Below are 132,412 nucleotides of genomic sequence, written 5' to 3' on the forward strand. Positions count from 1 at the left end.
CTTCTTTCCTGAAGAAGCTCTGGTACAGCATAAAATTGATCTTCACAGACCTGAATGCACTGAAATTCCCTCCTGGAGACCAGGTTTTATGACTAGAGGATAGTATGTTGCTCTTTTGTAGTATTAAATATGGATTTCACTGACTTAAGGAAGCTAAATATATATTTGCAATGTCCATTTTGGATTGAGTGCTATAAGTCCTGTTTGGAAATGGCAAAAGCAGCAATGCAATTTTGCCTCAACTCTGGCAATTAGGTTTAGAATTTCCTTCTTTTTTACACGTTGTGTATCTACGTTTGAAAGCTGTACTGAGAACAGCAACTTAATCGTGGCCACTCTCACTTTAGCTGCTGTCACTTTTCCCTGAGGCTTGTGAGCGGGGTTACTGAGTCAACATGGTTTCTAAATGATGACCTAGAGCACTATATTCTCCCCCATACACATGTACAGCAGCTTACCCCAACCCAAAAAGAGTTGCTGGGGGAGAAAATATGGGACTCTCTCGGGGATTGGTCAGACCATACTGGAATGCCGTGTTAACACTTAAAAAAGGATGTTGAAAAATGGTTCAGAGAAGAGCCCTGAGAATGAACTGAGGAAGCAACGATTGACTGTTCTGGATGGCTAAAGTTAGGCTTCAGGGAGAGCTGTTAGTGCCTATGCCTCTGAAAATCCAGCTATTGATTTTTTTCAAAGGTGTTGAATACCTGTAGGTCCCATTTAACTTCAGCTGGATTTTTCGGGTGCTCAGGCTCACTTTAGTTAAACATTTTGTGAAATTTGATCTGAACCCGAGTCAGTGGCAAAGCTGTGACAAGAACCTAGCTCTCCCGCCTCACTGTCCCCTTGTTCTAACCACCAGACAAGCTCCCCTGCCACAGCTGCTGGAAAAGGAATCCCTTTCTGATCTATTCTACAAGGGGGGGAAAAATGCTAAGTCATAGAAAGATCACCCAATGTGTTTGCTTCATCAACATACACAAGAGTATAGCAGCACGGGCGGGGTGGAGAGCAAACTCATCCCCCAGCAGCAGTTCCTTCCCCCAAGGCTGAGGCGGACTCCCCACTCTGGGCGTTGCAAGCTGGTGCACACCTGCCTGGCCTTCCATCTCCACGAGGAGCTGATGGGCTAACCCTGAGTAGCACTGCAATCTCCTGCACAGGCTGCAATGCCACTCAGTTTGGGGGCTACATCAAATGTGTTTTTACAGTCCTTTCCAAGATTTCATGGACTTTATTCAAGTTCACGATTACCAAGACCTCTGTGACAAAATCACAGCCCTGTGCATGAGGGTGTGCTAGGGGATCAAGGTTTGATCACTGAGAGTTTAGGATGGCTGCCTCATTCATGGTGAAGCCATAACTGAGTTGTACTGATCACCCTAAATAAGTGCCAATACAACCTTCCTACCACACCATCCTCTACTCTGTATATCTTACAGATTTTACTGCATAATACTTGAGATATTCTCAAATGTATTGGTACTATTTCATCCTTCTGACTGTAAAACCAGGTTTCTGTACGTGTCTTAGAGCAACATCTTTTCTATGAAGCCATAAGGCCTTGGTTTTAAGATTTGGTGTGTCTCAACCTGCCTGTGGCAGCTCTAGGGGAGTTTTCTGTTGGAGGTAGTTTAAGCTTTAGTCAGGTTTCTCTGATTCTTTTGCTTCTGTGTAGTGTCCCAGGTGGCTCAACCCCCCCAACAGCATACAATCAAAATCTGCTTCTCTAGAGAAACATTCAAGAATTCTGAGAAGTAAAATGAGCTGTGTGTCAGGGACAAATAGGAGTCATTAAGCAAATACCTTCCACTTCCCAATTTAAAAAAAACAAAAAAAAAAGTGGAGACGACAGTGCTGTCTAGGGGTTAGAGCAGGGGCCAGCATTATATCTGGGTTCCAGGAAGTTAGTGAGAAGTGTTGGGCAAGTTGCTTAATTTTTCTTTATCTAAGTTTCCCCATCTGAAAAATGGGGTAAGAACCTTTCCATACCTTTGTTCAACCTTCTGCCAGCGTACGCTAACTAGGTTAATATCAAAGTATTACTGTTACAGTGTGAGAGAGTGCAGGGACAGATTTCCTTTCAGCCCCTACGTCCAGGCAAGAGCAATGCTAGAGCACAATAGGCACAAATATATTTTTAGAAGAAAAAACCCCAGCAATGTCAGTCTATTTCTAAAACAGGTTCCCATCTGCTCAGCCGAGAGACGCTCATAGAAGTGTCACTCAGACCCCTGGTAGATGAAAGGTTAATACATGCTGTCGGAGCACAGTCTACATCTGCTGTTGCAGAGTCTGCCCTAGACTAGGACGGAAATGTGACTGGGCTCAGCTGGAGGGGAATTAGTACAATGCGAAGGACTGTAAGCAGGGTGAACCCTTGCCCGCACTAAGTTGGACTGAACCAGAGCTACCATGCGAGGAAAGGCAAATCTTAGCAGCAGCACACCTTCTTCAGATTTCACTGGAGAAATGCTGACAGCAAAGCCGCTCCCTGTTTCTATCATTTATCTAAGCGCCACCTCCTGTCTTGCTTGTTCTTCATTCAGCCTCCACTTACCTGACCTCTGACAGTGCACACGAACAAGTAGTGCTCTTCCCAGAGTGGAGTTTGTACAATGTCCTTGTTGTTGGAGGCAATGACAGAAGGAGGTGGGCTCAGTGGTGAGCCCAATGGCCCTATAAACAGTTCCCTGTTAATATTCCATCCCTGACAACTTAGCATGAAAATACAGACTAGCTGGCATATTTTTCAGCTTAACAGATGTGGTAGTAAGTGATGAGCTTAAAAAAATGTTTTAAAAAAACTGAACTAAAGGACGGCACATAGTGCAGGGGCTCATGCCTGGGAGAGGGAAGCAGGTGCCCAAGGCCAAGATTTTCCAAAGTGACCAGTGCTTTGGGGTGCCTCACTTTTTGACATACAACGTGACACTTTAAAGGGGCCTGATTGTAACCAGGTGGGTGCTCAGTACCGTCTGCAAGTCACGCCTCGTTAAGGTGTTACAAGTTGGGCCATGATCAGTTATCACTTTGGATAAGCATGGCAGTGTTCTTTTTCTATACCTTCCATTCACCTGCTGGGAGAGTCACTGCCTCCATTTACGCCTCAGTTTGCCACTCTGTAAAATGGAAATAATGAGGCCCTTCTGTGACCATCACCTATGGCAGTTTGAAACAGCAGCTGTAGAAGTGGATTCTTTTATTTTGAGGTGGAACTGTTGACCTATTTAACTAGCCAGGAAAAATACATTGTGATTTGCTGTCTTCAAAGCTCTAATTAGAACTCACGAGAGAGAGAGAGAATTTTCTTTATGGGACTATGTTTCATGCAGTCAGCTTTGGGAAGAAAGGCAGGGTTACCTGAAATGTAGTTTTCATTTGCTCCCTTAAGATGGGGTGCTTTGCATGAATATGGTCCCTGTTCGTGGAAGGGCCTTGGCACAGTTGGAGCCTGGTAAGCTCTACAGTGCACTTTGCTGCTGGAACTGGTGTCCCCTTCCTGACAGGAATTTAAGAAAGAGGAGCTCATGCTGTGCACAACTCACCTATGGGTAAAAAGGGATCATTCAGCAGTTGTCTGTGTATAAATATAACTAGCTGGAAAACAACCAACAAAGCCTGAATGGGCCTAATTCTCCTATAAGCATCAGCATAAACCCTATCAATGCTCCTGGCATTACATATTCACTGTGAGTGGAAAATTTACTGTAAGGGAGGAGTTTTAGACTTCAGTTATAAGAATCATGTCATAGCAAGTGAAATGAAGGGCATCATTTTCCGTGTTTACATCAACTGGCCTGAAATCAATATGGATTTATGCCTTGTCTCCTTTGACTGTACCCACCAGAGCCTTTCCTATCCAAACTCTTCCAAGCAAAGATTTATCTTCACTGAATGCATTTTGTATATTGCACCTTCTATAAGTAAAAACTACTTTTTCAAAGTCCAAGGTTGTCTTTACATCAGAACTGGCTGACCAGCCTAGTATCTTCACCAAACACCACTGTAAGACTTTGTTTTACAGAAAATGAGGTGGAGGAAAGGAATTATGTTAATGAAACTTTTCAGCGGCTAAAGAGCCCTGCTCCTGGATCAGAGAAGCAGTTTGTGTTTGTGAAAAGCCATGACTACTGCTTTGAGGATCCTTTTTGGAACAGCTTAGGATAGAAATTATTCAGCCAGGTGCTGAGACAAGCTCTTTTGCTGGGTGAAAAGTTTCACAAAGAACAGAATCTACAACAAATCAGCTGCTACTCTGATGAATGCCAAGATGCCCAGCTGGCTTAGGAACAAATCCCATTCTTTGTGAAAGGAGCTATTCGTCATTCTTATTAGCATTATTCATCATCGCTGCATCACAATCATTAGCTAATGGAGAACATGAAAATTCAAAAAAATGTTGACTGGCTCTTCTTTTGAACCCTTTAGAAGAATATGACCAATTACCATATGCTCCCGATAATGAGTCCTCCATCCAACACTCGGGTATAATTTGCTCAAAGCTGTGATAGCCAGATATCAAAACCAGCTGTTAAGGTCACACCAGAGTTTTGTCCATAAAAGAGTCAATGCAAACAGATCTTCTCCATCACCACATTTGGATAATGTCATAAGCTGCAATTCAGACATTGGGGTTGTTTCAAATTTTCTATATTAGGTGTTGTTATAAATAAAGCAAGAAGTGGACAGCAGGGTGCGTTGTTCCATTTTTTAAATAAACTGAGTATGCACGTGATCATGATAGTGACAGGACACAGGTTAAAGTTTTAGACATACTACTTTAACTGTGTTATTAGCAGGTGTGATTGACTAAAAATGTAACTTTAAAAAAATGTTGTTTTCACCATATATGTTGGTAAGGTTTGCATTTCACTCTTCCTAGATGAAGAAAAGAGTATTAGCTCCTGCTGCAACTGGATTTCTGTATTTTAGAAACTTGAATAAGAGACAACGGGAACATTTGAGTCAAACTTAATTAAAAATAAAAAAATAATGACAGATATTTCTACTGATCTTTGAAAAACCTAAATTTTATATCCAGATCTGATCAGTCAATTCCATTTTCTTGTAGCCTTTACAGTGTCTCTCTGTAAAAGAAAAAATTTTAACATGGAAAATTGACAAAACTGATATAAAATTCTGTTTCCTTTGTTGTACAGAATGTGGTGCTCACTCATTTTCTCTCAGTGGCTGGTGGGCTTTATCATCGGTGTCTCAAATTACTCAGTGCAACAAATGCTGAACCATCAGCAGGAACATTTAAAAGAAAAAAACAACTGTCTTGTTAAAGACGGGGCCTGGGAGGGCTGCTGTAACCTAAGAAGTTGGAACAGACTCATTTACTTTCCTCTACCTCCTTTTGTTCAGACCTGGCCCCTAAAAGTAGAGCTACACCAGAAAGAAGATGAAACTGCTTCTGAGCTTTCAACTTACTCACATTAGAAAACTGATCTGGCAGGCATCATATAACAAACTTCACTTCCACTTATTTTGTCTGTGCTGTGACTGATCAGTCCCTGGGGAAATATTCATTTATATTAGTATACAGCAATGTTTCCTGATATTGTAGCAGATGTCTGCATAAGCAGTAAAGATGTGACAGGGTGACCTATTGCCCTGAAATGTAAGACCACACATGGGGGTATGAGGGAAGGAAGACAAATATGAGTGTCCAGAAGCCAAGGACTTAACCAAAAAAGGAACGTATCAGGGCCTGCAAACACCCTCTCATCCCCATGGGAAAGCACTTTCACCACAGTGTACCTGGAATAACTCAAAAAAGGCCCCTCCCTGTAGCAAATTCTTTCTAGGAACAAGAGGATGATTCCTCATTTACATCCTGTGCCTGCAAGCAACAGAGAATAGAGTGAGAACACAACAGAATATTTTACTAATGAAAACAGAGGTAAAGCACGTGCAGATTTTGTTGCTCATGTCCCTACTGAGCTGGGGGACAGTCAGCATTTGGAGAAGTTTGAGCTGAACTTTTTTTAAAATTTCCCTTCCATCCTGGACTCCCAAATCCTCCTGTTACTGGTTAAGTCATCCCACATGCCTAGCAGAAATCTCATTACAATCAGATGCCACAGCATGAAACATACTGGGATATTAGCAAGGGAGGAAGTAAGCAAAAACCTTCCAGGTCAGGTTTTTCCTTTTGCTCAGAACAGGCTTAAAAATTCACCACAGAAGTTTAATAGGCTTTTCTTTATTGAATGATTAACTGCTGCAGTAGCTCAGTTAGTTATGCATTAAAATGCTACATTTCCCACCTGTCAGTACAGAAATCTAATGCATACTATTAGCAGAGAAGTGACGCCATAACCCCTGAATATAGATCATCATCAGCTGAAAATCTCAAGATGCCACATGGTTGTAGTAACTAAAGAAATTTACTCCTCCAAAGACACATCTAAATCAAACAAGATCTACTCCCCGCTGCATCTCCAAAGCAAAGAGAATTAACAGGTGTCAATGCTGACATTCAGAGTTCTGCATGTGAAAAGACACATTTTCATCTTACATTCTTATACTGTTTCAGTTCAGCCTGCTAGTGAAGAGTAACTATTACACCCTAAGAATACTACATCTGAATAAACAGCTACTCTATTTTATTTTCTATTATATCTTGTTCAAGGCAAGCTTGCATATCATAACACAGGCCATACTGAGGTTACAAGTGCCTGAAGTTAAAGGCACCTCACACAGGGGAGTTATTTTCCCTTCTCCCGCCAGAGTTCCTCCTTTTCCACTCTCCCCACAAATTGCTGAATATCTGCGGCAAGAAGTTCCGGTTCTTCAAAGGCTGCGAAGTGGCCACCTCGTGGCATGAAATTGAAGGAGATGATATTGATGTACTTCTGCTGCGCCCAGGACCGAGGAGTGTGCAGGACTTCATTGGGGAAGGAAGCAATACCTGTAGGCACTCGCACAGGGAGCCTGAAAGGGGATAGAGAGAAGAGAAAACAACTTTGTCCTTCTAGAACACTTTTCAATAGTGAATCAAAGTGCTTTATAAACAGGTTAGCAAGACTCAGAACCCTGCTGAAATAGGAATTATATTCCCTTTCTACAGATGGAGAAACTAAGACAGAAGTTAAGTGACGACAGGGTAGTGATAGAGCTAAGAATATAATCCAACTGACTCCCAATCCCTGGCTCTAACCACTAGACACCATCACCTCCAATTCCAGAAAAGACTTTAAAAGGACATGGCTTCAAATTTTACGTAAATATAGCACCTGACTTCGTACAGTTTGTGAAGTACCCTCAGAAGGGGCACAGATACTCAACACAATTAACGTTAAGAACAAGGGGGAAGGAATGCAAACCAAAACAGGGAAAGAGCAGGTTAAAGAATATTTAGAGAAGATGGATGTATTCAAGTCAGCAGGACCTGATGAAATAGCTCGCAGGATACTTCAGAAACTAGCTAAAGCAATCACTGAACTGTTAGCAATTATCTACAAGAACTCCTGGATGACAGGTGAGGTCCCAGAGGACTGGAGAAGGGCACACACAGAACCTGTCTTTAAAATGGGGAACAAAGAGCACACAAGGAATTACAGACCAGCCAGCCCTACTTCGATACCTGGAAAGATATTGGTACAATTATTAAACAATCAAGTGGTAAGCATCAGAGGATAATAGTGTTATAAGGAATAGCCAGCATGGATTTGTCAAGAACAAATCATGACAAACCAACCTCACCTCCTGCTTTGACAGTGTTACTGGCCAAGTGGAAGGGTGGGGGAGCTATCAACATGATGTATCTTATTTTAGTAAGGCTTTCAACGCAGTCCCACGTGACATTCTCATAAGCAAACTAGGGAAACATAATCTAGCTGATATTACTGTAAGGTGGGCGCACAACTGGGTGAAAGACCACATGCAAAGAGTAGTTATCAATGGTTTACTGTCAAACTGGGGAGAGCATATCTAGTGGGGTACTGCAGGGGTTTGCCCTGGGTCTAGTACTACACAATGTTTTCATTAATAACTTGGGTAATAGAGTGTAGAGTATGCTTATAAAATCTATGGATGACACCAAGCTAGGACAAGTGCAAAGTACTACACTTGGGAAGGAAAAATCAAATGTACAACTACAAAACGGGGAATAAATAGCTAAGTGGTAGTACTACTGGAGAGGATCTGGGATTATAGTGGATCACAAATTGAATATGAATCAACATGATGCAGCTGCAAAAAGGGCTAATGTTCTGGGGTGTATTACCAAGACTGTCGTATGTAAGATGCGGAAGGTAATTGTACTGTGTCCTATTCTGGGCGCCACACTTTAGGACAGATGTGGATAAATGGGAGAGAGTCCTGAGGAGAGCAAATAAAAGGTTTAGAAAAACCTGGCCTATAAGGAAACGTTCAACCAACTGGGCATGTTTAGTCTTGAGAAGAGAAGACTGAGGGAGGAGCAAATACCAGTCTTCAAATATGTTAAGGGCTGTTATTAAGAGGAAGATAATCAATTGTTCTCCATTTCCATTTGAAGGTAGGACAAGAAGTAATGGGCAATTTAGGTTAAATATTAGGAAACACTTTCTAACTATAAGGTTAGTTAAGCTCCGGAATGGGTTTTCAAGGGAGGTTGTGGAATCCCTATCATGAGGTTTTTAAGAACAGGTTGGACAAATACCTGTCACGGATGGTCTAAGTTTACTTGGTCCCACCTCATTACAAGAGGTTGGATTATATGATTAGATGAGGTTCCTCGGAGGTTCTTTCCAGAGGAAGGGGAAGGGGGGAAGTAACCACTGAATGGAAGTCTGATCAAACTACACCAAGGATCATGTGTTTGACAGGAATTCAAAGGACTGCAACAAAAACTATGAGGGAACTGGATGGGTTATTTATGCGGGAAGGAAGATTAGAACTAAATATGGGGAACTTGCCAAGACAACTGAAGGATGGGAAATGTATTAAGAGTCTATGTATCTGAAGGGTGTAAACAGCAGTGATAGAAAGGAATAGTTTAGAATGCTCCAAGGGGCTTTCGGTAGGGATGATGGGATGAAGTTGAACAAAGGTAAATTTAGGCTGGATATCAGGAAATATTTCATAGCACTGAGGTCGCTCAGCCTGTGGAATAGTCTCCCGTGGGTGAAACTCTCCCACCTATGCCATTTAAAACTGGACTGCACGAAGTACACAAGAATATACTGTAAGGAACAATTCTGCAAAGGCAGGTGGAGTGGAAGCAAATGGTTATGACCTCAAGGGTCCAATTTCTAGGATTTTATTGCATTTGTTGTAAACCAAGGGTAGAATTCTCACAAGGATGTAAGGGCCAGATTTTCAAGGTATTTAAAGTGCTAAAGATGCAAACAGGCACCTACTGGGATTTTCAGACATTCCTAAGCCCTATAGACATCTAATTCCCACTGATTTTGATAGGGCTCAGGTATTTTTGTAAATCACACTATTGACCTATTTGCATCTTTAGGTGCCCAAATATCTTTGCAAATCTGGCCCTAAGTGACTTAGGAACCTAAGTCCCATTTTCAACAGTGACTTAAAGAGGCTTTTTTTCTAAGGCCAGGTCTACAGTAAAAAGTTAGGTCGACCCAGCAATGTTGCTCAGGGGTGTGAAAACTCCACATCCCTGAGCAATATAGTTAAACCAACCTAACACCTGGTATAGACAGCATTAGGCCAACACAATAATTCTCCCCTTGACCTAGCTACTGCCTGTCAGGGAGGTGGATTAACTACTGCAATGAGAATCCCCCTCCTATCACTGTAGTGAGCATCTACACTGAAGCACCACCACGGCACAGCTGCACCATTTCTACTGAATATGTAGCCAAAGGTACAAAGGTCAGTTAGGCATCTAACCCCCATTGAAAATCAATGGGAATGAGATGCCTAACTCCCATTCCGGTCTTTGAAACTCTTCCCCTTTAGCGCCTAAGTACCATTGACTTTCAATGAGACAAAGGCTTCTATATGCTTAAGTCAATTTTGAAAGTGGGATTTAAGCCCTTTTGAAAACTTCACCCCAAATCAAGATAAGCAGGATAACAAAACCAGATGACCAAGGGTGTAAGCTATGTAAGTGAACGCTGACTACAAGATTCAGTCAAGATGGCAAATACAGTTTAATTCATTAGCTGAACTAGGGTCTCAAATTGTTTGCACACTCTCTCTCTCACTTCACTAAGGTGTAAACATGGTAATTCTCACCAGAAGTTTAACAGCAGAGTTGCTGTAGTGAAGTCTCTTATTGCTGAGCAACATACTGCAGCACATTTGGAAAATATAGCAAAAGTCAAGAAGTAGACTTGTCCAATCAATGCACAAAATACATACTGTGATGCAGCTTCTCCCCCACAATATTCACTAACCCACACCATGTCACTAGCACACATGTATGTGCAAATTCAAGGAGGAGCACGTAAAGAAAGCCTCTTACTTCTCATGTTTCTGCGTACCAATCCCCTTCCCGAAATTCTCCTTGTAGAAACGCATTGCAGAAACCATGCAGCCTGGCACCCAATAGAGCATGACGTTAGTGAGAAGGTCATCCAGAGAGTACTTCCTGAAAAGGTCAGCATAGAAATGGCCTCAGGAGAGTTGAATGTAGTTTAGTTTATGGTAGAATAATCATTTCAAATCTTTATGGCTGTTTACTTTGGTTAAATTATAAAAATTAAAGCAAAAATGGCTAACGAAAAATAGTACTAGCACACTAATTCAGAAAGGACTTGACACAATTTCTCACCCCAACCCTCCATTCCTACTAGCTCAGGTATTTCAGAGCTACCCCAACTATTTTAGCATTGCCCATTCCTGCAAGCCCAAACATTTTACCACTCCCCCTTCCTGCTAGCCTGAGTATTTAGCACTCATATAGACATGTAAAGCCTAACACTTCAACATCCTTACAAGAGAGACAGACTCCAAAAAATATCCCAGCTCCAACAACACTGTCAAAAGAGGCCACGAACTAGCACCACCTATATCGTCCCTTCAGTGAAGGGGGAGACCAGAAGAGCATGTTGGGCAGCTTGTGTCATTTATTTTCATAAACCCTAAACACTAACATACGTTTTCAATAAAAGACTAAGTTAAAAAAACTACAGAAACTTGGCCAGTCTTTGCTATGAATATAGGTTTCATACCCCACAGTAAACCTGTCACGGGGAGACATTATATTCAAATAATTTTCACTGGCCTTTTTCTAATGTGCAGTCTGGCTCAGCTTCAGCCAGGTAGCTCAGCAAGTTTTAGGGCTTCTTTAGAATCTCACACACAGATTTCTACCCCAAGCCAAGACTGACCCATTAGTAGCAAACTGTAAGTATACATTTTTATGACAATGGTTATCTTAAAGTAAATAAATCTGTGAAGAGATAAAGATTTGCATTAGATTGAATCAGAAATGGTATTTTGTGAGCAAAAAATCTTTGGTGTTTGGTATAAACCAGATTCCTCCTCCCTCCACCTTCCCTGACATTTTCTCTGCTGTTTTTTAAATATGATATTAGTTCTAGTGAGAGGTGCCAGAATGACAACCATAGAAACGAAAAGTCCTCTGCTTATCCATAAAACAGACACCACATGGGCAGTGGCAGGGCAAGTTTCTTCCATACACTGCCAGTGTACCTCTACCATGGCCTGGAGGGATCACAGATAGGTGTGAGGGTGTAGATCAGTCTTCAAGGCCCATTCACTTTTGGCCTCTTTTCTATGATTGCCAACACAAGTGTAATTTTGTTCTATTGTGGCCACACAGTTTCCTTGCAGGATGGCAGGTAAACCAAATTACCCCAACAGAGCTTTGAGAGACTAATGTGATCTAAACATAAGTCTGGGCTGAGTGACCTCCTCTAGAATAGGGCAAGAGGCCGATGGTGAGTCAGAGGAAGAGGTTGTTCCCACCTTTCTAGACCACCATCCTCTAGTTTCCGGAATTCAAGATCAGTCCACGTAGAAAACTTCTCCAAGATGTATGCAGCCAGCCCCACTGGAGAGTCATTCAGGCCACAGCCTGAAAAGGAGGAGAAAAATTAAAAATAAAGTCTGGCGTACCATGCTATTAATCTCCAATTGCATTAGAAGCTCCCCATTACAGTACAGAACAGTTAAAGCTGTTGGAACAGCTTTGTGAGGGTCGGGGGGAGGGCGTTTTAAGCTATCATAAAGAGAACAAGTCAGAACCTATTATTGTCTAATCATTAAACATGGTAATAGACTCAGCATTACTCGGATACCCTATGTATTTAAAATTAAATGTAAGAGTCATATTTCTAATGGCTTTTTCTGCCAACTAATAAGATTAAGCTTTATGCGCCACGTAAGATTTGCCTCTGTTATTAAGTGGAAGCTACTGTCAAATACTAAGAGTATTACTGGGACAAATTCTGCTTGTCTTAAGGGCTACTTGTATGAAGAGAAGACAAGCAGGATTTAGCACATTGTATCAAACAGAACAAACTCTTTTTGGGGAATTCCATCTTGTCCTATATTACAAATACCCATTGCTTTATAGAGTTTGCTTTTCACCATTTCTGCTCTTTATTTTCTGCACTCAGCTTCGACAGTGAACTTACACCTACTTCTAGGTTTTTGCTCCCAAGTCAGAATACGTTAACATTGGGTGCCATAAGGGTTTCTCCTAGTTTTCAGTGATTTTGGGATCCTGACATTTCGCAGCTTCACATATGTCTAATTCTGGCTTCTAAAGGATGATACTGAAATGAGGAACGAGCATCTTTAAAACCCCATCCATGCTTATGGGGTGCATTTAAGGTTCATGGATGAAATTATGTTAGCAACAGCTTTTACTTAAACATGGATAATGCTAGCAAAGTTTTAACCATCTGGTGGCTGAGGCTTAAAAAGCAAGCTACCAAATGTTGTCATAATAGTTTTTAGCCTGAATATCATACTTTCCAATTTCACTGCATAGGCATGCAGTGATCCTTGTAACACCATAGTGAAGTGGGCGGAGTAGATCAGTGTCTCCGTTTTCCAAATGGGAAAAACTGAGGCATTGTCTCCACTAGAGACATCTGCAGGAGTAAAGGACCATTGTTCTCTGATGCTCACTTGAAATGCAACTTCCATGCACATTCCAAAATGCTTCAGTCAACTGCAGTGAACCAACAATCAGTGCATGTTTCCCCAAGAATTTGTAGGCATAAACTCAATTAAGTGCCAATGTGGATAAAATACAATGGCACAAATGGTGCACTGTCAACTGACAGTTAGATGACAGCTTACTCAGCTAGCAAAGCTCCATAGTTCACTGGCTGAGAATCCCTGCTCTGCCCGTCATGCCCTCCCAGTAGCATACCATTTTCATCGGACATCCCACTGAGCACCGGTTTCCCCCACTTGACCAAGCCCCATCCAGCACACACATTATCCTTCCCCCTGGGAATGTTCCCTACCACAACTCCACAGGTGCTCAGCGGGCAATCTAGCCTCTGCCATGCCCTCCCCTCCCCTCAATATTCCCCTACCACCACAATTCCAGTAATGCCCCTGGCTCCAGCTCTGCAACTCCTGAGTTACCAAATTACCAATGATTCACAGCCTGAAAGTTCCACTCTGACAAATCATAGATGATTTGTAGGATCAAGACTCTCAGCCAGCAAACTCCACAGCAGGAGAAGCAGAGCTGCCAACTGCAGTCACCTGTCAGTCCATCAGCTATCCTTAACCATAATTTAATTAGTGACTTAAGTATAACTAAGGTATAGTTGCAAATGGTTAATGTGTTATGAGAAGTCTATGTATTATGAGAAGTTTATGCATAGATCGTTGTTTGTTTTTTCTGTAAATTTTTTTAAAAAAATTAATTAAATTTAAATTAAAAAGTTAATTGGACAAAATAATTTAATTAGCGACTAGTAACTTTCAAAAAAAAAAAAAATCTCTGAAAGTAAGCCAGAACTTTTTCCAGGCACTGTGGACTTTTAGTCTGAGGTAACCATTTTGATTATATACTGCAGCATTCTTAAAAAACAGCTATTATTCTTCAATATAATTTCTGTGGCTACATTTTATAAAAAAGCATTACAGCACGATTCTTTTAGCGCAGCAATATTTCACTCAATCTCATGTAATTTAACTGAATACAGCTAAGGAAACTAAGTGTCTTATTCCGCCTTCTAGAGTCAGTTGTCCCATTCAGTTACAAAAGGTGCTTTTAAATGGAAGCACTTGGAGTGGGATTCACAAGGGAGACTTAAGCATCTAACTGCCACTTCAGGAACCTAAGTCCAACATTTAGTCCACTGACATCCACAAAATCCCTGTTCTGCTCCTGCCCAACCCTGTAGGCTCCTAATATTCCACCACTAAGGTCACTGAAGAGCCTAAATTTCAGCATGTGCTCAGCTGCCTAAGTCTTGAAAGTGCCCAGCAGCTCAGCACCTAACTCATGCCTAAACCCAAGCAGGGTTCAGAAACTAAGCATTCCCCACTTACCTTGCCTTTGGGGCCTGATCCTGTAGATGTGATTTGAGCACATTTTTAATCCACACAAAAGATACAAGAGGAGGAGGAGACGCTGCCCCCTGCCCCTCATATCACATTTAGCCCAGTAGTTAGAGCATTCATTCAGGATGTGGGAGACCTGGATTCATCTGCCGGATGTGGAACAAGGACTTGGGTTCCTCATCTCCAAGGAGAATGCTCTAACTACTTGGCTGGCAGGGGAGGGGGTATTCTGGGTAGGTGTCTCAATCTCTCCAGTTCAGACCTATACCACTGTGGGTGAGCACTGCAGCTCTTAAATCTCCCACTTTTAAGTCTCACCTGGACAGTTACCAGAGTGGCCTAGCGATCTGAATGAATTAGATAGTCTATGAGGAACAACCATTGGTATAATAATAAATGTGGCCGTTTTCAGTATCAAATGTAGCATCAGTTTAATATATGATGCATTCTCTGTTGAGCGACTACACTCCTTATCGGGAATGTGGTGGTAGGAATGGACTTTGCAACCCCATAACATCATAATAGAAGTGGACAAGTCTTAATGGCTATGTATAAATACATTAGTTATATAAACTAAAAAACACGCCAACACCATTTGCAGAGGGTCAGGCACACAACTGCATGCCCAGTTTTTACTTGCAAGTTACTTATTTGTGCATTCAAAGGGCCAGTTAGCTGCACAGCTGGCCACATGTGCACCTAAATACTTGATATGCATGCACAACCCTGCTATCTGCATGCACAGAATAGGTGCATACCTTTTGAAAACACAAACCTCCAGTATTTTTTTCCCCCTGCAAACACTGATTTTCTGCACATTTTCTGAAATGTACTCTGTATTTAAGAAAAAAATGGAATAGCTCCAAGTGTAGTTTTCCCTGTGATCACAGGATGAGTGCACAGTGCTGTGGAGCAGAGCCCGGCGCGGGATTATTATTTTAATCCCAGTCCTGTCCTGTCCCACCCTGCACCACCCACTCCCACCCGCTCCCGTATTGTTTCTTGTATTTTTATCCTGCTCCCACCCACAAAAACCTTAGATCCCGCAAATCCCATGAGACAGATTCCCCCACGCTACTTAAAAAACAAAACAAAACACGGTTGGTTAAGCTACTATATATATAAATAGAATTCAGATACAATTTTTACCACTAAAAGAATAAAACAAACCTCGCTTAAACCATGTAAAAAAATACTTTAACTCCTGTTATAATAGACATCAAATCTCTTTCTACCCCTCGCTTAAATTTAAGTATTAAAAGTTTTAAAGTGTTTTCCTGCAAATTACTGCAATCTGGTTTTTTTGTCCACCCAATCCCGCCTGCAATAAAGTATATTTTACCCACTCCCACTATTATGGCAGCGAGTCCTGCAGGACCCATGGGATCCCAGTCCTGCTGCAGGGCTCTTCTGTGGAGTTTTACAGTAATAAGTCTTTTTACCAACAGTGTCAGGCTTTGTAGCCTGTATGTGAGCATAGCCAGCCTCCACCAAGATCCTATAGAGTCCCTTTTTCAGGAAAGGAAACATCCGTCTGACATCTTCATCCTGGAAACCAAAGAGTCCTGGGAAATAACGTCCCAACAGAATGGACAGCAGCTGGGTAAATCTCATGCTCGTAACTGAAACCATATTTAAGTGAAGGCCTTTCACGTGGCTAAACACAATAAAAAATACAAATTAACAAAAATAGTATTTGGAAACTAAATTACAAGTATTTTTAATCCATAAATTTAATGCACTAGAACAGGGGTTGACAACCTTTCAGAAGTGGTGTGCCGAGTCTTCATTTATTCACTCTAATTTAAGGTTTCGCGTGCCAGTAATACATTTTAACGTTTTTAGAAGGTCTCTTTCTATAAGTCTATAATATATAACTAAACTACTGTTGTATGTAAAGTAAATAAGGTTTTTAAAATGTTTAAGAAGCTTCATTTAAAATTAAATTAAAATGCAGAGCCTCCCGGACCAGTGGCCAGGACCAGGGCAGTGTGAGAGCCACTGAAAATCAGCTCACGTGCTGCTTTTGGCACGCGTGCCATAGGTTGCCGACCCCTGCACTAGATGCATTTTATCTAGTTCCAACCAAAGGGTTCTGTTGTAGCTCAAAGCACTGGCACCCCCATCCCAGCCTTTCAGGTTCAAGCTGCAAGATGAGTACACAGCTTGATCAGTTTCACAGTTTAGTAGGACAATGTTTATTGCACAGTCCACTAGACTCAATTCCAGAGAAAAGGGTTCAAATGCACATACTGGGTCCCTTGCTAGACCTGACTTGTGGCCATGCCAAAAGCACCACACAACGGGCCATCTCTATTTGAGAGACGCCCAGGACCTGAGCGGAAATGGTGATCCAGGTCAGGACTGTGTGCAGAGCAATCCAGAGGGGAAAAGTACACGCTTCCCAGGTAAAGGCAAGTCAGGAGAACCTCACATGCATGAGCATTAAATTTACGATTTAAAGAATACTCACTTGGGAGCTATCTGGGCCAGGTTGGTACAGATCAGCCAGCCCCAGTCACCACCCTGAGCATAGAATTCATGGAATCCAAGCCTGCACATCAATTTATAAAATATGCAGGCGGCACTCACAGAATTAAAGCCTGTGAAGAGCAAAAGGCACCAAGTGTTATTGACTAACAGTTACCAACTACCACACTGTACAGACAGTATTTTTTAGTGGTGCTGTCAAAGCCCTACGAGGCGAACAGCAGTTTTCCCTTGCCGAGCTCTCTCCTCTCCCCCCCCCCCCCCAGCGCGCTCCACACTCATGCACATGCTCTACCACAAGGTTAGTGGTCTCCCTGGAGACTATAACGCTGCTCTAAACTAGCCCCTAGTGGGTATTCTTGAGCACTGCCACTGCAGCGTATTCCCACAAGGAGGAGAAAACTTCAGGTTAGCCAGAGCTGGAAACTTCAAGCCTCAACAGTGATACAATGGTCCGCTGCCATGCCTTGGGTCATTTCCAGAATACACACACTCTGTGTCAGTCCATAAACTTGGTGCAAACATAAACCACGCATACATTATTGGAGAAGCTGCCCAGCTTTGGAAGACCAAACAAACTTCTCTTTCCTCTTGCCTCCTCCCCAAGACCTCTAGATGAATTAACACTGTGCACTCTATTTGATAAATAACAGCACCCCATGTTACAGAGCACAGCAGACAAGCTGCTTCAACAGATAGAACTGATAAGGACTGGCCTTTCTGTCCTTATTCCCCTCCTCAGAGGCTTCATGGCCCTGACCTAATATGCAGTCATTTAACTCTGCTTTCCTCATCCAAGTGTTTTTCTGATCTTTAGGATATGAAAGCACGTTAAAAATAGTATCTTGTTTCCACATTTGTTTGAAGTGACGTTAACAAAATATCATATTTAAAAATAATTTCTTAGCTGCATTATTCTTTAACTGCCTTAGGTTTATTTTTCACCATTTATGCTGTTTGCTTACTTTTTGTTCTGAACTCAGCTTGACTAAAGATACTAGATGGAACAGTTACAACTAAAAAAACCCACCATTTGTGGGGGGAGGTATTGTTTGTGTTTTTCATTTACTTTATGAGGTTTCTCTTCATATTAACTTTTATAAACCCCTTTCTGTTTTAAATAAATATCTATACATTGGCCCTAAAATTAAGTCATTTTAAAATCACACCGATTTCGCCACATCATATTTAACTTGATTATTAACATATTATCTCCTACTCTGCATAGAGCATCAAATTATTAAAGAAAATGCATGAGCCACTAAGGATTACTTTACCACAAGGATGCTATCTGCTGTATTGATATAGTTTCTACTCCACTCACAATATACCTTTTTTGTGTGATGCTTCCGAGAAGCCATAGCCAGGGATTGATGGGCAAATGACCTCAAAAATATGTTCATCACTCAGGCCATGGCTAGCAGGGTCCGTCAAGAGAGGGATAATTTTGTAAAACTCATAGACTGAGCCAGGCCAACCATGAACCATTAATAATGGCTTTGCAGAGCGGCCCTCAGGCAAGCTGGGAGGCTTTACATGAACAAAATGGACATCAAGGCCTGTAAAAATAAATGAATAAATAAATAAAATATGCAAACACACACACACATACACACAAAGGCTTCTGAGGCCAATCATAGAGAACTGAGGGTTATGAATAAATCTGTTCATAAAATATTTCTGGTGACTGCAAAAACCATAATTATTATAAACAACACTCTGCACAGCTATGGATCCTTTTATCTAAGGATCTCAAAGTGCTTTACAAATGCCAGTTAAGTCTCAACAGCCAACTGAGGAAGGCAAATATTATTTCCAACAGATTAGCAAAATGAAGCACAGAAGTTAAGTAATTCATCAAAAGTCAGACAATGAGTCAGTGGCAGGAATGGAACCCAGGAGTCTGAATTTCTGCACATTTGAACTTGTTTTTTATCATGCTCTCCTGCCCATCTTAATAACAATTATCAATATGAAAATTATTCCTTCCAGTGCATTGCCCAGGATATCCTGTCCTGGTCTTCTTCAAGTCTACCTTTTACCTGGAAGTCTTTTTTAAGGCAGCGTCTCTTTGCTGGATGCTACACAAGATAAAAGTACACGGTCAGTACTTAAATAAAGGCGCCAAGTTCTAACCACTAAACAGCACTGTCTCAGTGTGACAAACCCGGAATGCCTCTTAGAGTCAGTTGCTCCATTTCTAACAACATGTATTTATAGGTTCAAATAAAAAAAGGCATCATCTTAAGCTTGAATTTTGTTTTCATAGATTTCTTAGTAGGGGACAATTGTCTGCTTTGACCTGAATCTACACCTTGTACCCAAAAAGCACACAAACATATAAAGCATTACTCTGCTCCAAGCATTTCAAAGCTTCCATTAGGCAATGACTGGTAAATCTCAAAATCTCCCCAGTCACTTTCAGGAGGTTTGATGTATTTAAATAAATAAACAGAATAAGCTAGCCCAGTCACCAAGTGCCAGAAGCACATTAAATTGCTACAAAGGGAAAAATGGTTCTGTGTTCCTGGGCTGACAGAGAGTGCAGTGGAGGGAGCCCGAGCAGTTGTTATGGGGCAGTGATCACCTGAATTTGCACCGCAGAAAATCTGATGGGATCCACCATAGGGAGCTACATCTAGACCTTAGTCCTAGGGAGGGTTACCGAGATATAGAACCTATGGGTACTGATGGTGGCTGGGCAAGTACATAAGATAAAATAGGACAGGGAACGAAGGTAAGGAATCTGTGGATGATACAAAGGATGATTTTAATATTTTGCAGGCTTGAGAACAAATTGGTATTTTAAAGTCTTAAGGTCAAATTCTGCCTTAAGACACTTGTACTTGGCTCCCAGTGACCTCAATAGAAAATCTGTGCATGCCTCAGAGGACTCCATTTGGCACTCTTTGGCCTTGTTTAAACTGAGACATTTAGGGAAATTTCTCACATTGCTGTAGCAGTGGTGCAGTTTCACTGATACTAGCTATGGAGGGCGAGTTTGTATAACCTGGCCACTAGCATTTTTACCACTGTGGCACCCAGACCTACTCAGAGGTAAGGTTACATGACACAGTGGTAAACCTCTGAGCAGTCAGTCAACACTATTGCTCCCACCACAGCTAGTACCAATGCTACCACCATGGTGGGAGACATCCCTATATTTCTCACTGCAGATGCAGCCACTCTTGGGGTTTAACCTTAGCACCAAGATTTGGGCTTCTTGGTGTCACTCCTTCTAATGGTAATGGATGCACCAAACTACTGGTACTAAGTAGTTTATAGCAGTCGTGCACTGAAGTGCAAAGCCTGATCCTGCAAACCTTACTCACGTGCAGCATTCCGATCTTAACGGGACTGCTCAAGTATCTTTATTTCATGGCATTAGAACCTCCCCTCAGCAAAGATATGTTAACAACAGCACCAATCAGCACCACTATGCATCAGTATCTGCTAGAATTTTCATTTTAAACCTCTCAGAAATAGGCGTTATAACTGGCCAGTTTTAAATGGCACTGGAATGATTCCAACAGGCTAGATGTGATCTTTAAATTTTATCACATGCTCTTTTCAGGGCAAAGCCACGCACCCTCAATCTTAGTTTTGAATTGCGGGAATTTGTTGAGAACTTCCACTTGCTTCTTCCAGTTGAACTGATTTCTCCAGTAGGAGACGACTTTTCGGAGATAAACGGAGTTAAATCCATATTGGAAGCAACTGTTCTCCAGGGGCTCAGTGAATCGAGCCTGATCAAGTCTTCTAAATAAATCCTAAAGTAAACAAGACGAGAAATAGGTTGAAGGGAAAAGAGAAAAGGAAGGATGATAAGATAAAGATACTATAGATCCTCTTATGTGTTTTACTTGGCACATTTCCTAATTTATTGTCATGCAAAATAGTAACTGAAGTGAAAATAAAACCTCCTGTGATACTTGTAAAAAGAAAAGAAGGACTTGTGGCACCTTAGAGACAAACAAATTTATTTGAGCATAAGCTTTCATGAGCTACAGCTCACTTCATCGGATGCATTCAGATGAAGTGAGATGTAGCTCACGAAAGCTTATGCTCAAATAAATTTGTTAGTCTCTAAGGTGCCACAAGTACTTCTTTTCTTTTTGCGAATACAGACTAACACAGCGGCTACTCTGAAACCTGTGATACTTGTGTAATTTATTGCTTTGCTAAGGTACTTATAGAGCCCCCGTCAATGCCCTCTCCCCTTGTTAAAGCCCTGCCCTTTCTCTCCTGACTGTAGCATACCTGTCACACTGTCTTGGCTGTCCTTGTTCAGTCAGACCACAGGGGAAGAGAACAGTCTTTTTCGAGCATCTAATGGGCAGGAGATCAAAGAGTCTTCTTTACAGTGCTCGCTCCCATTCTGTCACACTGATTCCTTCCCTTTTCCATGTATATGGGTACTGAATAAGGTGCTTTAGGGTGGGATTTTCAAAACCTAAAGTGATTTAGGAATACAAATTCCATTTCCTTCCTATGGTACTTGTGCTCCATATTACTTAGGTACTTTGGAAAATCCTGCCGTTGGAGCTCAGTCCTGCAATCCCACCACACATGGAACTCCAACAAATCCCTTTCCTTTGCTCCCTTGAGTCAGTGAGCTGGATATTTTCCCTGGAAATTTATTTTGGTGGATTTGTTGAGTCCACAAAAGTGATCCTCCTAATGTGGATTCAGGGCTCATGTGGAATGCAGCAGATATGGTACAATCAGCTAATAATCACTCAGTAGAGACAAGCAGCCTGTATGTAGCAAGAGACTTCTCATACTTGCAATTATGGGGGGGTTGGGAAGTATTTTCTGATGTCAATGTACATGGATAACTCCTATTGTCGCTAACAGGAATTATACGCACACATTCACAGAAAGGTTAGGCTTTGCGTAGACAAGGATTTGAAGTTGTGATGTTAGCTAAAATGTTTTTTAAAAGTCTAGGATAGACAAGGCAGTGTATACTTTAGCATGTACTAAACTGGCCAAGTATAAGTCCAGGCTTTCTCTAGGTTTTAATTCATAGTATAGAACATCAGGGTTGGAAGGGACCTCAGGAGGTGTTCTCCAGGCTTTAACAGGTGTTGAAGGTAAAGTGACTTGTCTAACCTAGATTTATATAAAATGTGTTAGCTAACGTGCTAACATCACAACTTTAAATCCTAGTCTAGACAAGGCCTTATTTATGCCCAACCAATATCATTTATTGCTGCTGGGTTGTTATTTTACAATAGCTTTTACATAAGACAAAACTGTATTTAATTTAGAGGCAACCCTCAAGTAAGCAGCTATCCACAATTATACCATGCAACGGAAGAGAACATTTAAGAGGCCACCTTCTATTTAAACCCAGAAGTGGAAGAAGGTAAGAGTTATAGAAGCCACGACAAATAAAAGAAATGGAAACCTGTTATAAGGAACAATAGGGACAACCCCATTTTTTGTATAATATTTGAATAATTACACCAAGCAGCTCTATAAATCTGCAAGTTTCCCAAATATGTACAAACATGTACATGTAAAAGCAAAATCTCTATCACTTGCAAGATTCCACCACCTACATATTTTCACTGTACTCATTACCATGGTATCAGTGTTTTAATGCCAAGGCGGGTCAGTCATCCTATAAAAGGCTTTAACTAACATTTTCAAGAGCTGTGCTGTTGCTGTTCTTTACTTGCAGCCAAGTGGCACTCAAAAAGGTGAGAAATTTTTATCTGCTTCTGAAATGAGTAAATTAAAGACATTTGCCCAATCTGTCTTTTATTATCTAGATCAGTGGTTTTCAAACTTTTTTTCTGGCGACCCAGTTGAAGAAAATTGTTGATGCCCACGACCTAACGGAGCTGGGGATGAGGGGTTTGGGATGTGGGGGGGCTCAGGACTGGGGCAGAGGGTTGGGGTGAGGGCTGTGGCTGGGGCCAGGAATGAGGGATCAGGGTGTAGGAGGGGGCTCTGGGCTGGGGCAAGGGGTTGGGGTGCAGGAGGGTGTTAGGGCTCTGGGCTGGGGGTGCAGGCTCTGGGATGGGGCTGGGGATGAGTGGTTTGGGGTGCAGGAAGGGGCTCTGGGTCTCGGGGGGGGACTCAGGGCTGGGGCAGGGGATTGGGGCGTAAGCTTACCTTGGGCGGCTCCAGGTCAGCGGCACAGGGGGGGTGCTAAGGCAGACTTCCTGCCTGTCCTGGCACCGCAGACTGCGCTGCGCCCCAGAAGCAGCCAGCAGCAGATCTAGCTCCTAGGTTCAGGCGCACAAGCAGCTCCGCGCGGCTGTCGCCTGCAGGCACCCCCCCACCCAGCCAATGGGAGTGCGGAGCCGGTGCTTGGGGCAGGGGCAGCCCACAGAGCCCCGTGGCCCCCCTGCCTACGAGCCAGACCTGCTGCTGGCCGCTCCCAGGGCACAGCGCGGTGTCAGAAGAGGTAGGGACTAGCCTGCCTTAGCCGGGCAGCACCACCAGAGGGACTTCTAACGTCCCGGTCGGCGGTGCTGACCAAGCTGCTGCGACCCAGTGCCTGACATGCCGCAACCCAGTGCTGGGTCGCGACCCGCAGTTTGAAAACCACTGATCTAAAGCCTGAATAATCACTCTGAGGGAGGGGCAAGTACAGCAGCACAGAGTTGAATGATCACTAAAACCAAATTCCACTTTTCTGTGCTACATTTTCTAGAATGATCAGACTCCACAAAGTAGGTTCATACACTAACATGTTAGCAGCCAGCTGGGAACAAAACAAAACACTGGGATACAGAAGTCTATTTATCACTACTACTTTTTTGAGAGCAAGGGAAAGTCCCTTGCTATTAAGATTTGTGCATCAGCCCTCAATTTCAATAGCTCTATTTCACTTCTATAAAGTTAGTTACTGGTTTAATTTAAAATCACTCCAAAACAAAACATGCATTTATTCTGCCATTTCATACTCTCCTCTCCCCAGAAGAAACGTTTCCTTACATTCAGCTCTGCTTCTGTGGTTTCCACCTTAAATGGACGAACAGTTGTATCTTCTTCTGAGTCAGGTTTCTGCCCTTTGCCCCACCATTCCTCTTCAATGGGTAGCGTCTCCTCCTTCTTTCTGGAAAGGAACAGATAGACGATGGTCCCCAAGGCCAGTGTCAGGAATATTTCAAGGAACATAATGACTGCAACTGCAAGAGAAAATTTGCACAACCCTGTTGTTAACTGATTGAGGCATGTCACTTACAATTTTCAAAAGAGCTTACATAATTTAGGAGCCTAAGTCCCACTTTCAAAATTAATGTAAGTAGCTAGAAGCCCATCTATGCTGTGGCACAATCATATTATAACATGGTAGATACGGTGGCTATATTATCAGATTGCTGTAACTTTTGGTCACTACCGACCTGTACAAAAATATTATTAGTCACCTGAACCTCTCAGCTTATCCCTGAAAATTCATAGAATACATACATCAAGGCTTCAGATCCTTGCACAGACCCATACCTCATTTTAGCACACTAAACTAGTGAAGAACACTGAAGCAGACAATCTTGCATCCTTGAATGCTGCTGGGAGAAAAGATATTCTACATTTACTATACTACCTCCCAGACTTCAACAATGTAAAAGGTAGACTGAGGTTGAAGTGTTCAGAAGGCGTCCCCCCCCTTTGCTTTCTTGTGGACCCTCCAAAAGAAAAAAAGTACATAGACTCCAGGATGCAAAACACCTCCCCAAGTGATGAAATTTTGTCAAACCAAAGCCGCCCTGGTTTCACCCTTTCTTAATTCCATAATTCTGGCTTCAGGCTGGTTGTACTTTTTTAAGAGCACTAGATATAGAATACTTAAAATATTAAACAATTCCATTTGGAACATCTTTAAACTGTTTTGTGCCTCAAGTAAAAAAAAAAAAAAAAACCCCAAACCAGTTTCTCTTTAATATTTCTGAGCAGCCTTTTAAATACAAGAAATGTGTGTGCGGCGGTTTGGGGTTTTGTTTTTTTGTTTTTAAAGTATGTCACATTTGAAAGACCCATCATGCTTGAGGAATTATTCTTGAAATATTAATTATTTCAAAACTGTTCTGTATGGCAGACATTGTTTATGACACATACTATTCCATATTCTCTCCAGCGCTGGAAGGGTTTTTGATGTAGTTGTTGCTGTTGTTGCACACAGTGATTTGATGCTTTGAAATTGCTCTAGGGGATAAATAAAATATTCACTGAAAATGCTGGGCCAAATTCATCCCTGAAGCTAAACAAGAACTGTAGCATCTAACTTAAGGGAGTTCACCCAGTTACCTGAGGGCTAAAATTGATCAATGTCCTTTAAAATTCTTGTAAGGCAGGAGATGTTGTTAAAACCTTTGGGGTCAACTTTGCAAAGACTGGCATATAGATTGTGCTGGCATAATTAGCACCCATAAAAACAGCATTTGGAGAAAAATCAGATACTTGTGTGCATATATTCATAAGTTTTAAGGATGCATGAGGTTCACATGCAAATGTTGCAACTTTTCAAATTGACCTCAAATTCCTCAGAAACCCTCTCAGCCTAGAAAATGGAAATTAAAGGATTGAATCAGCTGACCAGTTTCAGCCAAAATTCCATAAATACCTCTTTATTTGAGCATAAGCTTTCGTGAGCTACAGCTCACTTCATCCGATGAAGTGAGCTGTAGCTCACGAAAGCTTATGCTCAAATAAATTGGTTAGTCTCTAAGGTGCCACAAGTACTCCTTTTCTTTTTGCGAATACAGACTAACACGGCTGTTACTCTGAAACCTATAAATACCTCTGTATCCTTTGAGGAAGTGCTAATTTCTCTTAGCCACAGTATTCAGAGTCCTAACCCAGATTCTCCCCAGGTTTGCACACAAACCCTGGATTACATGCCAGTTTCAGCGTTTCAGACAGGAAGTTAGTCCCCATAAAAATCATCCAATACAAAACATTTTAGTAGCCTTTCTTCAAGAGCATTCATTTTTAGGAGGGAGGGATAGCTCAGTGGTTTGAGCATTGGCCTGCTAAACCTAGGGTTGTGAGTTCAATCCTTGAGGGGGCCATTTAAGGATCTGGGGCAAAAATCGGGGACTGGTCCTACTTTGAGCAGGGGGTTAGATTAGATGACCTCCTGAGATCCCTTCCAACTCTGACATTCTATTCTAGGATAGCAGTGGTGCTGCATGTCAGAACTTAAGGGCCATTTAAAAATAGTAAAGAATTTGGCAGAGGCTTGTAAATATCATCACTATTTAATAGATGGTGAAACTGAGACACAGAGAAATGAAGTGACTTACCCCAGGTCACACCACAACTCAGATATGGGTTCTATTCTGGACTGTCTAGGAATCTATACGGCCCCATCACAATAGTAACCAAATGTTTCACAAAAGTTTAAAACAAAATAAACTCTCTTCTCCTCTCCAATCTCTACCTGTGGGGCTAAAAACCTTAAATAGTCAGACTTTTTAAAATTGTGTGGGTGTATTCTGTGTCTGTGCAAGAGTACATGAAGAACTTGCTACCAAAAAGCCAATTCAAAGACATTTGTTTTGCACTTCATTCCAAACACACTGAGGTAAGAGGTTATTCTGGTCTTATCTGGTAGTTAGTTCCATAAAGCACATTCAGCACCTGTGAAAGTTCTGTTCACTACACCGGTCTTCCCCTATTGGTCAAAAGGGTCATGGTGTCAGTTAAATGTAGCTGTCATGGGAGGTACTGGTTATAAAGGGAGAAGTAATCTCTAAGGTAGCAAAGACCAACCAAATGGAGAGGTTTGCATATCAAGACACAGACCTTAAGTTACTCTCTGTATTCAGTGTCCACCTCTCAATCCTCTTGGAAGTATGTATATCACTAATATATAGTGTGGGATAGGAATATATAGGAATCACTGTGGTATATAAGAACAAAGAGGCCCCAATCCTGAACTTTGCTTGATTGAGATAGGGCAAAGTGGCACAGAGCTGTTCTAACCTGCACTGGCTTGTAATGGCCTCCAAAAAAACCATTATGTTAGTGACAGATTGCTAGAGCACAGCATATGCCCCCTGCCACCTCATGCTCCCTGTGCTGGGTGGTGGGAGCCAGAAGGAGATGGTATAGAGCCAACTAAACCAGCTTTACAGCCCTTGCAGATTCCCCAGTTTGCTACTCAGGCCAGTTCTTTAAAACTGCTTTGTGCTACTGGAGCAGTGCAAAGCATCTTCGGCAAGGCTGAGAATCTGGGCCAGAATCTTTTCCTCTAACAGCTAGACAGTGCTTTCCCCAGAGATAAAAGTTAAAACCCCTTTATACTTGTTCTAGTTCTCTCTTGGTAAGGGAAGGATTCATTGCACTTATTTCTTCTTTAACTTTTCTGATGCTATATTAATGTTCTTGCATTTTTCAGAGATGTAAACAATAAACTGTTAGTGTTTTTACTCTTGAAGATCTCTTCATGTGGCATTGTTGGCATGTTGCCTTTGACATTACAACTTCAAAGCGAGCTAACATTATTTATTTTTTGTAGTGGCTCAATGCCAGATCTTAGAAAGAGATCTTTCCATTCATCCTCCAGTAATGTATTTACAGTCTGGAAATTAACTGTTCCTCAGAATGAATGACCCTTCATGGATATTGTTTAAATAAATATCCTAGATGGTACCTTCTTCTGAGCAGTCTAGCAAAAAATTATGTTTTTGTTTTGCTCCTTTCAAAAACACATTTTAAGACATATTCTTAATAGCTAAATAAAGTAACAAAGACAGTACATTTTTTTTGTTTTTTTAAATTTTTATAAAAACTCATCCATTTGAAAACGGATATTGTCTGCTTAAAAATCCCATTTTAAAAAAACATTTCCTTACAACACTTTAAATGATTAAAAGTGAATATTAAAATCTAGTTTATTTTTCACCATATTCTCACTTTGGTTTCCATTTCACTCCATTTGTACAGTAAAAATAGACTGAACAGTGTCATGGGAACATAGGAATTGCCATATGACATCAGATTACGTCTACTCTGATATCCTGTCTCCAACAGCAGCCAGCACCATAAGCACCCCCTTACCCACAGGGGGACTTTCCTCCTAACTCCCATCAGTTAGTGCCTTAAGCCTGGAAGAGTTTGTCTCTTACAATAAATATAAATGTAACTGTGGATGTTCTCATTTTCCATACAAGTGTCTAATCCTTTTTTAAACCCTGTTAAACTGTTGGCTTCAATGATGCCTAGTGGCAATTAGTTCCAAAGTTTTACTGTGCTTTGTGGGGGGGAGGGGGGAGTATTTCCTTTTAACGGTTTTAAGTTTGTTACCTTTATTTTCATTGAATGAACTCTTGTTCACATTCATTTTTGTTTATGGTCAGTTTCACATTTTGAATCTAGTGCACTAATCCAATACTGAAATATCTGCAGACGCTGCACAGGAATGTTTAAGTCAGAATTAAAAAAACCCTCTATTTTTTAATATTCATACCAGGGGTTTCTTTTAACAACACTAGGCTTTGTAAAACTTTCAATAAAACAAATTCAGCATGCATATAGATCAAGGAAAGTTAAAGCACTACATTGTTAGGATCCATTTTCAATTCGGAGAATTACTCAACAGCACCCAACTTCTGTTACTTATGTTTATTGCAGTAGTGCACAAGGGCCAGTCAAGAACAGGGCTCTACTGTCCTAGCTTACTGTACATACATAGAATAAGTGACAGTCCTTTCCCTAAAGAAATGAACATTTAAACAGACAAAGGACAGAGGAAAGGGATCAACCACACAAGTAGAGTGAATAATGTGATGGTTACAAACATCATATTAGTTCCACAACTTTTTTTTTTTCTTTTGGTGCTTTTGTTTTGGTAGTGTTCCTACAAGTCATATCAGAACAATGAATTAGACACATTCTGCTCTACCCATCCTTATCCAATTCTTTCTTCATTCAGTGGGCATGGTGGGAAGCATTAATATTAAGCATTCATGATTAAGACAACCAAATGGTTTCTAGTGGCCCTTGCAGAGATCAGGAAGCAAAGAAAGTCTTGGTTTATAATATTAACTGAACCATTGTCTCACTGTGTTAGCCAAGGAGAAATCATTTCAATTCTTTGTGCTTCAATCAAGCAGGCTCGAAACTAAGCTGACAGCCAGATGTTGCATCTGAGCTGAACTTTCCTGGGTACATTACAAAACAAAATGGTCTTCTCCATATGCACCCTTGAAATAAGTTATTTTTCTTTATCTGATGAATCTCAGATTGTTAAAATAATTCTTAGAGTTAGATTAAGCTGGAGAAAGAAAGGCAGAATGATGCATTGTACTTCCAATGCTTACTGCTGGGACCCTGTCCCACCAAGGTGCAGAGTTCTGAGAGTATAGTGAAATGTACCCTGCTGCACCTCAAACTGCCATAGATTTGGTCAAGCCTGGACTGAAATGGAGGTTCCTAAAGGTAACACTGCTATTCTTAGCAACAACAAAAAGCCAACAAGTTATTTTTAAAAATCAGATAAAATAACGTTAAGGGAAAAAGAAAAACAGCCTGCCTTTGCAGAAAATTTACAACAGGGTGGGTAAGTGACCAGCAGGAGTTTAAAATTCATGTTAGTGAGTCTCAGAGCTAACCCCCCCCCCAACAGAATGCCAATCTAAAAATATAAAGGATTACTTCACCCTACTTCGCCCAGATATTGCAGCACATATAATATGCAACACATATGGTTCTGAGAGGTGCTGTTAATCACACTTGCCCAAGAATGTAAACTACTATATGGATGGAGCATTAGCCTTAAGACAGAGCTCGCTACTTTCAATCAGATATCTGAGATTGATGACGACACTGATTTAATATGTTTTGTTGTCACTAGTTTTTATTTACCAGCAGACCGTGAGGTTACTGCAAGCACACATAGCATCATGACTCTGTTAAATGCAAGTTGCATTGATTGGTCTGTAACTGCTGTGCTGGAAAAATAATTCAATTTGGAAGTTATTTAAGTTTCAATGTATTTTCATGCTGTTATATAAACACTCCTTATGTTTTATTAATAACACACTTTCATTCAGTCCCTGTATTTACAACAAGCCCTTACACTAGTACCTCTCCAGACAGATCGCTCTTTGCCAATATATCTAATGGGACAAAAATCTTATTACAGGGTTTAAAAACGTAAAGGTATACATCAGCTTGAACTTGCTCAACTAAATCGCTGGGAGTGCTTGACAATGTTCTGCAGCTATAACAAGTCAGGAGCAGGGCAGGTATCTTATTTTCCAGTGTGCTCTTCTGATGCTAAATTGTAATCTGCTGCCTGATTCAGAAGTGCTATTTTTTTGCTCCAGAAGGGGCCCCTATTTGACTGGAACTAGTTTCGTCACAATGTGGATCCTTGAAGGAACAAGCAGCAGAAAAGTGGGGGAATCACAGAACTGGAAGGGACCTCGAGAGGTCATCTAGACCAGTCCCCTGCACTTATTGCAGGACTAAGTATTATCTACCATTCCTGACAGGTATTTGTCTAACCTGTTGTGATAAATGAAAGGGGGAGGGGGAGTAGCTCCCTTTTATAGACACACAGTCAGCCAGTAGCTATAAAATCCCTCTTAGTAGCTGTTCTCTAATTGCTCTACCTGTAAAGGGTTAAAAAGTCTCACTGTTATGCATAGGTAAAAGGAAGTGAGTGGGCACCTGGCCAAGAGAGCCAGTGGAAAGGCTAGAACTTTTTAAAATTGAAACAAGACTCCCATTTTGTCTGTCTGTGGTTGTTTTCCAGGGAGAGGCGGACAGGACAGACCTACGCTGTAAGAGCTTGGGCTAGGTATGAAAAAATCATCAGTATCATACCTAGAAACTACTCATTTAAAAATCCCAGATATGTAAGTAGATCAGGAAATGTCTAGGAAGATGCGATTAGGTTTATTCCTTTTATTTCGTTGTGGCTTGTGGATTCCTCTGTGCTAATCCCAGGTGCTTTTTGTTTTACTTGTAACCTTTACAGAAAGCTATTCTTGATGCTTAATCCTTTTAGTGCTTTTTTGCCTAAGTTCCCTGATGTATATTTTTATTAATTAATAAAATTTACCTTTTTTAAGAACATAATTGGATTTTTGTGTCTTAAGAGGTTTGTGCACATGTTGTTTAATTAGCTGGTGGCAACAGCTGATTTATTTTTTTCCTCTTTTCTCAGCTATTCTCCAGAGGGGAGCGGGGGTGAAAGGACTTGAGGGTACCCCACAGGAATTCCCAAGTGAGCCTTCCTGGTCTCTCAAAGGGGTTCTGCACTTGGGTGGTGGCAGCATCTACCAATCCAAGGTCAGAGAAAAGCTGTAACTTTGGGAGTTTAATACAAGCCTGGAGTGGCAAGTATTAATTTTTAGAATCCTTGCAGGCCCCCACCTTCTGCACTTGAAGTGCCAAAGTGGGGAATCAGCCTTGACACCTGTTCTTAACAATCCCCAATGATGGAGATTCCACAACCTCTCTAGGCAATTTATTCCAGTGCTTAACCACCCTGACAGTTAGGAAGTTTTTCCTAATGTCCAACCTAAACCTCCCTTGCTGCAATTTAAGCCCATTGCTTCTTGTCCTATCCTCAGAGGTTAAGAAAAACAATTTTTCTTTCTCCTCCTTGTAACAACCTTTTACATACTTGAAAACTATTATCATGTCCTCTATCAGTCTTCTCTTTTCCAAACTAAACAAACCCAATTTTTTCAATCTTCCTCACAGGTCATGTTTTCTAGACCTTTAATCATTTTTGTTGCTCTTCGCTGGACTCTCTCCAATTTTTCCACATCCTTTCTGAAATGTGGTGCCCAGAACTGGACACAATACTCCAGTTGAGGCCTAATCAGCGCAGAGTAGAGCAGAAGAAATACTTCTCGTGTCTTGCTTACAACACTCCTGCTAATACATCCCAGAAAGATGTTTGCTTTTTTTGCAACAGAGTTACACTGTTGACTTATATTTACCTTGTGGTCCACTATGACCCGCAGATCCCTTTCCGCAGTACTCCTTCCTAGGCAGTCATTTCCCATTTTGTATGTGTGCAACTGATTGTTCCTTCCTAAATGGAGTACTTCACAGTTGTCCTTATTGAATTTCATCCTATTTACTTCAGACCATTTCTCCAGTTTGTCCAGATCATTTTGAATTTTGAACGTATCCTCCAAAGCACTTGCAACCCATCCCAGCTTTGGATCGTCTACAAACTTTATAAGCTTATAAACTTTATAAGTCTCCATTCATCTGAAGAAGTGGGTTTTTTACTCACGAAAGCTTATGCCCAAATAAATCTGTTAGTCTTTAAGGCGCCACCAGACTCCTCGTTGTTTTTATGGCTACAGACTAACATGGCTACCCCCTGATACTTTATAAGTGTACTCTGTATGCCATTATCTAAATCACTGATGAAGATACTGAATAGAACCGGACCCAGGACTGATCCCTATGGGACCCCACTTGTTATGCTCTTCCAGCATGACTCTGAACCACTGATAACTACTCTCTGGGAATGGTTTTCCAATACCTGGGTCTCAGGAATTCAGAGGACCACCCAGGAGAAAAAAGTGGGGGGAAAAAAACAAACCACAAATCAGTGAGCAGGGTTGAGTTTAATACATTACGATTATCTGACAACCTTCTAATTATAAAAGCAACAAAATTACACGTGTATTTTTCAGTCTTAAGTAAAAAGCAAAACCAAAAAACAACAGCACATGTGATTTTAAAAGTTATTATTGATGTGTTCCAAATGCAGAGTTACAAATTTAAACATTTGTATCCAAACATTAGTTGGCATTGTGCATCTGTGCTTAAAACGCTGTACTTGTGGTTGTGCCCTTGATTATACCTCTGCAACCCCACTGAATCCAATAAAAGTCTGTGGGGCTACATGGAGTCAGAGGGCAAAATCGGACCTATCATCTCTGCACATGTATAACAGTGATCCAAGGATCAAGATCAAGCCCTGTCTTTGAAATATGTATACATTTCTCTATTTTCAAACATTTCTATTTGGGACAACATACACACAGCAGCTACTGGAGGATTTCTGCAGTGCCAGAGTTCAGTCAAACAGTTTTTGGCACAATCCACCAGGGTGGAAAATTTATTTGGAATTTGTCATGACTCTACAGTAATCGGTTTTATACCCAACAACACGGGCTGGATCGAGTAGGATTTTAATTTCCATTATCCCACTAATAAACTTCTGACTGTAACCCCAAAAAGAGCAAACGCATACAGTTTCTCACACCCACATAGAAAAGCGCCTCTATGGAATTACTCTAGTAAAATAGTCTGGCACAAAATACTATTGACACCCCCTTTATTTAGCAAATAATACAGACAAAAGTTTCCTCTCAGTTACATTACTTTCGCAATCCCCACACACTCCACGAAGGACAGAATCTGGCACCACATATACACAGGAGTGCATGCACATACACACATCAGGGTTTTTAATCAGGAATAGGGGTTTCACGAGTCATCTCCAACAGTTTTACCCCTACTCTATTTCCCAGGAAAATTCACTATTGTATAACATTTTCCAGTAGATCATCCAGTATTCAGTTATTAATTTCTTGTCTTTCACATGCTACTTTTATACAACTTTATAATAAATTGCTGTCGTATACTCTTCAGTGTAATCCAGTTATGGGTGCTTTTAATTAACACAGCTACCTTTAACTCCAATTTCAACATTCCAGCCATATAAGTAAACAAGATGTATTATATGGTCTCAACTCAGGCATATAACTTTACACAATTACATCAACTTGGGTTCAGTCCTGCAAGTCCCCCATACGTGACCTCCCACTGACGCTCCAGGGAGTTCCACGCAGAAGGCTTGCAGGATTGGGTCCTTTAATTGCTAAAAGTACACATTCCCTGATCCTTACAAAATAGTACAGTTCAGTCAATACAATTCAGTACACAAAAATCAGTGTGAAATAATTTTGCTAAGATGTAGCCTGTGAGTGCCGAGGGCTGACACTTTTGGACACCTAAACAGTAATAACTAAAAACAAAAGTTACAAGTAAACAAAAAAGAATGCAATATGCATGTAAAAATCAGCAATAAAACCCAACTAAGATTCACCTAGAAAACCCCATAATCCAAAAATAAACTCCCCAAAGAACTGTTTTAAAGTCAGAGTTTAAGGCCAGAAAGGACCACCACATCTTGATCCTTACTTTAACTGTTAGGTTTTAATATACGAAAAGAAATATTAATAATCCACACTGCCACAGCTCCTTCCATCAGAACTCAAAGCACTTTACAAAGACTAACGAAGTTTGCCTCAACATCACTCTGAGGTACATTAATATCTGCCTGCTACAAGTAGGAAAACTGAGGCATAGAGCCCAACACTATTGCACGATATTAAAGTAAAATTCAGACTCAAGTCAATAAGTGATCCCAAAACATTAACAGAAAATCTGAGGGAAAAGCTGAAAATAGAATCTAGGTCTCCCAAACCCAGAGTCCTGTGTCTAATAGGGGTCATATTCTTCCAGGATCTTATTCCTTCTCCCCTGTGTTGGTAGTATCAATTCCAAAGCTTCCCGATAGATTCTATGCAAATTGGTATTAGTTGTGATTGCATGCATGTATGCGTCCTCTGTATACAGTGTGATATTCATTTGCTAATTCTTTATGATGATTCCAAGCAGATCAGAGAGTGAGAACGTATTTCTCATTCACTGAATCTATAAACCTCTTCTTAGCCCACCGCCATTAGCAAACTAAGTCAGTAAAACCTGCTCATGCATTAGTAATCATTTATATAGCAGAATATGTAGCAATGTACAGGGTGTTTTGCAGAATAAATAACTTTTCATGCCATGTGGAGTTATAATCTAAGATTAGCAGGGAGAAGACAAGACATAGGACAATAGTTCAGCAAAGGAAAGGTGTGGAGAAATTATTGGTGAGAATAAGGAAAGGATTACTGGAAGACATTGGTTTACTTTTAAGGAAACATTTGCAGGAGGGTGAAGATGAGGATATGCCTGGGGGATTTAAAGTAATGGGATAGTTCCAAGCAGAAAGGGACAGAGAGAATGACAGTGTAAAGCTGGGAGTAAAAAACAGGAATGTTTGTTGAAAAAAAAAGAATTGTGCCATGAAGAAAGGGATAGAATCTCCCTATGAAGAGCTGATTCTCAGTGAAGAAGGGAATCTTTGATGATAACACAGGAGGGAACAGATGGTAATCGTCACTTTCTGTTAGACACTGCAGCACCAGAAGGATGTGCCAAAGTAAATATGTAACAGGCACATATCTCCTTGCTATTTCATCTTTTTGGTTAGCAACAACTGAAGCACTTACGTTATGCTAGATTTAAAAGCTGCATTTATAAATGTCATATCAGTATCCACAACAACATCAGAGTAATTACCACTAAGAGACGAGAAGAAGTAGAAAGGAAACAGTGTTCTCAATTAGAGTTTATTTTGGCACATCCTTATAGTAATGAACTGTTTCAGAGCAAGCTCTGTCTCACATCAGTTTCGTGGGATGTGTTCAGAACACAGATGCAATGGCAGCCTTGCTACATAAAGAAAAATGAGAAGTCTCATTTAAGTTTCTTCACACCAAGTTCAAATGAAAAAAAAAAATCAAGTCTGCTGCAGACTAGAACAAAATTAAGGAAAAATTACTTGTAGTTATAAGAGATAGAACAAATAAATCACACTATTATTTATGCAAACATCCCATTCACATACATCATGGTGCTTTTAATTAATTTATTCAGAGAAAAAGAATTCAGAAATTATTCAGTACAAGTATTCAGAAAGGGAAGTATCTTCAGTATTAATTATGAGCAGACAAAAGCTCTTCAGAAAGTGGCATGGGACTCTATTTTCCAAGTGACTTTTCTCTGGGGGCACTGACAGTAATTGGAACTCTATTTGCTGTGTTCTGAGTATGCAAGTTAAAGGAGATTGTCCTTGTTCTGGATTTCTCTGTGTGTTGTTAGAGAAAAGCTTTCTCACAAGCTCTCTGGGACACAGGCTACTTAGCCTCAACTGTAAGGATAAGGTTTTACTTTCTGTCTGCCTGACTATGGAATTCTAATGTCCATCTGTAACATAAGAAATCCCTAGTGAAGTATGTGTATGAGATAATCCATTAATTTTGCCTACAACTAAACATTAAGTTTCCTCTACCCCACATTGCACTGTATTACCTTTTGAGCCAAAAACTGCACCTTACTGAACAATACCATTACCCTGAGGCAAAATTTCCTGAGAACTCTGGTTTTTAGAAGTTAATTAGACCAACCTTTCTTAAAGTATGTATACTTACCAACTGCAATTAACTATGGTGTAATGACTGTGTGTGTTTTACTGTGGAGTTATAACTTGCTTCACAGTCCTTCTCACACCAAGTTTTTGTGGCTACAAAGCTACTTAAAAGGATAATTACATGTCTATGGGTTTTGCTAAAAGTAATTTCTTTATACATGTATAATAACAATGAAAAGATTATACTACAGCATATACTTTTAAGGAAGGATTATAATTAGAGGAAATTCTTGGATGATATCATATGCATGCATTTTAAAATCTAATTATGGCAAAAAACACATTTTTTGCATCTAATATAGGTAAAGGTTATGTTGGATTTTGGCTATTTAGGAGGACTTAACTTTTCTACCTACAGTTCCCTGACTATATGATATCTGTAGTGGATTTTGACTGCAGCACCATATCCTCCCCAAGCTAGAAGAAACTAATGAATTCAGAACAAATTGATTTAAAAAACCCACGGTTTAAACAAGTTGAGGTACACAAATTTACACTGATGAAATTTACTTGGGTAAAACATCTAGTCAAGATGTATGAGCCCAACGCTACAGCCAGAAACTTTAGAAAACTTTAGTAAAACCTGCTCAGACTTAGATTTCATCTGTGTCCTAGGGGCTATTCACTCACAGACTGATTGTCAAAGGCACAAATGGCAGTTAGGCATCTAACTTCCATTGATTTTTGATATGTTAGGTGCCTAATTGCTCTTTGTGCCTTTGAAAATCTCCTCATTTAGCCTCTCTACCTCAGTTTCCCCATCGGTAAATAATATACAATATACCTGGTCTTCTTTGACAGGTTTTGTGAGGGTTAGTCAATGTGCAGAGAATGCTTTGAAAATGAAGAGCATTGTTACTGTAGCCAAGTAAGAAGAAAATAAGGGCCTGATTCTGATAGCACAGCCTTGTGAGACCAGGTTCAATCCCCAAGTATTTATATCTAAAGACGCAATTTAACTGTCAGACAAAAGTATTCTAGTATAGTAATAAACCAGGCAAGGCATTTATGATATATTTAAGATCTCCAAATTATCTCACACAAAGATGACTGTAAAACAATCAATGAGATTAAAATAGAAAGGTCTGGTTTACTCATACATTCACTGTACAAAATGTAAATATAGCAGAATTGCTACCTAAATGTAGTACCAAAGCAAATGGTTTCAATTACAAACCAAATGCAATTTCATAGGTTAAACAAAAATGCCCTTACAAAGCTTTCAGACTGTGTAAAAATAAGCTTTTTTTTGTTCCCTTATACCATTTGCTTTCTACTATTGCCTTCCAAGACGTTTGTATCAGATCATGTACTGTGATAGTGATTTTTATGTAAGTTGAAATTGCAGCATTATCTTGGCCCCTCAGGACTCTGGGGGAAAAAAAAAAGTGTTCCATTACACTGGTCTGAAGCAGAGAAAATGTTATGCCTCAATGGTTTGCTCTGAAATTGGGAGGGCGTATCTAGTGGGATCCCATAGGGGTGAGTCCTGGATCTGGTACTATTCAATAGTTACATTAGTGACTTGGATAATGGAGTAGAGAGTATGTTTATAAAATCTGCAGACGACACCAAGGGAGAAGTTGCAAGCACTTTGGAAGACAGGTATAAAATTCAAAATGACCTTGATAAATTGGCGAATTGGTCTGAATTCAACAAGATAAAATTCATATAAGTGCAAAGTACTTCACTTCGGAAGGAAAAATCAAACAGAGTTACAAAATGGGGAATAACTGCCTATGTGGTCTTTTTGCTTAAAAGGATCTGGGGATTATAGTGGACCACAAACAGAATATGCGTTGTCAATGTGATACGGTTGCAAAAAAGGCTCATATGATTCTGAGGTGTACTAACAGGAGTGTTGTATGTAAGACGCAGGAGGTAACTGTCCCGCTCTACTCAGCACTAGTGAGGCCCCAGTTGGAGCACTATGTCCAGTTTTGGGCACCACAATTCAGGAAAGATGTGGAAAAATTGGAAAGAGTCCACAGGAGAGCAACAAAAATGATAAAAGGTTTAGAAAACCTGACCTATGAGGGACAGGTTAAAAAAATTAGGCCTGTTTAGTCTTGAGAAAAGAAGAGTGAGGGGGGACCTGATAACAGTCTTCCAGTATGTTAAGGGCTGTTATAAAGAGGACTGGCGATCAGTTGCTCAACATGTCCACTGAAGATCAGACAAAAAGTAATGAGCTTCATCTGCAGCAAGGGAGATTTAGGTTAGATATTAGGAAAAACTTCCTAACTATAAGAGTAGTTAAGCACTGGAATAGGCTTCCAAAGGAGGACATGCTGGTCTAGGTTTACATGGTCCTGCTTCAGCACAGAGAAGCTGGCTTGATGACTTCTTGAGGCCCCTTTCAGCCCTACATTTCTATGATTCTGTACCGGGGTAGTGTCCCCACAACAAGCTTTGTGTGCATGATTCCTGCTAGCCAACTAATTTCTAAATTAAAAAAATCTAAATTGGAATATACTGCACTAATCCTGAACAATATAGCAAAATACTTACCTTTATAACTTGAAATATGAATCCATATGGTCTATAAAGAAAAACGTTTCAGTATCATTTCTGCCTCACTATAGCTCTGATTATTTCATCTCTTCTTCCTAATATAATATTCCCAAAAACATGAAATATATACAAATATTATAAAAAGGCAGTATTGTGGGCCTCCCATGCTGTTTTTAAACAACAGATATCTGTTCACCAGCTACATCAAGTCTGGATCATACATTTAGCAAGGGTGAATCTGTTCCAACTGGATCCAAGTCTCCATTACATTTACATTTTAAAGCGTCAGAGTTCTGTACTAAGCTTGTCTGCACTTGAAAGCTGTTGCAGGTTTTGCGTATCTGCATTAAGTGATCCAGAACAATGGCTGCACAAGCAGTCAGTCAACACCACATTGTAATCCCCAGCTAAGCACCCTTTGGGATTGCTGCATGCACACAGCGTTGCACTGTTTCAAAACAAGCAGTCAGCATTCTGGGCAGACAGCCCCTGGTACACTGCTTCCCCACTAAACTCTACGCATTCCGGGACTGTTTTTGCGGCACATAGTTAAATACTGGAATAAATTCCAAAGGGAGGTTGTAGAATCCCCATCCTTGGAGATTTTTAAGAACAGGTTAGACAAACACCCGTCAGATATGATCTATTATCTAGGTGTACTTGGTCTTGTCTCAGTATGCAGGGATGGAGTAGATGACCTCTTGAGGTCCATTCCAGACCTACATTTCTATGGTTCTATGACTGTGAGATAATTACCAAAAGGCACTTGAATTCTGGGACTTGGGATCAAAATAAATAATTCCCACGATTCCTCTCATTTCATTCCATCATCCATCTTGTAACGAGCCAGCGCTATTTTTAAAGCACTGTCAGGTAGCACGGAGGAAACATTGCTGAGCATTGTGATCATCACAGTGATTAATTCAAACAAGATACTGCAAATATGCTTCATATTGTGCAATGATTTCAAAGACAAGTAGATACAGGCCCCTGAGGAAGATGGAATTGAGAAGATACTAGTGCTTAATCTTTTCCTGCAGTGGCTTCAGCGAGTTAGCCACCACTTTTGAGCTCAGCCAACTAGATTAATAGTTTCCAAGGCCAGAAGGGACCAATGTGATCATGTAGTCTGACCTCCTGTATAGCAAAGGCCATAGAACTTCCCCCAAAACAATTCCTACAGCTTTTAGAAAAACATCCAATCTTGATTTAAAAATTGTTAGTGATGGAGAATCTACCATGACCCTTGGTAATTTGTTCCAATGGTTAATTACTCTCACAGTTAAAATTTTGCACCTTATTTCCAGTACTAGCACTGACTGATGGAACATGATAGGAATGCAGACCTGGGATGTCCAGCATTGGAAGCAGAACTTCAGGATGTCAAAGGCCACCTTCCTAGAAATCTGCAGAACACACCTATCTGGAAGCTCATCAACACGATTGCTACCAGTCAGTAGCGGCCCATTTTGGTATTGTTAGATCACCTCTCAGGGTTGTTGTAATGGAGGTGTGTGCAGCTATCAAGAAGGTGCTGTTCCCTCTGGTCATAAAGCTAGGCAATACACAGGATGTTATTCACGGATTTACTATTTGAGCCCCTGAATTATATTGGAGCCATTGATGGGATCCCTGTGCCTCTCCTTTGCCCCCAGCATCAAGCCTCAGGGTTCATCAACAGAAAGGCATATTTCTTCATGGTGCTGCAGGGCTGGCTGAACATTATGGGAAGTTCACCAATATGAATGTGGGGTGGTCTGCAAAGGTCCATGATGCTGGGATCTTTAGAAACTCTGGCTTGTTTTCTGCAATGAACTTTTGTTTCTGTGAACCACTCTGGACCCTGATGGTGTTGGCATTCCTCCTATGATTACCCTCTGTTTTCCTGGATTACGAAGCCTCTTACTGGATACTTGGATTGGATAAAGGACCTGTTTAACTAAATCCCAAGTGGCTGCAGAATGATAGTGCAACATACATTTGGAAGACTGACGGGTAGATGGAGGTACCTAATGTCCAGGCTGAAAGCTGATGAGCAATATCTGCATCATCAGATATTGATGATAGATGCTTGCTGTGTTTTGCACAACCTACGTGAGATCAAAGGAGATAGCTTTGCTGAGGAATAGAAGGAGGTCATGAGCAGAATTCCTGAAGTTTCTGAACACCAGAGAGGCAGCATCTACCAAATGCTGCAACTGGTCAGGGACTCAGAGCCAGGGATGCATTATGTTCCTACTCTGAGGCCAAGACAAACTTGTGAACAATGTATATACCTTTGAGTAAGGCTTTTATCATGATCAGTGCACGTGTCTTAACACTTATATCTACTGGTAGATGGAGTTTAGTACACTGCAGGTGGGGATTTTACTGAATCACATAAGGCTCTTATGAAATTTTCAAACAAACAATGTCATGACATTTTCAATTAATGATTAATAAAAAAAAATACATCAGGTTAAACATTGTGAATAGCAAAAGAAAAAAACTTTATTGAACAAACATAACATGATGCAAAGTTAAAAGTCCAGTGCAAAGCAATATGATCCAGTTCATCACAATAGTAACAAGAAGGGTTTCTTCAGGTATGTTGGCAACAAGAAGAAAGCCAAGGAAAGTGTGGGCCCCTTACTGAATGAGGGAGGCAGCCTAGTGACAGAGGATGTGGAAAAAGCTAATGTGCTCAATGCTTTTTTTGCCTCTGTCTTCACTAACAAGGACAGCTCCCAGACTGCTGCGCTGGGCATCGCAACATGGGGAGTAGATGGCCAGCCCTCTGTGGAGAAAGAGGTGGTTAGGGACTATTTAGAAAAGCTGGACGTGCACAAGTCCATGGGGCCGGACGAGTTGCATCCGAGAGTGCTAAAGGAATTGGCGGATGTGATTGCAGAGCCATTGGCCATTATCTTTGAAAACTCGTGGCGAACGGGGGAAGTCCCGGATGACTGGAAAAAGGCTAATGTAGTGCCAATCTTTAAAAAAGGGAAGAAGGAGGATCCTGGGAACTACAGGCCGGTCAGCCTCACCTCAGTCCCCGGAAAAATCATGGAGCAGGTCCTCAAGGAATCAATCCTGAAGCACTTAGACGAGAGTAAAGTGATCGGGAACAGTCAGCATGGATTCACCAAGGGAAGGTCATGCCTGACTAATCTAATCGCCTTCTATGATGAGATTACTGATTCTGTGGATGAAGGGAAAGCAGTGGATGCATTGTTTCTTGACTTTAGCAAAGCTTTTGACACTGTCTCCCACAGTATTCTTGTCAGCAAGTTAAAGAAGTATGGGCTGGATGAATATACTATAAGGTGGGTAGAAAGTTGGCTAGATTGTCAGGCTCAACGGGTAGTGATCAATGGCTCCATGTCTAGTTGGCAGCCGGTGTCAAGTGGAGTGCCCCAAGGGTCGGTCCTGGGGCCGGTTTTGTTCAATATCTTCATAAATGATCTGGAGGATGGTGTGGATTGCACTCTTAGCAAATTTGCGGATGATACTAAACTGGGAGGAGTGGTAGATACGTTGGAGGGCAGAGATAGGATACAGAGGGACCTGGACAAATTGGAGGATTGGGCCAAAAGAAACCTGATGAGGTTCAATAAGGATAAATGCAGGGTCCTGCACTTAGGACGGAAGAACCCAATGCACAGCTACAGACTAGGGACCGAATGGCTAGGCAGCAGTTCTGCGGAAAAGGACCTAGGGGTTACAGTGGACGAGAAGCTGGATATGAGTCAGCAGTGTGCCCTTGTTGCCAAGAAGGCCAATGGCATTTTGGGATGTATAAGTAGGGGCATAGTGAGCAGATCGAGGGACGTGATCGTTCCCCTCTATTCGACATTGGTGAGGCCTCATCTGGAGTACTGTGTCCAGTTTTGGGCCCCACGCTACAAGAAGGATGTGGATAAATTGCAGAGAGTCCAGCGAAGGGCAACAAAAATGATTAGGGGTCTGGAACAAATGACTTATGAGGAGAGGCTGAGGGAACTGGGATTGTTTAGTCTGCAGAAGAGAAGAATGAGGGGGGATTTGATAGCTGCTTTCAACTACCTGAGAGGTGGTTCCAGAGAGGATGGTTCTAGACTATTCTCAGTGGTAGAAGATGACAGGACAAGGAGTAATGGTCTCAAGTTGCAGTGGGGGAGGTTTAGGTTGGATATTAGGAAAAACTTTTTCACTAGGAGGGTGGTGAAACACTGGAATGCGTTACCTAGGGAGGTGGTAGAATCTCCTTCCTTAGAAGTTTTTAAGGTCAGGCTTGACAAAGCCCTGGCTGGGATGATTTAATTGGGGATTGGTCCTGCTTTGAGCAGGGGGTTGGACTAGATGACCTCCTGAGGTCCCTTCCAACCCTGATATTCTATGATTCTATGATTCAATAGCTGCCAAACCATACGAGTTCAACCAGGCCCCTTATTATTGACCCTGACATTACTAAAACACAGCTAGAGCTCCTTTCCCTTGTGGCAGCATCAGATCAGGTTCTCGAAGTGCCCCCTCTCCTTTGTTTGTTCTGATAGACACTTGCAGACATGTGCATTATGGAGACTGCTCTTAGATAGGCTGGGATTCGCACCTCTCCCGGAGGACAACGAAGTCCAGAACCTTGGACAATGAAGTCCAGGACCTCAGCCCAGACCAAACAGGAGCAAGAGGCATGGCTGCTGAATAATCATTTCCATGAGCTGGAACCATGAACAGCCACACATGGCTGCATGCCACCGTTTAAACAGGGAGGTGACAGTCACGTCAAGATGATTCCAGAACAGTAGAGGGCACACAGGTAAATAGACAAGCTGACCCAGGTAGCCAGCAAAGCAGCATGGGATACTAACAGGACTGCCAGATATAAAACAGTTGTTTCAGGATGGGGACACAGCCACACCTACTTTGTTCTGGGTAAACTCATCCTACACCTCAGTATACACATTTCCAAAGGGAGTGTATTAATATGGCTTAAAACATCAAATGATTTGCAACAAAAAATTGTGTGCGTGTGGACGCAAAGCACTTTATCACAAAATAGTTCAAGTTAACCCACAACAACTTTTAATTTAGACAAGCCATTATACACTAAGAAAAAAATACAGTGATTTGCTTTTTGAATGTTCAGGAGCAGCATGGGACAGAAGCTGCCTTCACCAGTTCTACCCTACACCCGAAAATCCACTCCAAGGAAGGGAGTGGTGTTATTAAAAAGAGGCTTACAGTTTAAAGGGCTTGGTTTACATGTCTGTAGATGAATACTTCCTCACCCAGCATAAATACCTACACAACCGCCTCACACACAAATTATTCCTATTTTGGGCCTGAATAATGTTTGTCAGGGAAGGGAGGTATGCAAATCAAAATATGGCTGCATACATTAACACTGCCTTTGTAGCCAAACAGAGTATAATTCCAGAAAGTATCCCATGAAGAGTGATCTCGTCTCACAGGCTCAACTGCATGAAAGTATGGGAGGAAAGAATGGCCTATTTCACAACCACTAAACAAAACAACATCCCTGATTAGGATTATGTTTTAATTGGATGCCAACAGCAGCAGGGTCAAAATGAAAGCTGAGTTCCAATAAACTTAGCCAGACTTGAGGACTCTGTCTTATCCTTTTCAGTTTGTTCAGTTATGCGATAAAACATGGTCATTAGACCTTAAAAGATTTTCTTCCCTCACCCTGATATGCTTGCTCAGCAAGGGATACTTTGTTTGAATGGGTACCCATCACAGATTTCAGCATTGGCAAGTGGCCCATGAGACAAAAAGTTCAACATCATATCCCCATTTAGAGTCTATTTAAAAAAACAACCACTCTGCTATCCCCCACTTCAGAGACTATGTGTTGTGAAGCACCCTGCAAAGGATTCTAGCTTTTTTATTCTGTCTGAACCAAAAAATGTGGACAAAACTTTAGTGGATGCCAAATAACTGTTACAAATAAAACAAACAAGCAATAATAAAATGCTATCAGGAATACGCATAGCTTGGGTGGAACATGCAATTAGGCAAGTGAGATCATACTTAGAAAGACTGCCTGGGAACTGTAGTTCCCATTCCATCTGCTTAGAAAATCTGCTTAGGGGAAACTTCCTGTTCATGCTACCTGAGACCACACTAAGGCCTCATCTACACTACACAGTTTTGTCGACAAAAGTCAGCTTTCGTCAACAAAACAGTGGACGTATACACACAACAATGCTCCTCCCACTGATTTAACTCTCCTGCTATGCAAACAAAATAAAAACCACTTTGACAAGAGGCATAGAGCTTTTTGCGGCAAAGTTAGATTGATGCAGTGTCAATGTACACACTGTGCTTGGTTATGTCGCCATAAATGGCCTCCAGGAGGTGTCCCACAATGCCCATCCTGACTGCTTTGGTCAGCCATTTGAACTTCCCTGGCCTGTGAACCTCTGCCCCTCTCCCTTTAAAGGACCAAAAATTTTTGAAATTGCACTTCTGGTTTGCTTGGCATGGACTGCTCACATGGCATCTTTCCAGCTGACCATGGTGGCTCCATGCACTAAACAATTTCCTGTGTGGAGTACACCGGAGTTGTTGGATCTGCTGGCTCTGTGGGGAGAAGAGGCTGTGCAGTTCCAGCTCCACTCCAGGCATAGGAATTTCAATATCTATGGTCGGATTTCTTGTGGCATGTTGGATAAGGGCTATCAATGGGACACACATCAATGCGGTGTGAAGATCAAGGAGCTGAGGCAGGCATACCAAGAGGCAAGGGAGTCAAACCATCACTCTGACTCTGTGCCAAAGACCTAACATTTCTATAAGGAACTGGATGCCATCCTCGGCGGTGACCCCACCTCCACGAGCCCCATGGATATTTCAAGGGGGGAGGCCTGGAGACGGGGCCAGTGGACTGAACCCCAAGGAGGAAGTAGTGAACAAGATGGGACAGGTGACAAAGTAGTCCAGTACCATGACGAGCCAGGACCTCTTCTCAACCCCGGAGCATTCAAGCCAGTCACAGCTCTCCACCTGTGGCGTGCATGATGCCGGGGAAGGGAGCTCTGGTTAGTGCTCATTTTGAGTTGATACTGCTTGGTTATATGAGGTAGAGCTGTCCTTTGCTTTGTTATATGCTAGAAGTGGGTTAAGCGATAGAAATGTACAAGATTAGCTGTGTTTGCCTCTGCTTCACTTTCCCTATGAAACTACACAGTGCGGCCCTGTGGAAAAGTGTGTTAATGCACACCGAGATTTCACAGGAATCCTCCAGAGAGATCTCTAGGAAACTTTCATGGAGATACTCAATAATCCTCTGTGGAAGGTTTCTTGGCAGAGCTGCTTTGTTCCTTCCCCCGCTGTAGGAAACTTTCCCATGTCAATCAGCAATCACTGGTGCAGGGACCAAAGCGGCACATAGGCAAGCAGCAGAGGGACCCAGTCTGAAGTCACATGTATGCAGGAAATGCATCTTTGAATCCTTGCTTACCCTCAGAAGTGAGATATCAGCTTCAATGACCCCCGCCTATGGAAAATGGTGGCAGTCACAATATTGTCCCTAGTCACTTGCAGTGATCCCCTTAAAAAACCACCTTGATCCTTTGCCTCATTTTGAACGCCCTCTTACACTCCACTTCCCTCACATCCAAGCCAAACTCACCATGTTTAAGGCATTCGCTGAGCTATGTGCTTGCCAAGGGACAGTGAGAAAGAGGTATTTTACTATTATGATTCAATGCTGTGAGTTCACTGTCATGCCTCTGTTTATTGTTTCTTTTGTTTCTGCAGATGTGGCCTTGAGAAGAACCCCCTGGACACTGGTGGAGTGCCTCTGCCAGATAAGGAAATGACCTTATGGGGGAGCAAATGTTTTGAGAGGTGCTCCAATCCTTTGACGCTGCAGAACAAGAACACAGGGCATGGAGAGAGACAACCAATGAAAAATTAAAAACAGATAGCCAAGAGAGGAAGCAGGGTGAGGAGAGAATTTTAGAGGACCAGGAGTGGATGATAAAAGTGATGGAGACCAAACAGAGATACTGAAGCCCCTAATCGTCCTGCAGGCAGAATATATGTGAGCTCACTCCCTCCTGCAGCCCATACAGAACTGCTAGCTATGTCCTCCCCAAACTCCACCCACACATTCCTTGCATCTTCCCAGACTGTCATATTCCCCATTCACTCCACTCCTTTAGACAGGTTCCCCAGTGATAGCGGGACTTAGGGCTTGGCTACACTTGCGAGTTAGAGCGCATTAAAGCAGCCCCGGGCACCCTAGCTCACTCCCCGTCCACACTGGCAAGGCACGTAGAATGCTCTGACTCCATGGCTAGAGCGCTCCTGGTACTCCACCTCATCGAGAAGATTAACGCTTGTTGCGTAGTGGCTGAGACGCCCGGACATCAGTGTGAACGAGGTGTTGCCTTACTGCGCTCTGATCAGCCTCTGGAAACGTCCCATAATCCCCTTAAGTGGCCACTCTTCTCACTGTTTTGAGCTCGCTTAGGAATGCAGATATGCCCTCTGAAAGCTCTGTTTCTGACAGCCGGCTCCGAGACAAAGCAAGCCATTACTGTGGAATGCTGTGTGTGTGAGAGAGAGACGGGGAGGAGGGAAAGGTCTGCTGCTGTCTGAACTTACAAGACAGCATGCTGACATGCTTTCAGCCCCCCCCCCAAACCCACTCTCTCTCCCCCCACATATACACAACACACTCCCTGTCACACTCCCCCCCACCCCATTTGAAAAGCACGTTGCAGTCAATTGCATGCTGGGATAGCTGCCCATAATGCATCGCTCCCAATGCCGCTGCAAGTGCCGCAAATGTGGCCACACTAGTGTGCTTGAAGCTGACAGTGTGGACAGATTGCAGCGCTTTCTCTACTGCGGTCTATGAAGACTGGTTTAAATCAATGCGCTCTACATCTGCAAGTGTAGCCATACCCTTAGACATAGCTAGGAGAGCCTCCAACAAGAGAGTGCTCCTCTTACTGTTATGTCCCTATCAAGAAAGCGTTTTTTTGTGTATTGGTTATTGCTACTTAATAAAAATGTACTCTCTGAAAGAAAATAAATCTTTATTTATCTCCTACACATGGTGGTTGCTGCTGGAATTCATACACAGTGGCAATTTGCACATTTGCAGACAACAAATCGCGTTCAGGAAGCAATCATCAAAATTTTAATTCAAGGTGGCAAGTTAACAAAGCACTGCAAAATGCTTTATAGAAAAACACGTTACTGGTGCTCATTGTCAGAATGGTGCCTCATAGCTCCCCTTGTGCCCCTCTAATAGCCCTTGTATCTGGCTGCTCAAAATCAGCCACCAAGCAATCCGCCTCCCCGCTCCACCCCTGGGGAAACTTTTCACCTGTAGCCTCACAAATATTATGCAGTGCACACCAGGCTGCTACAACCATGGGAATATTTTCCTCATTGCGATCCTCCTGCCATAAAGGCAGCGCCAGAGAGCTTTTAATCTGCCAAACACACATTCAATGGTCATTCTGCACCTGCTCAGCCTATTGTTGAAGCGCTCCTTGCTGCTGTCCAGGTCTCCCGTGTAAGGCTTCATCAGCTATGGCAGTAAGGGATATGCTGGGTCTTCCAAGATCACTTTAGGCATGTCAACATCCCTGTCAAGGTTCCTTCCCCACTCTGAACTCTAGGGTACAGATGTGGGGACCTGCATGAAAAACCCCCTAAGCTTATTTTTACCAGTTTAGGTTAAACTTCCCCAAGGTACAAACTATTTTACCTTATTGCCCTTGGACTTTATTGCTGCCACCACCAAGCATCTAACAAATATATAACAGGGAAAGAGCCCGCTTGGAAACGTCTTTCCCCCCAAAATCCTTCCCAGCCCTACACCCCCTTTCCTGGGGAAGGCTTGATAAAAATCCTCACCAATTTGCATAGATGAACACAGACCCAAACCCTTGGATCTTAAGAACAATGAAAAAGCAATCAGGTTCTTAAAAGAAGAATTTTAATTGAAGAAAAAATAAAAGAATCACCTCTGTAAAATCAGGATGGTAAATACCTTACAGGGTAAGCAGATTCAAAACACAGAGAATCCCTCTAGGCAAAACCTTAAGTTACAAAAAGACACAAAAACAGGAATATACATTCCATTCAGCACAGCTTATTTTCTCAGTCATTTAAACAAAACAGAATCTAACGCATATCTAACTAGATTACTTACCAAGTTCTAAGACTCCATTCCTTTTCTGTTCCCGGCAAAAGCATCACACAGACAGAGAGAACCTTTGTTTTCCCCGCCCTCCAACTTTGAAAGTATCTTGTCTCCTCATTGGTCATTTTGGTCAGGTGCCAGCGAGGTTATCCTAGCTTCTTAACCCTTTACAAGTGAAAGGGTTTTTCCTCTGGCCAGGAGGGATTTTAGAAGTGTTTACCCTTCCCTTTATATTTATGATAATCCCCCATTGGAATCTTCTGGTCTGGAAAGAAAATCCCTGCTTGCAGCTTTCTGTATAGGCCAGTGTTCCTGAAGATGCATGCACCATGCACTATCCCTGACCACCCCACATTGATATCAGTGAAATGACTTCGGTGATCCACAAGCACCTGCAATACCATAGAGAAGTACCCCTTTCTACTTATGTTCTCTGTCGCAAGATGGTCCAGGTCCAAAATTGGGATATGCTTATCATCTATCACCCTGCTGCAGTTAAGGAATCTCATTGCCACAAAGCCACCCACTATTTCACGTACATTTCACAGTCCTTCATAGAAGGATGCAATTAATGGCCCTGAACACTTGTGTGAACACAACCCCCACAGTGGACTTCCCAACTTCAAACTGATTCGCAGCTGACCAGAAGCAGTCCGGAATTACTAGCTTACACACACCTACTGCCATGCACTTCTCCACTGAGAGGGCAGCTCTCATTCTGGTGTCCTTGCGCAACAGGGCAGGGCAGGGAGAGCTCAGCACACAGTTCCAGGAAGGTGGCTATGCACTTCCAAAAGTTCTGCAGCCACTGCTCATCATCCCAGATCTGCTAACAATGTGATCCCACTACCCTGTGCTTGTTTCGTGAGCCCAAAAGCGATGGTCCACCGTCTGCAACTACTCCATGAATGCCAAATTTAATCTGGAATGGTTTCTTTCCATGGCACACAGCAGGAAAGGCACCATGGATTCCTGTTCAGATTCGAAGCTCATGAAATACTGTATGATCCGCCACGGTGTGTTCATAACATTCATCACAAAACTAGAGAGCAGTGCAGGAGGATCCATGCTTTCAGGCAGAGATGGAGGGCACACAGTTTACAGGGGCTGTTAATAAACAGCGCAAAACATAGTCGGAAATCCATGGAATGATGGGACAGAAAAAACTGCGCTATGGGATGTTGAGCCCACAGCCATGATGCACTGCGATCCACTCCCCATTCTCACAACTCCTAGCTGCAGAAGGTGGCAAGTTGCACAGTGGGATAGCTACCAACAGTGCACTGCTCTCTCTGTCAGTGCTAGAGCACAAACTGTGGATGAGCTCTGCCAACACAATGAGTGTTGTGTCAACATGCACAAGCGATGTCATTATAGCAGGTTATGACCATTGGTGTAATTTATGTCGACTTAACTATGTAGCTTAGACATAGCCTCAAACAATCTCTACCTCAACCATTTACATTATCATCATCTTCACTGGCAATTGAAAAAAAGTGCACCCCTCCCCCCAAATGGCAAGCAAATCTTAAGGCCGCCTAGCTTGACTTAAACTGCACACCCTCTATTTTGACTTTTTTGCGGGGCGGGGGGGGGGGGGAGGAATGGAGATAGTGGGACTAGTGTAGTAGCAAAAGTTTAGCACTGTAGTGGGGGCTGGAGGTGGAACAAGAAACCACCACATCTGGTCCTTCCCTCTCTATATAATTAATTTATAATTCAAATCAAGGCTGAAAACAATGCTTTTCCTTCATACCTAGGGTGAACTTTTCTGGGAGGTTCTTCATCCTAGGCTAAAGAGGATTAAATCACACATAACAAAAATGTTTTAAAATATTTTAGATTCCTATTCCTAGTGTTGGATAACTTGGGGCTGTGGACCGCTAATAAAACTAATTCAGGGTAACCATTCTGCTAAAAGTCATTACCAAGCTCTGATTTCTCTGTTCTCCTGTTTGGATCCAGATCCCTTTTCTGCACAGAGACAGCAACAGAATCTTAAGACTCCACTCTCACTTACTAAAGGGCTAGTAAGTAGTGAAGAAAAAAGTTAACCAAGCTTTTTGGGAGGCTCATATTCAAGTGGCAAACCTCCAGTAATACTAAGCAAGGCCCTTTTGTAACTTAATCTACACACAATACACAAAAGAAATAGGATTAATCTCAATTAAAATACTGTACTTTGCAACTTACTGCTCTCTCAGTGTGCTCAAGTAATTCTCACCAAGGGCTAGAAGAAACTGGATTCAGCTCGGATCTTTTTCTTTGTCACCCTCAAAACAAAAAACAGAACAGAAGAGAAAGTAAAAGAAAATCTGGAAAACCATTTGTTTTTCAATTGTGAGGAGGGTGGCTAGTGGTAGTGAAGTACCAAATCTTAAACCCGAAGTTTCCAATGAAGCTGCTCACACATGCATATATCTGAGAGCTAAAACTGGTCTTTAATGCCCATGAATGGGAGTACGATTACAAGATGTCACTCGTAAAAAAAAAAAAAAGAAAAAAGAAAAAAGTAAATGTTTACAAAACTTGAGACTAACATAAACATCATCATCAGATCTTTCTCTAGATATCAGTCTTCAGTTTAAACAGTTTAACGCATTCCTCTGCAGTATTCACAACCAAAACATTGAATGTTGTGCTAAATGCATAAAAACATGAAAGTGCTGTTGACTAGAAAATAGAATAAACAAAAGTGAGAGCGATCCGTCTTTTTTCAGTGTCCAAACTGATGAAATAGGGAAGAAGTAAATTAAATGTTTAAAACTATTTGTTTTAATGACTGTAAGTGGCAAGAGCAGAGTGCAGCTTGATAACCATTATGCTCAGAGCTCATTGGAAAACAGATTTTTCACCCCACAAAAAAATTCAAAAAAACTCAAACCCATCACGAATCAGGACAAAAAGGCGACGTTTCAAAAAATTTCACATAATTAAAAGGCCAATATTTTAATGTCAGCCTAAACATTTCGTTCTGACAAATCTGACATGTTGTTTCAGCTTCAACCTTTTGTAATTTTTACATAAAGTAAATTTCTAAACAAAGTGTCATTTCTAAACAAAAACATCAAAACTGGTTTTTGTTCCAAAAACATCGAAATGGGACATTTCTACATTTTAAAAGTCCTATTCCAAATGTTTTTTTAAAAAATATGTAGAAATCAATACAATTTTGGGGGGAAAAAATCCCGTTTCATTTTTGACTCGCCATTTTTGATTTTGCTCGTTTTAACACGAAACGGACACTGACACTCACACCCCCGTAAGACAGAGTTACTGGTAACAGCTTTGAAGAGTCATGTTTTTATTTTAATGGTATTACAGTATTTTTTATCTCCTAACCCCCCCCCCCGCAATAACCACCCACAGGGCACTTCGAGACGCGCCGCAGGCTGAAGTCAGAGCGCTCGTGTGCCCAGATTCCCAGCCGAGCGCGGCAGCAGGTCCCAGCCCCGGCCCACACCCCTCCCGCCGCGGGGCCGCACCGCCGGGCGGCGCAGGGCAGGCGAGCTCGCCCCGGGTCGGAGCGCTGGGCCGGCAGCTCTCTCCCGCGGGGGCGAGGCAGGACACCCCCGCTCAGCGCGCCGGGGCTAAGGGCTCGCCGTCCTCGTGCCAGCAGGGGCAGGAGCCTCGCGGCGGGAATCGACCTCCCGCTAAAGCGACCCCAGAGGCTGCAGGTACCTGCGGGCCTGGCGGGGGCGGATCCGCTCCTGCCTCCGTCGCGCGGGCCTGGGCCTGCGAGCTGTGCGCCGCTCCGCCGGGGAGAGGAGAGGGCGGGTCATGTGCCCCGGAGGCGGGGGGAGTCGGGGCACCCAGAGCAGTCACCCTGACGGGGCGAGGAGAACCGGCTTCCCCGCCTCAGCGGCCCGGCCCCGCCCCCCGCCGACAGGCTGGGAGTGGAGGCCCCGCTGGGGTCCGTGCCCGCCATAGCACCTGCCCCTGGGAGCAGAGCCCGCCCATCCTGGGCCTGCCGTGCCTCGCGGGAGTCGGACCCGGAGTGATGGGAGGGGGGACACGGCGCGTGGGAGAGAAGCTCCCAGTGCCCGGGGGGGGGGTGTGAGTGGAGGGGAGTGAGCCCCCACATGCTGCAAGGACAGACCCCTTAGAAATGTAAATAACAACAACGCCAAGACCAAAACAAGCCCCTGCAAGGCTCCAGGGAAGAGCAGTTTGTTTTCTCCAGTGGGATTGCTGGTCAGGCCTGGGCCCGAAAACAGGGACTCCAGCCCTCATTGCAATAGCGCCCGGTTCTTACCTAGGGCTTTTCAACAGCAGAGCTTAAAGCTCTTCACAGCAGTGCATTCATCCTCCCAGCACTGAGGAAGGGTAAGTATTACTATTCCCATGTCACAGCTGGCAAAGGCATAGAGAGCTGCTGACTGACTTGATAAGGACACAGGAAGCTTGTGGCAGAGCAGGGACTTGATCAGTCTGTTGCTGTAGGTCTGTTGGGTTAAGGAAGTATCCTGAGACATGAGTTCAAAAAGAAGCATGAACTCAAGTTGAGAGGTCTTGGAATCAGGACCACAGCAGTAAATGCTGTCATTGTGTGGCCTTGGATAAGTCACTTTACCTTGCTGTGGCTCAGTTTCTCCATCTGTAGAATGGGGTGTTGTAAGGTTTAGCACATTGTTTGTAAAGTGATGTAAGAACTTATAAAGCAGTGTTTCTCAACCTAGGGGCCAAGGGACAGGTTTAGGGGGGTTACAAACAGGGCTCGCATTAGGGAGTAGGAAGCAGGGCAATTGCCTGAGACCCTGCGAAGCTAATTTGCATGTTTCAGCCCCCACTGCCCAGGGCACTGGGGGGGCTGGAGCTGGAGGACTGGAGCCACATGCAGGGAGTGGTCACAGCAGGGGGTGAGGTCATGCCTGGCTGTTTGGGGAGGCAGACGCTCCCCTAGCCTATGCAACTCATCGCCCATGTTGCCCACATAAAATGGTTGAGAAACACTGTTCTGAACAAATGTACTTTAGAAAACTACAGGTTTTTTATGCCCTACAGTGTCTCAATGTTGTGCTATTATTAGGGCTGTTATATTAATACTTTAACATGTCTATTTACAGATAGACATTTAAGAGCAATGAGTACAGAGTAAATTCTCATACATCACGAGAGATGAGGTAGATAACATCAGACCTAATTCTAGAACAGAAGAAATGTGCACAAAAGTGAAGGCGCATGCAGTTCACTAGGAAATATGACCATGCAAATGTCAGTGGAATAAAAGCTAACAAAAGAAAGCAGAAAACATGAGCAACTACAATGGAAGACTTTGGGGACAGGAAACAAAGGAGGGAAAACTGTGTGGATTATGTAGTAAAACACACCAGCCTCCCTGGAAAAGATGCTACATGTCAGAAAAACGGACTTTAAGCAGGGAGTGGTGATAACACGAGATAGATCCAGAGAAAGAGGATATGGCCACAGCAGAGACTTTAACTGGGCTGTCTGTGAAAGCACATAGGATTCTGATGAACCAGAGAAGAAGAAAAAAATTCACTGATGAAATGGAATTATAAACATGGTTAGAGAGTTGCTTTTATCTTGTGGGAATTGTGAGAGTGGTTTATAAAACTAAAACCAGATGTCTGTGATAGAAATGGCTATAGACCTGCCAATATCTAATCATAGTGAGAAGCAATTTATAGATTAATCAGCAAATGTAGCATGTAAAAGCATCAAAGAGGAGGGAACTCAGGGCAGACAAAAATGGATTGCAGGATTCTAACAAGTCTCCAGCGACGATTTTGAATATATATGTTTTCAATGTTCAGTTCCTTGAAGAACTTTCAGACTGCTCTTGTTAAAGTCAGGAAGAATGAGTTTCCTTTCCACAAACCCTGGCTCTATGCGATCCAAGGTTGTAATGATAGCTGTAGAGATGCCATTGGTAAACCTTGGTGCATGCCGTGCTGTTGTAGCCATATCAGTCCCAGGATATTAGAGAAACAAAGTGGGTGAGGTAATGTTTTCCCTAACCAGCGTGGGGAGGGAATTCTTCCCTCTCCCTGCCCCCCGGCCTATATTAGCCAAACTACTATCTGTGCAGTGTTTGTATCGATATAGTAATCTTCAAGAAAAAAAATCCATCCCACACTGATCTGGGGAATCTTGCTCCTTGCGTAGGCAGTGCTTTACAAACAAGTCCCCTTCTGACTGTAGGCTCCTCTTAGACACAAGATGTACTCACTGTGCCCTAGATCTTCAAAAGATAACACGCCCGAGGGAGACACTTGTCACTACTACTATTGTTTAAATTCTAGTGAACAAAATACCATAGCATCAGCTCAAAAAAGGAAACATGAGCACAAGATCAAAGGTGTCAGGCAGATGTAATACGTACAATGCACAGCATCTTCAAGGCTGCCTTGAATTTCAATAGAAAATACTAGTTATCTTTTATAAATACAACAGTACAGAATAAAAATGAACATAGCTGTTTCAGGTTTATAATAGAGAAAATGCAGTAAGGGAGGAATTTGTGCCCAAATATCATGGCTATATCCCAAATTCACAACTTCTGGGCACAAATCCAATCTCTGTTAGAGGCAAAAAATATGGATATAAGAAACCAGGTCTCTCTGTTAGATGCATGTCTCAGTGCCTTTTCAGTTGACCTTTCTTTAATAGTTCCAAGACACTTTTACAGTGGGAAAAAGCAAATGTATTATCATCATGCTGCTCAAGCAACAAATGAATTTTGGCACACAAAATTAAAATAATCCTTTTTCTGGCAAAGACTATGGTTATGTCTGCAACAGTGGGGTCTGTACTTGTATCATAGTAACAAACCCTAGAAACATTTAGTGATTACACTTTATTTTTGGCTTCACTCCCACCAGACTAACTTCAGATAATCTAATTTAAATCCACATTTGAACATCAACAATGCCATTACAATGCAAGACATTAAATACCACAGGGATGAGAGCTATGAAGTGTATATAATAAACAAGGGATGGTGAACTCTTGATGTTGGTTATTCTGCTAAATAACTACTCCACTTTTTAAAACTCATGGTATTCTCCTTATTGGGAAAATAATGCAGCCTTCCCAGGAGAACAAGTCCCCCCCCCCCCGGACCACACTAATGCAGAGAACAGATATTCACTAAAGGCAGAACAACATTAGGGTGGAGAGAGAGTTTATTGTACAAGTGAGAGACATGGAAGAGGCAGATATTTTCTCTGGTGCCTCCAGCAACAGAAATAATGGAGGTTATTTATGTGTAACTGGAGATTCTTTGAGATGTGTGGTCCCTATCTGTACTCCACATGTGGGTATGCATGCGCACCATGCAATTGAGTCTGGAATTTTTTTCACAAGCAGTGTCTGTTGGCCTGCACATACACCATAACTTTTTCTCATGCTCCAAAGCAAGGGCATAAAGGTTGGTGTGGGCCGACGATTTTCCAGTTCCTATTCTTACTGAAGTCTAAATCTGCAGCAGAGGGGATGGACGGCAGGTAGTGGAATACAGATAGGGACCCCACATCTCAAAGAACCTCCAGTTACAGGGAAGTAACCTCCCATTTCTTTTTCAAGTGATAGTCCCTCTGTGTATTCCACATGTGGGAGATTAATAAACAGCAATCAAACAGGAGGTGGGTGCGAGGACGCAGAAGTGATAGCTGACTGTTATACTGCTGTCCCAAACAGGTGTATGTGCAGTGGAAACCTGGACCAGAGCATAATGTCTGGTGAAGATATGGAAAGAGCTCCAAGTAGCTCCCCTACATCTCTCTAGTAGGGGAAGGTCTCTCAGAGACATAGCAGGGGCTGCTTGCCCTCTGATGGAATGAGCCCTCACCCCTTCCAGTGGGTGTGGGGTAGGGGGATGCAGGTGAGTGCAGATCTCATCAGCAGAGGTGACCATCATGGAGTCCCAGAATCGCAAAAGAGCTCCAGCGTGGACTAAATGGGAGGTACGGGATCTGATCGCTGTATAGGGAGACAAATCCGTGCCATCAGAACTCCATTCCAAAAGACAAAATGCCCAAACATTTGAAAAAATCTCCAAGGGCATGAAGGACAGAGGCTAGAACAGGGTCCTGCAACAGTGCTGCGTGAAACTTAAGCAGCTCAGGCAAGCCTACCAAAAAAACAGAGGCAAACGGCCGCTTGGGGTCAAAGCCCCAGACATGCTGCCTCTATGATGAGCTGCATGCCATTTTAGGGAATGCAGCCACCACTACCCCACCCCTGTGCTTTGACTCCGTCAATGGACTATCACGCAACAGGGATGTGCATTTTGGGGACGAGGAAGAGGAGGAGGTTGAAGATAGCGCACAGCAAGCAAGCAGAGAAACCGTTTTCCCTGAGAGCCAGGAACTGTTTCTCACCCTGGACCTGGAGCCAGTACCCCCTGAACCCACCCAAAGCAGGCTCCCGGATCCGCCAGGTGGAGAAGGGACCTCTGGGGAGTGTACCTTTGTGAATATAATACATAGTTTAAAAGCAAGCGTGTTTAATGATTAATTTGCCCTGAAGACTTGAGATGCATTCGTGGCCAGTACAGCTACTGGAAAAGTCTGTTAACATGTCTGGGGATGGAGCGGAAATCCTCCAGGGACATCTCCGTAAATCTCTCCTGGATGGTCACCCCTCATGGTCACCTGGTTGAAATAGGGTAATTTTATTAAGGGGACATTCAGAGGTGGCTGTTCCTGCTGGGCTATGTGGCTGTGGCTGAAAAGAAATATTCCCCGCTGTTATCCACGCAATGCAGGGAGGGGTGAAGCGATCATCCCAGAGAATTGGGTGCGTGGGGGGGGGGGGTTTAGTTGGGTTTGTGCTGCACATTAACCCAAAAACTGAAGTACCTTCTTTTAAATTGCCAACCCATTTTAAATGGCCAACCCAACGGCTGCTTGGTATGGGAAATGAGGGTGCTGCTGTTTGAAACCATTCCCACATGTTATGAAGGTTAAAGAAGCCAAAAGACTGTGGCTTACCATGGCTGCCTGAAAGCCGAATTCTGTTGCCCGGCCCTGCGTGGGTGTTATCTCTTACACCAAACTGACAGACCCTCACCATAAGAGGCAAAATGTGACCTTGTACCGAAAGCACATGTGCTATGTAATGTTAACAGCAAGGTTCACCGTGAAAGAGTCTACCCATTGTTCTCTAAAATGGGACTTTTTAACTTAGATAATATTTTTACTTCACAGTCCAAGAGACACAGACAAGGTTTTCATCTCGAGGCCAAAAGACCAAATTTAATAATTTTATTAAGATAATGTTGAAGTAAAAAGAAAACGGTACAGAGTTCAAGCATAGAAGTTTCTGGTTATCAGGGAAAAAGGTACAGATTATCAAGGGGTGCGAAATTCGGTTTAGGAACAGGTGGCGTAAGGAATACATAATCTGCAATCTCCCTGATTGGGGGTAAAAAGTTTAACCGGTCAAAGTACAGACATTGAGATATGGGAGTATGTTGTCCATATAACGGCTATATTCAGGTGTGGAATATAATGAGCGGATACAATGATGAGGATGGATCTACCCTCATTTGGTGGGATTTAATGTTCAGTGAGTTTATGGTTCCAGTTCATATGGTCCAATGGAAAAAAAGTCTCTCAGTCCCTTTCCCATAGTTGATGCACGAGGTCGTACCGGCTCACACCTCCTGGTACTCTCGGTGGCCGGTGATGTGTTCGATGTAGATGTCCCTGGACCATCGGAAGGTGTCCGAGACCATGAGGCGCCACATGAGCTGTGAGTAGCGTCGACCAATCCCACAGGTCCACAGCACACGCTCATTGCAGGGGTCCCAAGTGCCCAGGGCTCCGACCATCAGGGCATCCATCTGCACCTCAAAGCCCTTCGCTCTCAGGGTGTTGGCCAGGGGGGCATGTTTTTCCAGCTTATGAGCTCAGGATTCACGGAAGGCCGGGGTCTTGTTCTCAAAGGAGACCATGACATCAACGAGGATGATCTTTTTCTGGGCCTCGTCGGTGACTACCACGTCAGGTTGCAACTGGCTGTCAGTACCAGGGATGGCGCAGTTCACGGCGACCTCCCCCAGGCGCGGTGTGATGGCTTTCACTAGGCGGTTCTGGATGGCGTTGTGGTGCAGCTGCTAGGCTCTGGAGTGGGGCTTGCAGCTGCACAGGACATGGGGCAGGGTCTCGTTGGAGTAGCCGCACTTCCTGCAACGCTTGTCTCGGTTCCCGTGGTGGACGGCTCCGTTGAGTGAGACGCAGTTGAGCCGGGCTCGGTGGATGAACTGCCAGTCGGTGAAACGGGTGAAGCCGCCCCCGGCGAGGAAGTGGTTGCTGGCATCCCATTTGCTGGTCAGTTCGAAGGCTTTACCCCGTTCTTAGCCAAAAGGCCGAGTACTCTCCCTTCCCCCCCTCCAGCTGAAAATATTTCAACGCACCCCCTATCATCTCCATCCCAGAGGCTAGCGAAAATTAAAAGGTGAAAAAAACCAAACACACTCACAATGCAGTGTTCTGAGCTCATGCAGTCCTCCCACACTGAAAGATCCCAGCAGAATGTGTGGAGGTAAGCAATGTCAGAGTCCAGGAAAGCACAATATGAACATGAGGACAGGTGGCGGGTTGAAGATGATAGGTGGCATCCTCTTGCTGACAGAAGGCAGGAGGCAATGCTGAGGCTACGGGAGGATCAAACTGATATGCTCTGGTGTACAGTTAAGCTGCAGAAAAGGCAGGAGCACAGACCGCTGCTACAGCCCCTGTGTAACTAACCACCCTCCTCCCCAAGTTCCATAGCCTCCTCACCCAGACGCCCAAGAATGCAGAGGGGCGGGGGGTGCCTCCAGGCACCCAAGCACTCCACGCCAAGGACTGCCCAAGCAACAGAAAGCTGGTATTCAATAAGTTTTGAAGTGCAGTGTTGCCTTGTCCTTCCCTCCTCCCCCACCCCACGCTTCCCTCCCGGGCTACCTTGGCAGTTATCCCCCTATTTGTGTGAAGAATTAATAAAGAATGCATGATTTTGAAACAACAATGACTTTATTGCCTTTGCAAGCGGTGATTGAAGGGCAGTTGGCTTACAGGGAAGTAGTGTGAACCAGGGGGGTGGGTTTTCATCAAGGAGAAACAAACAGACCTTTCACACCTGGCCAGTCATAAAACTGGTTTTCAAAGCTTCTCTGATGCGCACCGCGCCCTCCTGTACTCTTCTAACCACCCTGGTGTCTGGCTGCGCGTAATCAGCGGCCAGGCGATTTGCCTCAACCTCCCACCCCGCCATAAACATCTCCCCCTTACTCTCACAGATATTGTGGAGCGCACAGCAAGCAGTAATAACGTTGGGAATCACAAAAGCTTACGCTCAAATAAATTTGTTAGTCTCTAAGGTGCCACAAGTACTCCCTTTCTTTTTGCAGATACAGACTAACATGGCTGCTACTCTGAATCCTGTCAAAATGGGAATATTGTTTTTGCTGAGGTCTAACTGAGTCAGTAAACTGTGCCAGCGTGCTTTCAAACGTCCAAATGCACACTTTACCACCATTCTGCACTTGCTCAGCCTATAGTTGAACAGCTCCTGACTACTGTCCAGGCTGCCTGTATATGGCTTCATGAGCCATGGGAGCAAGAGGTAGGCTGGGTCCCCAACTAGAGGTATTTCAACATCCCCAACGGTTATTTTCTGGTCTGGGAAGAAAGTCCCTTGCTGCAGCTGTTGAAACAGACCAGAGTTCCTGAAGATGCGAGCATCATGTACCTTTCCCAGCCATCCCACGATGTTGGTGAAACGTCCCTTGTGATCCACCAGTGCTTGCAGCAACATTGAGAAGTACCCCTTGCGGTTTATGTACTGGCTGCCTTGGTGGTCCGGTCCCAAGATAGGGATATGCATTCCGTCTATCGCCCACCACAGTTAGGGAATCCTATTGCAGCAAAACCATCCACTATAACCTGCACATTTCCCAGAGTCACTACCCTTGATAGCAGCAGTTCAGCGACTGCGTTGGCTACTTAGATCACAGCAACACTATGCGGTCCCACCAGTTTGTGTTTGTTTCCCGAGCCCAGAATCCATGTTCAACGGCATGAACCTGCCCTGTTACCACCATGATGTCCAAATTGTCAGGGCCTGTACATTGAGAGAAGTCTGTGTCCATGTTCTCATCACTCTCGTCACCGCGCTGCCGTCACCTCCTCACCTGCTTTTGCGGGTTCTGGTTCTGTATATACCGCTGGATAACACGCATGATGTTTACAACGCTCATAACTGCCACTGTGATCTAAGCGGGCTCCATGCTTGCTGTGGTATGGCATCTGCAGGAGAGCAGAGTGGCAGCGGAAGCAGCAGGTGGATGACTATGCTGACAGCAATATGGCGCCCGTATGGAAAAAGGCACAAAACTATTGTCGGCCGTTGCTTTCATAGAGGGAGGGACGGAGGGAGGGGGGAGCAAGGGGTAAGCTGGCAGCAGATGCTGCAGTATGACTGCTAGCCGTCGTCGTCTCCTGGGTGCTCGCCAGCAGACGGTGTAGTACGACTGTAGCCATCATGGTTTCCAGGCAGACTGAATCTCCATGAGACGAAACTTAAGAGAATGACCTGGAGTCACTCCCATTTATGTCCAGGCACCCCGATAGACCTCACCGAGGTCTGACAGGAGCACCCATGTCTGCCCAGGCGCCCCCGACCGACCTCACCAAAGTCGGCCAAGAGCACCCAGGAGACGACAATGGTTATCAGTTGTACTGCACCGTCTGCTGCCACAACGCAATGAGCTGCTGTTGTGTAGCAATGCAGTACCGTGTCTGCCAGCACCCAGGACACGTATGGTGACAGTGAGCTGAGCGGGCTTCATGCTTGCCATGGTATGGCGTCTACATGGGTAACCCAGGAAAAAAGACGTGAAACGATTGTCTGCCGTTGCTTTCATGGGGGAGAGGGGGGCCTGATGATGTACCCAGAACCACCCAAGACAATATTTTTACCCCATAAGGCATTGGGATCTCAAACCAGAATTCCAATGGGCGGCAGAGACTGTGGGAAACCTACCCACAATGCAATGCCCTGGAAGTCAACGCTAGCCTTGGTACTGTGGATGCACTCCGCCAACTTAATAGTCTTAATTGGGGGGACACACACAAATCAACTGCATAAAATCGATTTCTAAAAAAATCGACTTCTATAAATTCGATCTAATTTTGTAGTGTAGACATACCCTTAGGGGTAGTAGTCCACCTAAGTAGTCTTAGGGGTAGTAGTAGCAAGAATGTGCCAAACCATCTTTTCTGTGTCCATAATGGCCTCAGTGGGGTGAGGGGGACATTCGACTGAGATCAGAAGGTTGCTGAATGTCCAGTACTCTGTGCTGAGGCTCCTGGACTTCCTTAAACTGACTCTCTAGTTCTGCCACTATCCTGTGAATGAGCTATTGATATTGTTTAAAATCATCTGGTGGAGACAGAGAAGATGAAAAAACCGTCTCAGCCGGTGAAGATGACGACATTGTTCCTGGAACCATTGGAACTGGCTCACCTTCCTCCAAATACTCCCATGGAGCAAGTTATAGATGGCTAGGTGATAACGGGACTCATGCATCGATCCTGGGTGTCTAGGGTGGGGCTCCCATGGTCTCCAGTATTGTCAGCGGAGGACCCCCCCAGGGCATAGGTTACCACCTGTCTCATGGCCAACTGTGTCTGGGCAGAGGCCGGAACCCTGATCTTCTATGGCTTCTGTCCAGGCCATCTCTCCTCAGAGCCGCAGAAACTCCTGCGGAGCGTCCAACTCATCAGAAGAAGAGGCTAGACCCTGGACTACCAGCAGAACTGATGGTACCAATGGCTGTGCCTTGAGACTGACAGGTGGGTAGGGAGAACAACTCTGAATCATCAGGATAGTTACACTAGGGGAAGAGACTATGTCCTGGAATAAAGAAGATCCTGATAGGAGGGGTGAATGTGACCAGGTCAGATCAAAGCTCTCAGACCACGCTGGAGTATGAGGAAGGTCCACCTGCAGAAACCATCTGAACTGGAGCTTCCCCAGTCACACTGGAAGTTGGAGCCACATGGGACCATGCTGATACGGGTACATCGGCTCTAGAAGTGGATAAGAGCACCGCAAGCTATTTAACCTGAGTCTTTGCTATCAGAGCGTGCTCAACACCATTTCCTGCAGAGATTTACTTTAGTCGTAGTCCTTAGTGTCTATTGGAATTATTAATAATTTCAAATATTGTTAATGTTATGGGAACTTACCAAAACACCAATTTAACCATTAATTCCTTAATTAAATCTGAAGGACAAATGGTACTTTATGCAGTTGCTCTAAACATGTATAACATCCTAAAAATAAGCAGTCACTACATCCAATACAGTAATAATATTTATAAGCAGGTGATCCGTAGACTTACAAATAGGCCAGACCTAGGGACGCCCATCTCATTCTGGCATGCTCCAGCACAATCAGGTAGGGTCTGACAAAACCTTTGGATTCATGGCTCTCTTTATACCCTTCAGCTAACTAGCTTTAGCAAAAACCTAGTTTGAAGCAGTTTATCTGTGCTTCTTTCCTTTTTCCAAGGCCGCCTCTTTTTTTCCTGCCCCTTCCCAGCCTTGCTTACTAGCAGAACAGTGGGATGATTTGGGTTTCTTTCTTTTGAGACAATTTGTGTTTATCATGTTACTGTAGCTTTTATTTTAGGAACTGTATATCCTTCCCCCATTAAAGTAACACTACTTACTATTCTCATGGCCTTCATTTACTTGCTGATTGGAGCCATCTTTCTACTGGCCATGAACTGTAAAGTGAAATTTTTTTCTTAACCAAACTTAAGATAACTCTAATTTTTATCATCTTACAGCACCTGTGCACAGTCTCTCACAACTTTGCCAGAATCAGGGAGGGATCCTCTCTCTTCAGGACAGTTTTTGACAAAGATGACTTTTCCTTGTATCTATGAAAGTGCCCCTTACTCTAATGTGAAGCCTTCTCCTTAGTCTTGGCAGTTTTAGCTTCTGTTCCTGAAGTCATGCTTGGAGAGGAGCAGCCTGCTTCCTGAGACTGATGTACAGGTCAGGGGAGGAGGTTCCCAAGCCAGACCTGGATTGGGGTCTCGCTACCTTCTCCACCAGATATTTTTTAAGTTTTAGTTACTGACCCTCAAGTTCTGGGCAGAAAAGAAATGCAGTTGCTGCAGATGTGAACCTCACCCAAGCAGCAGAGACAGCATTGATGGTTGTTGCTTGCAGAAAAGTAGTTTTGGAATGCTAGGACCCTGGGAATAATCCCAGACTTCTGAAGCAGAAAAATTCTCCAGGAAAGGGAGAAACTAACTACACTATCCTAGAATATACTATAAAAATGAAATTATACACTGGGGTCGGCAACCTTTGGCACATGGCCATCAGGGTAATCTGCTGGCGGACCACGAGACATTTTGTTTATGTTGATCGTCTGCAGGCACGGCCCCCCGCAGCTCCCAGTGGCCACGGTTTGCCGCTCCCAGCCAGTATATTTAGAGCAATGATACAGTAGAAAGGATCTCAGGACAACAAAGATTCTGACTCGGATTATGCCACAGTAAGAAGGAACTGGAGAGGGCTTAGCCCACGCCACCCTTTATGCCCTTGTTTTGGAGCATGAGGAAAGGTATGGAGGCCAACAGACACTACTTGTAAAATCCTGGGCTCAGCCACATGCATATCCATGTGGGAGTACACAAGGACCACCACTCAAAGAAGAATCTAGTCCTAGCACTACCTGTATATTAGACCTGCCAACACTTGAATATTTTAAGGCTTTTTTTTTTTTATAAAGTTCTTAAACAATTTTGTTGTTTGAATGAGTCACATAACATCGTTTCTTTGAACTGACAAGCATGAACTTGTTTGAGGGTGAAGAGACTTTTTACCATTTACAGGTGCTTCTGTGTTTTTTCCAGCTAGATCCTGAGCAATAGCTTGAGCAAAAACTGGTATATAAGCAATTGCACTTAAGTTTTTTGAAGTGGGATTTAAGATTGTTGGACAATGCCAAGGAAGTGTCCCTACGGATACCACCAGCCTCAAAAAAGCATGAATGACAAACACCTTAACCATTCCTGCACAAGACACATCTTTGATTAATCAGGAGGAAAGTGATATAGCTTCACCATGAAGGTAGAGAAAGTTTTTAAAAGGTTCCTTCACATAAGGCATTTTCAAAAGTACAATACCTAAACAAGAGTTCAGAGGTCTTAGCTAAGTTCTCTTCCTCTAAAGTCACCCACTGCTTCTTAAAGACTTAGAAGGGCTGAGACAGGAAATGCAGTTCTGTAAAGAAACAAGACTTGAGATGAGAATCAATGGGCTCATTAAAAAAAACAGGTAAAAATCTTTAGCAAAATAGAAGAACTGACCAGAAAACTGGAGGGAAGGAATACTACGAGACAACACAGTTGTGTTGCAGACCTTACTGAAGCAAATCTCTCCTTCACCTCAGTTGTCACTTTGCTTGATAAGGATGGTCTTCTTATTTTTTCATATTGTAGGAGTAACTGAACCTTATGACAACTTAGTCTTCCTATAAAGATCAGACTCTCTGAATCTTGAAAATCCTCTACTTAAAATTGAGAGTGCTCCCAGGTGTCTCACCCAGAAACCAAGAGATTGTCTCCTTCCTGCTCAACTAAAACTAAAATGTGTTGAGTATTCTGCATGCTTTTATATAATATGGAGTAAATTACTAAGACTTTTTTTTTTTAAAACAGCAGTAACATTTTCAAAATGGTCCTAAAGCCCCTAGAATGCTAAATTCCATTTGCAGAAGTGACTTAGGCACTTGGCTTCTTCCACTAGAAGCTTTAAAAGAATAAAATTAAATTTGTGACCAAACTCCCACTTTTCTAGCTCAGTTAAGTACCTTCCTGCATTCAAGGGTCTTACTTTTACAAAAATTGCTGATGGATATACACACCAGCTAGGGTTTGAACTTCCACAGGAAAATAGAAAGGACATAGCTTCACATAAGAACAGACACATCCCAAACCAGTGGGAGTAAGGGTTTCACCTCTTCCTTTGAGGATCAAGAGAAGATAGTCTAATGAAAAAAAAAAAAAACCAATCAAGAGAATTACAACACTAAAACAAAGGACAGACTGGACTCCGTGTGGGAGTCCAATTAAAATCTCCATGAAGATCTATGCTATATGGCCAACACAGCTTAATGAAAAATATGGACCACAAAAGTTGGATGACACAGGTGACTGGCAGTAGGACACAGATCAACTCACTGACTGAAATCTATGAACAGTAAAAAGCCTTGTTACCAACATCTCTGTAGTATGTACCCTTGCTGGAAGTCTCCACAAGTCAAATGAACCAGGGGGATAGCAGATTGCGATGTTAGTGGCATTTCATGGCTAGTTTGCCAAATTGACTATTATGCTCTGGACTTTTCTCCCAAGGACTAAATGCATTTCTAATTTAGTCTAACTTTAAAGAAGATCATATTTATAAGAAACAGTGGGATCTTAAGCTTACAGTAAAACTCCATCCTAATGATCATGTCCACAGTAGAACACTACTGTTAAATTTAGTACTGAAAGGCAGATTGAGAATACACCTTCTGACATGTTGCCTGTCTACATAACGGCTTCCAGGAACAATATCTGGAGAAAACTATTAGCCTACTTCATTTGTCCCCTGTATCCATTTTGCTTGCAGAGAGCATATTTAAATCTGTCCTTAGTTCTGTACTGTAGGCTTTTCCTGTATGCAAACCACCCTATAGGACAGGGCTTCTCAAACTTCATTGTACCATGACCCCCTTCTGACAACAAAAATTACTACATGACCCCAGGAGGGGGGACGAAAGCCTAAGCCCACCGAAGCCTCGCTGACCCAGGGGGCGGGGGAAGAGGGGGGGGAGCCAAAGCCCCACTGCCCTGGGCAGGGGTGGGGTGTGGTATCAAAGCTGAACCTCAAGGGCTTCAGTCCCAGGCAGGGGGCCTACAACCTGAAGCCCTCGAGCTTCGGCCCTGGGCGGCGGGGCTTGGATTTAAGCTTATGCCTCAGCCCCAGGAAGGCTAATGCCAGCCCTGGCGACCCCATTGAAACAGGATCATGACCCATTTTGGGGTCCCGACCCACAGTTTGAGAACTGCTGCTCTAGGAGAGGATAGCCTTGTGCTTTAGTGCACAAGAATGCTTAAGAAAGGTGCAGTAGGTTTAACACAAACTACTCTAAAAACACTATGTTGTTCTAATACTTGTAAACTTTAAGATCATTTGAAGTACCTATTAAAAAAATCCTCAGCATTATGGTGGCAGGTATAGGTCAGTTTTTGTCCAGATTTAGGAGTTTTACATTTTATATGCCACTATCCTTAGTTTTGTAAGAGTATTACGCTTGCTTTACTTCAGAAATATGTACACAATCTTAGACCTCCATGCACACCCATCCTCAACATCACACTCATTAAACAGGATGAGGAAGTAAAGTTGAAATAGAAACCAGTGCTTTTGTGGGGAACAGGACGGAAGGCGGGGGGAGGACACAAAAACAAACTCAGTCTTGTTGACATGACAAAATATCCAAGCAATAAGACTTCATTAGAACCTTTGTCTTGGTTTGAATGTATTTTGCTGACGTCAAACCTTACAGGCCAGAACTCAAGATGGCAAACGGCAGTTCGACATGCTAAAATATCTTCCAATAATACATAACATTCTACTGAAAGAATAATTTAATGGAATAAACTAACTTTGTGGGTATTTATGAAACCTTTGGCAAAAAACTGGGAATTCCATTCCTTTTAAGTAGCAACATTACCAGTTAAGTTTGAGAACCCAATTGTTTCTATTAAAAAAATAGAGCAGATAACTAGTATTTAAGTACAGCATTTACACTCAGTTTGCAAGCTCTTTTCTTTTAAAGGTTTGGAGTTGACCAAAATATTAGCGTAGGAGAAAACTCAGTTACAGTAGTAGAATGGTTATATACAGGAAGTCAGTTTGGCATTTAACCAAATGGAGTTCAGTTCACAACAGTATACAGTATCTATTCAAAGCAAGTGTCCAACTACAACATTTTGGTCTTCAAGCAGGAAGCGTTCAAGAGAAGAGTAAACAGAATCTACCATTAAACAAAGGTAGCAATAAGAAACATTGCTTCCTAAGCCACATGCGTGTCAAGACTGACTACATTCTTTTGCTTTGATGTTTAAGGTATAAGTTTGGTAAACATGTTAGCATTTGTGAATTCAAGTTGTTACAGTCTATTTTTTTTTTTTTTAAATTAAAGTGAATGTAACATTGGCAAGTACTAAGACTTGGACACTGAAGTAATTTATCTACAGAACAGGTCACATCCTGGGCATTACATGAGGCATGCTAGAGAGGACACTATGGAAGCTTCCACAGTGTCCTCTCTAGCATGCCTCAACTCTGCCCTGGAAGTCAAACCTCTACCAGCAAGAAGGAAGTTCAACCTCTCTGCGAACTACTTTTAAATATGACCTTGATTCTTTTTATATGAACACTTGCCTGATAACTGGATTGGGACCTTCCAACTTCACATAGGCTACTGAACAGTTTTCAGATGGTGAGAATCTGATGAATGACAACTTTGTATCTGAACCAGCAATCTAGAATGTGTTCTGTGGAACCATTATGCACAGGCTTTTAGAAGTGTTATACACCTTATGGCCATAATATTAAAAGCTAGAAACCTTTTACATAAAAACTTGCTAGTTGCACAGTATTACACAAAATTTTTGGCAATTTTAATTTAGAAGATGTTTGTTCTATTTCTAAATTCTGTTATAATATATCATTAGATGTAAAAGGTTATTAGATCCAGTTTTACAGTTATCGTATTAGTGGGTCAGATTAATATACATTTTCTCATTTGTGAAAATACACCAGCACAGGTATATGAATGCAAATAAGATCAAGACATGCTCTCACTTTCCAGAGGGATACACTTGTTACCTTTCATTTTCAAATTAGAGTATTGTAGATTTACAAAAGAAAATATTTACAGGTTAAAGTATGTTAAGCAAGACTAGTAAGAATATTTTCCATGGAGGATATATTTTTCTTGCTTAATTTTCAAAAATAAATAGAGGCTTTCCACTGAAAGCATTTATTTTCCTAGTTATCTGAAGTGGAGTCTAGGGCGAGGAAAAAAATGCTTCAGACTTTTCATAGTCCACTTCGTTACATAAAACATATCCTGTCCCAAATGTTTGCTCAAATCCAAGTGATATTTTCTTCCCGTGAAATATGACTGGAGCTTTCATTTTATTTTCAGCAATTCAGTCTGTTTCCATGGCAGCACTGCGGGATTCCTTAGCTACCATGAGTCGCATTAGCTGACTGTGGAATTTCTCAATCTTCTTTACATCTTGAGCCTGGTCTGTTCTATATAGCAGACACTGTCAAAAGAAAGTTAGTGAATATCAGGTTTTATTTCAAGCTATTCAAATCTGTGATGATTTATAGTTTCAATATTAATTTCACATATTTCTGACACCAGAAAGATTACACTACAAAATGAAAGACTTCAAGGACTCTGATCAATGCCATCTGTACTGTGTCCCACACGTGAAGGGGCAACATAAAGCTACCCTTAACTTCCAACTCTGACAAATTACTCAATTATTTAATATATAAAATAAATCAATCTTCCTTTGCATCCCCCATATAAAGTGTCTGCATTAACACTGCAAACTCAATGCTAGGGACTGCTTTCTGTTTTGAAAAAAATCAAGCATACAGTTTGCACTTAGAAGTCCACTGTTCTAAAGCCTTATTGTAACTTGCAAAAATCTTGGGTGCCGTAAGGCTAGCATTGAATACAGTGCATTATATTCAACATTGTATACAGATAAAATTCTGAAATTATAATCTGTGTAACACTAAGAGAAAACAATCTGGAATAAATTAATATATGCCTACTTAACATCTTTTTAGTACTGACATTCCTTAGAGCACTATGCATAACATTCTGGATAATATTAAACAGCTGTAGTTTACATCTACTCTAAACTCATATTAATATAGTTTTGTCTTTCCCCTTTAGCAATGTGCTGTACATGTTTACATTCTATTTGAAGTGTGAATATTCTAGCGGTCAGATCAAGTTTAATGAGCTTGCGTCCCTCAGTCTAACTTGTCTCATGCTTACACAAGCACTACTGAGCTTTCAAGTATCTTCTACAAAGGACCACAATCCAGGTGGTTAGCACAAAAACCCTTGAACTACAGTCTAATTGTAGAATGAAAAACTTAAGCAGGATACAAAAGATTGAGGTTTGATTCAGAGAAATGGTGTATTTTAACACTAAAGGGGGTTTATATTTATTCTCTTGCCTAAACTTTCCTGCAAAGGCTAAGGTCTCTTTTCATAATGAGAGGAGTTCTCAACAAACAACAAAAACCACACAATCTCAGCAGCAGGCCAAAAGCTGCCCTGTGATGGAAGAAATTGTTGTGGTAACACATGAAACAGATTCTTTCCTTTTGGTGTTCTGTAATCACCAAAGCGGATTTTTTGAACTAGAAATTATTCTTTCCTTGCATTTCCCCAGCTTAGATCTTCATACTTTTAGGGATATACTTATTTTGTCACTAGCAGTGCTAGATTAAGCATTGCTTAGAAGTGAACAAAATTCAAGATTTTTTCGTCTTTGGAGATAGTGCATTGTCTCTATGATCAAGATGTATTTCCCTATAGAGAAGCTTTGAAGAATCAGAGAACCACCTGGCTGATTAAGATAAGGAGAAGTTCTCTTCATGTGAGGTTTTCCCTCCCCATTGCACATTATGAACAGAAATAAGATGCCACTGTCTGATCATCATAATTACATACTAGACACTAGTACTGATGCATGGCAAACTGGAATTTTAAAATTTACTGCAGCTAGAGGCCACAAATACTTTTGTTTGCCTAAGAGGCAGCTCATGGATTTGGGGATACCAGCTGAAACAGCAGGTGACTTGGAATATAGCCAACATTTCTGTCAAGAATGATTAGTTCCCTCTGTCTGTATAGCATGACTACAACAAAACCCAGCTGTCCAGATTGATTTAGCAAAGGAATAAAAATAGAAAGCTTCAGTCTCCAGGGCTGTCAATAAAGCAGCTTTACCCGCATTAAATTCACATCAAAACTTCTTTAAACTAAGGCATGCAGTACAGAACCTACTTCAGTCTTTCCACAGCTATACTGCCTCTGCAGAGTGAACAGCAGTAAAACTTGCCTTTGTCAGTAAAGTTGACTACACTGATCTGGTGACACAAGCAGATGAGTGTAAAGAGGAAGTGTTTTAAACTACATTAAGCTCAGGATTCAACTTACCCCAAATTTCCTACTTTGTGGGATTTCTCCTAACAAATCTGTCTTTTCAATTAAGAATGCCCCTAATTCAACATCCCTCTAGCGTTCAGAGCCCATCCCTTGTACTGTAATTAGCCATCCACAGATGCCTGACTATTTCTCCTCCACAGTCTGGTCTCTGTGACACTGACCAACTCTTCTAGGAGGAGCCTACACAGACTAGATGGATTTAGTTTGCCTCAACCCTGAAGAAACAGTATCTTAAAAGGCAAACTACTAGCAATATGAACTATTGGACTGTTACACGTGCTGTTCGCCTTCTTTATTGTTCTGTGTGTTGCCCTTTCCTCTTGCTCCTACACTCCTCCCTTTCCTAAACATCCCTCCAGCATGTTTGGACAGAAGTCAGCTAGAGGAGACACTAAATACTAAAGCCGTTTAAAAAAAAAAGCCCTGCTGTATTCTAATTCAGGGGAGGAAAGGTTACAAGAATGTGTGAGAAATACTCCCAAGAGATGCCACTGAACATATAGCTGATCATATGGTATTGTCATAAAAGATGCAGGCTCTAACATCAACTTTTTAATTCAGTCTGATTTATTGGGGTTATACAGGACATTTGAGTAAGAGAGAAGTAGGCTTAAATTTGAAAGAACTATTGACCCCTCCTTAGAGAGCAGCCTGAGACTGGACAACACTTTCTACCCCCAACTTCTCCCCTGCCTCCCATTGCTCCAGACCTCTGCAATATCCCCTGCAGCTCTTGAGTCCAGCTCCTACTGCATTCTTTCCATCCACCTTTTAATGTGTCTGCTGCTCTTCAATCCCTGTGTCCTGTCTAGCCCCTAAACCAGAGTGACAGCCATTTTACCTGTAGGCATAGCTGTAGTTTAACTGAAAACAGTGGGAAGTGGCAGCCTACTATATTAAGGGCAGCTTTTCCACATGCATATGGGCTACCATTTCCCTGTCTATCTTGCTAGCTTCAGTCCCATTGAAAGTAACAGGAGATGGGGCCACTTTGAATAAGGGAAATTTTGTGAGTTGGCAGCCTTTCATCATGTTTTCAGATGACTTAAAACACCCCCCAAAAAAATCACAAGAGTCATGATAAAATAATTAGAGTTGGCAATACTGCATTCATAGAGACCCCTATGAAAAGTGGAGTAGCCAGATACCTGGGTTATTTCTCCAAGCTTCTGTGGGGTGTTGGGTGAGAGGATCAATATCTAGAATTTTGTGCGTGTTTGCAGTTTGTCTTTTCCTCACTTCAGTGAAGTTTCTTGATTGTGTTATAAAACATACTCCACTGAAAGTCTCCCTTATTTACATTTTATGCCAACAAACAAACATGTACATTAAATATTTAAAAGTTTTAGACTTTCAGGACAGTTCAACACCAGAAATTTTTGCCAATACAACATCAGGAAGGGATATGGGGCTTGTTTGGTTTTTTTTGGTTTTTGTTTTTTTTGGTGGGGGGGGGGGGGATTTCTCTGCTGGCAAAAGCCCTACTGCAGATGGAGTTAACACACCATAAAAAAGTGCTTTTGCCAGTCGAGCTTATTTTACTCAAAGCAGTGTAAGTTATACTGCCAAAAGCCCTTTTATGGTGGTATAAGTGGTCTCTACACTAGGAGGGTTTGCCAGAATAGCTATACCAGCAAACCTTTTCTAGTGTAGACCTAGCCTTATTCATTTCCCCTCTCTCTGGTAGTGGTTCTTTGTTTTTCTCATTACCACACAAACTAAAGAAAGGAGTTACCTTTAACTGCAAGACTTTTATACAAGCAAAATAAGAATAGCAGCATTTTCAGTTATATCCCTCAAAAGAAACCCAATAAGTTCCCTTAAAGGGAAATAAGGACCCAATCCTATTCTCCTTGAAATCATTAGGAACTTTGTTTCAGACTCAGTGGGTGCAGAATGGGGTACCAAGCTAGCATCCGAGGCTCTCAAACACACACTCTGAGTACAAAAAGCTTGGTGGTTTGAGAAAGTTAGCTTACAGAACCATCTGTATATGAAGTTCTCAATAGCAATTTTTACACTCAAATTAAATGATAGACGGTCTTAAAATACAAGCTTGCAGAATCAAGCTTTACGGTCACAACATTCTTTACTTACAACTACATCATCTGTTACTTTGATACACAGATTCCCATCACAGTGTCGGTATTTAAGAACCACACGCACCTGAAATGAGAAAACATTTTAGGAATTACTGATAGACAAGGTTTTCACATCACACAAAGATTTTCTAGCATAGAACAACTTAATATTTAAAAGGTGTTATTCTACATTTAATTCAGTTTGGTCAAGAAAACTACTTGTCAATTCGTGATCCATTTCACTTAGAACCCATGCATTACCAAAATGTTTACTGTTTGATTCCTCAATGCTCAGGAAAGTTTTTGTTTCAACAAAAAGGGGGGTTTCCTCCCCCCCCGCCTTTTTTTTTTTTTTAAAGTAGTTTACATTTAACACTTTACTGTACTTGCTTTTTATTTGTGTGGTTATTTCATAACTTTGGTGTTCATAACTGAGGTTCTACTGTAGAAGATCAGCATGGTTAGATCCAAGTCAGACTGGGGGGGAAAATATCTTTTTATTTACAACATCGCTCCCCAGGTGTCCAACACTGAGTCAAGGAGTGCTTTGGGTCTGGTATAAGAGAGGCCATGGGGGAAAGGAATGTTACAGGTTTGATACCAAGGATATGTCTACACAGCAAAGAAAAATCTGTGTCTAGTCTGTGCCAGCAGGCTCAGGCGGTTTGCTTGCTGTGTAGGCATCTGGGTTATGGGACCCTCCCATCCCGCAGGACCCTAGAGCCCAGGCTCCAGCCCAAGCCCGGAAGCCTACACAGCAAGGACACAGCTCTGCAGCCTGAGCCGGCTGGCATAGGCTAGCCATAGGAGTTTTTTTTTTTTTTTTTTTTTTTTGCTGTGCAGACATTCTCCAAGAGAGATAGGTAGGATGGGGGAGGATTAATTACAACTGGGAATTATCCAGCTACCCATTTGCTTTGTGGAATGGAGGTCATTACGGGACTGGCTCAGAAAAGGGACCAGAAATGCTATGATCATCACATGCTTAAGGGTAAACATTTCTTCTAAGTCAGGATTTGTCTCATATACTGTCACTCTAACATGCAAGGAAAGCTGCCAGGCTCCCCCACTTTGAGGTCTCCAAGTGGTCTGAGGTCAAGACGACTAGATAGGTAGTGTAATAAGAGACTCGTAGGGTCAACTACTTTCTACACCAGTTTTAAGATCAAATGGTCCTTGTTGCAACCCACATAATCCATGGCATCTGCAATACACTTAGTCATATCTTCAGGGAAGGAGGACTTCATAAAGGCAAAATAATTTTAGAGGAGACCAATTAAAACTGTTGAGACATCCCTTGTCTCCCCACCCCCACAGCCATGTTAGTGGGGACATATACTAAAGAAAACTATGCTTAACTTAAAATGTTCCATTCAACTTTTCAGAGCGATTCTCACATTGGAATGAATTGAAAAAATTCATTTTTGCTACTGGCTGTGGTAAATGTGGAAGGGGTCAGCTCAACATTATGCTATTAATTTCTGCAGTATCTAAACCTTAATATTAAAAAAGGTTTTAGCCACTGTGGTAAAGAAATCCTTCCAAATACCAACCAAGGAAGTTATTTGAGTTTAATGAGTCGGTGGGCAGATTATTCCAATGCCTCTGCTGTTAATTGTTTTCCCAACCAGAAACTGATAAGGCTATCAGTTTCAAATCTGCTAAAATCAGAACCCTATGGACAACAATGAAACCAGAAAGAATTCTCAATTTCACCCGGCTGCTTCTTGGAAAAGAGGGAAGCACTTTGAAGGAATTGCATTCTATGATATCCCCAGCTATTGAAGGCATCTGCCCTCTGATTAAGCCTGTCTGCAGGCTTGGATCCTTTTGGATTCCTCAATGTATTCAATACCCCAAAACCATTTTGGCAAAAGAAGTCCATTTCCATCTACATCTGGCCAGAAGACTGTACTCCATCCTACTGAATGTAGGACTGCCCATGGTGATCCATGCATTTGTGACCTCCAGATTTGATTTCAACTTATTTCTAGAAATGAAGCCATATACACCTTGAAAGAGTTCCAAATGGTACAGGACACGGCAATCTGGTCATTATTAACACACAACCCTGGTGCTTCACTCTCTGCAATGGTACCGCATTAAATAAAAAAAAGCAGTTCAAGGTCCTTGTCTTCTTAGTTCCTCCTCACAGGACTAGCCTTAGTTACTCAAGAGATTGCCTCTCCCTTGACTATGACAGTTACATTCCACTGGAACAAGAGGGGAAAAGGAAAGATCATATTTCTAAATACTTTTGAGGCTCTCTGATTCTACAGGACGTGTCTCATGTGATTACTTAGATGAGATGGAAGGGTAGAATAGCAGAGATTATTAGAACAGCCAGAGGAGGACACCCCCCACACAGCAAAGCAGCGAAAACCCCATATCCTTGCAGAAGTCAGGTGGTTCTAGGATATATGGGAGAAGACAGCTGCTTCTTTACAGAAGCCAAAAGGACAGCTGGGTGGGTAGGAGGGTAGTTTTAAATAAACTTATCAGACAGACACTTACTAGTCAGTGACAGAAAGACTCCTGAGCAAGGTTCAGGAATGGCATCTCAGAAGAACTCCAGCACCCTCTCCTTCACAAGTACTAGTAGAAACAGATTTTTACCAGGACCTAACTGGTTTTCCTCCACCATGAACTTCCACATCAGCCTCTGGCTTGGTAGGTGTTCAGTAAATTTTGTAAATCCCAACTATCAACATTGAAATAATCTTAAAAACCAGATAGGTATAATCCAAGTACCCAAGGCAGTTAGTTTCTTGTTTATGAAGATATCCTTTAAACAGATTTAACCCAGTATGCAATATTAGTGCAAGAAGACAGTTGCATATAATGGAACCTAGCAATTACTATCCTCCTTTTCCTTTCAAGAGAAGGAATCTAATAAACTGGAGCTATACTGGCCTTAGTATACCCACGGGGAGGAGAGGAGGGGAGAGAAGAGATGAAGTGAGCTGTAGCTCACGAAAACTTATGCTCAAATAACTTTTGAAATGTTTACCACAAACCACTTTCAGCATTTGCCAAATCAAATCTTAAATGCCTGCTTACTGAAAAGCATTATGCTTTTATGCTAAGATTTTTTTTTGGTTTTTTTTTTTTTAGACTCCTTTCTTTCCTCCCTGCCATTGAACCCCCTCCCCAAAGAATATTAGCATAGACCTTGAAAAATCCACTCATCCATAGCAAATAGGAAGCTTTCCTGGCAAGTGCCATCAACTTCCACAGAATCTAACCTTTCATTTAAAAAAAATATATATATTTATTTCTAATTCTTATAGTTCTAGAGAACCTTCCAAATGATAGCATTGCATTGTCTTGCATTTAGTTATTTTCCTATATCTGCAGAAAATAGTTCCAATACCCATCATGTTGCTCACAGTTTCACTCTGCTGCTCTGGGAAAGCTAAGAGGGATCACCTTTGCAGTTGCTCTTCAGAACTCTTTGGGAAACAGTTAAACTGACAAGTATCAGGTCAATTTCATACTGCTGTAGCTCAGCAAAGCTGAGCAGAGGCAGACACTGAGGGAGTAGTCAAGCAGAAACTTGACAAGAAGCAAAGTAGTGGGCTGATGTGCCCCTGGGAGCTAAAAAACTGAGGAATCGTGTAAGATAGAGATCATTCCTCCATTACATAAGCAAAGAGCTTGAGGAAGGGGTAGAGCAGGACAGACCTTACCCACTTTCACAGTGAAAGACAGCTCTGGAGGGGATGGAGTGCAGAGGAAAAGGCCTCAGAAGAATGCTCCTTTCCAGCAACCCAAACAGGTTTGGCCAAGGAGGGGTGTGCAGTAGATTTACTGAACTCCTCCTGACCGGGGCGGGGCAGGGCAGGGAAGCAGAGTACTGGAATTTACTTGAGCACTGTTCCTGGACAGTAGCCGTTTTCCTCCCTAACCCCATTGTCACCAGAGTATAACTAGCCTTTAGTCCTCCAGACTGGTGTCCAGCAAGATTACAATCCAGGTGTGTAGGGATAGGGACAAATGTATTATTTGGATGAGTAGAAGAGTACTGTGGTGAACGTATATGCAAGGAAATAGAAAGATTTGACAGAAGAAAGGAGAAACTATGGGGAAGGGAGAACACAATCTAGGGAAGGATCAGGAAGAGCAAAAAAAACAATAAAAGGAACAACAAGGAAAAAAGCTTGGAATGATGTCAAAATATGACAAAAGCAAGAAAGGGCATTTAAATATAGGTTTCATTTTTAAATGTAACAAGTTGTAATATACACATCAGGGCATATGGCTTTGGAGGTCATAGCCACAGGAGCAAGGCAGCATATATATTGTTCACTCTAGCTAACAGGTTTCAAGTACATTTTTCTAAGCTCTAAATTAGCAAGTACAAGGGCAATAGCAGAAACAGCACCGCACGCTTTGCCTCCCTTCTTCTTGGGGCACACTAGATAAAACATAACAGTCACCAGAAAAACTCTGGTCAGAGTGACATTCAGTCATATTAAAATGGTTCATGCTGCATTGTGTCAGTTATAGTGTCACTGTAGGTGGACATTCCCACTAAGATTTCCATGTAACCCAAATGGAGAAACACTTCCCTTATAAATAAACAGTAGTAACAGTACACAGATTCCACTCTGCTCCACAAGTCACCTATTCAAAACTCCATTGGAGGCTGCTGCAGTGTCATTGTCAAGTGACAGACAACTATAGACTGGATTTGATGTAATGCAGCCAACCTAAAAATGAACATTACTTCAGTGGAAAATGAAGCTATTGAACTGATTATAGTATTGCACAGGACTTGCCTATACAACAGCTGCTATTAAAGAACTTTGCAATATCAATCTTATCTCAAGAAAATAAAAATATCCTATTCCTAGAAGGCAATAGCAAGAAGTTTAATGTAACAATTTCCTTTTTGAAGTACTAATGCCAGATTTCAAATACAAAGAGCAGTTACACAGAGTTATCGGACCTCAACATTAAAACTTCTCTTTTCAAGAATTAGAGAAGGATTCTCATCTGCTCAAGGTGTAGTGAGCAATATATCACCAGAAGGAATTATTCCAATAATTAACTTGTGGGAGACCCACACTATTCTAACACAGCAGGCGCTGACTAGGAAACTGTTGAGTTTAGTACTCCTTCCTGAAGTCACTTCATTTTCCTGAAAAAAAGTTACATAACTTAATTATACTGCACACAATAATGGCATCCTCTGCATTACTATGAAGGAATAAATGGGCCAAAATATGGAGCTGCCATATTGAAATTCACACAAGCTTCTAACAAGAGTAACAATACATACATTCTGTATTTAAAGCTTTAACACATAAATAGCAGGGCACTGATCCTGAACATGCTATGTTCAAATACAGCTGTCAGACCAGTTACCAAAACATCAAATATGACTACAGCTATGACATTTAAGAGGCCCAAGCGTGCTATATAACCCATTTTGCCATCAGATGGATTAAATGTGTTGTTAAAGTAAAAATGTTATTAAAGTAAGTTTTAGTTACGAGAATACTTATTTCATTTTACAGTTTGTTACAAAATTAGATTTTGCTTTAAGATAAAGTTCTCTAATATTAGTCTTTAAATATTGTGACATATATCATAAAAACTAAATATATACAGCTTGACTGAGTGATCATTAATACCCTGATCCTCCATATAGGCAGTGCATTGGGCCGACACAGAATCCCACTGAAGTCAATAAGGTCTGCCTATGAACAGCCCCATTAAAGGATCAGGGTGTAAGGTGGCTCATGATAACCATTCAAGAGTATTTGAAAGTACAAATAATTTCTCCCTTCTCAGAGTTAAGTCTAAGGTCATAGAACAAGTAGTAATGGAGTGAAACTAAAACAAGAGCATTAAGATGATTCTGAAAGAAAACTTCCAGATAGTGAGATATGGGTGCGTCATTGTTATGAAGCACTGTGCGCTCAACAGAAGCAAGACTGGTGACTCCAATATCGGAAGAACCAATCCCACCTCACCTCAGAGTGGGAGGAAGGCAGACACACCAAATCTAGGCCTTTAAGAGTTTGTGTGTTTGGAGGAATAAGACCGACCAAAAGAATCAGTATGAAGCGCAAAGAGCAGACTGCACCGATGGCTTCGTGGCATATCGGCGTAACCAGGCAGATTCACGTTTCATGGACACTACGCGAGTGCCAGGCTACCCCAGGGGTGGGCTATTCCTGCCATGCCACCTGCAGCGACTCAGGCTCTTCCCAGCAGCGGGCAATTGTGTTGGGAGACCCTGGGCATCGGCTGGCTCTAGGGTGACGGGACTGTCTCTATGCAATCGGAACAATCCCGACATTTGAGGCTTTTTCTTATATAGGCTCCTATTTTTAACACTTGCTGTCTGGTCACCCTAGCCGGCTCCGTGCTCTGCTCGGGAACGCAGCAGGCGGCTGGCTGGGGGAGGCGCCCCACGCAGTCACCCGAACGGGTCTCCAGAATCGCTGGGCTCGCCGTCAGCCCAGCCTCCGGCCACTCTCAGGGGAGCTCGCTCGCTCGTCCAGGACTCGCAAAGCAGGGGCCTCGCCCGCCCAGACCGGTCTCTAAAGGGGACGGGGACCGCCCCCTGGGCGCTCTCCGCCCGCCCCCCGTACCTTCATGGGGTCGGCGAGGTAGAGCTTCTCAGCGGCACGGCTGAACTCCTCCCAGGTCTGGTAGTGCGGCATGGCGGGAACAGATCCTCCGGACCGGCTCGGACTCGCTCTCACAGCTCAGCACTCCCTCCCTAGCGCACACGCAGCAAGATGGCGCGGGGGATAGAGCGATGCTCTGTATCGCGCCTCTCTAATGGGTGGCAAGAAAGACTGTCCAATCGCAAAGCACATTATTGAGAGGTCCCCTCCCCTGACAGCGGAAGTGCGGGCATGGGGAGGGTCTATCCGGCTTGTGGAGAGTAGCTGCTCCAGGCAGCCGTGTCACAGCGCCACTTGCAGGCCTGGCGGGACAGAACTACCCAGGCAGCCTCCTCCACCCAAAGAGCCCCTCCCGCTTTGCCGCCTGTCGGGAGGCGAGCGCACTCATTGGCTACTGCTCCACCCAGTCTGCCGATGGCTGTAACCCTGAGGCGTGAAGGCGGCTCCCGAAGTCGCTGGTTCTAATCTCAGGCTGGATCCCGCTGCGGGGCTCAGGTGTGTATCCCTCAGCCAGGCCTCCAGGTGGCTGTATTCTTGCGGGCCCCAGCCCGGGTGAGTGGCTGAGCATGGGTCAGCTGCGGGGTTGAGGCTCAGGCCCAGGGCGCGTGGCTTCAAGTCCTTGGGGAACTGTGTAGTAGTGGCTGCCTCTGTGGCTGCCCCAGCTGCTAGGGTCAGGAGACTCTGTGAGAATCTGCCCTAGATCATATCAAACTGTCTTTTCTGTCCGCCTTCCTGCGGAAAAAAAATCTTGAAAATGTGAAGCCACTGCAGCCCAAGGGCTCAGAAACAGACCAAGTTTTGTTTTGTTTTGGGGGGATGCTTGGATCATGATTTTGAAACATTTGCTGGTGTTGGCAGTACTGGGCTCCTATGCAAGTTCATATGCCTTTGGGCTCTATATCAGTTTAAAAGCCCATTACCTCAGGTTTCTGGCTCAGAGTTGAACCCTGGCCTTAAAGAAGCTAGGTTCTGCTCTGGGTGAATGATAACATGGGGCAAACAGGGAGGAAATCCCTGAGGAGATGATATTAAAAAAAGATATGGCCTCAAAGGAGAGAGGCCTTGCAGAAAGATAGTGAAGGAGCAAGGCTGCGTGGAAATGAGACGATGCAGAGGGGGTGAGGGAGCATGGGCTTGTGGGGAGCGAACATAAGAACGGCCATACTGGCTCAGATCAAAGGTCCACGTAGCCCAGTATCCTGTCTTCGGCCACAGTGGACAATGCCAGGTGCACCAGAGGGAATGAACAGAACAGGTAATCGTCCAGGTAATCGCCCATTCCCAGCTCCCCAGTGGGAAGATGAAGGGCTGTGAGAGAGAAAGGTCTATTGAGAACATGGGGCCACAAGAGAGCCAAATCTGGATTTAAACATTGTAGTAACTAGCAAACATGATCACAAAAGTTATGTAAACCCTGTGAAAGGGAAATGGATTTCTTTTAAAGTTGAATGTATTTCAAGTTTTCCCAAGTTGGAAGACCTCTCATTAAGCTGGAACTTGGCTATGTGCAGAATAGAAACATCTTTAGGAAAAGAAAAAAAATCACTGGTGTCTCTGTTTAGCTCGGAAACACATCAGCCACAACAGACACTGTGTCTCAGGCTTAAACTGAAATTAAAGCTACTGATTTCAGCAAGAGACTACAGGTTATAGAATTATAGTGCTCCTAGGGACTCCTGTTTTTTTCTAAATTAATTTAACACTGATTAATTTTAATTTAAAAAAGAAAAGCAGGAACAATCATGCATGTTTTTCCCTGTTTAATTGTTTTAAAATTTATTTTTGCTTGGGCTTACTGATCTGTGATTGTTACCCATAATTGCAGAGGTAGAGTCCGTGGCCAATCAGATTGCTCCCTTAGTCCTGCCCATGTTATAAAGCTCATCTAATTGCCCTTTTATAACAAACAAGCAAAAATAGCAGCATTCTATTATCTGCCTTAGGGGGATATACTTAAAACCCAAAACTTCCAGATCTGAATCACAATGGAAGCTGTTGATTCAGATTACTTATATTGAAATGAACAAACCTCAATGGCGTGGCCATATAAACAACCAGAAAAGCAGCTAGCAGTGCGGGTCTACAATATGAGAAGCCAAAAATTAAGCAGAGCAGCTCCAGACTCTACTAATAAAAGGAGGAAATGCTAGCTATGGTTTTGCTGACCAAAAAAAGAATGGGAAGAGGGGGCTTGCAAGGGAAAGAGTGGGAGACTTGCCAGGGGAGGAAGTAGTGAAGACTAAGGAGGAATATATTTCTCTGAGTCAGTAAACCAGATTAAAAGCTACAAAGAGTCCTGTGGCACTTTATAGACTAACAGACTTGCATCTGATGAAGTGGGTATTCACCCACGAAAGCTTATGCTCCAATATGTCTGTTAGTCTATAAGGTGCCACTGGACTCTTTGCCGCTTTTACAGATCCAGACTAACACAGCTACCCCTCTAAATCAGATTAGCTGGTTGTTACTGTGGAGCTCAACTGTGGAAGAGCCTTTAGTAGTTGTGCTGCCACAAGTTAATAAATTGCTACTGTGAATATTATATGTAGTATCAACAATCCTGGTGGAAAGGGGGGAGAGAGGGAGTATGCAGCAGTGAGTGACAGCAGAATCTTCAGCCTAATTTTTTAAAGGTGGCCAGACTTTTGCCTCATTTTTCAGGTACTCAACTTCAGACACCTTGGGTCTGACTCTCAGAGGTCCTGACCACCTCAACTCTTAATTGAACACAGTGGGTGCATTGCTGGGGCCTAAGAGTGGCCTCAGCAGACTAGACAGTCCAGCCCAGATGGTCTGATTCTCTACTATCTTGCATCTTGTATAGTCCTTGACAGCTCTGCAAAGTGGGTGTAAAAATGCTACCATTTTGATTTGGTAGTGTTTTATGCCCACTGAAAGAGGTGGTAATCTTTACACAAGGTGTAAGGCAGTAGAAACTAAGGCCAAAAATATGTAACATTCTGCAGTTTAACTGCCCACCAGATTTAGGCCAAAAGTTTCAAAAGTGGCCCTTGATTCTGTGAACCTCAATTTTTGGGTGCCCGGCGTGCATCACTTTAGGTCTAATTTTCTGAGGTGAAGTCAACGGAACCTCTAAGTGCTCAGTTCCTCTGAAAATCAGGCTCAATTATTTGGGTACCTAAAATCAGAGGTTATTTTTAAAAATTTGAGCCTTAGTGAATGACCTGTTCCAAGTATGTAATCTGCCACTTCACAGTGTTGTTTTAAACTTGTTTGGAGGCCAGACTATTTTCTTGCTGTGTTTGAAACATAGTCATAACTTTGAGCTTGATAGTTATTTATTTATAAATTATATTTTTGAATATGTCCAAAACTCCCCAAGTAATCTCCAGTGAGCACAGTGATAGATATGAATCCTAGAAATTTTTCAGTAGGCTGTCTGTCTAGTGAAATGTAATGTATACTGAACATTCATGTCTGTTGAGCCAATAATATTTGAGTACTTGGGAATAAAAAAGCAGCTCTATTTAAACATAAGACAAAGGTATTGAACTTCTTCCTTTTCTTTTTTGGGCTCCTTTCTTGAATTGTGTTCTTGTGTACTTTCCATTTGAGAACTTATTCTGCTGACTATGACTCTTCCATCACAGTTAGGAAGTTGTATATAATATGCAGCCTCAGCTTTCTTTTCTCAGTCTCATTTAATGTATTCTAGCTATAGTCTCCTATACCACCTCAGATAATGCCTTTCCTTCCTGGGATTTTGTGCCATAAGAAACTGTGAAGAAATAACATAAGCATTGGTATAGCGGAGTGGATCTCACATGTGCTTTTCCCTCAGGCCTTCTCCTTTCATCTAACCTGCATGTGCATGATTAACAATGTCTCTTAGAGCAAGCTTCTACATGCATTGCCGCTGCAAGTTCAGCTCTGTATAATTATATTTCTGTATCTGAATTCCACATGGTGCATTCTTTGTTTTATGTCTACCACCTTCCTTGTCATAAGTAAAATGTTGAAAAAAGAGTAGGAAAAAACCTTATATCATCACATTTTAGGGTTTGATTCTCAGAGATGCTGAGCTCCCACAGCCCCTACTGACTTTAATGGGAGTTACAGATACTCAGCATCTCTCAGGATAAGGCATTTGTTTTCCTGTTTTTCATATTTTATGCTTTTGTCTAGACTAAGAAGCAGCTGCCATGATTCCATGTGCAAATACATTTTTCATTCCTGGATAGAGTCCACATGATTAATTTCTGGAGCTTTGGGGTAGAACTTAATGCTCTTTTCTGTCATTGCAAAAACACTGCTACTAGGCCAAGCAGGCTCTTCATTGTATGCTATGTTGTTAAATTATGGATGTGAATAGAAACAATAGGACAAACTCTGCTCTTAGTGACACTGTTGTAAATACAGAGTCGCTATTTTGTGCATATAATGTTGTAACTTAGAGCAGAATTTGGTCTAGCATGGTTGATCTCACATCAGGAGTAATGTGAAGTCCCTGAAGTTATCTGGGTATAAAAGAGCAGAGAGACTAGAATCAGGCCCAGTGACTTGGGACACCTATAGTAGAATGAGGCGCTACTAAGGAAGTTAGAATAAGATGATTATTACAGCCTAGAAACTAGTTCATGTTTAAAGTTGACATTTTAACTTTCGTTCATAATAGGTCCAGTCCTGCTCCCATTGAAGTTAATGGCAAAACTCCTGTTAATTTCAAGGAGAGCAAATTGGGCTTGGTGAGATCTCTGTCATAGCAGCCAGTGACCATCCCTTCTGTTCATTTGTGTATACTGTAATGCACCATGGGCTTGAACTGATCTAAATATCAGTCTGGCAAGGCAAGATTTTCAAGGTATTTAGGTGCCTAAAGATGCAGCTGAGCACCTACTGGGATTTTTGAAGTGTCTAAGCATGTTAGGTGGCTAACCTGCTTAGACACTTTTGAAAATCTCAAAAGACATCTATGAACTTTTAGGCACCTAAATACCTTTGAAAATCTGGCCCACAATCACAAGCAACCCAAGCTCTGTGGTGGTTTATAACATGGACAACCAAGCCATAATTCCTTTATTGCACTGCTCCTGAAGGAACACAGGTATGTGCTGCACCTTTCTGTGGCTGTGTCCTTGAATCACAGTCTTAGTCTGAGCAATTACTAAATAGAGACATTTATTAATTATATTATTAAATAAATAAATTACTGATTTTCACTTCTATAGCACCTTTCATCTGAGGATCTCTAAGGACTTTACACCAATAATCCTAATGGTCTTACAAGATAATTAAGTATTGCTATAGCCATTTTACAGATGCTGAAAATAAGACACAGCGCGGTTAAGTGACTTTCCCAAGGTCACACAATAAGTTAACTGTAGAGCAAGGAATAGAATTCCGGAGATTTGATTGCCAGCCTTTTGCTCTAACCACTAGACCATTGTTATTTAATGAAGTGATTTTGCATAATATAATTGCAGGGATTTGTAGGCACATATTTGAATAGCCGTTAAAATATCAAGGGATGTATTACCACAAATGCATTTCAGCCTGCCGTTAACAGAAGTTGCTCTTTCACTTTCTGGGCACTGCTCTGAAAATTTTCACGCTACTCTGAATGTTTATCTGTTAGGGAGATATGTCCTTTTCTGTTAAGTGGTGATAGTGCTCAGTTTAATCCCATCAGCGTAATAATTTATTCAAAGTAATGTGCTGTCATACAGGAGACGTATGGTCGGGAGCAGAATCTATATTGTCACTACTCTGGCCATGGAGACTGAAAGTGTTATAGCAGTCCTAGAATTGGTCTGCAGGGAAAAGAACAGCATCTGGCTGCCAGCTCACGAAGCAGCAATTGTGCCGCTTTGCAAGCAGTCCAATATCGTTAGTATTAATTACTTGTAGATTTCATATCACCATTCAGTGGAATTTCTGAGCTTACAGAGGATAGGCCAGATCATCAGCTTGCGTAAATGGGAGATGCATTGATCTCTGACATTACTCCATAAATAGAAGAGAGGCTTTTACTTGACAGTAGTGACTTAAGGCTGGTCTACACCTTTGTACCACTAGAGCTATATTAAACTAGAAACTGATGTAGTAAAGCGGCACAATGCCCAGGCGTGGACACTGTTATACCAGTAAAAAAATGCTTATGTGGGTGTAGCGTAAGTTACTTTATATAGGTATAACTGTGTCCACTCAAGGGGTTGTTTCACTTTATAAGGTATGTGTACACTGAAGCTGGAAGGAGTAAATTCCAGCTTGAGGAGACATACCAGCACTAGCTCTGATCAAGCTAGCATGCTAAAAATAGAAGTGTATCTGCCATGACATGACTGGCAAGAGAGAATAGCTGCCCCAGTACATAGCTATGGTCTCAGCTGCAATAGTACTCAGGAATGCTAGCTGCTCCTGCTGCTCTCACCACTACAGCTACACTGCTGTTCTTAGTGTGACAGCACGATAAGCGCTGGTGCAGGTATTTCCCCTTGAGCTGGAATTCACATTTTCCAGTTCCAGTGTAGGCATATTCATAGTGCATAGATCCCCGTCCCCCAAACTCTTTACCTTGTGCACCCCTCCTTACCCTGGTCCATGCCCTCCCACCACACACACATCCAGAGCTGGGGCCAGGAGCAGGGCCATGGCTCCAGGAGAAGGGGGACGCAGACAGGAGTAAAGGGGCCGAGGCTGGCAGTTGGAGCTGGGGGGCACTCCCTCCCCGCCCCCGGTGGGGGCTGGCCCAGGCCCCAGCCATGCCCCCCTGAACATTCCTCCATGCCCTCGTAGAGGGGCATGCCCCACAGATTGGGGACCTTTGGCATAGACCATCTCTTACATAAAGTACATAGTGTAATAGAATTGTTACAGGCTCCTTGCATGCTGCTGTAGAAAAGTAGGGCTGGAAGGGACCTCAAGAGGTTATATTGTCCTTCTCCCTGTGCTGAAGCAGGACCACGTATGCCTAGACCACTCCTGACTGGTGTTTATCTAATCTGTTTTTAAAAACTTCCCACGGTGGGGATTCCACTACCTGTTCCAGTGCTTAACTATCTGTCTCGGAGTGGCATTGGTTGTTTAAAAGGAAAGAAGCTAGTGCACCTGTGACTTGTCAGCTGACCCCAGCTGGGCTTAAAAGAGGGCATCTAGCCCCCACAAGGGAGGAAATTGGCCAAATCCGAGACTTGGTTGACTAGAGCCTGAGGGAGAGTCAGTAATGGCCTGGTGAGAGCTGCCTGCAGGGCTAATGAGAGGGGTGAAATGGGGGACAATTGTACTGGGGGCCCCTAAAATGTTTGTAATGTCTGTGTAAATAAAATGAAATGTGAGGGTGTGAGGCCTCAATGAATATGATAGACTGGGTCCCTAAACTTCTCTCAATGGGTCTAGTTGCCTGAGACCTAAGAGAGAGAAAAACATCCGGTAAGAGCTGCAGGGGTTGATTAGAAGGAGGGCAGTAATTGAGCTCATGAAGAGCTTGGAGGAAAGCTGTTGGTGAGAACTGACCATAGCTGGGCGACCTCTGATGAGCAGAAGGCTTGGGCAGTGGCCTCTAGCAAAATGGAGAAGATCCAGCTTGGTCGGGGAAGCTGACGCTAGAGACAAGAGGATGGTTGTGGGAGGATGGGATCCCCTGAGCAGCAGCAGGACTCCTGGGCAGGTAGGCCTGGAAGAGTGGAATACTGCCAGAGGGGGAGCCCTCAGGGTGAAGGCATGAGTGAAGGGCTGAGGGAAGCCTACTCACTCAGGCAGTGTGGCCCTGGCCTGGGGGCTAAGGAAACTGAGAACAAAATACTGCTATTGGCTCTTGGGTGGGTGACTTGCTGGTGATATTCCTGAGAGAGGGGAATGAGGAAAAACTTGCTGATTGTTTAGCGTGGCAATTGGAAAATAGTTTTACTACAAAGTTTTGAGGGAATTGCTGCACTTGTGTATGTGACCCAGGGTGCCTGGGGTAGCCCTCACTGGAAATGCCAAGGTCAGGGCAGGCTGCAAAAGGGAGAGCAGATACTCCCAAGACTGGTGGGTAACACTGAATTTAAACTCCCCAACCAGTCACAAACTGTGCTTCTGATCTCCCATGCTGGTTATCAAGAAGCAAAAAAGAAATCACACAACCCCCTTTATTCCATTCCAGACATCTGGCTCTCAGTCAGCACATACGTCCAGTACAGTGAGAAGTTATTTAAAAAACTCTACTCACATATACAAAATGTTCGTCTGACCCCAAAGGGTCAGCTACATTACCAGGTCAGTATAGGTTTGCATTTTACCCAAAATACCATGCTGCCAGCCAATCCTTTAGTGTCTAATACTAAAGGTTTTTTATAAAGGAAAAAGTAAGAACAAGAAGTTGTTAAATGTTAAAACAATCACATGAAAACAAAGATTTCAAAGTCCAATATATCAGTATTGGTGAGCTTGCTGGCTTGAAAGTCCCTCTGGAACACATCCACAGCTTGAATGGGTCATTCAGTCCTTTGTTCAGAGCTTTGTTTGTAGAAAGGTTACTCCACAGGTAAGAAGCAGGCCTGAAGACAAAATGGAGACGATGGAGCTGCCATTTATAGCCTTTTGCCATGCAGCTTGATTTCCTTTGTTCCAAACACAAGCTGCCCAGCACATGGCCTGGAAGCCTTAGAGTTCTGTCAATAGGCATGTTCCTGCATGCCTTGCGGAGTCATAAGGTGTATCCCTTGCCTTCTCTCAGTGGGTCAGTTGTATAGCTGATGTCCCTTGATGGGGTTGCAAGCAGGCTAGGCAGTGCTAATGTCAATCTGTCTGGGGGTGTCACCTAGATGCACAGCATAAGTTTGGAACTACAGATGTACGATACATATAACTTACAGTACAAAGGTGATAAACACATACACGAGATTATCATACCTGGCAAATGATGTCGCGTAAGGTATCTGCAAAATGTTATATCTGGCATAACTCAGTGCAATTTCACAATATTGGTATTCATAATATCCTAAAGTGTCCCCCAGAATCCATACAGTGTCACAGTGTATGTGAATAAATTATTCCCAGATGTATTTTTTGTATTGGACACTGAGAGACTGTTCCTTTGCATGGGCTATAGAAATGGGAAATTGAGGCAGGCACACTGGTCATATCAGTGCCTGCTGCAAGAGGGTGCCTGAGGAAAAGATTGCCTTATGATGATATCTAACCTAAATCTCCCTAGCTGCAAACTTCCCGTCCTACACTTAGTGGTCATGGAGAACAATTGATCACTGTCCTCTCTAAAGCAACTTTTTACATATTTGAAGACTATTGTCAGGTCCTTCTTCAGTCTTCTTTTCTCAGGACTAAACATGCCCAGTTCTCTCAATCTTTTCTCATAGGTCATGTTTTCTAAACCTCTTATCCAATTTGTCCTTATCTGTCTTAAAGTGTGGTGCCCAGAACAGAACACAGTACTCCAGCTGAGGCCTCACTAGTGCTGAGTAGAGTGGGACAATTACCTCCCATGTCCTATATATCAGTGGTTCTCAAAGCCGGTCTGCCACTTGTTGCGGAAAGCGGCACAGGCCAAGGGACGTGCTGGCTGCCCTTCCCGCAGCCCCCATTGGCCTGGATCGGCGAACCGTGGCCAGTGGGAGCCGCGGTCGGCCGAACCTGCGGACGTGGCAGGTAAACAAACCAGTCCTGCCCGCCAGGGGCTTTCCCTGAACAAGTGGTGGACCGGCTTTGAGAACCACTGCTGTATATGACACTCCTGTTTTGTTAATACATCCCATAATATTTCCCCTTTTCACAACAGGATCACATTGTGGGTCACAAATTCAATGAGTCAACAATAACCCCTAAATCCTTGCTGCAGAATTGCTGCCCACCCAGTTATTCCCCATTTTGTATTTGTGCATATGATTTTTTCCTTCCAAGTGTAATACTTTGCGCTTGTCTTTATTGAATTTCAGCTTGTTGATTTCAGACCAATTCCCAAATTTATCAAGGTCATTTTAAATTCTGATCCTGTCCTCCAAAGTTCTTATAACCCCTCCCACTTTAGTGTCATCTGAAAATTTTATAAGTGTACTCTACTTCATTATCCAAGTTGTTAATGAAAATATTTTTCAAACAGTTGTTCACATACCTTATAATTTTATCTAGAGCATATTTCCCTAGTTTGCTCATGGGACTGTCATGTGAAACTTTGTCAAAAGTCTTACAAAAGTCCAGATATTTCATGTCTGCTGCTTCTTCCTAATCCACTAGGCCGGATACCCTGTCAAAGAGGAAAATCAGGTTGGTTTGGCATTATTTGTTCTTGACATTCTGTTGACTATTATTTATCACCCTATTTTCTTATAGCCGATTGGAACACTGAAGGGGTATTTGTATTTCATAGAATGTTGGTGCAGGTAGAGTTTAGATTTACATTTAAAAGGAAAGTTTTAAAGGAGATTAATGAATGTTTTTATTCCCCTCCCCATTCCTGGAATGGCATGAAACACTCAACTTTGTTGTTCTAGTACTACAATATTGTAAACCCTGAAATATTACATATATAAAGCATGTATTACCCAGACCGAGAGTAGCTGTAGGGTATCATACTGATTAAGAGGCCCAGTAGAGACATGTCTGAAAGCCAAGATCCTTGCCTTGAATTGTTTCCCCACACCCAGCTTGCAGAATTTCCATTATGCACCTTGACACAGAGGTCACTGTGTTGATCTGGGCCTTTGATAGGCTTAGTTTGTTGTTGCAAAGGAATTACATTTTCAAAGCTACCAATCTGGCAACTTTTATAAGATTTAAAATAGTTTCAAAAATAAGGAGGCCGGGGCGGGAAATGTGTGTAGGAGTCTGCATTAATTCCATGCAAGGATTTGTACTGTAACTTTATATGGAAGGGGATAAGCTCTGCCAAGATTTGAAATACACATCCAGATAATCTCATCCTAAGTGATTGAAGTATTTGCCTGTTATATTAGCAAGTATTGCTGACCTGTTTGTTAGTAAATACAAAGCAGATTATGAGCCTAATCTTGCTCCCACAAGAGTTAATGGCAAAACTCCCAGTGACTTTTACAGGAGTGAGATTGTGTCCTGACTGTATCAGATCAAGTCATGTCAAAAGTATATACATGAAGGATGTGAATTTATAAACAAAAATCTACAAGCTAGATTCTCTGCGGGCACAGGAGAGATGAGGGGCCATCAGGAAGCTGATTGTGGCTCCCTGAGTTTCCTCATGTCCCTGCTTGACCATCTAGCAGCTGAACATAACCAGAGCTCAGTTCACTCAGGCCATACCTCCTCCTGGCCCCGATATACTTCCTGCCCCTAGGAGAGTAGTGTAGGAGCTAGCTGTGCTGGCTTTATGCTTCCAAGGGACTCCCCCATCCAGAGGAATTCCCAGCAATGGGGATGCAGCCAGTCTCTACTTCTTGTGCCACCTGAGCAGCACAAAGAGGTTGAAGCAAGGCTGATCATCTGCCTGTACAAACCAGTTGTTCATCTCCTACCATATTCTCCATTTTTCTTTAGAAACAGGGTAAGTCTGTGTTGTTGTAACGTTAACTTTTCTTCTGTACAGTTTCCTTTTGTTGTTTTAAAACAATGATCATGAAAGGAAGATTGGCAAACATAGCATTTGCTGTGCAAAAAGGTACACACAGTTGCTTTGAACTAAATAAATTCCCTACAGAGGTGCGAAAGATTGTGAGGCTGTCATGGTCAGATTAAACAAAGACCAGTACAGGTGTTTTATCACCAGCTGTCCTGCAAATCTGGGTACCTTAAATGCTATGCTGCTGTGGCTAACAACCTAGACGCTAACACCCAGCCTCCAGGCATGCAGGTCACACCATGGCTTCCATCGTCCATTTACTGTTAGTGACACCAGCACCCACCCCCCAGTCCAAAATTACCCCCACACGGTCTCCCTGCCGTGTCCAGCTCTCTCCTGGAACACTCACAGAAAGTTATTAATTTGGTTGCTCCTTTAAAGAGACAGAAACAGCAGCTTGATACCTTGACTGGAGTTCACAGTCGCTTCACTTCAATCAAAGCAGTGGGTTTGTTCAGATAAAATCTCTTTTTAATTGTTTTACTTTTTAAGTGAGTTCAAGTATAAGGGACAGGTAGAAAGGGGTACAAACAAAAATACACTTTTTAATGGCTAAGACCTGACGTAACAAGCAATAGTCTTTGTTCAAGGTAGTTTCCTCAGCAATCTTCCTTTTCGAGCAATGGCTGACTAGCTTTTAGTCAGGATCCCCACAGAATCAAAGGTGCTGGTATTCCTTGTCACCTCAGGTGAAGGATATCTTAAGGTTTCTTCCCCCCTCTCTTTATAGCTCAGTAAACCTTTCAGATTAATTCTTCTGAAATGTATCCCTGGACAGAGTTCCTTTTCCCTGCGGGATGTGGAGGTCATGCTGTCTGTGTAGACTCCATGCTGTCTTCTCGACTAGGGATTTACACAATGCAAATTCTCTCTTCCTACAGTCTCCAATACATATGAATAGCAGATTGAATTCGGTCACACCTGGGTTGCAGTGTTGGCCTCTTCCTTTGTCTGGAAAAAACCTCTTTATCAATTGTCCCAGACATGCCTGGTTTAAATACATTTTAGTTATAATTTCAGCACATTTTCATAATCCTTTGTGGGTTGACTGTACATAAATCATGCAAGAATATTAGTGATCAGTGAGTTACTAGTTTTCCAATGATGTACATGACACCTTTTTAGATACAAATAACAGTAGTGAGTTGAGCTACACTGAGTTGGTCAGACCAGCTGAAACTCGCTGCTAGATAGCAGGGAGTCCTTTGTGTTCTGGCATGAGGATGCTCTTAGGGTCACAGAGGCTTCCAGATCTTGGATGTCTTGCTTTTCACAGACAGAAATCTCTATGGTATGCACTTCTCTGGAGATATCTGCAGGCCAGCAGGGACCATACTACCTCTCCTCCAGGTCCACTAAATCAAATCACTGGTTTATGGGTGGTGATCAAGAATGTTAATGTGGTTTGCTGGTGATGCCTGCCACTGTATTGATTTTTTTTTTATTATTGTTCCTTTAGAGTTGAAGAAAGCTCCAAAAATATAAACCTGTGTATCTGACTCGTTATGTAGCTTCTCTTCCAGGAGGCTGTGAAATTCCCCATGTGTGGTGCACATTTTCTAATAAGCCTCTTCTACATGTGGAGTTGTAGATTTGACCATATACTTATCAGTCTGGCCTTCTAGGCTGAGAGAATGCTGAGGGACAAATTTGAAGGTGCTGTGTCAGTTAAACACTTGTAGTTTGGTATAAGGGAGTCGAAGTGTCTGATTCTGAGCTCTCGCTAGCTTCACAATATTGTGACACCATTGACTTTGATGGAGTTACTCTGAATAATTGTGCAGGGAGCTCTGTGTGGGCCCTCAAAGAGCCCTGCTCTCATGAGGGAATTAAGTGATTAGTAAGTGGTAGCAGTTTGCTGTTTAAATAACTATAGTAAGTTGAGAATACACACTGGTTATACGTGTGGTGGAGAATTTTCCGGCATTGATACAACAACCTCCTATCTCAAGAGTGGCAATGCTAACCTCAGAGTCTGGAAGTTCTTTTCCTCAGGGGCAGGATTAATTCAGTACCCCATAAATCTTATTATGTATTCTCTTCATTCCTCAGAGAAGTATCATGAGGGTTAATTATTTTCCTGCTCTGACTCACAGTGATTCTGTGCCAGAGGATTCTGGCAGTAAGTATAATCCTAGTTATACCCCCAGTGAGGAGACCATTGTTAGTGATGTTGATGAGGAAGCATTAATGGAGGCTGAATCAGAGCGTGATGCAGAATCTGAGAGCCTTGACCTAAAGGGACTGGAAATCTTTTACTGATATGCTGCACTTAATAAAGCCTCACCAAAAACAGGGGTTTTATTTTTTTAAAATCAAAATGCAGATTATGGAATCTGTCTCTCTCAAGGCTCAGTTGTGCTGGAAAAAGGGAAGAGATTCACTGCTGGAGCACCAGTGCACAGTGGCATTCCCCTGGGGAGGAGTGCAGTGTAGAGAGGGTTTTAAATAGGAAATGTGCTTCACAGCACAACCATATCAGCATACTAGAATTGAGGCCCTCATCCTGGCCAGACCCCACCAAGAGACACCCTTTCAGAGCCAATCAGCACGACAAGTAGAGAATGTGTTGGCCCCGGTATAGATAATGCTTTGGAGCTGGAAGTGGCAGCAATAAAATACATTTTAAGCATTGTTTCTGTATTGCTTTTTTAAAAACTGAAATGATGACTGCCTGCTGCACGAGCATGCTGGGGAAGGAGGGTAAAAGGATTCCCTGTGTCTTCTCCCGCTAGCATACCTTCACAGGAGCAGGTATAATTGTAGTCCTTATAGTGTTTCATTTTCCCTTAAGTTATTACTTCTACTTCCTATTCTGTGGTTTCCAAGACCAGTTTAAATGCTAAGGGAGACACATGAGTCCTTATAGTGTTATTTCCCACAAATGGTGTTGGCAGCTTATTCGGAGGCATTCATCTCTTTGAGTTAGCACTGAAAGGGATTATGTTCCCAGCTCCAAGAAAGAAGCAGGCAGATTCGCTCAGAGCACAGTCTTCTTCTGTGAGCCACTTGGGGAAAACAGAGATCTGACCTTCATTTCTCTGGCCTGCCAATCTCATTCTCTCTGTTGTCCCTGACCCGCGTTTATACGCTGAATTCTCTAGTTCCTCTGACAATTTGCATCCTTTCTTGTGCTTCCCCTGGTCTCTGTGGCACTGTGTGGCCAACTTCTCGAGCAATTCACCGTCTTCGCTAGTTTCCTCCAGACTGTGCAATCTTTGTAGCTACTCATGGTCTTCTCGGATGTTTTCTTGGCGCTATGCAGCCTTCTGCAATATCCCATTCAACTTGCAGTCTTGACTCTTCCTCAGTGCCTCTGGAAGCTCACATCTTCTCCTGATGTTTCCTAGCACCATATGGTCTGTCACAGATCCACAGGATCAGTGCTATGGTCCCAGCTTTGGAACGATTTCTAGGGGGAACCCCTTTGTTGTGCCAGAACTCCTAGGGGTCTCGTTCTTCCTCCCAGGTAAGCCACATGGCTTCACTGCCTCCTTAGACTGGATCTCTGTGCCTTCAGCACTCCTCTGTGCCTGCAGCATGAGTTCGGTTTAGTGAGTGCAAGTGAGACAGACCCCCAGTGGAGACTTATACACTTTTTAGGGATTAATGCACCTCTCCAAGCATGTGCAGTACCACACAGTGTTGTCAAAACAGTAGGGTTTATTCGTCATCTAGAATACAGCATAGAAAATCATTAGGCTAGCATGGAGGAATGAAGGTTAAAGTATAGTCCATTCTGGTTAGCTCAGAGCCCAGCCAAGCTGTAGATGAACCCCATTGTTCAAGGTCCATCTACCTCAGTCTATCTGATCTTCTTTGTCAGACTCCCAGGTGTGCCCCAACTGCTTCCCGCAGTCCACACTTAACCCCCACCTCACACCCGTCAGTGTTTTGCTCTCAAGCTGGGAAATGCTGCTCCACTTCCTACAGAGAGATGGGACAATCTATGGTCATTGTTTGCTACATTTCAATGACCGGGCAAGTGAATCTACCCTTGTTTTCTCAAGAGCTCCCTTGATATGTGACTTGAGACCCAGACAGCTAGGTACCATTCACACATGTGTGATAGCCTGCCCTGATAGCAGACAGTCCCTTTACACCCACTAGGTAACAATGCAGCGTATGGGGAAGCTGAGGCCTAAACAGGATTAAAAAATATTACTTTGTCACATGGTCTTTTATGGCAACTCGGCAACTTACAGCCTTTTACAGTGTCTCATTCATCTCTACAGAGCACATAAATTTGCCTGAAAATTTAATGTTCATGGACACCATTGTGTTTGTGTGGGTGTCACAGTTGTCTTGTACCTTTACAACAGAATGCAAATAAGATTAATATGCATGCATGAACTGAACCTCAGCCAAGCTTCTAGAGCCCTACTCCTCACCTCAGGGACCTCAAAAAGGTGGCTAGGCTTGCCCTCTCCTATGGCAACTAATATTATAGAGGGCCTCTGGTGGCAAGGTCCTCTCCTCCACAATCCCAAAACTCAGCTGCAAGAGGCTGCGATAGTCAACACCTCCTGATGCAGACATGACTGTGCTGAAATAAGGCAGCTATACATTTTCTAAAACAAATCAGGTTCTTCATAGAAGCAAAACAAAAGTTTAAATGGGCATTTTTGGCTACGTGGTCACTAATGTAGATGAGTGACAATGATCTGCACCAAACAAATTAATAAATGGGGAAATGACTATTAAAGAGCAAGTGGTGCCTGTGAAGATCAGAGAGGAGGAAGAAGGGATAACAGGATAGTGCTGAGAGTCAGCTGGGAAAGATCAAAGAGAACCAAACTACAGCCAGGGGGCATCAGAAAAGGATGAAAGCTGCTAATGATGTGGGTGCTGGGAGACATCAGGTGTGTCAAGAGGATTGGAGGAGAATAATAGCTGCAGGTTATCTCAGAGAAGGCCTCTCAGTGACAGAGAAAACCAGAGAAGGCCTCTCCAGTACAGAGGATCCCATATAAGACCCTGAGCAGCTAAGGACATCAGAGAGAACATTCAGTGAATACCATGAACTACGCAGGACATCAAAGAAAACCACATATAGAAAGAGTATGAGTTGCTGGGAGAAGGTCAGGTAGTGCTAGATAAGCTGCCAGTGAAAAAGGCTCTGAGCTGGAGGGCCTGTCCTTTATATTTTGGGTTCCTGTCCCTCCCCTCTGCTTCCGGCAGGGTGGGGGCATGGGTGTCCTGGCTCTGTCCACCAGGACGTGGTTGCAGGTGTCCCTCAGTCCATCTGGGCGGGAGGCCACACCCCCTTGCTACAGGTTGCATTAATGTACATTGGGACCAGCATTGAACTAGCCTCAGAATCAAGGTGCTACAACTCCTTAAGTAGGCACAATGCAGACATCAGCAATCCAAACTTTCTTCGTACTTTCTCTTTGCAATGTGCCTCATCGTTGATTCGGAAGGACCATCTTTAGCCGTGAGAGCATAGTTTTCTTTCCATGTCTCATTGGGTATGTCTCTAAAACAACCTGTGCCAGGCCTGTGTCAACTGACTGCTATAAAATTGTGTATTAGTCCAGGCTGGAACTTGGGCTCTGGGACCTTCACCCTTCATGGGGTTCCAGAGCTAAGGCTTAACCTATGATGCAATTTTCTAACCCTGCAGCCTGAGCCTCCAAAGCCTGATACAGCTGACAGGTGTTTTGGGCCAGCTGTGGGTGTTTTGTTGCAGTGTAGACATACCCATTCAATCCTTGGCCTCTCTGCTGGGATTGCTAATCAGAGTGTCGAGTGGTATATTGATATGTACATTTGTGGACTGTGACCACCAACTCACGTCATATACAATAGGTCACTGAATAGCCATTTTGTACATAACAAATGTGGACTGAATTCAGAGTGGTAATCTATAGTTTAAAGTCTCTATTTCAATTGTGACCGAAATTTTCTCCTCTCCCTCTCCTTGACTACATATGGTAACTGTCTTACTAAGAGGGGCAATCCTGTTTTTTTTATAAACTGTTTTTACCATATTATTATTCTCCCATCAGAAAGTTTTATATTCATTGAACACTGAAATGCAGTCACCTCTGACTTAGCTACAGAATTCACCAGCATCAGCAACACTGTAGAACAATTTAGGATAGGAACTGAAGAATGACTTCTCCCAATGAAACTACAGCAGGAAACTTTAGATAAACCTGGGTATAATTACGTGAATTGGAATTCTGCCAGGGTAACATTAACCTAAGCAGTAGTAAAATTCTAACATTACACAGGGCAGCAAGAAGATTGAGAAGAAAATACAATAACACAAGTGGGAAGAAGCATCTGGGTAGAAGTTTTAGCCAGTGACGAAACACAAACCTCCACTTCTAAGGATTGAGATATAAAACAGAAGGAACAAAATCAAAAGCAGAGGATGCTTCCGTACAGCATATGTGACGATGGCTAGCCTATGTAACTTGTTAAAAGCACTGCAGTAAAAAAGTATGCATATCTTACAAAATATCTGAGAGGTTACTTGGATGACTGGACACAATGATATTCAATCCCCTACCTAAAACAGGTTTCAGAGTAACAGCCGTGTTAGTCTGTATTCGCAAAAAGAAAAGGAGTACTTGTGGCACCTTAGAGACTAACCAATTTATTTGAGCATAAGCTTTCGTGAGCTACAGCTCACTTCATCGGATGCATACTGTGGAAAGTATAGAAGATCTTATTATATACACACAAAAAGCATGAAAAAATAATAAAATAAAATAAATTGGTTAGTCTCTAAGGTGCCACAAGTACTCCTTTTCTTTTTGCGAATACAGACTAACACGGCTGTTACTCTGAAAGCTGGCATTATGCAAGGCACTGCATTTAGCCGTATAGAGTGGAAATCTAACAACTGCATGAAAAAACTTGTACAGATACAGACAGACATCATCTTCCTTTCCAAATGCAAACAGATGGACATCGTACCAAAAGGACTGAAGGTAAAAAATCCATTACAATCTACATACCACACAGACTATGCTGACAGCTTGTGCCACACGCTCTCAAAGAAACTGCGGAATCACCTGATCAACATCCTCTACAGCAAACAGGGAAAGATTAAGAATGAGCTCTCAAAAATGGATACTCTCACAAAAAACCAACCTTCCACACAAACTTCCTCGTGGCTGGACTTTACTAAAACTAGACAAGCCATTTACAACGCACACTTTACTTCTCTACAAAAGAAAAAGGACACTAGACTTTCTAAACTACTACATGCCACAAGGGGCTACAGCAATGGTTCCCTCAGCCCACCCAGCAATATTGTTAACCTATCCAACTATACTCTCAGCCCAGCAGAAGCAGCTGTCCTATCTCGGGGCCACTCCTTCTGCCCCTCCACCCCCACGAATATGATACAGTTCTGTGGTGACCTGGAATCCTATTTTCGACACCTCCGACTCAAGGAATATTTCCAACACATCTCTGAACAACATACTAATCCACAGAGACCTCCCTACCAACACTACAAAAAGAAGGATTCTAGGTGGACTCCTCCTGAAGGTCGAAACAGCAGACTGGACTTCTACATAGAGTGCTTCTGCTGATGTGCACAGGCTGAAATTGTGGAAAAGCAGCATCACTTGCCCCATAACCTCAGCTGTGCGGAACACAATGCCATCCACAGCCTCAGAAACAACTCTGACATCATAATCAAAAAGGCTGACAAAGGAGGTGCTGTCGTCATCATGAATAGGTCGGAATATGAACAAGAGGCTGCTCGGCAGCTCTCCAACACCACTTTCTACAAGCCATTACCCTCTGATCCCACTGAGAGTTACCAAAAGCAACTACAGCATTTGCTCAAGAAACTCCCTGAAAAAGCTCAAGATCAAATCCGCACAGACACACCCCTGGAACCCCGACCTGGGATATTCTGTCTACCACCCAAGATCCATAAACCTGGAAATCCTGGATGCCCCATCATCTCTGGCATTGGCACCCTGACAGCAGGATTGTCTGGCTATGTAGACTCCCTCCTCAGGCCCTACGCTACCAGCACTCCCAGCTACCTTCGAGACACCACTGACTTCCTGAGGAAACTACAATCCATCGGTGATCTTCCAGAAAACACCATCCTGGCCACTATGGATGTAGAAGCCCTCTACACCAACATTCCACACAAAGATGGACTACAAGCCGTCAAGAACACTATTCCCGATAATGTCACGGCTAACCTGGTGGCTGAACTTTGTGACTTTGTCCTTACCCATAACTATTTTACATTTGGGGACAATGTATACCTTCAGATCAGCGGCACTGCTATGGGTACCCTCATGGTCCCACAGTATGCCAACATTTTTATGGCTGATTTAGAACAACGCTTCCTCAGCTCTCGTTCCCTAACGCCCGTACTCTACTTGCGCTATATTGATGACATCTTCATCATCTGGACCCATGGAAAAGAAGCCCTTGAGGAATTCCACCATGATTTCAACAATTTCCATCCCACCATCAATCTCAGCCTGGTCCAGTCCACACAAGAGATCCACTTCCTGGACACTACAGTGCTAATAAACGATGGTCACATAAACACCACCCTATACCGGAAACCTACTGACCGCTATTCCTACCTACGTGCCTCCAGCTTTCACCCTGACCACACCACACGATCCATCGTCTACAGCCAAGCTCTACGATACAACCGCATTTGCTCCAACCCCTCAGACAGAGACAGACACCTACAAGATCTCTATCAAGCATTCTTACAACTACAATACCCATCTGCGGAAGTGAAGAAACAGATTGATAGAGCCAGAAGAGTTCCCAGAAGTCACCTACTACAGGACAGGCCTAACAAAGAAAATAACAGAACGCCACTAGCCGTCACCTTCAGCCCCCAACTAAAACCCCTCCAACGCATTATTAAGGATCTAAAACCTATCCTGAAGGATGACCCAACACTCTCACAAATCTTGGGAGACAGGCCAGTCCTTGCCTACAGACAGCCCCCCAACCTGAAGTGAATACTCACCAACAAGCACATACCACACAACAGAACCACTAACCCAGGAACCTATCCTTGCAACAAAGCCCGTTGCCAACTGTGCCCACATATCTATTCAGGGGACACCATCACAGGGCCTAATAACATCAGCCACACTGTCAGAGGCTCGTTCACCTGCACATCCACCAATGTGATATATGCCATCATGTGCCAGCAATGCCCCTCTGCCATGTACATTGGTCAAACTGGAGAGTCTCTACGTAAAAGAGTAAATGGACACAAATCAGATGTCAAGAATTATAACATTCATAAACCAGTCGGAGAACACTTCAATCTCTCTGGTCACGCGATTACAGACATGAAAGTCGCTATTTTACAACAAAAAAACTTCAAATCCAGACTCCAGCGAGAAACTGCTGAATTGGAATTCATTTGCAAATTGGATACAATTAACTTAGGCTTGAATAGAGCCTGGGAGTGGCTTAGTCATTATGCAAGGTAGCCTATTTCCCCTTGTTTTTTCCTACCCTCCTCCCCGACGTTCTTGTTAAACCCTGGATTTGTGCTGGAAATGGCCCACCTTGATTATCATACACATTGTAAGGAGAGTGACCACTTTAGATAAGCTATTACCAGCAGGAGAGTGGGGTGGGAGGAGGTATTTTTTCATGCTTTTTGTGTGTATATAATAAGATCTTCTTTACTTTCCACAGTATGCATCCGATGAAGTGAGCTGTAGCTCACGAAAGCTTATGCTCAAATAAATTGGTTAGTCTCTAAGGTGCCACAAGTACTCCTTTTCTTTCTACCTAAAACAGACTATGTGAATGAGGACAAAAGTGAAAAAAATGATCGGTCCTATTTCATGCCAGCACAAATATGTAAACAGAATCTGATAAGTGCTAAGTTCACTCAACTTCCACTAAAAGAAAAGGAGTACTTGTGGCACCTTAGAGACTAACCAATTTATTTGAGCATGAGCTTTCGTGAGCTACAGCTCACTTCATCGGATGCATACTGTGGAAACTGCAGAAGACGTTATATACACAGAGACCATGAAACAATACCTCCTCCCACCCCACTCTCCTGCTAGTAATAGCTTATCTAAAGTGATCATCAAGTTGGGCCATTTCCAGCACAAATCCAGGTTTTCTCACCCTCCGCCCCCCCCACCCCCCCCTGAAACTCACTCTCCTGCTGGTAATAGCCCATCCAAAGTGACCACTCTCTTTACAATGTGTATGATAATCAAGGTGGGCCATTTCCAGCACAAATCCAGGTTTTCTCACCCCCCCCCCCCACACAAACTCACTCTCCTGCTGGCAATAGCTCATCCAAACTGACCACTCTCCTTACAATGTGCATGATAATCAAGGTGGGCCATTTCCAGCATAAATCCAAGTTTAACCAGAACGTCGGGGGGGGGGGGGTAGGAAAAAACAAGGGGAAATAGGCTACCTTGCATAATGACTTAGCCACTCCCAGTCTCTATTTAAGCCTAAATTAATAGTATCCAATTTGTAAATGAATTCCAATTCAGCAGTTTCTCGCTGGAGTCTGGATTTGAAGTTTTTTTGCTGTAAGATAGCGACCTTCATGTCTGTGATTGCGTGACCAGAGAGATTGAAGTGTTCTCCGACTGGTTTATGAATGTTATAATTCTTGACATCTGATTTGTGTCCATTTACTCTTTTACGTAGAGACTCTCCAGTTTGACCAATGTACATGGCAGAGGGGCATTGCTGGCACATGATGGCATATATCACATTGGTGGATGTGCAGGTGAACGAGCCTCTGACAGTGTGGCTGATGTTATTAGGCCCTGTGATGGTGTCCCCTGAATAGATATGTGGGCACAGTTGGCAACGGGCTTTGTTGCAAGGATAGGTTCCTGGGTTAGTGGTTCTGTTGTGTGGTATGTGCTTGTTGGTGAGTATTCGCTTCAGGTTGGGGGGCTGTCTGTAGGCAAGGACTGGCCTGTCTCCCAAGATTTGTGAGAGTGTTGGGTCATCCTTCAGGATAGGTTTTAGATCCTTAATAATGCGTTGGAGGGGTTTTAGTTGGGGGCTGAAGGTGACGGCTAGTGGCGTTCTGTTATTTTCTTTGTTAGGCCTGTCCTGTAGTAGGTGACTTCTGGGAACTCTTCTGGCTCTATCAATCTGTTTCTTCACTTCCGCAGGTGGGTATTGTAGTTGTAAGAATGCTTGATAGAGATCCCGTAGGTGTTTGTCTCTGTCTGAGGGGTTGGAGCAAATGCGGTTGTACCGCAGAGCTTGGCTGTAGACGATGGATCGTGTGGTGTGGTCAGGGTGAAAGCTGGAGGCATGTAGGTAGGAATAGCGGTCAGTAGGTTTCCGGTATAGGGTGGTGTTTATGTGACCATCGTTTATTAGCACTGTAGTGTCCAGGAAGTGGATCTCTTGTGTGGACTGGACCAGGTCTCTGTGTATATAATGTCTTCTGCAGTTTCCACAGTATGCATCCGATGAAGTGAGCTGTAGCTGACGAAAGCTCATGCTTAAATAAATTGGTTAGTCTCTAAGGTGCCACAAGTACTCCTTTTCGTTTTGCGAATACAGACTAACACGGCTGTTACTTTGAAACCTGTCAACTTCCACTGAAGTCATTTAGAACTGGGGTCAGACTTCCAGCTCACAGGGGATGCCCAGTATCTTGTAGGATCAGGCCCCTTATAAATGCAAATATTTTTATTTTATAATTAAATGAAGAATGCAAGCACCACAGAATTGATGCTCTTGGGTCATTCATTTTACACTACCAGCTAGGCAACTATAAAGTGCATTAATGACAGCTTTACTTCTGATCTTGAGGATAGCAGCTAAGGGAGTTAGTTAGGAGAGCATTGTTGCCTCTAAAAAGTGAAATTAATAAGAATCCAGATTTTAATTTTGCTGCCTTGAACGCAAAATAAAATCAGTAACAATCAGTGTCTGGTCTTCAACTGTTACAATAAAACAATCTTGTAGGAGACATCTCACCAGACGCTTATTTCCTTAGTTAAAGCTTTATAAATAATGTCTCTGTTGCCTTGGCATCTAAGCACCTTGCTGCAATTAAAACAGAAATGCAAGATAATGAGGGAAAAATACTCCCTTAACCTCTAAAACAGTATCCTGTGCTGCCTTCCACACTAGTTGCTTGGGCCCAGTTCCCAAGTGCTGCCCGCAAAAGAGTCAGCAGCTAAACTCAGTTTTTGGTCAGTGAGAGCAGGATCAGGCCTCAGGTATCAAAACTGCAGGTAATCAGTAAATGAAGTGAGAGATGTCAGGGACTCAAATGGCAAAAAAACATACTGATGGAAATAAAAGAGCTGAAATAAATGCTGTATGACTTGACCTAGAAACCACAGGGTATATAAATAGCAATTTATTTTATAGTGAGAACTGAACATTCCCATACCTCCCAACATTTCAAGTGGCTAAAAGCAGGATGCAGTGCCACTCAAATTTGGCCCATCTGCCCCTCCATAGATAGAGGCAGAAGGGTCGTGTTTAATTGGCATTGTGACCTAGTGAATGGCCATAGATGGAGAGACGGCAGGGTCAAATTTTAGTGGTGGTGTGCCCTGTTTGCTTGCTCAGAACACCATTCTGTTTGGGGGCCCTATCAAAAGGGGAGCCCAGAACAAACTGCCCTTCAGCTGGGACAGAGGGTACAGTTGGGATACCTTTGGGGGTCAAAGGGTACAGTCCTTTTAAACCCAGGGGCCTTTGGGGGTCAAAGGGTACAGTCCTGTTAAACCCAGGACTGTTGGGAGGTCTGTATTCCCATTTTTACACATGTGTTTCTTTCCATTTAAACTTCAATCTCTGTGGTCTGCAGATCAGCCTAATTTAAAACGAAAAAATACAGAGACTGGATGACTTTGGGGGTTGGTAATTGAAGTTAAAGGCTCCACAGCCAACATCACTGGTTGAAATGCAGCCCAGGTTGGTTGTGACTGAGACCTGGTGTACGCTAGGATTTTACAATGGTATGTCTATGAAAAATCCACACCCCTGAGAGACATAGCTATACTGACCAAACTCCCCAGGTAGACAGTGCTAGGTCGATGGAAGAATTCTTCTGTGGACCTAGCTACTGCCTCTTGGGGTGGTGTATTGGGTATGCCGATGGGAGAAGCAGACAGCTGCAGCGCTGCAGCTGTGCCACTGTTGTGTTTTAAGTGTAGACATACCCTGAGAGTTGGTACCGTCTATTAGCTGGTAGCTTGTGTGAAATGAGTTGGTGGTTTTAGTTCAGTTTCTAGTGGCTATAATGAAAATCAGCACCACAATTAGCACTACTTAGCCCCTGGTAGTTGGAATTCACAGCAGAAAGGCCAAGGACTGAATGTCCATTGGACTCTGAGCTATCATATCACTGAGCGACAACAGACCCCAAGTCAAGGGTGAGGAATATAGACAGACTGCTGTGGGCTGAAGGAGGAAGTTTGCATTTTATTGCCCTGTAAACATGGCCTAGGCACCACTTTAGTGCTGTCTGGATCTTTTCCTGGCCTTCTGCACAGGGGTGAATTACATCCTCTGGGAATAGGTCCCCAGGCTCTCAATCTATCACCTTTGATCAGCGCTAAAATAAACAATTATACAACATTAAGCTTTTTGGAATACAAAATTTTTTTTTTTTAATCAGAGTGAACTCAGAGAAAAAGTATTTATCAGGGTGAACTCAGGGCCTAATCCTGGGAGGTGTTTAGTACCTTCAAATTGTGTTGACTTTAGTCAGAGGATGAGACCCTTTGTCTCTCCAATGTTTAGTAATTCATATCTGCTGTGCTTATATTTTCTCAGAATATAAAACAATTTATACTAATTATTCATCATAATGTCAAGTACAACCAGAATATATTTGTTCCACAAACTATGTGGAATTGCTCTGTAAACTGCTGAGCTCTTGCCTTTTTGGTATGATGTTAAAAATCAAATTATATGAGTTTAGCAACAAAGCTGTAATTAGGGCCAGTGGAAAACAGTGGGTAGAATAATATTGTGGATTCTGCAGTTTTCGTCATGTTGCTCCATAATTTGCCAGAGCCCAGGAGTATTATTGCTTCATAGTATATTAATGCTGTCAGTAAAACATCCTTTACTTTCTGGAATGGAACTGGCTCTTCAGCAAGCAGGTTGCCAAGGCTGGTCTCTATTTACAGTAATCCACAAATGGGGCCCAACTCTCTTCCTGTTGAAGTCAATTGCAAAATTTCCATTTACTTCAGTGAAAGCAGGAGCAGACCCTTACAAGGGAAGATAGTAGACCAGGTAGTCAACAGGCAGACTGGGCCAAATCTGGACCGCCAGGCGCTTTTGAACAGACTGCAAAATCTTTTTATTTACTTATTATTATCATAATTGTTACTGAGGTTTGAAAATATTCTTCTGGAGTCTGGACCTTGACTATACCTTGACCTAGAAGTTTGGACCTCGACTAAAAATAATTGACTATCCTGTAGGTAGATAAGGAAGATAATAGAGCAGAGATATCAGATGTAGGAGTAGGCTTGTTTCCATGTTTTGTTATGGTCTGTGGGATGGGATATAAATTCAGGATTTCATACTCTCCTAGGTTAACACTGGATCTTTCTCTGAAATCAGTGAGAGATTTGCACAGAGACTAAAGAGAAATACAGCCTTGATGAAGTAACTACATTGTTGTTATTTACCTTCTGCAGTACTTTGTCACATACTGTATCACTCATTGAGAAAATCTGATCTCCTTTAGCAAAAAGAAAAGGAGAACTTGTGGCACCTTAGAGACTAACAAATTTATTTGAGCATAAGCTTTCGTGAGCTACAGCTCACTTCATCGGATGCATTCAGTGGAAAATACAGTGGGGAGATTTATATACATAGAGAACATGAAACAATGGGTGTTACCATACACACTGTAACCAGAGTGATCACTTAAGATGAGCTATTACCAGCGGGGGGTGGGGAGGGAACCTTTGTAGTGATAATCAAGGTGGCCCATTTCCAGCAGTTGACAAGAACATCTGAGGAATACTGTGTGTGGGGGGGTGTTTTGGGGGACTGTCTGTAAGCGAGGACTGGTCTGTCTCCCAAGATTTGTGAGAGTGATGGGTCGTCCTTCAGGATAGGTTGTAGATCCTTGATGATGCGCTGGAGAGGTTTTAGTTGGGGGCTGAAGGTGACGGCTAGTGGCGTTCTGTTATTTTCTTTGTTAGGCCTGTCCTGTAGTAGGTGACTTCTGGGTACTCTTCTGGCTCTGTCAATCTGTTTCTTCACTTCAGCAGGTGGGTATTGTAGTTGTCAGAATGCTTGATAGAGATCTTGTAGGTGTTTGTCTCTGTCTGAGGGGTTGGAGCAAATGCGGTTGTATCGTAGAGCTTGGCTGTAGACAATGAATCGTGTGGTGTGATCTGGGTGAAAGCTGGAGGCACGTAGGTAGGAATAGCGGTCAGTAGGTTTCCGGTATAGGGGGTGTTTATGTGACCATCACTTATTAGCACCGTAGTGTCCAGGAAGTGGATCTCTTGTGTGGACTGGTCCAGGCTGAGGTTGATGGTGGGATGGAAATTGTTGAAATCATGGTGCAATTCCTCAAGGGCTCCTTTTCCATGCGTCCAGATGATGAAGATGTCATCAATATAGCGCAAGTAGAGTACGGGCGTTAGGGGATGAGAGCTGAGGAAGCGTTGTTCTAAATCATCCATAAAAATGTTGGCATACTGTGGGGCTATGCGGGTACCCATAGCAGTGCTGCTGATTTGAAGGTATACATTGTCCACAAATGTGAAATAGTTAGGATGAGGACAAAGTCACAAAGTTCAGCCACCAGGTTTGCCGTGACATTATCGGGGTTACTGTTCCTGATGGCTTGTAGTCCATCTTTGTGTGGAATGTTGGTGTAGAGGGCTTCTACATCCATAGTGGCCAGGATGGTGTTTTCTGGAAGATCACTGATGGATTGTAGTTTCCTCAGGAAGTCAGTGGTGTCTCGAAGATAGCTGGGAGTGCTGATAGAGTAGGGCCTGAGGAGGGAGGCTACATAGCCAGACAATCCTGCTGTCAGGGTGCCATTGCCTGAGATGATGGGGCATCCAGGATTTCCAGGTTTATGGATCTTGGGTAGCAGATAGAATATCCCAGGTCGGGGTTCCAGGGGTGTGTCTGTGCGAATTTGTACTTGTGCTTTTTCAGGGAGTTTCTTGAGCAAATGCTGTAGTTGCTTTTGGTAACCCTCAGTGGGATCAGAGGGTAATGGCTTGTAGAAAGTGGTGTTGGAGAGCTGCCGAGCAGCCTCTTGTTCATATTCCGACCTATTCATGATGACGACAGCACCTCCTTTGTCACCAGCACCAGCCTTTTTGATTATGATGTCAGAGTTGTTTCTGAGGCTGTGGATGGCATTATGTTCTGCACGGCTGAGGTTATGGGGCAAGTGATGCTGCTTTTCCACAATTTCAGCCCATGCACATCAGCGGAAGCACTCTATGTAGAAGTCCAGTCTGTTTTTTCGACCTTCAGGAGGAGTCCACCCAGAATACTTCTTTTTGTAGTCTTGGTAGGAAGCTCTCTCTGGGTTAGTATGTTGTTCAGAGATGTGTTGGAAATATTCCTTGAGTCGGAGGTGTCAAAAATAGGATTCTAGGTCACCACAGAACTGTATCATATTCGTGGGGGTGGAGGGACAGAAGGAGAGGCCCCGAGATAAGACAGATTCTTCTGCTGGGCTAAGAATATAGTTGGATAGATTAACAATATTGCTGGGTGGGTTGAGGGAACCACTGTTGTGGCCGCTTGTGGCATGTAGTAGTTTAGATAGTTTAGTGTCCTTTTTCTTTTGTAGAGAAGCAAAGTGTGTGTTGTAAATGGCTTGTCTAGTTTTAGTAAAATCCAGCCACGAGGAAGTTTGTGTGGAAGGTTGGTTTTTTTATGAGAGTATCCAGTTTTGAGAGCTCATTCTTAATCTTTCCCTGTTTGCTGTGGAGGATGTTGATCAGGTGATTCCGCAGTTTCTTTGAGAGCGTGTGGCACAAGCTGTCAGCATAGTCTGTGTGGTATGTAGATTGTAATGGATTTTTTACCTTCAGTCCTTTTGGTATGATGTCCCTCTGTTTGCATTTGGAAAGGAAGATGACGTCTGTCTGTATCTGTATGAGTTTTTTCATGAAGTTGATAGATTTCCACTCCATACAGCTAAATTCAGTGTCTTGCATAATGCTAGGTTTCAGAGTAGCAGCCGTGTGCCGGCTTACAGACAGCTGGCCTACAGACAGCCCCCCAGCCTGAAGCAAATACTCACCAGCAACCACACACCACACAACAGAACCACTAACCCAGGAACCTATCCTTGCAACAAAGCCCGTTGCCAGCTGTGTCCACATATGTATTCAGGGGACACCATCATAAGGCCTAATCACATCAGCCACACTATCAGAGGCTCGTTCACCTGAGCATCTACCAATGTGATAATATGCCATCATGTGCCAGCAATGCCCCTCTGCCAAGTACATTGATCAAACTGGACAGTCTCTACATAAATAATAAATAGACACAAATCAGACATCAAGAATTATAACATTCAAAAACGAGTTGGAGAACACTTCAATCTCTCTGGTCACTCGATTACAGACCTAAAAGTGGCAATACTTCAACAAAAAAACTTCAAAAACAGACTCTAACGAGAGACTGCTGAATTGGAATTAATTTGCAAACTGGATACAATTAATTTAGGCTTGAATAGAGACTGGGAGTGGATGGGTCATTACACAAAGTAAAACTATTTCCCCATGTTTATTCCCTTCCCACCCCCCCCACCCCCATTCCTCAGACGTTCTTGTCAACTGCTGGAAATGGGCCACCTTGATTATCACTGCAAAAGGTCCCGCCCCGCTCTCCTGCTGGTAATAGCTCACCTTAAGTGATCACTCTGGTTACAGTGTGTATGGTAACACCCATTGTTTCATGTTCTCTATGTATATAAATCTCCCCACTGTATTTTCCACTGAATGCATCTAATGAAGTGAGTTGTAGCTCACAAAAGCTTATGCTCAAATAAATTTGTTAGTCTCTAAGGTGCCACAAGTACTCCTTTCCTTTTTGCGGATACAGAGTAACACGGCTGGTACTCTGAAACCTGATCTCCTTTAGGCCACCGCCACTTCTGCTTTTTGGTTTCTCATCCTTCCCCATCTTTTTTTCTATGTTTCTCTCTCCCTCTTACCTTCATTGTGAGTGTTCTGTGTTTTTCCCTCTGCATTTACTTCCCTGCCATGACTCCCAGATCCCATTCCATTTGCTAAAATGATCAGCAGTGGAATAGTGTTGATATTTAAATGTTGACTTTGGGCTTTAGGGGCAGGGAAGTTCACCCTCTCAGTCATTGCTTCAGGCTTTCTGCAGACTCAGGTAGACAAAATGACGTTGATTTACAATTGGTTCATGTTTGGAATGTTTCTTTGTAGCCACAAGGCCTAGAAACCTACTTTTTTGAAAATTAAAGCTGAGATTCCAAACAATCTGAATATCTACTCTGGGCAATATAATTACAACAGTGGGCTGGATCCATTATAATTGTTAATTATCTGTATTGCGATAGTGCCTAGAATCCCCAGTCATGCAACATGATCCAGCTGTGCTAGTTGCTGTGTAACCACAGAACTAAGACTATCCCTGCCCCAAAGAGCTTACAGTCTATGGGTCTTTTTGACATCACTGTCACAGAGGAAGGAAATGAGGATGATAAAAAAGGAAAGAAAGAGGGTGAGGTAATTACGGGGAAAAAGCAAGGAAGAAGGGAAAATAGGGTGAGGGGGGGAAAAAGAAAAGTAAGAAGAAAAGAGCAAATTGGGAAAGAAAAAAGAGAGGGAAAATAAAAGAAAAGGGAAGAGAAAGGAGGCTGGGGGGGGGAGGGGAGGGAAAGAAACCAGAAGTGAAAGTTTGGGGGTGGTTAAAGTCAAGGTTCCAGTTTGTCCCATTATAGAAAAAGGCCCTAATTATTAAATTTGAATCCAGGTTCTTTAGATTATCATCGTGCACCAGTATAATACAAAATTTGCCATTCCTGCTAATTACAAAAGGTTCGAAAAATTCCTGTGCTCTGGAAGAGGCAGGTGTCTTATGGAAACAATAGCATGTGATCATATAATTAAAGACTGCATCATAAAGCATGCATATAAAGGGGCTGAATTAAGGTTGCATGGGAAACTTTAATTCTGGTATTTCCTAATTTTTGAATGCTTGCCTGTACAGCCTAATGTTCTTTTAACATAGATTTTTGCATGAATTTCCTTGCTTTCAGGTTTCTTTTTTAAAAAGAACAGAAATTTCATCATGCAGCATCATTATTGACACCCACATGGTTCATTAACAAGGTTAGAGCTTTTAGATTCATAATACAGACCTCTGCCACATGAACAAACAGAGTAAGTGATAACAATAGTAGGTCGTCGTCCTTTAAGTGGGCCAGAGGGAAATGAGGTGTGCATTTTGCCAGTGGGTTTCGTAGCTATTTGCTGATAGCAGAGAAATGTTGAAACTCAAGAATCCTGGTTTCTATTCCATGTTCTGAGGGAAGGGTATCTAGTGACATAGACCCACCTAAATCCTTCTAGCCCAGCTCCTCCAGCCTATGTCAGCCCCAGTCTCTTCACACACAACCTTGGCTCCTTATCCCAGTGCCATGTTCTCTCCTCAAATCCCCCCAGCATGGCTACTTGTCCCAGTACCCCACCCTGTATTTCATCATCCCAGTCTCCTTCCCCCCCAGGGTACACATACCAGTCCCTCATCCTCCTTGTCCCAGTCATCATCACCACCCGGACTCCTTGTCCCAGTCCCACAGCTCTTCCCCTCATTCTTCCACCTCATTCTCCACCCCTTTGTTCAGTCTCCTCACTGTTTGTCTCTACTAAGCATGTGTGAACTGAGAGGCTCATAGATTGGCCAAATTTTGGCAGATTTTTATGGGAACAGCAAAAGGCAGGCACACCAATGCAACCCTTTTGTCAACTTTCAAATCCCTGCTTCAAAGCATGGAAGCTCTAGAGCTTATCAACAAAACAGCTGTAAGTATGTTTTAACATAGGCAAAACAGTGTATTTTCCCTAACTTCATCCTGGTAAATGGCTGAATTGTTTTATCTGAAATTAAAGTGTGTGTGTTTGTGTGTTTTCAACTGGAACCAGATACCCAGCATGGAAAATTTCAGTCAAAACTGTTAAAATCTGGCAAAGTCCTAAGCAACTGAAAACAGGGTCTTATGGTGGAAAGTGTCAAGTACTCTTAAGTACAGGCTGTGCTAGCTGCGCAGTCCATAGTATCATATATAGGAGCTCTGTTTTCAAAACGCAAAAGGGAAATTGATGTAGCTGTAGCATGATAAGTCAATAACATCCTCTCCCTTTGTTTCCAAACATGGTAAAGAAGAGCAGCATAGCTGCTTGTGGAACATTTTGTGACACCAGATAAGAATGTGCAGTTCTCATCTTTTTTTATGCTTCTATATTTAAAAAATCTGCATGTGGACATCAGAAAAGAATTAATGGTTACAAAATATTGGGTGACAGTGATGTATAAAGGTAAGTGACACATAGCAAAGGAATCTCTTCTTCAAATTACATAGCACATGAAACCACTGTGGTCTGTGACAGCTCTGCCAGATTTTTTCCATGTTTATCCAAAGTAGCTTAGTAAGCATATCATGCATTCCATTCACTAAATCTGTGTATGACAATACAGAGTATGACCCTAAGCAATATTTTTCCTACTTGCAAGCTTGTCGAAAAGGGGACTGCTTACTTTGCTGCCTCTTTTGTCAAATATTTGTTTCAGTTTACTGCTTAGTGCTGTTAAGAAGTAGTAAAAATAATACTTAGGGTCTAATCTTCCTCTCTGTTATGCCTGAGTAACTCACTCACTTTAGTACAATTACACCAGTGTAAAATTGGTATAACACAGAGGAGAAACAGGCTCATATTCTATTAGTGGATGAGACTTCGAAAACAAATGTCAAGAATGATATGTTATAGTTGTTATATTCAGTTCCAAACCATTTTTTAAATGAAAAAAGCATAATTCCAAAGGTATTCTTGATAGTTAAGATACTGTAATGGTAATATTCAGGCTGCTTTCTGTCCCATATGTCTTCAGTCTACAAAGATCTTTTTAAATTATAGCTTTCTTTCAGGACCAACTACTCTCTACAAAAAGTAATTCTTAAGAGATCAGTTAATATAAATGGAGTTTTACTATCAGATACGAGTGCTTTATCTACAAAGTTAGGGCTGATTTGAGGCTCCCTTCCCTAGCACTTGGATAGATGAACCAAGCACTGTTCTGGTTATTGAGACCCCTGCATACTAGTGGCTCTAGAAATCCCCAACAGGATGGGAAGAGTCAGGGCAACATCTCCTGCACCCACCCCTCCAAATCTTGCACTAGTCAGTGGTATTGGCCTGGTGAGGCAAAAGGGGAGCAGGTGCTATAATTTATAAGAGGGCCTAACAGCACCCATCCTACTCCAGCACTTGTGAACCATAGAGCCTGCATCTCAGGTGAAATGTTTCTTGGAGCTTCCTTTGGGGTGGTGTGCCTCTATACCACTTCTGCTGAGAGCTGTGGCTAAAAGCCATAATTTAACCCTCATGACAAAGCTATGTAGCATTTATTCTCCTGCAGTGGAGCTCTTTTAGATGCATACCTGTTTAAGGGAGGGAATGTTAAAGAAATCCAGGTGAATCAAATCAAAACATAATCAGAAATACAGTGGATACTAGATAGATGATGATGTACCCTCAGCAGTACATACGGTTATACTCTTATCTGCAAAGTCTGGTGACTTCATAGAGCAGCCATGAAAGTGAAGCTGAAGTAGCATGTTAATGTCGTCATAATTTTGAGATTCAAAATCCCTTAGAAGATCCTTGTCTTTCAGATCCATCTACAAGATTTTTAAAAATAACCAATGCAAGATCTACCTCTAATTTCTGACACTGTGCACTATTCATGTATGCTCTCTCTTGTCCATTTCTGAGCTATATTGCAACCTCCTTAGGCAAGGGACTGATTCTTTTGTAAAGTACTATTAAGCACATGATTAAATTCAAATAATAAATAATTATGAGTAAGGCTAAGATTTTGTCACAGGTATTTTTAGTAAGAGTCACAGACAGGTCATGGGTTTCTGTGAATTTTTTTTTATTGCCTGTGACCTGTCTGTGACTTTTACTAAAAATATCAGTGACAAAATGGGGAGCTCAGCTGCAGGGTCTCCACACCCCTTGGGCAGCTATGGGGGCTTGCTTCAGGGGCCCTCCACTGCCCGTGGGGTCTCAGAGCTCCAGGATCCTTGCTGCCCATGGTGGCCGGGAGCTCCGGGGGAGGGGGGTCACCATATGGTGGGGGTACCCCGCAGCTTCCAGCCGCCACAGCTTCCACAACCTCTTTGGAAAAAAATTATAGCCTTAATTATGAGATGGAGTTACAGCATGTAGGCAAAGTCTTTTCCAGTCCTCTCTGCAGGAAAGTTTATTTTTCAGACACACTAAAAGCCATTCAACATAAGTTCAATGTATAAACCTGGTCTTTTTTCCTGATCCAAGGACTTCTGCAGGTGGCCAGAGCCCTTTCCCCTTACATCTCTTCTTTCCCCCCTGCCTTCAGGGTCTGCCATAGGGACCAACTTTCCTCTACAGCTGTCCTTTTCAACTGAGCCACTTGCTGGCTTGTATTATCACTTAGCCCTGGTCTACACTAGGACTTTAGGTCGAATTTAGCAGCATTAAATCGATGTAACCCTGCACCCGTCCACACGATGAAGCCCTTTTTTCGACTTAAAGGGCTCTTAAAATCGATTTCCTTACTCCACCCCTGACAAGTGGATTAGCGCTTAAATCGGCCTTGCCGGCTCGAATTTGGAGTACTGTGGACACAATTCGACGGTATTGGCCTCCGGGAGCCAGAGTGCTCCATTGTGACTGCTTTGGACAGCACTCTCAACTCAGATGCACTGGCCAGGTAGACAGGAAAAGAACCGCAAACTTTTGAGTCTCATTGCCTGTTTGTCCAGCGTGGCAAGCTGCAGGTGACCATGCAGAGCTCATCAGCAAAGGTGACCATGATGGAGACCCAGAATCGCAAAAGATCTCCAGCATGGACTGAACGGGAGGTACGGGATCTGATCACTGTATGGGGAGAGGAATCCATGCTATCAGAACTCCATTCCAGTTTTCGAAATGCCAAAACCTTTGTCAAAATCTCCCAGGACATGAAGGACAGAGGCCATAACAGGGACCCGAAGCAGTGCCACGTGAAACTTAAGTAGCTGAGGCAAGCCTACCAGAAAACCAGAGAGGCGAACGGCCACTCCGGGTCAGAGCCCCAAACATGCCGCTTCTATGATGAGCTGCATGCCATTTTAGGGGATTCAGCCACCACTACCTCAGCCGTGTTGTTTGACTCCTTCAATGGAGATGGAGGCAACAGGGAAGCAGGTTTTGGGGACGAAGAAGAAGAAGAAGAAGATGAAGATGAAGAAGAAGATGATGATAGCTCACAGCAAGCAAGCGGAGAAACCGATTTTCCCGACAGCCAGGAACTGTTTCTCAACCTGGACCTGGAGCCAGTACCCCCCGAACCCACCCAAGGCTGCCTCCTGGACCCGGCAGCCGGAGAAGGGACCTCCGGTGAGTGTACCTTTTAAAATACTATACATGGTTTAAAAGCAAGCACGTAAAAGGATTAATTTGCCCTGGCATTCATGGCTCTCCTGGATGTACTCCCAAAGCCTTTGCGAAAGGTTTCTGGGGAGGGCAGCCTTATTGCGTCCTCCATGGTAGGACACTTCACCACTCCAGGCCAGTAGCACGTACTCGGGAATCATTGTAGAACAAAGCATTGCAGTGTATGTTTGCTGGCGTTCAAACAACATCCGTTTTTTATCTCTCTGTGTTATCCTCAGGAGAGTGAGATATCATTCATGGTCACCTGGTTGAAATAGGGTGCTTTCCTTCAGGGGACACTCAGAGGTGCCCGTTCCTGCTGGGCTGTTTGCCTGTGGCTGAACAGAAATGTTCCCCGCTGTTAGCCACTGGGAGCGGGGAGGGTTGAGGGGGTAGCCACGCGGTGGGGGGAGGCAAAATGCGACCTTGTAACGAAAGCACATGTGCTATGTATGTAATGTTAACAGCAAGGTTTACCCTGAAAGAGTGTAGCCACTGTTTTATAAAATGTGTCTTTTTAAAAATACCGCTGTCCCTTTTTATTTCTCCACCAGCTGCATGTGTTTCAATGATCACAGGATCTTCTCCTTCCCAGAGGCTAGCGAAGATTAGAAAGAAAGAAAAAACGCACTTGTGATGAAATGTTCTCTGAGCTCATGCTGTCCTCCCACACTGACAGAGCACAGACGAATGCGTGGAGGCAAATAATGTCAGAGTGCAGGAAAGCACAAAATGACCAGGAGGAGAGGTGGCAGGCTGAAGAGAGTAAGTGGCAGGCTGAAGACAGGGCTGAAGCTCAAGTGTGGCGGCAGCGTGATGAAAGGAGGCAGGATTCAATGCTGAGGCTGCTGGAGGATCAAACCAATATGCTCCAGTGTATGGTTGAGCTGCAGCAAAGGCAGCTGGAGCACAGACTGCCGCTACAGCCCCTGTGTAACCAACCACCCTCCTCCCCAAGTTCCATAGCCTCCTCACCCACACGCCCAAGAACGCGGTGGGGGGGCCTCCGGCCAACCAGCCACTCCACCACAGAGGATTGCCCAAAAAACAGAAGGCTGGCATTCAATAAATTTTAAAGTTGTCAACTTTTAAAGTGCTGTGTGGCATTTTCCTTCCCTCCTCCACCACCCCTCCTGGGCTACCTTGGTAGTCATCCCCCTATTTGTGTGATGAATGAATAAAGAATGCATGAATGTGAAGCAACAATGACTTTATTGCCTCTGCAAGTGGTGATCGAAGGAAGGAGGGGAGGGTGGTTAGCTCACAGGGAAGTAGAGTGAACCAAGGGGCGGGGGGTTTCATCAAGGAGAAACAAACAGAACTTTCACACCGTAGCCTGGCCAGTCACGAAACTGGTTTTCAAAGCTTCTCTGATGCGTACCGCGCCCTCCTGTGCTCTTCTAACTGCGCTGGTGTCTGGCTGCGCGTAACCACCAGCTAGGTGATTTGCCTCAACCTCCCACCCTGCCATAAACGTCTCCCTCTTACTCTCACAGATATTGTGGAGCGCACAGCAAGCAGTAACAACAGTGGGAATATTGGTTTTGCTGAGGTCTAAGCGAGTCAGTAAACTGCACCAGCACGCCTTTAAACGTCCAAATGCACATTCTACCACCATTCTGCATTTGCTCAGCCTGTAGTTAAACAGCTCCTGACTACTGTCCAGGCTGCCTGTGTACGGCTTCATGAGCCATGGCATTAAGGGGTAGGCTGGGTCCCCAAGGATAACTATAGGCATTTCAACATCCCCAACAGTTATTTTCTGGTCTGGGAATAAAGTCCCTTCCTGCAGCTTTTGAAACAGACCAGAGTTCCTGAAGATGCGCGCGTCATGTACCTTTCCCGGCCATCCCACGTTGATGTTGGTGAAACGTCCCTTGTGATCCACCAGAGCTTGCAGCACTATTGAAAAGTACCCCTTGCGGTTTATGTACTCGCCGGCTTGGTGCTCCGGTGCCAAGATAGGGATGAGTTCCGTCTGTGGCCCCACCACAGTTAGGGAATCCCATTGCAGCAAAGCCATCCACTATGACCTGCACATTTCCCAGGGTCACTACCCTTGATATCAGCAGATCTTTGATTGCGTGGGCTACTTGCATCACAGCAGCCCCCACAGTAGATTTGCCCACTTCAAATTGATTCCCAACTGACCGGTAGCTGTCTGGCGTTACAAGCTTCCACAGGGCTATCGCCACTCGCTTCTCAACTGTGAGGGCTGCTCTCATCTTGGTATTCATGCGCTTCAGGGCAGGGGAAGGCAAGTCACAAAGTTCCATGAAAGTGCCCTTACGCATGCGAAAGTTTCGCAGCCACTGGGAATCGTCCCAGACCTGTAACACTATGTGGTTCCACCAGTCTGTGCTTGTTTCCCGAGCCCAGAATCGGCGTTCCACAGCATGAACCTGCCCCATTAGCACCATGATGCACGCATTGGCAGGGCCCATGCTTTCAGAGAAATCTGTGTCCATGTCCTGATCACTCACGTGACCGTGCTGACGTCGCCTCCTCTCCCGGTATCGCTCTGCCAGGTTCTGGTGCTGCATATACTGCTGGATAATGCGTGTGGTGTTTAATGTGCTCCTAATTGCCAAAGTGAGCTGAGCGGCCTCCATGCTTGCCTTGGTATGGCGTCCGCACAGAAAAAAGGTGCGGAACGATTGTCTGCTGTTGCTCTGACGGAGGGAGGGGCGACTGACGACACGGCTTACAGGGTTGGCTTACAGGGAATTAAAATCAACAAAGGGGGTGGCTTTACATCAATGAGTATTTCAGGCAGGACTTCACGGAGGGTTCCAATAAGAAATGGTGCACCTAAGTAATTGTTCTTATTGGAACAAGCAGGTTGGTCTGGCCTCTGATTGATACATGGCTAGATTTACCTTGCTGCACCTTCTCTGTGAGTGACTGCAGTGTGACCTAGAGGAATGAGTCCCCTAGATGGGGGCGGGGAAGCAAATGAGTACAAAACAAATCTGGTCTATTTCTTGTTTTGAACTACTCCATCTATCTTTTACATCTTTGGCTGGCAGCAGACGGTGCAGAAGGACTGCATGCCATCCACATCTCATGGCTGCTTGGCAGAAGATGGTGCAGTAGGACTGCTAGCAATCCATATCACCTGCCTGCTCACCATAAGATGGTTCAATAGGACTGACTGCAGGACTAAAGAGAATGACCTGGTCAAGTCACTTCTAATGTAGTCCCTGCACCCATGTCTGCCCAGGCACTCCTGGCCAATGTGGCCAGGAGCACCTCGGACATGACGATGACGGCTACCAGTCCTATTGTACCGTCCGCTGCCACAAGGCAAGGGGTTGCTGCTGCTGTGTAGCTATGCAGTACCGCGTCTGCCAACACCCAGGAGACATACGGTGACGGTTACCTGAGTGGGCTCCATGCATGCTGTGGTATGGCGTCTGCACAGGTAACTCAAGAAAAAAGGCGCAAAACGATTGTCTGTTGCTGCTTTCATGGAGGGAGGGAGGGAACGGGGGCTTGATGATATGTACCCAGAACCACCCGCGACAATGTTTTAGCCCCATCAGGCATTGGGATCTCAGCCCAGAATTCCAATGGGCAGCGGAGACTGCGGGAACTGTGGGATAGCTACCCACAGTGCAACACTCCGGAAGTCGACGCTTGCCTTGGTACTGTGGAAGCACTCTGCCGAATTAATGCACTTAGAGCATTTTCTGTGGGGACACACACACTTGAATATATAAAACCGTTTTCTAAAAAAACGACTTCTATAAATTCGACCTAATTTCATAGTGTAGACATACCCTTAATCTCATTTGGGAGGTAGCTGATCAGTCACAGGTGAGGCTGGGCCCAACTCCCCTTAAAGGGCTAGCCATTCTGACATAGCATGACTGTATATTCTTCTAATAATAGATATGGACCACAGTTATTACAGAGAGAGAGAGAGAGAGAGACCCACAGTGTCAGACAGGGAGATTGGAGGTCTGCTTGCAAAATACAGGTGTAATTGGACACTTACGTCATTAGACAAATTTACTACAATTGTACATTAAGATCAAGTCTTTGTGCATGTCATTGGCCATTTAGATGTTTATCTTGCCATTTGTGTACACAAATACCTGATTTGCTTGTGCAGTCTGGATAACTACATGGGTAAATGTAGGTCACACATAATGTTTTTTGTTTCCAGATCTCTATTCTCCCTTTCTAAAAGTGTGAGGCTCAGAAGCTGCTAGAAGGATAGAGTTGGCTGTAATACAAACTTCATCTAGTATGATTTTGGTAAATGGCCAATTATAGGCATCTATGAGTTATATAAGGAATAGAGTCACTTCCAATGCTACAAAATTGACCACTATCAAGTTCATTTTTTAATATAAACTGTAAGAAGAACCCATAGATCCAGTTGTTCATTTGTAGTTCAGCACTGGGCTAGAACTGGAGCTGGAATATGCGCAGTTGTGAGACATATTGGCAAACATTGAAAAATGCAAAGTTGAGCAGCCATTTTAGTCCTCAGCTGCTGTGTATCCCTTCCACATATGAAACTTGTTAAATGAGTCCATATGGGAATCATTCAGGAGGTTTATTTCCCTTGTATTTGAAATTCTAATGACAAGAGATGATTTATAATTGTGTAAATGGAGTGGTTCGTGTTCTGTAAGAAAGCTCCAAGACTTGGTTTATTCAAAGGCTTGCTGCTGTATAAACATAACCTATATGACACCATTTTAAGAGGCTGTAGGGCTGTTCCCTTTGGAAAAGGGATTGATTTCAATGGGACTACTTGTGGGGTAAGATAATACTCAGCATGAATAAAGATGGCAGAATCTGGCCCATAGTGCCTTTCATCCAGAAGAGTTCCAACTCAGTCTACAGACAAAATATATAGGGGTAAATCTTACCCTTGCCTCCTTTGCCATTGAAAGCCCTGGAGGAGAGAGAAACTGGTGTTGTTTCATTGCATCAGCTGTTGGGATGTTTTGGAGACCCTAATTAAGATGTATGGACCCCCTAATTTAATTACAAACTTCATTTATGTTACAGTGCAGTGTGAGGCAAACATTCTATTGGCATAATAATTAACATGGGACAATTTACACATATTTGTAAGTGATAATTTTAATATTTTTCAAAGTGAAGCCCTAACAGGTACAGTAGGGACAGATACATTTGAAGCTCTCCAGTCCATTTCATTTCTGACCTATAACACTTGTGTCATTCCAGTTCACCCCCTCTCTTGGTATTTATATTGTGCTTTGCTGATCAAACTGCCACTTTTTCTCTTCTCACAAATTTTGCTACTAGGCAGGTCTGATACTTTAACAGAGTAATAATCTAGTGATCCCATCAGTCCAAAGAATATAAATACATAGCTTCCTTTGAAATCAACGGGAATTGTCCATTCCTTTCCCAGATGATGTGGCCCAAGTTCTAAGCGTAAGCTTCTAGAGGAGAATGATTAGTGAATTAATCCAATTCACAATCTAGTTGAACCAGAATAATGGGATTTTGTCTCTAAGAAACAGTCTATGAGTAGAAATTAATCCAAAATTGTAAATTTGGATCTAGATCCAGATTTCAACCCACACTCCTGAAGTTCATGCATATTTAAATCTGGGGCTTTGGTTCAGACCATTGTTCTGCTTCAGCTGCAGAAGATAGAGCCAGTTTAGATACCAGACACGCTTGATGTTTAGATCTGGTTCAGGACCATGTCTGCTTATGAAATCAATTGTCTGTTTTTAAAATTATTTTAGTTTTTGGAGTTTACTCAAATGAAGGTCTTATTTCCAGACATGACCCCTGTTGTGTAACTGATGTGGTTGCTGCTGAAAGCTAAAAGAACATGCACACAAAAGTGAAGGAATGTTTGGCAGTGGCATGGTGCTGAAAGGCAAGAGTGTGAAGGATGCTCCGCTCTCTTGCCTTTTCCTCTCAACAGAAAGTGCTGAAGAGACAATGTAACAGGATATGTCCTCTTACCAGACCTACTGCATCGCCAATGTGGAGCATACAAAATGAATCTATGTATCTCCCGACTAAATCAGGGGTTCTCCTCCTTCTGTATACCATGACTCCACAGTTAGCTACTCACCAGTGGCCCATCTCTGATGCACACCAGATTGCTGTTTGTTTGTTCCCATAGTGCTGCAAAGAAGGTGCCTCAGGAACTGGCACTATAGTGTACAGTGCTTCTCCTAGGATAAAATTCTGTTCCAAATGAAGTTAAGAGGAAAAGTTTACTTTATTTCAAAGCTGAAGATGTAGAAATCAGGAAACAGGATCCAGTGGAGCCCTGATTCTGGTTAAACATTCTTCCTGTTTCCCCCACCAATGAACACTGCAGTGCAAGCATCCTCTGCCATTTTTGGCCTCCTGGGTAATTTTACTTCTCCCAATTAACAAGAATAATAATAAATAATTATGAATACTTAACTCTTTTATATAGTGTTTTTCAGTTATAGGTTTCAAAACAGCAAAATAGTGTGGAAGAGGGGAAGATTATTTTTATGCTGAAAATGTTGGGCAGGCGGGTAGGCTGACTCTCTCTTCAGTGTCTCTTGGGTCATCTGCTCTCAACTCCCAAGCTCTTCACAATATGACAGTCACGTGAAGTGGAAGAACTAGAACAGAGTCATTTATAAGCCATCCACATAAGCAGCTCTGAGAATGCAATAGTAGGACAAAAATCAGCAGACATCTGGAAGAGGTCAGAACCTCAGGTGGGTGTAGTTAAAGTCAGGAGTTTCCTGTTAAAGTCAAGAGGCTTTGCTTGTGAAAAGTAGTTTATGGGGTACTCCAAGTTTCTGAAGAAGAGCTGTTTGTAAGTGATTTAGCAAATTTGCTTCAACAGGAGGCAGGACATAAAAACACCCTTATGACGCCTTGGGAGTCTTGGAAGAAACTGTTGGGAGGCCCAGGAAAGGTGGCAGTGACATAAATTGTGGGAAAGGTAGTCATGGAGCCCAATAACTTTTCACACTCCGTTGCATGCTGCACAAGGCCTTGCAGAATCAAAGACTCTGAGCCAGAATCTTATTCATACTAAGGCCCCTTTGCACCAGCCTCTCCGTGGAAAGGGACTTTAAAGTGGGTGTCAATTTCAGAGTGTTGTAAAGGGGCCTTTCTATAAAAGAGAATCTGGCCAGGTTTGTTTTACACCAAAGGAAAAAAGAAGCCTATTAATACAGGGCCAGATCCTCAACTGGTGTACAAACTACACCAGCTGAGGATCTGGTCCATTAGTCTAGAAAAACCATATTACCAAAAATTTGCACAGATTTTGAAGTGTGTAAAATGTAGTTATGTGTCAAGACTCAGTCTATAATGTACTGAAATAATTTCTTTCTTAGAGCACAAGTCTCCATGCCAAGATTTGCCTGCAAATGACGCATATAAAACGTTTTACAGAACAAATGAATCCAAATGAATAAACAGCATTTCTGTGTGGCAGACTCTCATAGAGTCTAATATCTTGATTGGCACATAGAAATCCAAGAACTGCCTCAGCCCTTGCTTAGGATTCCACATGCAGAAAGAGAGTAGAATATGGCTCTTGTTAGCTAACACTAACATGTTACATTCACACATAAATCCAGCTGGAATTTTGTGCATCTCCTTCAAACTTCACAAAAGCAATGGCTGGAAAACATAATTTCTATTTTTGAACCAAAGACAACAATTTATAAAGATTTTATTACCTAGTGTTACAAAAAGGACATTCCACATAGCCAAGCAAGTATCAGATCATGAAACATATATACACTAAGGATTGAGAAGTGCTAAAAAGTGTGACTGAACCAAAGTAATTAAAACCCAGCCAAGTAATTAAAACCCAGCACCTCAGAGTATAGAAAGATTCATTGGAATAAATGACTAAATATGATCTGATCTATGTTTGAAGACTTTAACAGATGTTCAGGATTCTTTGGGCTTGCTCCTCATCTGTGCCACAGCTCCACTATGTGCAGCAGAGGAGAACAATAGGCAAAGATAGCTTTGAGCCAGTGTTGTGATCTAATCATCACAGTTGCTATGCCTGGTTCAGCCCCTGGTATAGCCTGGAGCAGCCTCAGGGCTGCTCTAAATTTCACCAGTTTGAGCAGTCCCTGAGGGGCCATTCTGCCGCTGGGATCACTGGATTTCAGTAGTGTTCCAACCACATTCTTTTCCCCAACAATGCCCCAGACATGCTACCTACACCAGCTTGAGTGGGAACAGGCATGTGGTGGTTGGTGTTTGTCTGAGCCAGATGATTTTTCGTTTACTGATTAAGCCAGCTTTGTGCTATCAGGGTGATGCATAGCAGCTTTATTAGGCTGAGTGGCTGGCCCTTTATGTTTTAGAAACATAATTTGGAACAATAAATTTTAAGTCCACCTGTTCAAATATCTAATGATCTTGGAATTATGTCTCTGCTACAGGTTCAACTTCAAGCTTAAAATAGTATCATATAAAACAGTTTGGTACAAAACTACTGTATGTGAATATATGCTCCAAACATATATATACACAAGGACCACCTGTTGTCTTGCCCGGGAGGATGAGGGGGAGAACAAATGCTGGATATAGCCCATCATATTTTAACGTTGTTGACAATGTTTTCTTTCTCCCTTTTGTTAAATAACCTCTTTCTCTCCAACCCCAGATCCTGCTGCAAAGGGACATCCAAGGACCCCCACAGAGCATGGCCCCAAGCATTGCATGGCCACAAATCCTGCCCCTTTTCCCCTGCACGCAGTGCTGCATTGGATCCACTGCATTTGGGGCCCTCTGTGGCTAAAGGGGCAGGATTTGTCCACAAAAATAGGTAAAAATACTAAGTACATCCTTGTGGCATTACATATCAGTTCATTTTAGAGATTATTTTATGTATACTCTGTAGCTATCAGATGCTAATGGTTATGGTTACAACCAACCTGGATTGGTTTTGAACCAGCAGCAGCTGAGAGGTGACAGGCTGCTTATCTCAGTCCTATAGTTGTAGTATTTTTTTAAATAAATAATAATAATTTAAAACTATACAAAGCTGTCACTTTTCTCCCGCCCTTCCATCCCCCCTTGTGTATTAACAATGAACTATTCATTCTGCTGTGATGAGCGTCATTCCACTGCACAAGGCAACCTTTATTCACAATTAGAGAGTTAGGAATATTCAGCCAGTCACCACAGTTAAATAAACAGATTGTCTGAACATCCCTTAGGGCTTTGTTATAAATCTCTCTTTCTTTGCTTCACACAACTAGTATTACCTAGTTTTTAATATACAGTATCTACAGACAACACCCCTACTGGAATTCTTTTGGTGAAAAGTGAATTCATGTGTGTATACAGAGGCATTGCATCAAGGAACAAGAGGCCACCTGCACTTGGAATTAAGAGTTCAGTTCTTGGCACTCAGTCCCAGAAATAAATAAATAAATAAAGTGGAGGGAGTTCTGAAAAGATTGTCAGGGGAGGTGGCGGGGAATTTGGAGGAATTGATCCAGGGAAATATTTAAAACTTTGTTTAGTAACTTAAAATGTTTGGCAATGTCCAATGGGACACATGATAAAAACCTACATTTACAAGGTTGTAAACACACAGAGGGGGAGGAGAAATATTTAAGTTTAATTGGGAATAGGATAAAATTAAGAAAAGGAAAATTTAGATTGAATATCAGAGAAATTCTTCTCTTTTCTCTTTTAAAAGGCAAATCTCCATTAGCAGTATAGAGCTATGATACATCATTTAACAGTTCTGATTCCATCCACTTGAGGTAAGTGATGTACATAATCAGTTCATTGTAATATTTACATTATGGGTGTAAGTGAATAAATCCTGGCTGGGCCACATGATAAATGGAATAATAATATAAAAGTTTGTTTACAACAAACAGATAGGATTATATCATCAAGAAAAAATATCAGGCCTACTCCTGCTCCATTAAGACCAGTAGGAACAGTAGAAGGTCCATTACTATATTTCTATGGTAATTTTATGAAAAATGGGAACTGAACTAATGGAGGAAGTATAGAATAAATGCTCAGTGGAGTTAATATTTCACTTAAAAGGTGGTTTAAATATGGAACCATATTCTTAAAAGCATGGAGGAGGTTGGATTGCAAGCTATTCATTTTAATTTATTTTATAGAATGTACCTTACTTTGGAATTTAATGTTAGTTATAGTAATGATAACAGCATGTGTTGGTGTTTTAAGATTTTACAGAGTTCATTTCTCCTTGTATCTTTCTATAGAAACATTAATTCATTTGGCAACATGTTTGTGATGCTACTTCTGAAACACTGAAGAAGGATATTTTTACAACTGCTACTTTGTGTATTTTGGGTCTTATGGATGATTTATCATTTGCTAAATTTGAAATCCAAATTGTGGATTTGGCTATAGCTGTTGCCAAAAAGCAAATACTGCAGTGTTGGAAAGAAGTGAAAAGGCTATCATCATCTCCTTTATTTAGGCACTATTTTTATTTTAAGTTATTTCTAAATTTATAGTCCACAAACACTAACCAATGTCAGTAAAAGAGCTCTGTCTCTTTCACCAACAGAAGTTGGCCCAATAAAAGATATTATCTCACCTACCTTGTCCCTTTAGTAGAAGTATTTTCACCCACCCGTGGCGGGGGAGGGAAGAGAAGGATGTTCGAAAGGCTGATCTTGTTACCACTGAAATCAGGGTAGAAGCTTTCCCTGGGTCAGCCAGTATAGTTTGACCTGGATTCTTTGGTCCACTAAGGCCACATTGGACAGTGCAAAGTAGCTTTAAACCAACTGGAGATTTGGGGAGACTTCTCCAATGGCTTACAGCTGGTAGAAGCAAGGTGGCCATTTCCTGCCCTGATAAACTCTGATATAAAGGAAAAGAGGCGGCATGGCAGACCTAATCCTCTGTTGCTGTACGGGACCTTATGTGAGCAGTGTCAGTAGCATAAGTTATACCTGGACCCCTTATGCAGGGTGGCTGTATCTCAGGAAGCCACAATCATTCCTCCTGCAGTCACCCCTCTCCATTATATTTGACAGCATAGTGGAGGATCAGAACCTTTTTGTCTGATTTGTCTTATCTGTTTGAGGCCCACTCCTGTGAGGTGCTAAGCACCCTCAACTCCCAAGAATTTCACTGGGGTATAATGCCTTGCAAGACCACACCCTTAGACTGAAAATCTTTGGGTCAGGGAGCATGTCTTCTTTTGTCATGTACAGCTCCAAGTGCACTGTTGGCACCAAATTAATAATGATGATTAATTAATGGCCCAGATCCTTGACTGTGACTAAGGAGCATACAACACAGCTCAAGAGGAAATAGGGTAAAAATGGCTTTAAACAGTTTTGCATTCCCGCAGTACTGAACCAGCTGTGTGCTGGGCCAATTTCCCAGTGTAAGTTAGAGCAGCCAGGTACAATTTCTCCTAAAACATTAACAAGAAAGATTAATATAGCAAAGTACATAATGATGAAAAAGATTTTATTTGTAATGCATAAAAAGTACTCAGATTGATGGTAAGTAAAACCATTAAGAGATGGGAGAGGAAAATGAGATGGAAAGTAAAAGATGAGGTTGATGATATCATACAGGGTCTAAATTAAATGTCACCCCAGAAACCACAAAAGAAGTCAAAAGGAACAATGCAGAGACTGGTGGGAGGTGAATGAAAGACAAGGGTCAACACAACAATCAAAATATTTTTGGAGGTCAGGGAAGCATTTGACAAAGCACACAATTAATTGTATTTGATGGACTGTGTTTATAGAGAGATTTTTGCCCCTACAAAGTAGCCCACAGCACAACACAAAACTCTTAATGAGTAATAATCTGTAATTTGACTAATAATTTTGTGATAATCTGAGAAAACAAAAATAAATCTCTTTACAAAACTGTTTAATTTTTTGGAAAAAAAAATCCAAAATGTTTGAGTCAGTGCTAGGAATGGATTGGAGGATGCACAGTGCCCCGATTTGTGGTTAGCTTTCTTGATTCTTTATAATGTGTGATAGGATGTAGGAGTGAAAAAAAGGTTAACCTCAGCTCATGTTTCCTTTCCTGTTATAGAGGGGCTTGAATTAAGTTCTATAGCTTGTTTGTTTGCTTGGGTAAGATAGGAGAAAAAAATGCTCATGTTACAAAGATTGAGCTTCACATTCACGGGTTTTTGGACTGGGTTGAACCCCATCCTGGTGAGTTTTCTGCTTCCTTTTCCTTTTCCTTTTCTGCTTATTTTTATTTTTAGTAAACATTATCCCTTCAAGAAAAGACCTTGCCGACTGTTCCTGTATTTTTTTCTGCTGAGTCATTCCACCAATCTATACATTTGGCAATCTCTTAAAAATGCTAAAATAACAGATTGTGACCTCACAAGAACAAGGTTGAGGAGGACACATGTAATTTGAATAGAAAACCTTTGACATATAAATTTAAATAGTTCTTTGTTTTGGTTACAAGCATTTCCTTTCAGGATGTGCTACCCAAACATTTAAGCAATGTGCTGACACATGGCAACCTGACATTAAAAGTGACTTAAAAAAATAACACTGACTAGCATATTTTCATTGTCTAAACTAAAGGTCAGCTCTTCAACCTGTGTAAATTAGTATAGCTCCATGGAATTGTACAGAGCTACATCAGTTTAATGGTCTAGTCCTGAGTGAAATAGATAAATGAGCATCATCAGTGGTAGGAATAAATTATATTATTTAAACTCTTTCTGTTTTGATCATGTAATGAGTTAATAGGGGCACAGTGACACAGCCATGCTCTTTTGCCTTGGCCTGTATTCTTGGAATAAACTTCTTCTTTTCATAGGTTAAACATCTGTCTTCTCCCTCAAATCACTCCTTTAATTTAACTTCTTTCACTTAACTTTCCATCACAGAACTTCTCAGGTTCTGTCTGTTTTATAAATGATGTTTTCTTTCCATGTAATACCTCTACAGAAAATAATCAAACAAATGTCTCCCCACCCCCCCACCCCAAAAATTCCCTAAACAGATTTAAAAAAAACCCCAACCTTCCAAAAAAATCACCAAAAAAAAGAAAATAAACTATTTTCGCCAGCTCCAGAAACCTCTCAGACTACAGGGCTATTCGCAGTGTACTGAAGAAGGCTGAAGTGACCTTGAATGAATACTGCTGCCCTAGGACCTTTGCAACAGTGAGATATGTATCTGATGAGATGATCTTAGCCACATTTTTTTCCTAAATACATGGGATGTTCATGCCATACTTGCTCTGAAGGACTTAATGTAGGCTAAGAAGGGGGGCAGTTAACCAAACAGGCCATAGGTGAGGGGAATCGAGTGGCTTAACTAATCCCTTGACTGAATAAAGAGGGAGCCCAGCTGAGGAGAAATGAGCTGGGCTAGGTTTATAAAGACAGGAAGTTAGCAGCAGAGGGGAGAAGGGAGGTGTGTTCGGGGACTACAGAGTTAGAGTAGACTACAGTTACCCCCTGGGAGGAGGGAGTGTAGGGGCTGGCAAACCCAAAGAAAGGCGGGGAGCCAGAAGGTTAGGAATCACTCAGGGAAAAGACAGTAAGGTCTGGAACGGAACAGACCTTGGCTACAGATTAGTGGGTCCTTGAGCTGGAATCTGGAGCAGAGAGTGGGCTTGTGTTCCCCGGCCAGCCATTGAAGAAGTGGCACCAGCTGGCCAGTGCATTGGAAGATTGCCTGAGCCAGCTCATAAGAAGAGACTTTGATATCCTGGAAGGGGAGGACATGTGTGACTTGGCTGGAGGGTTAAGTCATGAATGCTGAGCATCTTGCCTTTCTGAGAACCAGGAAGAAAAGGTAGAGCATTGAGCAAGAGGCAGAAAGAAGCCATCAGACCTGGAACTGAGAACCAGAAAGAAAAGGCAGAGCGTTCAGCAAGAGGCAGAAAGGAGCCATCAGACCTGGAACCAGGTAAACCCCAGAGTGACCAAGAGGAGGCGTACTAGTGTTGAGAAGACCCTGTGACAGTCCCAAAGAAACAAATATTTCAAAATGGAAAATTTATTTCAGAGAAAATGGGGAAACTTCCCTGAAAGAGTCAGGCTTCCTTTGATACATTCAGACCTGATTGTTGATGCCTCCAAAGCATGAGTCATGCATCCCCCTCATGACCCTATATAGAAGGTGGCCCACACTGTTATGAGACTGACTCACTTGGGTCTGCTCACAAACAGCCCTCAGGCGTAGACTGCCAAGTTTTCTGCAGCTGGCTGATATTAAATAGAAACACTGTCTTCAAACAGGCTTATGCCTGGTTGAGCCATGTCTGTAGTATCCAATAAGCTCCCAAGAGTCAGGCTCTTTGAAGAGAAGGCATAGCACTCAACTCAGATTGAGATCTCTTAGACTTCTGGTAACATCTAGACCACAAACCTCAGCCATAGTTGAGAAGCACAACTCTGGAGAGGGAGGCAAAGGTGGCTTTAAGCCATCTTGAAGTCCTCTGATCCTGGGGATGCTGATCACCAATCTAATCCCTTGACATCAAATCCAGCAGCCTGAAGGCAGTTCTAATTTGTGAGCTGTTAATGGCCCCAAACATCAATATGGCAGTCAGGGATTGTTGAGGCCTGGGAAAGCTTCTGTCACATCCTTTTTTCCCCCGGCCAGGACCCTGTGTTGTCCACAGGAACTTGAGTCTAGGTGGGGTGATGTCGGAGGTATTAGCAGTAATTCTACGCTACCAGTGGCTCGCTCTACACAGGGGGATGACCCTAATATATCTGCAAAGAGAACAGGAGTACTTGTGGCACCTTAGAGACTAACAAATTTATTTGAGCATAAGCTTTCGTGGGCTACAGCCCACTTCATCAGATGCATAGACTGGAACATATAGTAAGAAGATATATATATACACAGAGGAACATGAAAAGGTGGAAGTTGCCATACCAAATCTAAGAGGCTAATTAGTTAAGATGAGCTATTCTCAGCAGGAGAAAAAAAGAACAAAAAAAAAAACTTTTGGAGTGATAATCAAGATGGCCCATTTCAGACCGTTGACAAGAAGGTGTGAGGATACTTAACATGGGGAAATAGATTCTGTTTGTGTAATGACCCAGCCACTCCCAGTCTCCATTCAAGCCCAGGTTAATGGTATCTACTTTGCAAATTAATTCTAGTTCGGCAGTTTCTTGTTGGAGTCTGTTCTTGAAGCTTTTCTGTTGCAAAATTGCCACCAGCAGTCACCTTCAGCCCGCAACTAAAACCTCTCCAGAGCATCATCAAAGATCTACAACCTATCCTGAAAGACGATCCCTCACGCTGACGGATCTTGGGAGACAGGCCAGTCCTCTCTTACAGACAGCCCCCCAACCTGAAGCAAATACTCACCAGCAACCGCACACCACACAACAAAAACACTAACCCAGGAACCTATCCTTGCAACAAATCCCGATGCCAACTCTGTCCACATATCTATTCAGGTGACACTATCATAGGACCTAATCACATCAGCCACGCCATCAGGAGCTCGTTCACCTGCACATCTACCAATGTGATATATACCATCATGTGCCAGCAACGTCCCTCTGCCATGTACATTGGCCAAACCGGAGAGTCTCTATGCAAAAGAACAAATGGACACACATGAGACATCAGGAATCAACATTCAAAAACCAGTAGGAGAACACTTCAGCTTCTCTGGTCACTCACTAACAGACTTAAAGGTGGCAATTTTGCAACAGAAAAGCTTCAAGAATAGACTCCAATGAGAAGCTGAACTAGAATTAATTTGCAAATTAGATACCATTAACTTGGGCTTGAATAGAGACTGGGAGTGGCTGGATCATTACACAAATTGAATCTATTTCCCCATATTAAGTATCCTCACACCTTCTTGTCAACTGTGTGAAATGGGCCATCTTGATTATCACTACAAAAGTTTTTTGTTTGTTTGTTTGTTTTCCCCTCCTGCTGAGAATAGCTCATCTTAATTAACTAGCCTCTTAGAGCTGGTTTGGCAACTTCTACCTTTTCGTGTTCTCTGTATGTATATATATCTTCCATTCTATGCATCTGATGAAGTGGGCTGTAGCCCATGAAACTTATGCTCAAATAAATTTGTTTGTCTCTAAGGTGCCACAAGTCCTCCGCATTCTTTTTGCTGATACAGACTAACATGGCTGCTACTCTGAAACCTAATATATCTGAGGATTAGATCTCTAGTATATATAAGCAAAGTCTGAGGCATAATATATTTTTATGCTAATTTCAGTAGCATAGATACTTATATACTGGTAACCAGATATGTGCCTATTCTCCTCCCACTCCCCCCCCCCCCGCCAATAAACTAATTCCTCTATGATAGCACCTTTAAAAGTGACCTGCAAAGGAAAAAGAAAAGGAGTACTTGTGGCACCTTAGAGACTAACATATTTATTTGAGCATAAGCTTTCATGAGCTACAGCTCACTTCATCGGATGCATTCAGTGGAAAATACAGTGGAGAGATTTATATACACAGAGAACATGAAACAATGGGTGTTACCATACACACTGTAACCAGAGTGATCACTTAAGGTGAGCTATTACCAGCAGGAGAGCGGGGCGGAGGAAAAACCTTTTCTAGTGATAATCAAGGTGGGCCATTTCCAGCAGTTGACAAGAACATCTGAGGAACGGGGTGAAGGGGGGGAGGGAATAAACATGGGGAAATAGTTTTACTTTGTGTAATGACCCATCCACTCCCAGTCTCTATTCAAGCCTAAGTTAATTGTATCCAGTTTGCAAATTAATTCCAATTCAGCAGTCTCTCGCTGGAGTCTGTTTTTGAAGGTTTTTTTTTGTTGAAGAATTGCAACTTTTCAGTCAATTAACGAGTCAATTGTAGTTTATTTTAACCCTGTATTAATCTGTCTGGTTTTCCCTGCATATGGCTACTAATGACTCATTCCAGGCTTGTTATTATGTTATCTTAATCCAGGTGCTTTTTGGGCTTGGTTATTTTGACAATGCTGATACCCAGAATAACTCTGTATTTGGTGACCTCTGTGAGTCCAAGATGTGAAATGATTTTTCTAGCGCTGTTACAGATTGTATCGCACCTCACTCTGTCTTGAGGAATCAGTCTTTCACCTCTTTCTCTTGTATTAACAGGAATCTGGGTTGTTTAGGTATTTCAAGTCATCTTAATTTATTTCTGTGGTATCTCTTGCTGTTCATTTCCACAATATGTTTTATACTGGAGAAGGGCAAACATAATACCTATTTTAAAAAGGGGGAACAAAGAACACCTTAGAAATGATAGACCAGTCAGCCTAACTGTGATACCTGGAAAGATAGTGGAACAAATTATTAAACAATTACTTTGTAAGCACCTAGGGG

At 42.8% G+C, this 132,412-nt stretch overlaps 2 protein-coding genes across 6 annotated transcripts; both read right to left on the minus strand.

The window, feature by feature from the left end:
• Positions 1-6,191: 6,191 nt before the first annotated feature.
• Positions 6,192-52,882, minus strand: EPHX1 (epoxide hydrolase 1). Of its 5 annotated transcripts, none has more exons than XM_074949175.1 (10): positions 52,569-52,882; positions 51,112-51,160; positions 23,911-24,104; positions 20,546-20,726; positions 18,288-18,515; positions 16,940-17,069; positions 15,813-16,123; positions 11,899-12,007; positions 10,430-10,555; positions 6,192-6,942 (listed from the first exon to the last, which is right to left on the minus strand). In XM_074949175.1, the coding sequence occupies exons 3-10, from the start codon at positions 24,091-24,093 to the stop codon at positions 6,717-6,719; spliced, it is 1,494 nt and encodes a 497-aa protein (XP_074805276.1). In that variant the 5' UTR covers positions 24,094-24,104; positions 51,112-51,160; positions 52,569-52,882; the 3' UTR covers positions 6,192-6,716. The 5 variants fall into 5 exon arrangements, with proteins under 5 accessions (XP_074805276.1, XP_074805277.1, XP_074805278.1 ...); XM_074949174.1 differs by having other exon boundaries at positions 6,193-6,942; positions 51,081-51,160; positions 52,569-52,881; XM_074949178.1 differs by having other exon boundaries at positions 6,195-6,942; positions 15,909-16,123; positions 51,081-51,160; positions 52,569-52,877.
• Positions 52,883-68,260: 15,378 nt separating this feature from the next.
• Positions 68,261-80,065, minus strand: SRP9 (signal recognition particle 9). The gene is made up of 3 exons (XM_074947104.1): positions 79,873-80,065; positions 73,284-73,352; positions 68,261-69,252 (listed from the first exon to the last, which is right to left on the minus strand). The coding sequence occupies exons 1-3, from the start codon at positions 79,942-79,944 to the stop codon at positions 69,133-69,135; spliced, it is 261 nt and encodes an 86-aa protein (XP_074803205.1). The 5' UTR covers positions 79,945-80,065; the 3' UTR covers positions 68,261-69,132.
• Positions 80,066-132,412: the final 52,347 nt, after the last annotated feature.

Source organism: Natator depressus, chromosome 3 (assembly GCF_965152275.1).
Source record: "Natator depressus isolate rNatDep1 chromosome 3, rNatDep2.hap1, whole genome shotgun sequence".
NCBI lineage: Eukaryota > Metazoa > Chordata > Testudines > Cheloniidae > Natator > Natator depressus.

Excerpts from the sequence above, each read along its gene's own strand:
- EPHX1 (XM_074949176.1), bottom strand. The coding sequence starts at position 24,093 with ATGTTCCTTGAAATATTCCTGACACTGGCCTTGGGGACCATCGTCTAT. Across the intron at positions 18,516-20,545 it reads ATTCAAAACTAAGATTGAGG|GCCTTGATGTCCATTTTGTT; the intron begins GTGCGTGGCTTT and ends TTATTTTTACAG. Across the intron at positions 16,124-16,939 it reads CTGGCCCAGATAGCTCCCAA|CCACGTGAAAGGCCTTCACT; the intron begins GTGAGTATTCTT and ends TATTGTGTTTAG.
- SRP9 (XM_074947104.1), bottom strand. The coding sequence starts at position 79,944 with ATGCCGCACTACCAGACCTGGGAGGAGTTCAGCCGTGCCGCTGAGAAG. Across the intron at positions 73,353-79,872 it reads ACCTCGCCGACCCCATGAAG|GTGCGTGTGGTTCTTAAATA; the intron begins GTACGGGGGGCG and ends TTCTCATTTCAG. Across the intron at positions 69,253-73,283 it reads AAGTAACAGATGATGTAGTT|TGTCTGCTATATAGAACAGA; the intron begins GTAAGTAAAGAA and ends TTCTTTTGACAG.